This window comes from Ceratotherium simum, chromosome 8, assembly GCF_057802395.1.
Source record: "Ceratotherium simum simum isolate JZ-2026a chromosome 8, ASM5780239v1, whole genome shotgun sequence".
NCBI classification, from domain to species: Eukaryota; Metazoa; Chordata; class Mammalia; order Perissodactyla; family Rhinocerotidae; genus Ceratotherium; species Ceratotherium simum.
The window spans coordinates 37,997,918-38,119,813 of NC_141907.1; the positions used below are offsets into that span (position 1 = coordinate 37,997,918).

General features: G+C 33.9%; 1 protein-coding gene across 1 annotated transcript; it reads right to left on the reverse strand.

Annotated features, from left to right (window-relative positions):
• Window positions 1–48,886: 48,886 nt before the first annotated feature.
• GABRG1 (gamma-aminobutyric acid type A receptor subunit gamma1) lies at window positions 48,887–120,407 on the reverse strand. The gene is made up of 9 exons (XM_004419027.3): window positions 120,212–120,407; window positions 104,473–104,621; window positions 87,684–87,751; window positions 69,073–69,293; window positions 67,955–68,037; window positions 64,531–64,668; window positions 64,249–64,401; window positions 58,981–59,192; window positions 48,887–49,352 (listed from the first exon to the last, which is right to left on the reverse strand). The coding sequence occupies exons 1-9, from the start codon at window positions 120,313–120,315 to the stop codon at window positions 49,083–49,085; spliced, it is 1,398 nt and encodes a 465-aa protein (XP_004419084.1). The 5' UTR covers window positions 120,316–120,407; the 3' UTR covers window positions 48,887–49,082.
• Between the last annotated feature and the right edge of the window lie 1,489 nt (window positions 120,408–121,896).

The following is a 121,896-nucleotide window of genomic DNA, read 5'->3' on the forward strand; positions in this document are numbered from 1 at the left end:
TACCGACTTCAAATCTTGAATATCATATGCATTCCATTCTTAGAAAGAAGAAAAAAATGAAAGAACAAAAGGACACAAGAAAATAAGAAGGAAAGAAGGAAGGAAGGAAGAAAGGAAGGAAGGAAAGAAGGAAGTAAGGAAGGAAAAAGAGGAGAGGGAAAAGAAATACATTTAAAGTTAACAATAGAAAGAAAGATTTTTTATTTTATTTTATTTTTTTTTTACCATGAGTGCATTTATCTCATCATGAACACAAATATAGTATCATGACCAGCAACTAGGCTCTGGAATCATTAAGAACTTGATTTGAATCTTGGCCGTTTATTGTCTATGTGATTTTTAACAAGTTACTTTCCTCTTTATACATCAATTTCTTTACTTATAAAATGAGGATTTTAATTATAGTACCTACCTCATACAGTTGTGAAGAGTAAATAAGGCAATGTGCATAAATTTCTCAATGCGATTCCTGGAATGTAGTAATTGTTCAATAAAAGTTCATTACCATGTGATAGAGGCAGTGCAAGTTCATAATCAGATATGTTATAAACACATATTTTAAAAACACAACAATCTTGGATAAGAATATTTTCGGAGACTATTGTTTAAAGGAGATTTCAAAATGGTGGTTTTAAAAAGACCTAACCATCATTATTTTAACTTATTTTATTATGTACAGTTATAATTCTTATTTTGGAAAATTTCAACATCTAAGAATTTTAATTCAAATTTGGTAAATGGCTCTTGGACCACTGTGGAATTTCCTATATAAGGCCATAAATAGGAACTTAAACAAGTAAGGTGTTTATTTCTCTCTTACCTAATTATCTAAGAGATCCAAAACTGATATAGAAGCTCCACAGTGCTGGAGAGCCAGGTTCCTTCAACTTTGTGTTCTGCCTTTCATAGGGTGTTGCCTCCATCCATTCATTAGTCAGTATATGCTATCTTATATTAACAAATTAACACTTAAGTCCCAGAGGCTTAATATAAGAAAGGTTATTGTCTACTTGCTCTTTAGCATATCATCTGCAAAGGGCTTTGCTCCGCAAAGTCACTCAGGCACATAGGATGACGGGAACTCTACCATCTTATAGCACCATTGAATGGAATATGAAGCTTCCCTAGTTACCGGGGCAGAGGAAGAGAGAGACTGCGGATTGGCCCCTGGGTTTTTCCCTGCCTAAACCGGAGTGAAATAGGTCACTTCCACTCACAGTTTATTGAACACAAGTAGTCATTTGGCCTTGCCTAACTACATGGGCCTGAGATATGTTGGGAATACGTGGAATGTTTGGTGAGCATTTCTATCTCTGTTACAGCCTACATTCTCTAAAATGGCACCACCATATCTTCTTTCAGCCAGAGGAAAGAGATAAAAAGAGAAGTGGAAGGTATTCTCTTTTTCTTTAAGGACGAGATCTAGAAGGTGTGTACATCTATTCACAAGCCAATGGGCTAAACTTAGTGAGGTGGCTATGCCTACCTGCAAGGAAGACTAGGGAATATGATCTTTATCTTGGTAACCAGGTAGCATTCTAAATATTTAAGGGTCCTATTACTTTAAAAAGGAGGAGAGAATGGGTACTGAAATAAGAATTGCAGCCTCACTCGCAAAATTTGTGGACAAAATTATATAATAAGTTCACTTCATTTTTAGGAAATATTTAATTTCTGGATTCTGATATAAATAAAAATTCGAATTCAAAGCAATGTTAGAGCATTTTCGGTGTGTCACCAAAGTAATTATTTTAAAATCAATAGGCAGTCTATAGATCTATTGAAACATCATCTTTCCTCCTACTCACAAAGAATTTCTTCTGAATTACCTAGGCAGTCTGTAGGCTTCTAATGACAAGAAATTTTACAGGACGTCAGTGAACCGAATGGAGAATACAGATTAAAGAAAGAAGAAGCATAGATTTATGGTTCCTGGTTTATCTTTCTTTGCAGTTACACGAGGAAAAACAAGTCATCCATTAACATTGCACAGCAGAGTTTTGATGGCTTCTTTTCTCTCAAGAAAGACTCAATTCTTTGAAAGACATGTTTGACAGTTCCAAGAACTAATGTTCCAGGCCTGTAATTATATCAAAATCAATTGAAGGGAGACAGTTGGTGGTTGTTTTCTTCTTTTGACATTATTTTTTAAAAAGACAAGACAACCATTGCCAGAAGCCCTTGGCCTAGTTGAAATTCATCCTTAGATATTATTTTTAAAAAAATCTTTTATCATTGGCCACCTAAGGATTGCATGAAAGCTGATTGGTGGAAATTACATTATTATGCTGACCCCTACAACCTGAAAGAATACTTCAGGCAGTGAACATTTCCTGTAGTGAATCCACCTGGTTATGAAAGAGAGCTATTTTTTCATGTTTTGGATCAGTTCCTTGCGGACTGATTTGCAATAAACTGGCTTCCTTCAGAATGCCAACTGTCTTTAAATAATGCATAAGTTAGAAATGTGTGCTAGTTAACAAAAAATTTATCATAATTCTAAGGCAAAGTGCAGAAATGGAGGATTAATCCTCCATATTTGGGACCCAGTTTATGTGACTCTCCAGGTTTGCTCAGCAATCACTTTCTGCTCTACACTTGTGATAAACTAATTAAACCTATCATTGTGATAGGTTGAATCTTCTTAGGAGGAAGTCCTTCTGAGCTCTAAGGCCACCTTGTGGTGAAACCCATGTCCTCATGGAAATCTATCTACTTGAGCAGCCAGACCCTCAGGCTGGGTATCCTGGTTCCCCACGCTGTTCACTGACATGAACGGGCAACACTTCACCTCACACCTTTAGCTACACCAGCTGCCTTCCACAATGGGTTCTCCTATCTCCTCTGAGACACAAGGCACCGCTGGACCTTTTAGAGGCAGCCTCTGCTACTTTGAGATTGGCTTCCCCAGAAGACGCTCAGTGAAACGGGATGGCAAAAACTGGAACTCTGAGTGTAAGAAACTCTATAGAGTGAACTTGGTCAAAAACTGGAACTCTGAGTGTAAGAACCTCTATAGAGTGAACTTGGTCAGTGGGAGATAAGAAACAGGAACTTTTTGCAACAGCTGCTCTCTCAGATGTCCCTCACACTGAACAATTGGCTGTGCTTGTTATGTGGCTATAGTCAGCTCAGAAATGCCCCCTCTTGTATGGGGTCTTCCTCCATTCTCAGCTCATTTTCCCTCACTCCTATTTTCCTGAGATTTCACTCACCCATAAAATGTTAGCATTTAAGTTTTCACCTCAGGCTCTTTTTTTTTTTTTTTTAATAATTTTATTTATTTATTTTTTTCCCCCAAAGCCCCAGTAGATAGTTGTATGTCATGGTTGCACATCCTTCTAGTTGCTGTGTGTGGGATGCTGCCTCAGCATGGCCGGAGAGGCGGTGCATCGGTGCACGTCAGGGATCCTAACCAGGGCCGCCAGCAGCGGAGCGCGTGCACTTAACCGCCAAGCCACGGGGCCGGCCCTCAGGCTCTGTTTTTTAGAGAACCTGGACTAAGACATCCATAATTCGAATATTCTTAGTGTCAAGAGCAGTTATATTTCTTTCTTCCATTTTTTTCCTCCATCCCTTCTTCTTTCCTCTTATATCCTTTCTTTTTTCATTCCTATTTTTTTTTCATTTCTTATTTAGATTTTATAACTAATCTTTAGGCTGTTCTGTGGAGCTAGCAAGAGCCAAAACAAGTTTACACGTATTTGGAGGAAATATAAATTATGCTATTTTTCTCTTTAAATGGAGCAAAAGTCTTAAAGGGCCTCCAAATAAATATGTATTATTACTCTCAATAGAGGAAAAGACCTAAAGATCGCTTAGGAGAGTTGCTGTCAAACTGTAGGGTATTGCTCAAAAGAAAACTTTGCTTATGTGGTCTTGGCAATTATGAGAATTTATAATGAATGTAATTAACACATTAATCTGTATTGGGATTTTTTAAATTTGTTTTTGACCATAGGAATTTAGCTGTAAAGGTATAAAATGTAATTTTAGAGACTAAAATGCCCTCAGCACTCACCTAATCCTAACTTTAATTATTGTATAAGGCTATTAAGTCTCAGAAAGTTGAAGTGACTTTTGAAGACCCATAGCTTCCTAAGTTCAGGGACACAACTAAGACCTAGGTCTTCTGAATCGAAGACCAAATATTTTAAGTCACTTTTAGTCAGTTTGCTATATGCCTCAGCTTGAATGTTCTCTCTACCTTGACTTTTTGAAACTAGCACTAGAAGGGGAAAATTAAAAAATAAACAATAAAAAAAAAATCTAAGGAACTGAACGCTAGACTTTGAAAAATCTTAATAAAGTTACAGATTTTATTTGTGTCTTCCTTTAGAGAAGAAGAAACTCTGTTTCTTAACTATGTACTGTAAAAAGAAAGCTGTGGATTCTAAATTCGTTAAGCTCGTATCTTTCCAGAAGGCATGGCTTTAAACTGTGGAGAATGAAGCTATTGGCGATACTTGAGATTTTCTGACCTAGGCGCCTCTGGAATATTTTGGGAAGGCGTTCTTTTTATGGAATATTTTGGGAAAGTATTCTTTTTAACCCATACTTAATGCTCTGAGTGATAGATCTTCAGAAAATCTGCCATATGTAGACAATGAATCACAGCAATTAGAGAAACATAACAAATTTCTGCTTGCTTGTGCATGTTCTCTAGCTGTGATGAACATGTGCAACAATAGCCATATTTTTATTTTACTTTGCTTATTTCTTAAATTTCGGTTTTTTATTTGAAAAGTAAATCATAGTAATGATATGAAAAATAGGCAACATAATTATGTAAAAAGATAGAAATAATACTAGTATCTCACCACCCAGAATAGACCAATATTAAAATTTTGGAGTTTATCTTTACAGATATTTTTCCATTCACATATATTATTCGTTTTTACAAATATCGGAACTTACTAAAAATACAATTTTTACCCTGATTCTTTGCTTCAAAATATATAAGACATGTATCTCAAAGTTTGAATATTCTTATATAAATTCACTCTAAATGTTTCAAAAATACTCCATTATATAGACTACACCAACATAGAAGTAGAAAGAGAAAACAAAATATAAATAATAAAAAGATTATGAACTGAATAGTAGGCTGTGAATATTCTTGTTAAATTGATAGATTTTATTTTCTTTCCATTGTATAGACAGGAAAAAAATGTTTAACTTTTCTTTCTTTTTTGATGTCAGTGAAAAGATGTATACATTTATAAGACTTGTAATATATCAATCTTTTATAAAAATAGTAACGGTCAAAGCAGCTAGTGTTGATTTTATGCTTATTGAGGGCCTGACCCATAACACTCATCAAAGCTAGATATTTTTTTTATCTTCACTTTACAGAAGAAGAGCAGAGATTCTTAAGTTGAAGTAACTTGCTTGTAGTACAAATATTCAGATGATGCTTTTTTTCCTTCCTTAAAAATCTTGTCTAAAGTCAGGTTTAATTATATATACTTGTATATGAAATATATATACCAAAAAATGCATAGTATTTATATATAAATATGTATATGTGTGTGTGTATATGTGTGTATATGTATATATATATATACACCAAAAAAATTCACCCCTGTTAAGTATATAGTTTGAGAAGTTTTTACAAGTCATGTAAACACCACCATATCAATATATAGAGCATTTCCAACACCAAAAAATGTTTCCATGTCCACTTTAAACCAAATCTCAACTTCAGGCAACCACTGATTGGCTGTCTCTATAGTTTTACATTTCCAGAGTGCCATATGAATAGAATTACACAGTGTAGTTTTTATGTGTTTGGATTCTTTACTTAGTATAATGCAATCAATGTTACCCATATTGTCGCACATATCAGTAGTTCACTCCTTTACATTACATAGTATTCCACTGTGTGGAATGCGGAACATCCACTGTTCCACATCCACTGTATGGATGTTCTGCATTTTTACTTATCCACTTAACATTTGATGGAGAGTTTGCTTACAATTTTTGGTGATTATTAATAAAGTTGCTATTTTTTGTACTTAAAAAAAAATTAACTAGGAAAAGAGATATGTTGAAAACTCCAACTAGGGGCCGGCCCCATGGCATAGCAGTTAAGTGTGTGTGCTCCACTCCTAGCAGCCTGGGTTCAGATCCCGGGTGCTCACCCATGCACCATTTGTCAGGCCATGCTGTGGCAGTGTCTCATATAAAGTGGAGGAAGATGGGCACAGATGTTAGCTCAGGGCAAGTCTTCCTCAGCAAAATAAGAGGAGGATTGGCATGGATGTTAGCTCAGGGCTGATTTTCCTCACAAAAAAAAAAAAAAAGGAAACTCCAACTATAGTCACAAAGTTGTTTATTTCTTCTTTCAGCTTTTGCTTTATGTATTTTAAAGCCCTATTATTAGTTGCATTTATGTTAGGGATTATTTTGTCTTCTTGATGAATTGACTCCTTTATCATTGTGTGATATCCCTCTTTATTACTCATAATAGTCCTTGCTCTAAAGCCAATTTTATCTGATAATAATATATCATCTCCAGCTTTCTTTATTTTGAATGATTTATCTTTCCCCATCATTTTGCTTTTAACCCATCTATGTCTTCATATTGTAAGTTAATTTCTTCTAGACAGTAAATACTAGGGTCTTGTTTTTTTTGCCAGTCTGACAATCAATTCCTTTTAATGGAAATATTTAGACCATTTATATTTATTGCAATTTGTTTTTTATTTGTCATATCTTTCTACGCTTTTTCCTCATCTCCTATCTTCTTTTTGATTATCTGAGTAAATTTCTATTTCATTTTATCTCTATTATTCCATATATTTATATATTTTTTACTATTTATATATTTTTTATCATCATAGTGTGGCCTTGTGTCAACAAAATATGTTTAACTTATCATATTCTACCTTAAAAAATATTATACTATTTCCTGTATAGAATAAAAAGCCTACAACAGTATATTTCTCCTTCCTCCCTCCCATTCTTTATGCTATTATTTTTGTACAGTTTATTTGTAAATATACTATAAATCTCACAATACTTTGTTAATATTTTTCTTTAAGTAGTATTTAAAGAGATTGAGAACAGTAAAAATTCTTTATGTTTATACTTATTTTTACCAATTTCAGTGCTCTTCATTTTTTTTGTGTGGATCCAAATTTCCCTCTAGTATCAATTTCTTCTGCCTGAAGTACTATCTTTAACATTTCCTTGAGTGCAGGTACGCTGGCCATAGATTCTCTTAGTATTATTTTGTCTTGATTTTTGAAGTTATTCTCACTGGTTACTAATTTCCATGCTGAGTGCATTTTTTCCCCAATGTTTTAAATGTCTCACCACTATCTTCTTGCCTGAATAGTTTCTGAAGTTTCTTGTAATTTGTTATTTTTTTCTCTCTAAATTCTCTCTCTTTCTTCTGGCTTTATTTAACATTTTCTCTTTATCTTTGGTTTTAAGAACTTTGATTCTGATATAGCTAAATGTCTCTTTCTTTGTATTTCTCCTTCTTGGATTTCTCTGAGGTTTAATGATTGTGGTTTGTTGCTTTCCATTAATTAAAAAAATTGATCATTGTCTTTTCAAGTATTTATTTGGCCTAATTTTCACACTCTTTTTGTTCTCAGACAGCATGTGCCATATGCTAAAACACTTGATGTCCCATATTTCTTGGATGTTCTGTTTGGCTTTTTTCATTCCTTTTTTTTTTTCTCTTTTTCTGTAGGTTTAAAGAATTTTAATTGACCTTTTTTTTCAAGCTGACTTATTTTTCCCCCATGCTGTGTCCAGTCTTCTCATATCCCCATTAACAAATTCTTTATCTTTGATAACAACACACTTAATTGGCTCCATAAAACTCATAGGAAAAGTTTGTTCATTAGACAAAATCAGGCAAATTATTAACACCTATAAACATGAGGAAAAGATAGTTTTCAATGTATTTAAGTTTGTTTCAGTGTTTTTGGTAGATTTGTTTTTATAAGTCAGAAAATTCTCTGTGTAAATTTCTTTTTTAGCCCCTTTAGATGAAGAAGGTACACTGTGTGTTAAGAAAGCAAGTCTTCTAAGTTCTCTTTGTAAAGCATGATCCATTGCTTTAATGATCCATTCTTGATTATAACCAAAAAATTGTATAAATTTTATTTTATTTTTAATAAAGTATTATAAATCTAAAATAATGAGTTGAATGAAATTTAAAAATTCATAAAATTGCTTTAGACAAATATAAAATATTATTGCAAAGCAAAATAACAAACTGTACTGACGTCATGCTATATTTACACACATTCAAAAAAATGTTTGGATTTCAAAATAAATACTTATTGAACAACAATGAAGTTACAGAGATTATAGCAGGTATAACCAAAGATAGCCTACTAAGAACACAGTAGAAGAACAAACTAAAGTCGTCTTTAAATATGTATGTATATTGACCCTAACCTATTACCTGGAAATTCTGGAAAACACAATACACAAGCACATATTCCATTAATATTCAGTGATGATGTTATCATATCACATATTCTCTAGAAAAACTCCACTCATAAGAGGACAAAAATGAGAGTGAAAAAAGTAAATCATGCCATAGTATTACTATAAAAATTTATTTTAACCTCATGGACCCCATGAAACAGTCTTAGTGATCCCTAGGGGTCTATGGACCACACTTTGAAAAACACTGCCTTAGTGTTCCATTTTTGTTTTTTTCACAATTGTATAGTTTTTAAAAACCAATTACTGGTTACTATTATTTATATTAAATTTTATCAGCTGAAATAACCGAGAGTATTCTACCTGATTGACACCAGTCCACTGAGTGCCTTCCTGGAGAGTACTGTGAAGGGAAGGACCCTTTTTATCACACTTCCTCAGAATAAAGGCATTGTCATTGGCTCTAACTTACATGGGCTCTATATCACGTTTGGTTGGATTTAGAGCATGCAGAGATCCCCTGCACATGCTTGTCAAAAGTTTAATTCCCAAATTTTCCTTCACTCAGCTTTTATCATAGACCCCATGAGTGAGTAATTCAAAATGGCGAAATTAGTTCTGAGAAAAATGAGATTTGGAGTCAAGTGGCAGATTCGGTATCTCAACTCCACAACTTCATTTAATTTACTTTATTTCTATAAGTCTCAGTTTGTCAGTTTGTGATTTGAGAATAGTAATACTACCTCTCACCCATAGATAATTTGAGTTAAATGTGCTAATATGTTTGAAACTCATAATTTTCAAAACTTTGCAATGCTACAAGGTTAGTTATGATTTTTGCCCATTTTTGTTATTAATAATTGCACTTATTGATCAATAATGTAAAAGAAATGAAAATATTTATTAAAAATTAATTAAAATTTGTATTCAAATATGCATACAAATAAATCCAACATTTGACTGGTTAAAATTAAATCTTAACACCTTTTTGATATCACATAAGCACAACTTTGCAGCAAAGTGGCATTCATTAACATTCATTAACTCAGTAATATTCCTTACGCATCTTCTAAAAGCTTATTGCACATTTTTCTTAATTTGACCACTGTGCATATGGCATGCAGAATCTCTCCAGAGGTATGAGATGAAGTCAAATATTTTACTTTTAGCTATGTGAGCTTTTTACACACTAAGTTTAATAGATATTTTTTGTGAAAAAAGCGTTTCCTTTAAAAACACTGTATGTAACAAATGTGAATAAATTATTTACCCCTTGGAAACAATGACAATTGCTAATTTTACATTTTTACTATATGGCCAACAATTGTGCTAAGAATTTGAGCATGTGTTATTTCACTTATTCTTCAGACTACTTAATTATATAAGTACCATCATAATTCTCATTTTATAGATAAGGCTATTCAGTCTCAGAAAAGTTATTTTTTTCTAAAAATCAGACAGCTAGATAGCTAGAATCTGTCAGAATTTGCATACAATTCCAAAATGCATGTCACTCCAGAACCCATACTCTTAGTTATACACAGCTTCTAATTAATAATAATAATAGTAGTAATATAATAGCATTAACGCTTTTTGGTGAGGATATACTAACTTTGGAATTATTCATACCACCCTCTTCTCTCAACATTTATAAACAGAAATTGATAATATAATACTTACAGCGTTCTATATAAAGAATATAAAGGCTTGGGCTAATTTAGTGAAAAATTACTGAAATTGTTTTAGTGCACTAACTTTACAATCTAGTTTTACTGGCAAAGATGCAATTTTTATCAGCACAAAAACAATATTTCAGAGAAAGCTTTTTATTTTGCTGGAAAACATTTATACCAATAGCTAAAAAAGGCGGTGACCTGTTCTCTACCTTTAAATACATAGTCCTGGGCCAGGCCGGTGGCATAAGTGGTTAAGTGAGCGCGCTCTGCTGCGGCGGCCCAGGTTTTGCCGGTTCGGATCCCAGGTGCGCGCCAATACACCACTTGGCAAGCCATGCTGTGGCAGCGTCCCATATAAAGTGGAGGAAGATGGGCACGGATGTTAGCCCAGGGCCAGTCTTCCTCGGCAAAAAAAGAGGAGGATTGGCAGATGTTAGCACAGGGCTGATCTTCTCACCAAAAAACAAAAAACAAAAAATTTGTAAATATGTAGTCCTAAAATTTGAGTATACTAATGGTTTCCAGATATTTTTCATTGCTGAGAAAAAGAGAACTCAACACTCCTTACTTTATCTCAATGGAAAAATGTATCTTAGTTTCCTCTATTAATAAGGAGTAGCTCTTTATTCTTCAGAGAATTTGAACCAATCTGGCATAAGCAAAAGGGGAATTTTTTGGCTCATGTAACTAAAGAAGTCCAGAGGCAGGGCTGCTTTCAGGCACAGCTTGATGTACTGGCATAAATGATGCTCTTAGCATCTGTTTTCTCCCCACCACTTGGCTCGACTTGACTCTTCACGCTTTGACTCTGCTCTCCAACAGGCTCAACAAACCTAGCTGTAGGAGGTCAAGACTTTATATTCTCTCATCTTCAATTCCCTTAGGAAGGGGTAATGTTTTTTCCCATAGCATTCCCAAGAAAATCTCATTGTGTCTTGTAGGTTTAAAGTGGATACCAACTCTAAACACAAACTTACAGCGGGAGAATTATGTCACCATTTGGCTTAGGGCCAGGTCACAGAATCCACCTTTGTCTTAGGTGAGGTTCCCCAAAAGCTGACCCTGAGACCATGATCCCTCTGTAGGTTGTTAAGGCAGTATTCCTAGGAGGAACCAAAAAGGAGGAAGGAAACCAAGCAAGAGTGCGATTTCAGGCAGAGTCCAGAAAAAGTGTGCTTCAGGCACTGTCTGGAAAGAGATGTCTTTAACCTTTTCCTGCAGGGAAATCTGGTGTGCAATTTACTCCTACACTTTTCAATTATTGAACATGGATAAACATAAACTCTAGACCATCTGTGTGTTAGGGCAGAGTGGCTCCAGGGTCCCGAGGGCATTCTTCTGAAGAAGAGTCTTAAATGCAGGCCCCTGGAAGCAAATGCACATTGAAGCTGGGCAGGTGCCCACAGAAATGCAAAAGGATTGGAGCAACAGTGTTTGCTACAAACCCTAAGGTCAAGAGATAGCTAGGGATCTCACCCTAATGAAAACCAGGGTGCAACTACCAGAACATAGGTGAAATGAGTGCTGTGTAGCACAAAGCAAGAGTTGTCCACTACATTTTCCAAATTAAATTTGGAATTTATTAAAATACTTTTTAGTAAAGTATTGGCTAATTGATTAATATTAGAAATCTTGGTTTTATATTTTAAATGACAGTATTAGTAAATTAAGCAGCTGTTGTGGAGTGGAATGTGCATAAGATTTAGGAAGAAGTTTTAGTTTCAGCCTCTTATTTAGAGTGTAAATTTGGACAAATTAATTAACCTTCGTGACCCTCAATTCCCTTATCTGCAAAGTGAGAATTAAAATAAGACCTCCATCACTAGTTGAAATGAAGATCAAATGAGATAATGAATGCAAAGAGGTTTTGTAACTGTAACACTGGTTGGACTGTTAATAGATCCACCTTGCCCATTAGTGTGTGAATTTCTGAAGGCCAGGTCTTTATCCTCCTCAACTCTTCTCAGTGTTTAGCCTAATACCTACACTTAATTTATACTCTTTGGAGATTTAATAAGAAAGCATATATTTGGTAGGCAAAATTTTTGCTTTGGTAGCTATATGCTCATACACATGGTTGTTTTATACAAAAAAAAATTGTTTTTATAGAAATATAATAAATTTTCAGGGTTTTTTTTGAGGCCATCCTATATACTTTATAAAGAGAAGAAATAAAGACTATAAGGCAAGTCATTTTTACCTTTTTTTGTCTCATGACTTAAGGCTTTAAAAATTTTTGCTTTATTGAGCAGGAATTAACTAGGTATAAATTCCAAACATTTGAAATAATTAGCAGTTATTTGTTGTCAGAGTAGTCTCGTTCCTTCAGAAAATTAAGCTGGTGTGTGTCCGGAAGGAAACTATTAGTGCTTTTCAGAATTAAAGGTGTCATCAAAGTATTCTTAAGGAGAAGTGAAAGATATTGAGGAGTGGGGAGAGTGACAGAAAATTATAGGTAAAAGAGATTCAAGATATTATAGTGGCTAATTGTCTAGACTTCAGAACCAGGCTACCTTGAGTTATTCAGTTCTCTACCTCAGGTTTCTCATCCATAAGAGGGGATAATATTAGTATCATTTTCATAGGCTGTGGTGAGGACTAATTTTTTTAATACATATAGAATGTTTTATTAAAGCATATGTCTTTTTTTTACCCTAATATGTTTATTGTTAGCCTAAAATTACCTTTGGATAGGGCCAGCCCTGATAGCCTAGTGGTTAAAGTTTGGCATGCTCCACTTCAGTGGCCTGGGTTCGGTTCCCAGGCGCAGAACCACACCACTCATCTCTCAGTGGCCATCCTGTGGCAGCCGCCCACATAAAAAAAAGGGAAGGTTGGCAACAGAAGTTAGCTCAGGGCGAATCCTTCCCAACAAAAATTAAAAAATAAATTACCATTGGACAAAAGACACTCAGGACATTGTAGAGTATCCATGAATATTAACTGCAGAATAGATTAGCACCTGTAAGGGTGAATAAAATTAAAAATAAGAGACTTAATTCTTCCTGTTAAAAATAAAGGAAGAGATTTCCCTCCCTTCCCTTTCCTGAGACTATTTACTTTAGAAAATTTATAATTGTAAGTTCTTTCTCTATCTCTTTGAAATGTATGTAGATCCTTTTAAAATCTAAAGAATAAATTTTAGTTGGCTGTATGAATACCCAGGAAGAGCTTTCTCAAGGACCTGGGAACTATCTGATTGGATTGTAAACATCCAAGGAAAATAGAATCTCTATCTCTCAGTTCTTTGGGAGGATAGGAGCTCAACTTCAGCTAGCTTCAAGTTGCAAAAACTGTCTCCTGTGATAGAAATATGAAAAGTTTATTTTTCCTTTGAATAAAGCCAATTAACTAACACAAATGGTCACCCCAATTATCAAGTGAATCTAGGATGAGCTATGTGTGACCAATGATGGTTTCGAGTCCTTTTACTTGAGAACTAGTTATTGTTTATCTAGAGAACATGTATGCAACGGGTTATATCTTTGAGGCTATATAAAGGGTTGAGATTTCTTTCTGTCTTTGCAACCTCTTAGCAGATTGCCTGGGGTGCATAGCACATTTTGATTTCATGCTCACTCAGTATAAACTGTTTCTTTCTCTACAACATTTATGGAGAAGTTTTCTGGATTGACAGAAGATTTTGTTTGCAATTATATTTTGCCAAAACACCTTTCTCTTTATATGTGGGCCAAGAGATATCATAGAGAGAGGAAGGGTGACAACTGGCAAAGAAGTTCTTGATTTATCCCTTACTCAAGTTTTGATAATTTTTTTCTTCTTGGCACATAGAGCAGTAGCCACAAAATCTGACAAATGTAGGATTTAGATAGATAATCTTTCTTAAAGTGTTGACAAAGAACTAAGTCCATCAGAATCACTTGCTCTGCTGATAAAAATGAAGATTTGGGCCCCCCTGCATCTTACCTTGCCCTAGTACTACTGACCTTCAATTGCCAATCCTATAGATAAGTAACTTAGCTGTTGTAAATTTCAGTTTAATCATCATTTTAATGGAGATAACAATGCCTACTTCACTGTGTTGCTATGCTTCGTATACTTTCTGTTGTAGTATGTTAGTTTGTTTTCACCAAGGTTGTGTTGTGAGTTTGCTGTTGTTGCCATTATTGTTTTTTTTTTTCATGATAATCCATGATCATCAACAAATTTCTTGGTTCCATTAAGGACATCTGCTTGTAATTTGATTGTGATTGTGATTGGACTAGGTAACACCAAAACTACTGATTAAAAAAAAAAGATCAAAAGGAATTTAAAAGTTTTAAAAAGAGATTTCTTTGTTAATATATGTCCAAGAAACCACTTCAAATAAACAAGAAAACACAGTAAAGCCATTAGAAAAATGGACAAAGAATATGAACAATCAATTTACAGGAAATGCAACCCCAATGGCTATAACTACATGACAAGACATTAACTTCTCTAGTCAATAAAAATGGTGGATTAAGTCCACAGTGATTTACGCTCAATCAGATTGACATAGATACTTATTGGGGGTTGAGTATCAGGTGAAAAAATAGTAATTTTCATGAATTCCTTAGAGGAAATGAAAACTGATACAGTTATTTTGGAGAGTACTTTAATAGGACATAGTAAAATTTAAGCATATATAGCATGACCCAGCAAGTTCACTCCATATCCAAACGTATAAACGGGCTCAAAAGAGAATTTGCAGAATGCTTACTGCAGTATTGTTTGTAGAAGCAGAGAGTTGGAAATAACCTAGGTATCTCTAATGAGGAGAACAGTGAAATAAAATGTAGTTAATATATACGTTAAGATAGTATGCAGCAGTAGTGATTTGAAGCAATTAATAACATTTGTACCCTAATGTGGACAGATCTTAAAAATATAGTGTCAAGTGAAAAATTAAGATATGGAAATAGATCTATAGCACAATGCAACATATATAGGGGCAGCATGCATAGAGGCAGGTTAAAATTTCCAGATTCTCAAGCCGCATTACATCTGGGTATGACTTCTTGCTAGCCGTGTAACCTTTGACAAACCATATAACCTCTTTGTGCCTCGGTTTTCTCATCTATAAATGGAGAAAATAATAGTACCTACACCATAACATTGTTATAAGAATTAAATGAGTCAATATGTGAAAAACACTTTGAAGAGTGCCTGACACGTACTGAGCTGAATAATTCTTAGAAATGTTTATTATTTATTTTAAATTGTATTTAAAACACATGCATTCACCCAAAACTACTGCATATTTTTGAAAAGATCTATGTAATTTCATGATGGTATGTGAAAGGGAGAATCTATTTAAGGGCAGAATAGGTATAAAATAAAATAAAATGTAGGAAATAAATAAATATAAAATATAAGAGAGCATTTGTGAAGATTGGTGGTGATAGAGTCCCATGAACGGAAGAGCGTGATAAACTGAACTATCCTCAGCTGAGATCTAAACAAAACTAGTCTATTTAGTTTTTATATGCTATTTTAACTTCAACTGTGTTCAAGCTTTTTCAGGACAACCTGGCACAGTTAGTTGGAATACAATTTTTACACAAATCCTTAGCAGCAAAATTCACATTTGACTATATATAGAGAGAATGATATCTTAAAACTTTATAGGAAATCATATAAAGACACTCCATCAAAATTCATGTTCCTCAATCTCACCACAACAATATATACATATGAAACTTCTGGTTGTAAAATAAATTATTTTCTGGTTTGTAGAAAGGGAAAGGGAAATTGAGTTTGCCCTGCTAGAGTGTGATCATCTACTATTTTTTAATAACTTTAACTCTAGCACCTATAAAGATACCTGACGCTTAGTAGATTCTCAATTATGCTTTGTTGAGTTAATGAACAGATATTATAAGCAGATATATTCACTCCTCCCTCACTGGTGGGTTTTGCTTGCATATTTAAGAGCTTAGTCTCTCCTGGGATCCAATGGTCACTACTTCATGAATAAGAAACGTAATCATAATGCTTGATGCTCTCTGTCTCTCCATGCCTGTGCTGAGTTGCCCAATTAATGCAGCCTGACTGATGCAGATGCAGTTCCTTTCTGTCCCTAGGCCAATGAAAATGACCCTGGTAGCATATTAGAAGCCTTTGGATGTGGCAGAGTCAGCATTTTGTTTTCTGTTTTAAGTGCATTATCTAAAATGGATAAAGTGGGCCCCCAGGCCTGAACTGAGTTGCTCTCCATTCCCTCCTCTCTGCAAAGTGTACAAAGTCAGCAGGATGACGTGTCTACAACAGCATTTCCATTCTGCTCTCATTTCATCCTGAACTTTTTGGGAGCTATTAACAGCTGGTGAAAGCTCCATCAGTCTCTTCTCCATGGTTGAGAAGACCCTACTCACTCCGACCTCAGTGGGACTCAATCTCACCGTCTCCTCATTTATGCTTAGAGACTCCTATGGTGGGGGCAATCTCCTATACCAGAGACCTTAGATATTTTGTGGGTGTGAAGCAGACCAAAGCTTATTTATTCCACATCTGTGGGTGCAGTGTTCTGAGCCCTTGTCCTGCCCGTTCCTCATATCTTGGCCTTGTCAATGCCCAAGCCACTCCCCTCTTCCTGCCTGCCTGATTCCTGTATTGATTTGTGATTGGCTGTCTGCATGCTAATGTGATAAATTGTGTAAATGTGCTTGCTGAAGTTTTCTTTTCAATTATCAAAGATTAGCAACACCAACAGAATTCTGCTTATTAATTAAAACACAACATATGCCAATGAATATGTTTATGTCTTGATTTATAACTATAATAAGCAGCATTTTTTCCCCTAATGATGGTGATCATTGTCCCCGGTATTTGAAGGAGATAAAAAAACTTCAGATATTCTTTCCATTAAAAGTCACTTCAATAATGCATAATAATAAATTGCTGTTTTGTACTGTATATAATGTCAACATTAACAGTCTCTTTATCTCTTCTTACTCTTCTTATGCATTTATTGAAAACTAAAAATATGGTTTTGAAATTTACCGCATAAATCTGACTTAGTAATTACATTTACCACATGTGCCTTCAATATGTATCAGTTACTAATTATGGAATGATAACAATGATTAAAATAAATATAGTAGTAGTGGTAATAGGTTTTCATGTTGAAACGTTGTATCTTAGGATCAACAGATAGTATTAGGGGCATATTTTAATTTCTCTCGCAGTAGGTGGTAGTACCACCTAAAAGTGATGATTGCTGGGAGAATTAAATTTGGCACATATTAAGTGCTCAATACATGTTATATATGGTTATCAACATAATATGGTGCTATAAATATTTAGTACCTCTTTATATCAAAATATGACAGCAAAAGAAGTGTAATGGAATGGTAACTGTATTCATTCAGGAATTACATTATTAATAATAGTAGAGGAGAGTATTTGCAGTTTCCTGTGGGTTTTCCTTGAAGCTAGTCAATCTAAACAGTTCATTCTATCTGTGAAGACACGAATCCGCGTTCTAGAGTTGACACTTCAGAATAAGATCTCCTTCCGACATCTCCTGGGGTGGACATTACCACTGGTCATAAAACACAAAGCCCATCACATCATGCTACAGAGGAAAATAACACGACACTGTTTCCTGAGTTGAATATTTTAACGCAATTTGCCCTTTTATTCAAAACCAAGGTCAGCATTTTCAGATCAGGATGGATTTTGCTTTGGGGAATTTGTTTTGTTTTTTTGCCTTTCAATAGAGAACTGTAAGTAGTATCTTTTATATTGACACTAGTTATACTGCCTTTGTCTCATGTACAAAAATTCAAGCTGGAAAGTTTATTTTATGCACTGGCTTGTTTATTTAACGTACATTGTAAAATTTTCTGCCACCACATTATCTAATAAATCATATTGTTTGATGTTTGCATAGTACTTGCTATCTCAATATTGCAGATAATTTCTCAGGCAACTCACGGGAAGTCAGAGAATCTTTATGAAATAGTACAACCAATATTTAGGAATAACAACATTTCAAAAAAAAAATACATAGTTGATATTTTTGAATTCCATTCTTGAGAGAATGAAAGTCAAATAAGATTTCAACAGGTCATTTTGAACAGATATAGTTTTACTTTTTATAGAAACCAGATCTGTATATCAAGTTGGAATGCATGGTGAATATATAAGAGGTTCCTTTGTTCATATTCCTAATATCTGATGAGAGATTCTTGCTTTCCACAGTCATTTAAATCATTGCAGACATCTGAATCTTAGCAATTGCATATGGCAGCTGGGACTAATAGAGATCAGAATTGGGAATTTAAATATATTTTACTTTATATATTAATGTACAGCAATCTAAATTGGTGATTATATAGTTTACTGCTCAAAAAAAGAGTTAGTTTTATGAATAACATCGAGAATGATAACAAATTGCAAAACAAAGTGTATCTTTTTTCAAATAATCACATTTTATAACTAATTTAGATCTCGAGACAGCATGACATACTGCCAAAGAACATAGGCTCTGATGCCACATCATCTGGGCTAGAATCATAACTTGCCATTGCGAATTATTTAACTTTCCTGTGCATTAGAGTCCCTATATCTCAAGTAAGGATAATAACAGTACCCAGTTGGATGAGCTGTTGTGAGGATTAATTGTGTTAATACAGATAAGCACATGGAAGATTGATAATATGTAACAAGTACTCAAAATAATTCTTAATGTCAAAAGTCAATATGAAGAATAAAGTAGGATAAATATTTGCAATAAATATGACAATAATTGGTTATATTAATTTTTTCCATAAATCTATTGGAAATGCTTAAAATAAACCAATGGAGAAAAGACATAAATAGATAATTCAAAAAGGAGGACATATATTGTTTATGGGAAAAGGTAAACTTCATTGGTAAATAAAGATAGGTATATTGAAAAAAATGAAAAATGATTTTTATCTTTTAAACTAGCATGGATATGGGAAAATATAAGAATATACTGTGCAGGAAAAGGACATTTTTTCATAATGCTAGTGAAAGTCTAATTTTTATAACCATTTTAGAAATTATTTTGGCAAGATTTATTGTAAGAGTTAAAATGTTTGTATTATTTGACCTAAAAATGATATTTTGTAACTTTGTTTTTAGGTTAAAAAAGCTTTAGGAAAAATGATAGTTAGTACAATATAATTTGTAAGGGAAAATTTTTGGAAACATTATAAAAGTACAAAAGTAAGTGTTAAGTATGTTAGTTTAATTTCAATTATCAAAATGTATTTTGCGAAATATAACATGAACTATGCTTATGATGAATTGTTAATTTTAAAAAGAAGGATACAGTGTAGACTATATGATATCATAGTTATGTAAAACAAGAAAATAGAAAGTACACATAGATAAAATACACTAGAGGAAATACACCTAAACATAATCAAAGGATACTTGTAGATAAAGAAATCAAAATGTTTGTATGTTATTTATATCTTTCTAAATTTTTCACATTTTATCTATTGAGCATATATTACTTATAAAATAAGAAAAGCAAACTTTATTTTAGGAAGAAAAGTAATAATTCATAAACATTTAAATTACTTTCAAATTAAATAATAATTCATAAACATTTAAATTCTTAAAAGGGCATTTGAAATAAATTTAAGTCAATGCTACAGGAAAAAATTCAGATCCCATTTTTAATCTGTATGTTTCCAATACTAAAAGATAACATCAGAATATCATGTCACTGATTAAAAAACACTTTGTAATTGTTTTCATAATAGTCACCATGGATTCCATGTAAATATCTTAATTTTGAACTTTATTTATTGAATTCTTTATTTTCAATTCATTTTATTGATCAGGGAGTTGAAGTTCAGAATGGTGAGATGATTTGCCTCAGGTAACTCAGTTCACAAATGATAAAGCTGGAATCCCGGGGTATTCTGACATGAAATGCATGTGTCTTGGTTTATACTACATAGGGTACCTCTCCTCTCTTATTTGCAGAAATTCAAGGGACAAAGAACAAATAAAAATATCATACCAGTTTTGTTACTTAATCAACAAGCATCTATTGAGCACAACTTGCATCAGATTGTGTGATAAATACAGATATTAAAAAGTGAGTGTCATCCCTAAATCCATGAATCTTGAAGCTATTAGGGTGACAAACATACAAACAAATTAGAAAACGTCATGTTGGAAATTTGTGCCAAATATGTGTAAGAAAAGTCATCTTGGACGTGTGTGCCAAGTGCAATGAAAGTGCAGTGGAGACACAAGAACCTGGGGAATCAGGGAAGGCTTTCTAGAGGTGGTGATCTATGAACAGGATTTCCCCAGATTGAAGCGGACACAGAGGAACAAAGTCTTAAATCAGGCAGCACTTCAGAGGAACAGTACATAATCCTAGCAGCTGGAACCACAGTGTGCTGAAGAGGTTATAAATGATGCTGGGCACCTGAATACACTCACACTGTCTGGGTGGAATTATAGGTGATTTAAGTGAGATTAAAATACATGGAGTGGTGGAAAGAGCATTACACTGAAAGTGAGGAAAATTATTTTCCAGTTTTGACTCTGTTTTATAGGCAGGTACTGTGAGTCCTTTATTTGCTGGACACTGTGCTAACTGCAGAGCTTACAGCAATTAGCCAGAACAAATAAAAACCCTGCCCAATGGAGCTCACAGTCTAGTGGGTAGACATACACTTAAAAGCAATTTACAGTAAATATTATAGCACATATATATTGCTAAGAGGTATTTGGTGGGGAGAGGGAGAGAAGGCATGTTCAAGGAACTGAGGCAGGATGCAGGAGGTGTTAGTGACATTGGAGTTCTGACCCGTAGTCTGCAAGAGTCAGATGTAATGGGGAAGGGGAAGTCCATGTAGAGCAAGCGATCAGCACTTAAAAAGCCAGAGGCACGCAAGAACGTGCTGAGGTCAGTACGGCTAGAGGACAAGACTTGAGAAGGAGAGGTCAGTAGAGGTCAAGCTGGAAATCAGAAGCAGCCAGTTCTTGTAATGGACTTGTAACGGGAATTAAGGGGTTATTTTAAGGCAACGGGAAGCCTCAGGGATTTGAACACGTGAAGAGCACATTTTTGAATGAGTGCTCGTTTATCATTGAGAGTGGACTGCAGAAGGCAAATCTAAAGGCAATGATAGCACTTAGGTTGGTGTTACAGTGAACAAGGAAGGAGAGAGTGGCAGCCTCAAGTCTCCAGTGTCAGCAGGAGTAGAGATGTCAATTTCACGTAACCTCTCTGAGCCTCTGGTTCATCTTCTAGCAAATAAAAATGTTGGGCTAGATGGACTCAAGTTAGCTTTCTGATGGAAAAATTCACCCCAGAGTATTTAGCTCATGTACTACCATGAAAGGAGCATCCCATCCCCACCGCGAGTGTTCAGAGAGCAATGCAATAAGGATTTGACTTAAAACATAGCTATGAGGGACTAGGCTGTGTGAGTCTGAAAGAGAAAGATAAAAAGCAGTCACTAGAGAAAAAAAGGAAAGCCAATCAAATGAAATGTCTGCTGGGAGCTGCTTCACACAGGCTCATTTGTGAAGATTCCTAGGGGAAAGGAACAAACTAAAACAGCGTGAAATTTTCATCAGGAAACCCCAAACCACATGAACACTGCCTCCTTCCAGGCTTATGCACAAATTTCATACCAAAAGGGTTTCATTCAGGTTTGCAGAATGTTTTCCCCTTAGACCAGGAACCCTTCATCAAAGCAAAAATAAAGACCTGTTACTCTGCTAGAGAGAGGGCCTTTCTCTGGTTGATTGTTCAGCTCTTCGCTCTGTGTGCTGCAGTGTAACAAGGAGTGGAGATGGAAGTGTAGGTGTTTGGCTTTCCCATGCTACCTCATGGAAAATCAGAGCAAGGATTTTTTAATAATACCTGAAAAAATATCCAGGATCCTGCCATTTCTAGTGGTAAGGGAGAAAGGACTGGATAGGAGTCCTCATCTGGCCTTCTCATTCTTATGCACTACTCTCCCCATTTTACCAGCCTCCCTATCATTTCTGTCCTCTCCCCACAAGGGGCCAGTACACCGCTGTTTCTACCTGGTTGTCAGAATTTCTGCAGCCCAGTGATCTACCGGGGCCTGCCTCCTGTTTGGATGTACCTCTTCCATGTGCTGCACTGTTTGTACTTAACAGAGTTATAATTAGACTTATAAAATCTTAAACCTTAAAGGCCTTTTAAGAATCAATCCAACATCATCTTACTGCTAAAACAATTGAGTCAGAAGTCTATGGCATCCTCTGCCTTCTCAACCCTGTCCTGAACCAGGACTGAATAAATAGGAAAAAGATGCTACATGTCAAGTCTAGCAATATTGAACAAGGCTCCTTCCAGTGCATCGGTCCTTCTGTTACCACGGAGGCAGCATCTCTGCCACCATTGTGAATTTAATGTAAGGAAATACAATGGTATTTCTGTTTGTGAAATTTTTTAATTTGTATATTAATATTTTTCCTGAATTTTAGAATATAATCTGCCCATCTTCACAGAATTTTAACCTGGTGGTTAAGTCGAAATTGTTGATGAAAATTAATTCAGAAAAGCATTAGTTTTTACAAACATTATAGGTAGTATCAATCTCTTCGTTCTCTGTGCCCCATGATGCTTAATTCACCATCTTTTTATGGCTCCTCTAACATTGTCCACTCATGTATCTCATAACACACCTGCTTTCGCTTTATACTATAAGAGTTTTGATGGCAAGGCCCGTGTATACTTCATTTTTGTATTCTAAACCTCTAAAATTGTATCTAACAAATAGAAAGGGCTGAATGAATATTTGCAGAGTGAATAAACTCTTGTTTTTAAACCAAAGAGACAGCGTCACCTATATTAAATAAAGGCATGATAGAAATTAACAAAAAAGTACATATAGCAATGAATTTCTTTCAAGATATCTTAATTTCAGAGCTTTTGTGTTTATTGAGAGCTGAGAGAAATTTGAAAAAATGATTTATGCAACTTTAACATGTTCCCAATTTCTTTATATAAAACCAGAAGAGAAACAAAATAGTAAAAGAAACTAGATCACTTAAATTGTATATTCTCTCATTTATTAAAGGTATTATGCATTTTTAAGAAACATTGGCTTGAACTGGTCCATCATATCTAACAAAAAAAATTGTATGTCTATCTAGGATATGCAAAGAGTTTCTGTGAGTTTTAATTCATATAAGAAAATAGTGAGCACGTTCTTTAGCAATAATGATATCACATATACTAACTTCAATTTCTACATTTCCAACTCTTTTTATTCATCCAAGCCTGAACTAAATTTTTCAGCAGCAGAGGCAGATGTGTAGTGAATGCAGCTCTTAGACGCATAGTAACATTTGTCATATTGTAATTCCAAGTCTTCTTACACTGAAATCATTGCTGTTACATAAGGAAAGACAAATTCTTCAGGACTGAAGAGGTAGTAATTTAATTGTCTCCTGGATTTGGTGTTAAAATGAGGCTTTGTATAAAGGACTATTAAGCCCCTGACTAGCACTGTCTAACACATATTGAACTATCACCTACAAGCTGTAAACTGGAGGCAGTGAAGAGCCCCACCAGCAGACTCTAATAAGCAAACTTCCCTTTGGTTTTTGTCAGAAAAATTTAGCCTTGGATGTCTCCTTTTTCATGGCAGCAAAGAATCCTTGTGTACAGTTTGCACATGTGAAAATAATATGTTCCCTCTAGCTTTGCCCCTTCTGCTTAAGGGCCACACTGACAAACTTGAGAACATATTTCTGTAGAAGTAATCTAGAAGGACATTTCTTAAAACATATTCTGTGTAATACCAGTTTGATTCGATTTCCCTTTTTCAAAAGGGGAAAAGGATTCTGTGATCAAATAGTTTTGGGAAACTGGTTGGACAGGATCCTTTATTGTCTGACTTCTTAGGAGCTTTAAAATGCAATTAAGCATCATCTATTTCCCGAAAGGAGAGAGAGAACACGATATTTTCCAAACTTAATGATTGCAAAATCTGTATTCAACCCTAAAGCATCTTGTGGGAATAGCGTTCTGTTAAATACACTTGCAAAAATCTCATTCATGTCAACAGGAATGGAAGTGAAAAAAACAACATTCTATTAATTGAGAAAACTGAGACGAGTTCAAAGGTGAAAGGTTTCTTTAGAGACAATAGTAAATTAATATGACAAAAATTTATATTTTATACTGATTTATCTAATGCCAACTAAATGCAACCAGATTTTTCCTTTCCGCATTCTGTATTTATTTGTCTTTTCTCCTACAGTAAGAACCCTGGCTCCCAACAATATCACTATGTTTGCTCATTTGCTCTGTCCTACAATACCCATGACATAATTCCTGTTTCCATGCTCTAAAAAGACATAGAAACAGTGGAGCTACAGTCACAGTGTGCACACCTAACAACTGTATCTTATTTTCTAAATACTGTTCCCCATTAAAAGTAAAATAGGAGTACTTTGAGAAATGGCTGATTTCCAGGAAAGTACGAGATGATTCTAGAATATCTCATTGTGCCAGAAAGTATGCAACCACTCAAAAATGAAGGGTCATGTACAAATGACACAAGAACCAGTTTGACAAATTTCCCACTGACTAAACCTGGGAAAGTAAATGTGCAAAATAAATCAGGTTAGTTATGGATTAAAACCCAATGAGTATTTTTAAAAAGATATTACAGGGAGCAGACATGTGCAGCAGGAGAAGATTATCTATCTATTCATCTATCTATCGTCTATCTAGATAGATGTTCTTATACTATCGAGTTAACACAAGGAATATTTTCTTGTTAAATTAAAAATGATTGGGAAGAATTACATTTGTTAAGTTATATACAGTATGCTGACTATTTTAAGAAAGTAAGTGGCGCACTCCATTATAGTTTTCTAAATGATTATTTTGCTACTACCCAAGGATGCTGTGAAAATAAATGAGAAGAGATCTGGTCAATGAAAAAAAAACACAACAAGCATAAAAGAATTCATGAATCACATATCAACACTAAAAACCAAGCAAACAAATAAACTCAGGGAGGTGGAAAGCTCTTCCTTATGGTAGAATGCCAACTAATAATTGTCAAAATGATAGAGTTAGAAAAATCACCATTCTGCAACAAACATAGTAAGAATACATTCAGGAAAGAATAGTCTTCTGTAGAGTGTTTTTTCTACATTACCTGTGGCTTAATTCTTTGTAAGTGAAACTAGAAGCAATAATTGTAATGTGTAGCCCACACAAATATAAAAGAATAAGGTTTAACAGAAAAATTCTATTAAAAGTCTGGGTGCGAAGATGGTTTTATTTTTTTCCCAAAACTATTCTGAATTGAATGGTGTGACAGAATTCTTAGCAACATTTTGACAGATTATCTAAACTGGGTAGCTTATTCTCCACTTCTAGCTCTAATCTTAAGTCATTAACTCTTTTCTTGAATTCTGATGCACCATATGTTCTTTTCCAATTTTCTTTTTTGTATCATTTCAACAAACTGCAGTTAACATCAAAGTATAAAATTGACTATTTTACTTACATACTTTGCGTTTTTTATGTCTCTTCTATAATTGTTTTGTTTAGATGTTTTAATGCTAACCACCTAATGTACAACTTTATATCTACATTAATTTTTTAAAAAGTTAATTTTTGATAAGTTGGTGAAAATTAAGAAAACAATGAGGAAACCTATAAGAAACACTAGTAATCTTATAAGAAAAATTTTTAGCAGCTTTCTGAATTTATCAATTACTTTTCTCAAATTTAACATATTTTTATAATATTGACTAAAAGGATCATACAATTTTCACATTCTAAAGTAATTAATGATATTTTTGCTGACATTGTCATAATAAATAACAAGATCGCAAGTTTCTACAATTAAGGGGCCTTGTTTCATTCTTTTTTGTATCTCTTCTTTCCTTCTTAGTTTCTGGGAAGATATCAGTATGCATTATGAGCCTAGGAAATAATTTTGACTTGAGATTAAAAACTAAAAGTTAGTTATAGAAATAGAAAGTCATTTGGCAATTTTTGGGAGTGGGAGATATATATATATATGTCCATATTGATGTGATTCAAACCTTAGTGTAATCAGGTATCCTGTCATAATGAACATCTGTTTCATCACTGCTTGAAAATCTAATTTGAGATATCTTTCGATGCTGCAGACACAAGCTGACAAGTTAAAACAAAATAAAGTGAACAATTTATTTCAGTATGGATGGTTTATTAATATTGTGAGATCATTCTTTGATTTACCAAATTCCCTTGTCTTCTCTGAAACCAGGCAAAGAGACAGGGAAATCAGACATCAAGGCATTTGAAAATAGGTTCTCTATAACTAGAGAATGTGTTATTAAAAACATCTAATTTACCTAAAGAGACTCCAGGTCTTGTAGATCATAATAACTAATATCATGTTATGTAGATGTTAGCACTTATCACTGATTTAAAGAAATCTTCTATAGAGGGAGAATGGAAAATCTGATTAGTGAAGAAAATGCATACATTTTCCATTAGCCTGTACATATGCAAAGTCAACTGGATAGGAATTTAGTCCTCCTTGAAAAAAATAGTCAAGTTGGTCTGTTCTTCATGATTTAATAATTACAGCAAATATTGTGTAAATCTATGTTCTTGAAATATGAACATATTCATCTTTCAAAACATATAGGTAGAAGAAAATTATGAGAGTTAGCTTGGTAAGATATTGCAAGAACAAATTAGTCTTCCTCTAAATGGCCCCCCATTTGGAAGTTTCTTGCAAGGGAGAAATATAAATGATAATATACAAACTTCACTGATGTGGAATTGGGAAATGCTATTTGAATTGCTGAAAAATCAGAATTATTGGAAAATCATTTAAAGACAATCAGCTTCCACAAAAATATAAAATATGATGTCATTTAAATTGTGCTGCCACATAAGGATAGTTTCTCTGGGCCTGCTCTATTGATTAGATCACAATTATGATTAGATTAGACATATCAAGTTCTGGAGAAGGTAAGGGCAGGGGCTATGCTTTATTTATCTTTGCATATAGGACGGCTAACCTAGAGCCAATATATAAAAGGAACGTAAGGAAAGTTTTCTGTGTATATAAATGGTTGAATGAATGAGAACATTTGAGGAGTTTGTTTCAATTGAACAAAATATCTCACGCTAGTTTTTTCCCCTATAGTAATTCATTTTTACGTAAAGGTAAACTTTAACCCCATATATTGACTTGCTAAGAAAATAAAGGGCTTCATGTTAGTTAAAATGATTATTGGAAGAACAATATTCAAAAGGATTTGTTGAACACTGGTTCTGGTTTTAAACACAATAATTTTATCCGTTAAAAATCCTATACAAAAAATACTTAACTGTAGCAACACTTCAATAAAAATTTAGAAAAACAATCTGGGGTTAATCATTTGATTCATTTAAAGTTGTCACCAAGAACCATGGAGAAAAGTCAAGTAGAGTAAGAGGCTATCAACTGCAGCAGAGAAGCAGAAAAGAGGTTGCGATTTTATGTAGGTTAGGGAAGCTCTCTTTGATAAGGATATTTGAACAGAGACCTAAAGAAAGTGAGGAGACTAATCGGGAAGACATCAGAAGGAGGTCTTTTCGGGCAGAAGAAACAGCAAGCACCAAGTGTGGCCTGGAGTGTGCATGTTGTATTTGAGCAAATTGCAAGGAAACTAGTGCCGCTGAGGTGGGAAGAAGGAGGAAGGAAGGGAAGTAGATAAAGTCTGGAGGGAAGTACCAGGTCAGTTCATGTAACTTTGTAAGTCATTTTAGGGATTTTGAATTTTTACTTGAAAGAGGTGGGAAGCCATTAAAATGTTTCAGGCAGAGGACTGGAATCATCTGATTTACACACATTTCAAGAGGATCACTGACGGTGGTATTAAGAATAGAGGAGGCAAATGAAGAGTCTATTCAATCCAAGCAAGATATGAGGGTGACTTGTTACCATGGAGAGAGCTTTGGAAGTGCTAAGAAGTAGCCAACAACCTGATAAATTTTTAGGAAGGATCAACAAGATTTGTGCTTGAATTAAATGCTTTCTCAGGGACAAATGCAAGATGTTTAGCCTGAGGGACTAACCTGAAGGACGAAGTTATCTTTTATTATGATGGAGAAGACTAAAGGAGGAGCATATTTGAGGAGATTGAAATTAAAGGCTTGGGGCAGGTTTATGATGTCCATTGGAGAACCCAGTAAAGATGTTCAGTTGGCAGCTGGGTGTATTGTTCATGAAGAGAGATGAATTTGGGAGTCACTCGCATTTAGATAGTGTTTACTAGATGAAATCACCTAGGAAGTGAAAACATTAGTAAGGAAAATAATCTAAAGACTAAGATCAAATTCCAAATTTCTATCCTCTAAAAATGTAATACAAGATTTAAGTTCCTTCATCAGACCTTTCAAGTTTCATGCTTGCAATTGTTGAGAATAGAGACGTGTCTTGAAAATAAAGGAACAGTTGGTTGCTTGCATTCATTATGAATTGTCATTGATTTTATTTTTTAGAATTACAAAGAAATGGAACAGGTTTTGTCTCCACAGAAAGAAAGTAATATATATGAGGAGCCTGGCTTCTGTTTGCAAATCTAAGTGTGATTTTTCAGGCCCAACCCCAGGCAATTACAAAGACTTTATCTGACAGGCCTCACCAGGAAAGTTGCCCTCCCCACACCAGACTTGGGGCATAGCCACCGCACTGCAGTCCCTGAGGGGAGTTGCAGTTCAGGGCCCCCTGGCTGGTCACGTTCTTCTCGTATTTGCATTCCTAGCCCTAGCACCTTCTTCCCTAGGTCTTTACTGAGGCCTTGGGCACAGACCTTTTTCAGGTGTCTCTGTCGAGGCCTTCTTATAAAAGAGAGGGGAAGAAAACTTGAAGCCATCTTTACTAAGTCTGACTCAGTCCTTTTCCACTCCTAGCCCTTCCCCTTTGCCGTCCTCCCAACCCCAAGGTCCATAAAACGGCCGGTGCCTTTGTTCAGGGGCTTCTTCAACACTGAGCAGACTCCCATGTCTGTGCTAAGCCACCTGACACCTGACTGTGCACCTTTCTGGCGGGAAAATGGAGCAGGGGGAGTCAGCACTTTTCCCGCTTCAGACTCTTGCTTATATCATAGCATTAAGTAATTAAAGGCTTAAGTCTTTAATTTTTGGTTTATTGCTTTAATTGGCTACTCTGACACCTGATGGCTCAATTCTCTCTCTCAGCTCAGCTAAGCTCCTGACAATGCAAATTACCCTTTTATATATTTTATCAGAACGAATTATATATATGTATATATTTATAATATTTTATATATATAAATTTAAGGTACTTGATGGTAAAAAAATATATATGTGTGTATATATATATATATACACACACCCCAACATCATGTAGCTTAAATTTATATTGAGGTATTAATCCTGCCTTTGACATGTATTATGATTTTCTTCACATTTCTTGATGTCCAGGCAGTTATTCCAAAAATCCTATAAGCACTTTTTTTCTAGACAAATACTGCTCTGGACTTTTGTTAATGCTTTCATGTTCCCACTAACATGGGAAAAAAAAATAAAATAAACAAATGGTATTTTAGTCACTAGGCTCTTTCTCTTGGTAATTCTTCTATCAACATTGTTAAATAATTATAACCCAATTAATTAGTGGTAAGTCACAAACTTAGTGTTGTAACTTCAAATTACTTGAATATAACTATAATTAACCAATTTTCCCGAACTTCTTTTTGCTCCTTTTTCAGTACTAAAATTGATAAAGCTTAATCTAAATTAAAATCTGTCATTATTTAATATATAACATGTTCTAAGCTTTTTTGGAAAGGTAAAATGCTAAAATTCAAAGACAATTCCATTTTGAATCTGGATATATAGAAAAAAGTTACTTATGCATCATCATGAAAAGTGAAATGTATCTATTAAAGAGATTACTTAGCTTTTACCCAGTACCTTAAGAATTTTGATGTTATTCAAATATTATTCTTAATTATATTTTTAATGTTGTCATCAGGAATCAAAGGACTAAAATGTCTTAAACACAACAAGTACAGTTCGCTGAGATTTATCAAGAGGAAATTAAATGGAAACAGGTGTTAAAAGCTGGTTCTGTTTTCAACTCTGGAACTTACTAGCTAACGACTTCTATCAAAGTCACTACACTTCTCTTAATCCCAATTTCTTCATCTGTAAAATTAATTTAGTCAAAACATTGTTACAGGAGTCAAATTAGTTGGTATACTTAAAAAGGACATATATTGTGCTATACTACTCAATCATGTAGTATTTTTATTACAATATTAAATTTGTGAAATTTCTTGGTGAAATGTATTGGATCTTCCATGTAGCGACAGGTAGACCACGTGTAGGGAAGTTTGTAGCCTTCTGTTTCCGCCTCTCAATATCTTCAGCTCTTTGCCTCTTTGCTTCCTTACTGCCCACCAGGCCTAATGAACTCAGGTGTTCATTTATCCAAAGGACATTTATTCTTGTGGGCCCAGTCCCTTCTCTCAGCAAGAACCCTCTCTCCTTCCTCACATCTCGCAGGCCTAGATTATCTGGGCTGGCCAAAGAGAAAGGTCACTAATAAGAAAGGAATGGTGTTGTGACAGGAAGAGATCTGGAATTTGCCCTGAAAGGGTTCAAATCTTTGGCCTTAATTAACTACTGCTCTAACTTTCAGGAAATAACTAGCTCTTGCTTTCTTAACCGAGCAATGGAGCCAGTGATACTCTTTAGCTACCTCTTAATGTTGTGAAGATCAAATGAAATAAGGTCCCCTAAAGTGCCTTGTAAACAGTAAAACATATACAAGCAAGTGGATATTATATTTTGGATAAACTTATCCACGCTAGCTGAAGGAAGGTAGTGAAGACTCCCTGGAAACCTCTCGTGATTATGAAAAGGCGTTTAAATATTTAACAGAGGCCTTCCAGAGACAAGATCTCTCCTCTGTAGCTGAATGGAAAGGAATGGCATTGAAGACAAGCTGAGGAAGTAGATGCATTTAGTTGAGGAGATGCTATAGGTACCATTTATTGAAAAACTGATAATCTAAGTGTAGAAATATACCATTTAACTACATTATCTCCAGTTCTTATTTTTAAAAACTCATGCAAGGTAGAGATGGTAAAGGCAATTCCTCTGGCATTACCCCCAATAAATCTCTTGTACATCTAATCCCCTCTTGGCTTTCTCCTTGGAGAACTCAACTATCCCACCATACATTTACATGTGCTGCCCCCCTCCCCCACCCCCGCCACAGCACATGCACCAAGGCAGGAATTCCTTTAGAGGATAAGCTCTAGTAATTACTTCAAAAACGTTACATTAAAAGAATGGATAAAATATTCCTATAGTTTAGAACCCAGTAATAGAAATGAAAAATATTGACTCTCTGGTGAGACGGAGTCTTCTTGTTACTCTTAATAACATCAACTGTATTTGAAATTGCTTGATGTTTCTTAATTTTGAAAGTGAGTTTTTATGACTCCAATGTGTTTCTACACTAATCCTTAAGACTAATAGATATCGTGCTGTGTCTGGAAGAAGTTCCTGAAACAGAAATGAGTAACAGATGGTTTTTCACTTATTGGAAGGACTCTTGATTCAGATATTCAAGATGAGATTCAAAATACTTGGACTGTATCCAATTGTTCTGGAACTGCTAAATGGAAAACTCTAGTGGTTTATTTAATGTGATTGGATATAGTAGATGGATAGTGGTCTGTTTGACTCTAAAGAACATTTTTTCCTGGTTTCTACGAAAAGACTAGGTGTAATATATGTCAAATGATTACCATTAGTAGAAGTATAGTCAGAGTTTCACAAAACAAACAAACAGAAAACATTTTAAAACTTGAAAGTTGTTAATATACTCTTGGGTAAAAATTTCTATTGAAATTCAGTGTTGAGCATTTAGTGAAGATGTTTTTATATTTAGAAGAATTGAACATTAGAAGTAATCAGTGGAAAAGTTGATGGAGGCAAAAAGAGAAAATCTGCAATCAAGGTTTTTGTTTGTTTATTTTGAGTGGCTAGTGACCACTAAAAGCTGTTGTCAAAGAAATCATATTTAGCTTACAATCAATTTGAATAGGAATTAAAACAATAGCAAGACTCCTCAAGCACTTTGTGATTATCATAAACAGGCTGATTATTTCCATTTTTCACAATTTACTAGAAAATTTTGTTTGTTGTTATTTGTTATTTTTGTGACTTCTAAAAGTCTTACATCATTAATAGCTGCTTTCATTAATCCTTAGGGCAATTTGGCTTCACTTTGTAATTTTGTTAATGTACTTTAGAAATGAAAGTAAGTTTATGTTTGTGGCATTTCAGCAATTTGGAAATAAAATGTTCTGAAACAATATCATTTGGAAAATAATCCATGATGTTTGTAATAATATTTCACATTGAGAGTCATCATTCCTAATGTTTCTGTGATTTGATTGTTAATTTATTTTGCTTTTTATAGAGGTAACCACGTTCCTTTTATCCTTTGCCGTATCAAACTGTGAAAGAAGGAAACACACACACACATACACACATACAAACGCACTGTATTTAGCCAGGCTGATCTAAGTTCAAGTCTTACTCTGACATTTACCAACAACATGACCTTAATAGATAACTCTAGTATCAAACCTTCAGTACCTCATTTTAAAAGTAACTACCTCTTGGGGATACTGCAGGAATTAAATGAAATAATGTATCAAGCATTGCCACTATTTAAGCACATGTTGACAATGAATTTACTTCCCTTACCTTCACCTCCTCTCTAGCCAGGAATTTTTCAAATAGAATTAAAGCATCTATAGAATCATTTAATATGCTTTCCAAGTTGAATGTGAATAAAATGGACTCCATGAAATTTTGTCGTGGCAGAGAAAATTAAAAAGGAAGATTGTATAAATTGAGAATATTTAGCTTGGATTAATGTTTATAAGCTGCAAAAATACTATTTTTGAAAATCCCTTAGTACGTGTTTCTTCATTACCTTACTTGGCTTGAAATTTCTTTAATAGTGGTGAAATTTCCTGAAAGAAATAATTTATAAATCCTCTTTTCTACCTATTATATTCCTTGAAATATTAAAAGTATATTTACTTATAAGCACATTTATTGTTATAAGTTCTTGAGTAACAATATTGTTTTAAATTGTCATATGTATGAGATATCATTCCAAATACTCAGCTTGTGGAAATGGAAATCTAGCTTTAGGAAAACCCGCTGTGAATCTACACCTTTGTGATCTCTGTGAGGTATTGCTGATCACAACCCTATTAGATTATCATTTCAGAAGATCTTGGCAATGTGTAGCCAGTAATTTTCTGTCAGCCATGGAACAATGATTGCTGGATTTTATTTGCTAGAATTTTAGATAAAATGTATTACCTATATATATTAAAATGTGTTACCTATACCTATGCAACAGGTCTATAGTTTTCTTAGTTCTGCTTTTTTTCTTTTTTTTAGATTTTAAAATAAACTTTCTGGAAAAGTCAAAATTAGAAGTTTAAAAAACTTTTTTCTAGTTGATTCCTTGACATGTAAAATAATTCACTGATAAATTTCTCTGGCTCCAGTGCCTTTTCCCCCTGATTCACATTGTTGTTGTTGTAATAGTTAATACTTTCATGGCAATCTTGGATATTGCCCATTGCCTGTTGCCACTGTGTAATTGTACAAAGCATTCTAGATGTCTCAAGTCTTTCTCTATGGGTTGTTTTATGTTTCTTACAGTTCCAACTTTGGTTACATAAGTTGTCTTTTTTATTCTCATTTGTTTTACCAGTGATTTTTCTCTTTTACTTTTTAATTGCTTTCCTGTGTTTATCTATTCAATTTATGTCATGTTTATCAATTTATAATTTTGTCTTTATTATTTTTCTCTTTTCTGAATTTTCTTGCATTTGTTGTGTTGTTTGATTGAATTTTTATGTAATCCATTCTCTTTTCTTCTAGTTGGTAATGATAGCATTAAATACCCTCCATTTGCCTGATTAAATATATGTTACATTGCACTTGTTTTTAAAAGAAATTTTTCGTACGTTCATTGTAATATAATCAGCATATAATTATGACTTTTTTCCCCTTTTGAACCATTATTTCAATGATTCTTTCAAGTAATAGTTATTAATTTCTTCTTATGTAGTAGCTATTTTGGCCTCTGACATTCTGAAGTTTATAAGACAGTCAATTAATCAATCAATCAATATGTGCATATACATTTATATAGGTTACTGCTTATAATAAGTGCTAGAAAGTAAATAAATGGGGCTCAGATCAGTGAGATATAGAGAACAAAGAATAACTGTGGGGGTCCCACATTTATAGAGTAGTCAGAGGATGCCTCCTTTTGATTACAGTTAAGCTTAGATCTAAAATATAAGCAAGGACCAAAAAGCAAATTGTAAGGGAAAGAATAGTCTAAGCAGAAATAATGGATTATGCCAAGGTTCTTAGTTATGAACACCACAGGGTCTTTGAAATGTCACTGGACAAACTTGTAGATGTTGCCAAGGCCAGATATCGCAAGACTTTCTAGGAAATAAGTAACTGAATTAATTTATATTAAAACAAACAAACAAACTTCCACTGCTGTGTGAAGAACAGATTGCAGTGAACAACAGTGGAAGTGGAAAAAACAGAATATTGAGTCACTTTAGGAGTTCAGGAGAAGTAATGAAGATGGTGTTCACTAGCTTAGAGTAGAGCTAGATAGAAATAAATCGTGAAGGTAGAAACAGTAGGTATGTTGTATGTATGTGTTTTCCCAGAGTATTGAAACAAATGTTAATTTAAACGCCTTGCTTGGGATATATACTTTTCAGTTTGCTACCCTAGCTACCAGTCCACCAGTCTTGGGTAGGCTGCTTCAGAAATTGTACGTTTAGAGCTGCCCTGGTGGTCTAGTGGTTAAGATTCGGCATTCTCACCACTGTTGCATTACTGTTCGTTTGTTTCTGGGTTGTGGAACCACACCACCTGTCTGTCAGTTGTCGTACTGTGGTGGCGGTTCACACAGAGAACTAAAAAAACTAACAACTAGGATACACAACCATGTACTGAAGCTTTAAAAACAAAAAGAAACGAAACACAAAAGAAATTGTTTATTTAGATAACACACTCCCTAGAAGACATTTAAATTAAGGGATAAATATATATCCCTGCATTCATGAAGCTCACGTTTATTCAGAATAATTGGAGGGAGGGATACAGTATAAATATATAGGTTAATGCTTTACTATCGTTGAATAATCCTGGGTTTCACAGCTCCTTAACTTCTACAGAAGAAAAGTTGCAGTAGTTAAAGTACCCCAAAACTTACTGCATGAAGCAATCATGTTAATATGCTCAGAGTTTTTGTAGATTAAGAATTCAAACATGGCACAATAGCGATGATTTGCCCTGATTCCACCATGTCTGGGGCCTCAGTAAGGAGATTAGAAGGCTAGAGCTGATTCAGTGCCTGGGGACAGGAATTATCTGGGGTCACCTTCACTCACATGTTGAGTAGTTCGATACCAGTTGTCAGCTGGGACCTTAACTGGCCTTACGGCTAGAACACCTGCATATTATCTCCTCACGTGATTTCTCTGCGCAGGCTATTTTGGGCTTTCTCATAGCATGCTGGCTAGGTTGCAGGACCAAGTGCCCCAAGAGAACCAGAAAAACATTGTGATACTTTTTATGATCTAACATTGGAATGCTCATAAAGTTACTTCCACTAGAGTCACAAGCCTTCCCAGATTATAAAGAAATGAACTAAGTCCTACCTCTAGACTGGAGGAAGGTGAAAATCACATTGTAAAAAAGAACATGAGCATTGGGAAATGTTGCAATCATTTCTGGAAAACACAATCTACCATGCAACTGGTTCGGTAAATAATGGGACTCTGGAAGTACGATTTGCTTCATATACTTTCAAAGTCATATCTTTACTTCATTCAATGTATCATTTAGTTTAAATGTTATTTTAATTTTCATCTTGATAGTTTAAGGAAAGCAAGTCACGGTTGAACACTACACCATTTAAAGACCATTAGGAAACATACATTTTCCAGAATAGTAGCAGAAGTATTTCAACTTATTAGCTTTTCCTATGATGAATCACAAAATGAATCAGCTTTACACTAGGAATTCAGCACGGCTCAATAAACTAATCAATGAACTAAGGCTTGAGCATATGGTATACACACTCTACTCCCCTCAAGATATTTTAAGCTCCTCAAAATAGTCCAAACCAGATGCACATCCAATTTTTTTAATGCAACAGTGAAATTCATATCAGAAATGATTTTTTGCAAATCCTTTGGAAGTTCTTACAATATATTCACAGGCATTCTTGAATATCTGCTTTCCTTTCAACTAATCAATCAGAATATGTTGAACAATAGCTCTGTAAAAAATGAGGAAACCTGTAATACAATTGGTTCTTCATAATTATGTATTTATTGGAAAAGCTTAAGAAAATAATAAAAATATCAAATTATGACTTATATATAGATTGATCCCAATGCATTCTTCTTCTAGCATATGCTCAGCATCATAGAATGAAATAGAAGTGTTATGAGATGCACATTCCACTAGGCATACATGTCTGTCGATAATAATTTGCTGCAGGCAAGTCACTGTGCTAAGTGCTTTCCTCTGTTTGCTTCCTTTAGTGCTTGCAAAAAGCCTGTGCAGTGTCTTAAAGAATGGAGGTTTTTTTCTTTTTTTTTTAATCCATAGGCAAGAAATCCTGGGATAAGCAGTCTAAGGCTTATACGGTAACTCATCGGGGGTGTAATGCTCCCTATTCTTTCTATGCATCCACTTGTGCGCCTCCGTGTCTTGTGTCTGACTTCCGGAGAGGAAGAAGAGGAAGGCCAGAAGCCGGCAGGTCTAAGGATTGAGTGCACACAGTGGCCTGGTATATTTCTTAAGAAGGAAAAGAAAAGCTTGCTGGAAAGAACACCCAGGCACTTGCTAACTTCCAATTAATAAGCATTGGATCACGTGGTCGCCCTTAAATTATAGGAAAGTACGAAAACAAATATTTATTTTCCTTTTTTATGCCTTATAGTAGAGAAAGGCAAGGAGGAAGAAAGGGCTGTGAATATGTTTTTTCAACACTCCCTTCACAGTGCCTGCTGCATATCCGATAGAGTCGGGGCATTTACTGTCACCCGTGTTTTACAGTTGAGATGAGTGTGGTGTAGAGGGGTTAAATAGCTTTCTGGGTGCCATATGGTCAGTAAATAATGGAGCTGGGCTACAAACTGGGCATCTGAATTCGGAGTCACATTTTCAACTGCTATACAATGCTGCTTCCTATTATAGTCCTGGATCAAAAAGTCATTATTTCAAAAAATCTCCCTTTCATAAGCTTTTCTCCTCACATAAACATCAGGAGCAGATATTAACAATTTTGGATCTGGCAAGGTGCCAAATGTTTCCATAAAAGTTATCTTTATTAAACCCTTTAAAGTGTATGTTAGCCAAAATTTTTAGGTTAAAAAGAACCACCAAGGCTTATAAATTTAAGTGACTTGTCCATGGCTACACAAAAATAAGGGAAGGCTAGGATTTGATTCCAATTCTGCATAATTTCAAAGCTGGTTTTTTTTTGCTATGCAGTGAGGCTTATAATTTTCCTAAATATAATGACTATTCCTGATGCTACACATCTATATCCAATCTGCAAAGAAGATTGTTGAAGTAATTTATTTATATATCTTTATATCTGTCATCTATCTATCTATCCATCTATCTATCTACCTACCTACCTACCTACCTACAGACAGATAGATATTTAACTGTGGTTAAAAAAACACATAACATAAAATTTATCATTTTAACTACTTTTAAGTGTACAGCTCAGTTGTGTTAACTATATTTACATTATTGTACAACAGATCTCTAGAACTTTATCATCTTGCAAAATTGAAACTGTATACCCATTGAAGAGCTCGCCATTTCCCCCTTCCCCCAGCTCTTGGCAGCTACCATTCTACTTTCTGTTTCTATGAATTTGACTACTTTAGATACCTCATGTAAGTGAAATCTACAGTATTTATCTTTTTATGACTGGCTTATTTCACATAGCATATTGTCCTCAAGTTTCACCTATGTTGTAGCACGTGACAGAATTTTCTTCTTTGTTAAAGCTGAATAATATTCCATTGTATGGATGTACTACATTTTCTTTTTTTTGATATTATTTTATTGAGGTCACATTGGTTTATAGCATTGTATAAATTTCGGGTGTCAATTGTCTTATTTCAGCTTCTATGTAAACTGCATTGTGTTCACCACCAAAAGTCTAGTTTCCATCCATCACCATATGTATGTGTCCCTTTACCCCTTCACCCTCCCCCCACCCCCTTCCCCTCTGGTAACCAACAATCTGTTCTCCTTATCTATGTGTTTGTCTATCTTTCACATATAAGTGAAATCATACAATATTTGTCTTTCTCTGACTTATTTCACTTAGCATAATACCCTCAAGGTCCATCCATGTTGTCACGAATGGCACTGTTTTGTCTTTTTTATGGCTGAGCGGTATTCCATTGTATATGTGTGTATATATGAAGCACACCATCTTTATCCATTCATCTGTTGATGGCCATTGGGTTGCTTCATCCTTTTGGCTATTGTAAAAGTGCTGCAGTGCACATGAGTGTGCAAATATCCCTTCGAGATCCTGCTCTCAATTCTTTTGGATATATGTAGGATTGTTGACTCTTTGTAGAAGTAATTTTAATTAATAAAAGAATTTAAAACATTAAATCTGTAGATTCCATTTGGAGATTGCCCTTTTTTTTCTTCCCCCTTCATCCCTGCAGTTTTATGCTCAGACAGTTAACCTGTGGTCTTTGACTTTCCAGTTATATAGATTAATATAAATAATTTTGTTTCTCTAATTTGTCAGACCCTTAATGAAATCTTCTGTTTTTAATCCCATTCTGGACATGCATGTTCTGCTGACTCTATTCTTCAATGTCTGTGGCTACAAAAAACACATGATCATAGTAATACTTTAGGGCTTAGGCTGGTATGTGGAGCCTGGACACACAGAGAGGTAGTTTTATAGATTGATGTGGAGAACAGGCTCTCAGGCTGCATACCTGGTTTTAATCCCAGTTGTACCTTTCACTTTCTCTGTGTCCTCGAGCAAGCATCTCAACCACTCTGTGCCTCAGCTTCTATTTCTATAAATTGGGGATAATAATAGCAGCTACTTCTTAGGCATTTGTAAGGATTAGGTAATTAATATGAATAAAGCTCTTAAGACAATGCCAAGTATATATTACATACTGGCTATAATTACTTTTTAATTGTCATATTGTTTTTTATTGCCCACTCATTTTTTATTCTCAGAAGCCATCCCCTCTCACAAATCCTCATAGGAAAATATGGCCCTTTTCCCACTATAGTTAGTTCAATGTGTCACCTGCAATTTCCTGTATTACAGTCATTTGTCAAAGGTGGTTAAATTAGCATTGAACTACGGTGTTCTCATGTTGTATCACAAATGTTCACTTGCCATTCAATGCTATCAATACATTTTGAAGTTTCACCCTCATGCTTGATTGACTTTGTGTAAATAATGCTGGGCACATAGTAAAAGCTCAGTAAGTACTATTTTACTCTAGTTTATAACAATTGTCAAAGTCAGAAACTATGTCATATTCATTGTTGTAATCCTAGCAAGAAAGGAAGACCTAGGAAGATCCAGATCTTGTATTTTTTGGTCCAGCCTCCCTTCCTCCATTCAAACCTTCAAGGAAAAGAAGTGTACAATGGAGAAAAAGAAAAACACCTATATTAACTGGAAGTTTGTCAACAAACGTCAATTAAAAAAAAATCTAGTAAATTAGATCTTGGCTCTTAGAACAAACATACACCTAGAAATGTACTGTACCCTGTGCCAAAAATTTTACCTGCCTGTATCAGAGAAAATGGAGCTGGAGACACAGTTTCTTTGATGGCATAAATCAAGCTTGCCAAGGTGTCCTGGCCCAGCCATGGCTATTGATCCCGCAGTGAGAGACACAGAGTTCAGAGTCACCAGGTAGAGAGAAAGTAAATATGCTACCATAAAGTGCATGAGCTGTGATAATTTCTGAATTTTCCAGTAGTGTCCTCAAGCATTCTTCTGGATATTTTCCATTTTCTACCTCCAAATCTCTCTAGCTTTCTGCCCTCTGCCTGTGTCCCAGAGAACTGATCTATATGGATTAGATGGAAGTCCCCCTTGCCTTCTGGCTTTCAGTTAGGGTTTGCCAATGAGGAGCAGTAGCAGATCAGAGGGAAGAAGAGAAGCGATCTCAACAGGGTGTTTATTCCACAGTTCCCTGCGGCAGGGTTGCCACAAGCTGCTCATGTCCTTCAGCTGAAGGTCACGAAGCCTGTCAAATGCCCTTTTGCCCACAGCTGTTTCTTTTGAGCTTCCTGCAACTACTCTCTCCTCCTTGGTCCTTTAGCACCAGCTCCTCCTTCTGGAATTAGTGTCAGGATTCTGGAAGATGCTTGGGAGTTTTCTTAATTGTTTCCCATTCTTTTGTAAAGTATCATTTTATTAAATGCTCCTCAGATTACACAATTTAAATATCCTATCATTCTTCTTCTGGGACTGTGACTGAAAAACACATCAAAAACACTGAGGCAAGAATATATTTTCTTGCATTCCTAACTCATCCTTGAGGAGACAAAGTCAGAGAAGACGGGCGGGATTAAGCACACAGTACAAACGATTCAAATTCTTGTATCATATGACTTAAAACCCGGAGTTTGCCTTGGCAACACAGAATTTATAAGCAAAAGTCTTGAAGTTGATATGTGTAATATTGTCTGGGTCTCCCCAGCTCTCTGGATCTTTGTTTTCTTGTTTGTCAAATGGAGAACTTACTATTGGTCCCTCATATGCTGTAGGCTTTGCTAATGGTCAGCTGAGATCATTAATATAAAAATGCTTGTATAGCAAAACAATACGCTAATATTAATTATTAATATTAATGCAAAGGGAGATTTCAAAGTTTCAAAATTTTTACTATGAGTAATTTTTTAAAAAGACAAGCCAAATGAAGAAATGAAATTTTAGCCAATAATTTGAAGGTAAGAAGCTAAAAAAAATTAAAAAAAAAATCTGAATCTCAATAAGAATGCAAGAAATTTTTAGTATTGTACTTGAATCAATATTCAGAGATTTGATTTATGGTAAATGTAGAGCATATCATTACTAAAGTTCCCTATTGTATAGTGTTATCTTTTTCTGTTGTTGTTGTTGTGAGGAAGATCAGCCCTGAGCTAATATCCATGCCAATCTTCCTCTTTTTGCTGAGGAAGACTTGCCCTGGGCTAACATGTGTGCCCATCTGCCTCCACTTTATATGGGACGCCACCACAGCATAGCCTGACAAGTGGTGCATCTGTGCGCGCCCGGGATCCGAACCCGGGCTGCCAGCAGCGGAGCGTGCACACTTAACCGCTATGCCACGGGGCCTGCCCCTGTAGAGTATTATCTTAAAGAAGCTTTCGTATTTTATTCAGAGTGTACAATTTTTAACAAACTACTTTTTGTGGCTATTTGAAATGTAAATTTTAATAATTGAAGTGCATGTCCTGAAATGCAGAGGGAAAGCACATGAGCAATGTGCAAGGTGAATTAAATATTTATTCCAATAAAATTATTCAGAAAAGGCTGCTTGGATTATAGTACTGTGAAAAATGTTAAAAGCGAGACTTTACATTGACACAAACAATTTTAATGAGGAAACAGACTTCATGTTGTCTCAAAGGGGGAAATATTAAAATTACTTTAATATTTGCATGTATCACTTTTTTTTTACTTAAAGCATCTTGTGTCAATTTTAGTGGTAGCAGCAATCTTTTCTCTAGATTAATCTACTTTGTCTGCTGCAAATAACATTGAAATAATTATGAAGAAGCGTGTATTTTCATTAATAAAACAGATTTATAATTTTTTCTTACAGATTCTAAGAAAGAGAACATAGCTTTGATTAATGTGTCTGAGAGGAATTGAGACTACGAAGTACAGTGGAGAGCAATCAATTGCATTATTTCACACAAAACTCTTTAACCAAGATCTTTTTCTTTAAAAATTAAAATAAAAAAAAGAATTAAGAAAATGCATTTTTAAAAATGTGGAGCCTTTTCAAATGGCACAGTAAACTTATTCCAAAACAGGAGTTGGCAAACTTTTCCTGTAAAGAGCCAGAGAGTAAATATGTAGGCTTATGGGCCTGGACCACTTGATTTATGTTGCGCCTACTCAACTCTGACTTGATAGTGCAAAAGCAGCCGCAGACAACTCAGATCTGAATGGGGTTGGCTGTGTACCAATAACCACGGCTGTGGCCATCATTGCTATCCCCTTTTCTAAAAAGTCAATAGTCTGCACTATATTTGATTGGATAGCAGGAGTAATTTTTCAAAGACACTTTTAGTACATGTTAAAAATGTGGCAGGTGAAATGAAGTCCACATCAGGAATAACAAGCAAGGAGATAGCAACGATTATGCTCTTACTGAATAGTAGTGTTTCTGTGTTTGAAACAGAATTGAGTAGGTTGTTTTTTATATCTAAACTTCTTTTGTGAAAAAACTTGTTCTAGTGTTGGAATATGAGTAATCACTTTGTCAATGGGTAGCTCCATGTAATTGACACATAAGGGTCTCTGCAGCTAGATGAACCTAAATTTAATTTCAGGTTACAGGTACAGGAGCTGGGAGAATGTATCTAATATACTCAGCCTCAGTTTTCTCACTTGTTAAATAGAGCTCTTTGCTTTGAAGACTAAATCATTAATACACAATGCATTTAAAATTTCAGACGTGTGGCGGGTGCTCAATAAATATTATATTCTCCCCCTTCTTCAGCTTTTTCTGAAAGTTGCCTATCTGATATTTTGATCTTGAAGGAAGAATCACAAACTTTATTTTTAAAATACTGTACTGTAGTGGTAGGGAAGGGAGAACTGGGAGGGTGAGGTAGAAGATACCTTCTTTCCTGATTTTCTGGTTTTTAATTTTCCTTCACTAACTGCCTCCTTGAATGAAATAAGACTTTTTCATACCACAGGGTATTTGGAATGGTTCAGGTATTAATCTTAACTAATATATATTGCTCTCATTGACTCCCTTGGGGAAGAATATCTGGCAGCTCAGATTAGGATGAAATTACAGGTATTAGAATAATCCAGAAATTCATAGTCTTTGCAGTGAAAATCATGCACAAACATTGACTATCTTTACCTAACCTTTTATAGTTCAATTCACTTTCAGAACTCTCTATCAAGAAGAAATTCTTATATTTATTTTCTTAATTGGAAAGTGTGAAATAAAATTGATGAGAAATTAACTTCCATGCTAAAGTGATGGTTACATAGTCTAAAACAACAGAGAGACATATCTGAACGAAAACTATCAAAAAAGACACATTTTAAGAGAATGTAACCCTTTATTTCACAACAAGTAACTGAATTCTTTTTCACTTAGGATCATGCAAGTACAAAATACTTTGGAAAATTGAGATGCCTTTGCCACATGCTCACAAAATCCTCCCCAAAATGACAAGGCAGAAGCAGACAACAGAAGCCATTACAGTCACAAGCCATAAAACTTTATTATACGAAGTGTCGACATATACATAAGGGATGAAAATAACTGTTATCACAGTGACTTATCAAAATCCAAACTATTTCCATTTAGGTCAAATATGTCTTAAAAGTCCATTAATTAGCCCTTTCTGCTTATCTGCATTCCAGTTATCACAGGCTCATCTTTCCTATTCACAGACTCAATGGGCCGAGGTACGTTTCATTGTCCAACCATAACAATTTATTGATTTATTTTCAGAAATTGTTTGAGAATGAGAAGTCAACTTCCTGGGTTTGTCTGGTCCCACAGCAGCCTATTTCTATTCACAGTTCCTCTCTCTGTCCTAATGCTTTACGTTTTTTCTCAGTTAGAAAGAAGAGAAAGCTATTTGAAGAGAATACCCTTTTAATGAGAACAGATTTTTAAAGAAATAATAAGAATCTGGACAGATTTGCCTTATGATTTATACTTCAGGAGATTATTTTTTTTCTTTATCCTGAGTGTGGGAAAAACATAGATCAATAGGAAAAATAAGCATTTGATTAAAATATTCAAGGTAACGGCAAAAAGGTTGTAATACATCCAGAATTTCCCTGTGGTGTTTTGGTGTCTATTTACACACAAACAGGTACTATTCAATACAGAACCCCCTCTCCCCTCACACACCCCATGTCGCTCGGTTAATGTCACTTGTTAATCACAGCTTCACGACTGCCACTTGTTTTTATTATTCAGGGGCTTTCTCTCATCTCCTTTGAACTTCTGTCTTCAGGGAATTAACCTTCATCTTCTCTCACTTCCTGTATTATAGTAGCCTCCTAACTGGCTTTTCTTACTTCAAACACGCACTAAGATGCAATTTCTGCAGTATTAATAATGGCTGTTTTGTGCTCAAGTATCTTTGTGAACTCTTCATGAATTTATCTCCCCCAGCCTCCTGAAGTTCATATTCTTGCCTCTTTACCATAAAGCTTGACTTGTCTTTCTAGCCTCAGCTTTGTCTCTATATGAATCTCAACCTTCAATTAAAATGGAATTCTTTTGTGTGTCTATGCTTCTGTTTCTTTATTCAAGCTGTTTACTCAACTGGAAAGTGTGATCTCTGTTAAACTCACCTATTGATATACTGAATCCTCAAGCTCCCATCTCTAAACACATCTCCCAAGAAAGCTTCCCAGAGTATCCTCCCTCCCTTAAATTGTGTAACTAATCCTCTTGCTCTCTGACTATATTATATGCTTCTTGACAGTTCATCTTTATAGTCGCTATTGTATCCAGAACAGTACATTACACATAGCAAGTGCTACATAAAAATTTGAATTTAGATTACATCGCTTTCAAAATGCAAATACAAAAAAGGCTGAACTGATCTTACACTTACTGGAGGAATGTGGTCAATAGTGTTTGGAAACTCCATTTGGAATGTCTCTGATAGAGACTTGTTAATGGTTTCTGTGACTTTACAGTGGCCTGTTAGGGCTCCCTAGCAGTGAAAAACAAGGATGACCAGCAGAGACATAATACCAAGTATGTCCAGTCTTCATATGGTATGGCATCGAGGGCTTAAATTTGATGATGTAGAGAAAAATAGCTTGATCAGAAATTATTTTCAAAATGTTTATGGTGGGACAAATGCTAAATCATTAAATGTCTACTGAGTCACTTCAACTCCAGTGCTAAGATCAATGAAACAATTGTGAACGTGGTATCTTGCTACGGGAAATTTTGCAAGAGTGAAAATAGGCATGGGTATACAACTTTGATAACTTTATATATGAATTTATTCATTAATTGTTTATTCAATTATTGGTTATTAATTTCAATTTTATTCAAACAAATCATTCCTTTTTAAATCTCCTGATTATATATAATCAAAGTACAAGATGCATTTAGTCACTACATATTGACTTGGAATACAATTTCACATTTTCAATTATGGGCCTCTTGATGTGACAGTACTAGTAATCAGTCTTTTTGTTTGTTTGTTTTTGTGAGGAAGATTAGCCCTGAGCTAACATCTGTTGCCAATCCTCCTCTTTTTGCTGAGGAAGACTGGCCCTGGGCTAACATCTGTGCCCATCTTCCTCTACTTTATATGGGATGCCACCACAGTATGGCTTGACAAGCTGTATGTCAGTGCACGACCGGGATCCGAACCTGCCAACCCGGGGCCACCGCAGCGGAGTGTGTGCACTTAACAGCTACGCCACAGGGCTAGCCCCTAACAATCATCCTTTTTGATGCTGAATCAATGGCAAGAATGCAGCCCTCAACTTTGGCCCTGTTCTTAAGCTAAAATATAGTAAATTTTATGATTATATATTGATGTCACAAGGTGGGAACACACTAAAGGAAAGAAAAAGCCCTGGTGATTGTCTCCATATTTACGAACATTTATTGTGCTTTAATCTAAATTTAATGTTTTAAAAAATCCTTAACGAAATCTGTATCTTTAACTTAAAATGTATGAAATGAACAGTCTAATTCCTACTTACATTTTGTATTTAGTTTATATTTAACTTTATATTTAGTTAGATTTAGTGAAGAATTTTGTCCTTTCTCTACTGAATGCTCAAGTAATTGAAGCTCTTTCTACCTTTTCCAGAAACTACTTGGTATTTTAGAAATTAATTTCAAGCAGCCTAAGTTTATCTATGCAATTCAAGAATAAATGAGATATTATCATGTGACTGTAAATCCAAGAGAATAAAATGGTGCCAGTCACAGTTTCCCTTCTCAGAACTTCTACATCCTGGTCACATAGTTAGAGGATGGGTCTATATGAATTTACAGTTTTCCAAGTAATTCTAAATCCTTCTGCTCCAATTATCCTTCCCATCCTCTATATCCACCTTGTTGGTCTATGTTAGTGTTAAAAATGTTCAAAGCAGCCAGGAAACACGAGTTCCAGTGAATCTAATAAACTAAGACATAACTTATCTAGAAAAATGGATTTTTAAAAAAATTATTCCTTAAGATGGCAAAACTTAATACTTGAAAGAAGAGACGAATAGGAGTTAGACTGCATTCCCTTTGAAAATATGCTTTACTTGATTTCTTGTAAAAAGTCTATTGCATTTTCATCTTTTCATTCTCATTTTTAGAAATAATAAGATTTGTACACCTCTCTTTCTGATCTACATTTTAAATAAAACTGCTCAAAATACCACTGGCTTTGAAAATAAGTGCTTGTTTTGATGGTATATACAATGAATCTATATAGAAAGACAGCTTTCATATTTTTATCAATTCTATTTCCACTTGTAAATATTGCCTACATTTAAATCCAAGTTAATGGAACACCAATGAGAACATCAAAGCTATTTATATCAAGCATTTTTAAGTATTTTAAAATATAGTCATGCTCAGATAGACTTGTAGGATCCCAAAATTAAAATTGCCCCATGATAATGAACAGGCTATAGCTTAAAATATGGAAATAGCCATAATACATTTTAGTGAAGTATTTTATTCTTCATGGGTACTTCATTTTTCATTTGTCCCTAAATAAATGTTCATCTTAGGAATATCCATCAATACTCAATGTTATAAAAATGAACACATGAATAATTTGTAAGTGAATATATACACGGCCAAAGTTTAATTTGGCTCTCCATTCAAAAAAAGCAGTGTCGGTGGATATTTGGGCATTATCGTTCAATTCATGCTTACTTTTTTCAGAGGTTTATAAACAAAGTGAAAAAATTCAGATTTAGCTGGGGAACACACAATGAAATATATTTAGATTAAAAAAAACATATATTTTAAAAACATGAGTATAATCATGCCAGAGCCTCACTCACGTATTTGCTAACGTGAGGGGGAATTATTGCATTAAAAACTCAAGTATCAAATGCACAGGTGACAGCTTCCTCCACACACCATAAGAAAGGCCTGATCATAAAACGCTTCATCCTGATAGTTGCACTCGGCAGTGGAAAGGTTTTTAAATGTTATCTCCAAGATCACTCTGGTGATTTTCCAGAAAATTAGGTGATGGTGAATGAGTATGGCATTCTTATAAACAATTGATGTGCCAAACTAGTTACAGAAATATAATAATTAAAGCCTAAATTCAACTCTCCTTTCAACAAAAGAGACGTTTTGAAAACTGTTAACTGACAGGCTTTAAACTATAGTGAGACTTTCTCTGCTCCTGTCTCTAAGAATTAGGAGAGCTCCTACACTCATGTTCATTAGAGTTGCTCTCTAACAAAACTCCACCTTTAACACAATTTTTGAGCCTGCTCCCATTTTTTGGAAAGAGAATATCATAACAATTTATAACGAAGTTGTAAAACTGACCAGGTCCAAACTTAAGAGCTGGGAAAGGCAATATACAACACAGGCCTAAAACTATGTTTCCAAAATATTTCTGATCTGAAAAATGTTAACAGTACATATTTAAGACCATAGCATCAATATAAACTTCAACTCAATTTGTTGGATGATAATTCTTTAACCACAATGAGTAAATACAAGCACTATTCCTCAATGTTTTTGTTAACTTAGCATACGTAACATTTTTGTAGAGCATCAAGGAAAAATCAGTTCTCTCTGAGTTTAATTTCGGTGTTGGTAGAGCTAAACATTTCAGTGTTAACCTCTTCATTCTTCGTAAATGCTATGAGACAGAGAATAAAATGGTTAAGTGTAACATGCTTCCTTTTTTTTTTCCAGCTTGTATTTAATAGAAATGACTTTTGGTGGTTTCCATCCTAGTTTATAAATGACTAAAAGTAAATGTAACTGGATTCTATTTAATATTGAGTCAGGAAATTAACTGGATTAAAATAGAGGTAAAAATTGGCTTTTTCATAAGGTAAAAATTGGTCTTTTCCTCTTTCATTAATAAAGAATTTAAAAATAATTTCTTCTTGGGAGTAAAACATCTTAGAAATAAATCCAAGGAAATCATGGCTTTATGTTTTCAACTAGCTCTATTCTAAACAAAGCATATAAATAAAAAGCAAAAAAAATCAAATTAACCATACTTTCTAGGCAAAATGTTTCTACATAAATATTAGGCATTAGATTAGGCTCCCATTGAAAATAATGACAGATTATATTTAAATAAAATATGTATTAAAATTATTCCATCTTTTAAATATGAATTACAGAACTTATAAATTCAAAATCTTAATAGGATATAAGTAAAATGAAGAAAATTAAATTAAAAATATATAATACTATTTTATATACTGAAATTTGCAACTAATCTGTTTTACACAAATTTAAGTAAGTTAATCTGAAAGCTGCTACTTTATTTACCTATGAAAGCCTTAAAATAGTTACAATACTATTCACATTTTAAACATTGGTTTCTCTGCGTTTTAAATGTGAACTTCATGTAATTGAAGTCCAGTAGATGATAATTGGATTCTGTCAGACTGCTTATGATTTTTGTCTGGTAAGTAGAATTTATAAGTAAAGATAGCCAACCCAATACACCAGATTGAACAGGGCAAAAGCTGTTGGAAAAAATATTCTAGAATAGGAATCAATTTTGGCAATGCGTATGTGTATCCTTCCTTCCCTCCAGGATCCTGTTCTGCAGTCTTCAAAGCAACAGAAGAAGCTGGCACAATCTTTGCCCTCCAAACACTGATATCCATAATCATCTTCTCCTTGTGGCAGAGAAATGCTATTCATTGGAATCAGAGTGGATCCAGGATGGAGTCCAGTGGACATCTGAGGAAAAGGATAAATGAGTTTTGAGGAAAAGACAAGCATAAAGAAAAATCAATTCGTTCCCTCAAGGCAAACTCTAATAGATTGATATGCAATAAAAATACTCTTATTTTCCAAAAATCAAACAAGTATTCAATCCTAACATGTTTTAAGATCATAATTTATTTTATAACACATAATATTATTTTACATTCCAAAGATTATGCAGAAAAAGAAACACTTTCAAAATGAAATGTATTTTATACCTTTAGAAAGTTGATCTACTAAAACATTGTTAGCCATGAATCCAATTCTAAAATGAGAATAAACTGTATATTTCTATGATATTTACAGTAAAATATTCACAATGCTACAAATATCTGTTTATTTGCTATGGTAATATTATGTACTTTATTTTAGTAATAATGAGAACAAACAGCAAAGATGACATTTTGATAAAGCAGAAAACTTTGAGAAACTGTGAATGAATAAGAAAGATATTGGGTTTGTAGTAGTGGATAAGTGCAAGGCATCATATTTGGGAGAGAGAATGTACAGGAGTTAAAACGTCATGTTTGGGAACAACCGGTGTTCAAAATTCTGCTCATTCTACCAATGTAGCCCTCCTCAGAGCTGGAATTACATTGGCATCTAGTTTTTGTGATGGTTGTGAGGAGTAAATTTCATAACTTATGCGAAATGACCAGTGTCCCAACTTGCCCAGTAATAACAGCTACTATTATTATCAGGATTATTTGGGGCACATATCAAATTAACGTTTTATGATTCTAGGTTCTGAATAATACTTAAATAATAAACAGAATTTTTGAAAACATAAAAAAATCAAGCAAGGTCAGGAGACTATGGACTATTAACACAATCACTTTGGAGTCAGACAGGCTTGGGCTGAAATTCTAGCTCTGCCCGGTAGAGTTGTATAACTTTGAACAGGCAATGTCACTGCTCTTTTGCCTCTGTGTCTTCTGCTGTACAAAAATTACAATAACAACAAGTAGATCTGTTTGACGATTAAATGAGATGATGCACATAGAGCACCAGGTAAAATATTTGAAACATAGCAAGTATTCAGCTGCAAATAGGTAATACTTATTGATGTTATTGTCATTGCTACCATTGATTCTTGAAGAGGATATATCACCATTGGCTATAAAATATGTGCTAAAACGAGCAACAATAACAACAACAACAATCTGGACCTCATCAAAAATGTTACTGGAAAAAAACTCATTAATGGACACAAATAAAATAGCAAGTAAAATATGAATAAAGATGGCAGTTTTAATAACTTCATCCTTCAGAACGTCTGCGTATTTCAGGGGTTATCTTAACATGTGAATCTCACGATTTATTATAATCAGTGGTTTTATTATCTAAACATTAAATACAATGCTGAGATTATAAAAATTGTTTTAACTTGATCTTAAATTCTTTCAAATGAAAACGTTTATCAATTTTTTCATCCTAAATTTCGAAATAAATCTCAATGCCATGCAAACTAAATACTGCATGGAAAAGATTTAAAAAATTAAACATAAAAAGTGAGAATTTCTTAAAATTTGGACCTATATTCAAACCCATTTTATTTCTAAAAGGAAACATAGAATCAAAACCACTAAATATTAAACATTCGGTAGACACAAAAAGAAGAAAATAATCACATTTAGTGATATTTTAAAAAGATAAATGCATCATACAAGTCATAATATCCATATTAGAAACAAAATGTGCAGCCTGAAGATAAGGAGCAATGCCCTAAACACAAATAAATTCATGACTCACTTACCTAGATGTACCGAAAAAAGCAGAGGCAGTGTATTATTAAATGTTAATGACAGATCTTTTGAAGTTGACATTTGAGAATACTTGACTAAACTCCTAAATTTTAGTGGAGCACTAAAATTATGTACAAAAATGAGACAAATTGCTATTCATTTCCTTGTCACTTAATACTTAAATAGCATATGTTCAAATGCTAGTCAGAGAGAAAAGTGATTAAAATACAAGTTTGTTAGTTGGTAATTTCAAGGTTATATGGCATAAAACACATTCCATAGATCACTCAGCACTGCCATGAATGGAAAGATGATGTGTTTGTTGGAGATATCAATTGTGCATGAAAGGGGTGATTAAACATTAAAGTGCACACAAGTGGAGAGAAACTGCAAGTGGTTCATTTACAAAATGGACTAATCTCTGGTGGTCAAAATCATGGAGAGCTTTTTTGCAGTGACACTTTAGACCGACAAATTTCTAGTTTCCTGCTGTCCCCCCACAACACCACAAGTTCATAAACTGAAAGAAACTACAGTTCAATGAATGATGAATGTGAATAGAAATAGACTTTATATGTGCAGAGAAAAATATCCAAGGAGCTGACACAGTGTCAATAAAACAAAATATTTTTGACACACAGGTTTGTGACCTGGAAACCACTGAAAGATTAATTGGAAGAATATACACATTCCAAACCTTATTTATCTGAAGAGCAACTATACTACCCATCTTATAACTTCTCAAGTAAAGATCTACTGCCTCTCAAAGTGCAAGCATTGAAAAAATAAAAATAAATCAGTGTAACTGTGGTAAAAAGAAGCCACATAATTGAATACGATTTTCTTTTACTTCAAATGACATAGCTTTGAGAATACACAATTTTTTGGTTATTTCAAAAGGTCATTAAAAATATAGCTGAACTTAACATTTTTAGAAATTGATCCCATTCTCATTATTAAAGATACATATATGTCTGCTTATACATTAAATAGTATATTACTTGTATATAATAATACAGTTAAATATAAAAAATATATTCTAAGCATCAAGACATATTATTGTCATATAAATATTATTAATTAGTAAATAAAACATTTATGTACAAATTATTTTACATATGTATTTACATAATATTATAATTACTATTTATATCAAATACTAATATCATTAATGGTATTAAATATTATTAATATGAATAGCATACATTATAAGAGCATGTTACTGATATGATGAAATACTATTATTACTATTATTAATTTCCCATTTAAAACATTGCACATGAGAATGCCAACCTAAGCACTGGTTCTCTCCACTCCACTTTCACAAAATCCCATTTAAGTATCAGTCAGGATTTCAAAAATTACAAAATCCACATCAGCGTTAAAAACAGACATGAGGTGGATCTTGGTGACGCTGAGCTGCCAATCAGCATGCCAGAATTTGTACTGAGTTTGTGAAAGACAAAGAACAGATGGAAATAAGCTGACAGGTAAAGTAGACCAAAGGAAGTCACACTTTAGAAGAGGCTCAGGAAATGGGAACATGAGTATGGGAGCCATTCTTCCCATCAAAGCTTCAGAGACAGTCACTCTAAAGTAGGAAGAATGAGAATGATAGGATGGAAAACATGGCATTGGTTAAATGTCTGTCTCCTGAACTAGTCCCTACTGTGCATGCAGAGAAGTAGAGATGCTGACAGGTTGGCATTTGCTCCTGGTTAGAAAGCTATAAGTTCTAAAATAAGTAAATAAATAACCTTACATCTCCCCATGGAGGATTAGGACTGCTTAAGCTGGTATTGGAATGTCCTAGCAATACCCTCCTCATTATTTAGAGTGTATGTGTGTATGTTTGGAAGCAATCGGATGCCATGCTCCCCATACACACACGGATGTGAAATCTGACAGTTGCAAACTCATCATTTATGTGCCAAGTTTGCAGGGCCTGTTGAAGAGAATCGTCAAGGATTTTCAAGGTAAGCCAGAAATATAAAAGAAAAAAATGAAGATGAACAGCCAGAATTACTGATTTTAATATTTCAGGAAACATAAGGGAACATTAAACTTTCCAATTAGTTCATTCAGAAATACTTAAAGAGATAATGTGTCCGTTTAAGGAAAGAACGAGGGAGAACAATTAGAAAATAAGAGCTCTCAGAAATTCAAGAAGTTATCGTAAATTAAAAAAAAAAATCGAAAGCATTGTAAAGTAAAATCTTGAGGAAGTTGCCCACAATGTATAGAAAAAGAATACCTTAATGAAAAACATGATAAAAAGAAAATCTGGAATACATGGATTATTCACCTAGGAGATCTAAATCCATCTAATAATTGTTTTACAGAAGAAAACAGAAATTAATTGAAATAAAGAATTAAGAAAATTCTCAGAAATAAGAGATAGGAATATTAAGTAACAAGGAAATGAATGAGGTCAAAAAACAGAAAGTGTACTGATTCTTAGGAAAAATTTTACAGCATGGTGAAACAGACGATGATGAAAAATTTTAGGTAAGAAAAGAAAAAGGTTTACCGACAAAGAAATAATAATCAGATTGGCATTAGAATTAAACATAATAGTGAATTAAGAAGTAGAGATTTAAGTATATTATTTAATTTTTTAAAAATTAACCAATGCAGTAACTATTAATCATAAGATAAAATATTGAAGAAAAGAACAGGAAGGAGACAATGGGAAAGCTGTATTTTTCTATCATTTATACCAAAGAGTTATAACTACTTTGAAATTTGGTACTCCAAATGTTAGAAATATAATGGAACTAATCATCAGAGGAAAGTAAAAACAGAAATGGTGAAAATGTGATTAATTCTGAGGGTTGGGACCAAGGGTACAGGGCAGAGAATTTTATTCCTCATTTGTACATTTTACATTGTTTGATTTGTTCATGTGTTTCAATCCTGCACATATATTACTATTACAACAATTTTTTTAATGAGATTTTACTCATGATTAATCTGGTCCTTTTCAGCTGCAATAATCTGTGGTTGTTTCAGTAGGAAGAGAAATATGAAGCAGTGTTATTTGGTAAACAAGGTAGAAGGAGAGCTATAGTTGGTGACATCGCTACACCTCCAGAGGAGCATTATATGACCATTGTCGTAACTGATATTAAATGGTTACCCTATCTGTTGAAAACATCCCACATCCACTGACTCTTTACAATCATTTAAGTCACCTTCTTGCTATATTTCACTTTTTGCTGATATCAAATGATCACTCCTGAGAGCTTTGCCTAATACTATTATAGGAAGGTTGGTTTATAATTTGTAAAACTGTGTATTGATATAGCTTACTATTTTAGTACTCTGAAAGTCATATGAATGTTTATTCAAATAGGTATGCAACTGACTGAAAATAAGATCTTTTCTGTGCAGAGAAGGGGTTATGGGGTGGAGATTGTGAGCAAAAACAAAAAACAAAAAAACAAAACCTTCCACACATTATTTCCACTCTAATATGCTGGTTCTGGCTCTCAGTAATATATTACTTCTTGGACTATTGCAATAGTCTCCAAATTCATCTCCCTGCTTCTTTTGCCATTCAAGTGTATACTCTATGCTATTTCTAATTATCTTTCAGAAAACATAGATACAAATATGCCATCTTGCTTAAAAACATACATGGCTGACCAGTGCTGACAGGACAAAATCTAAATTTCTTTCCATGGTACTAAAGACTTTCTACATCTTGGCCATAAATCATTTTTCTACCCTCAACCTGGGTTATTTTCTGTCGTAAGATTCCTATTTTCTAGACCAGCACTGTTCAATAGAACTTTTTGTGATGATAGACATGTTCTATACCTGTACTGTCCAATATGGTAGCCACCAGTCACATGTAGTTATTGAGCACTTGAAATGTGACTAATGGTACTAAGGTACTGATTTTTAAATTTTGGTTAATTTTAATTAATTTAAATCAAGCAACCTAGCCATTTATGGCTAGTGGCTAGTGTATTGGACAACAAGCTTGGGACATATACCAGTCTACTGTTTATTCTCATTTGTAAGCCTCAGATCTGCTCACATGGTTCCCTCTGCCTTAAATGTTCTTCCTAATTTGTTCTCCTGAAAACAGCAACTTATTCTGCAAAGAATTATTTTGATAACGTCACACTTTCTTTGTAATTTTCTCTGTCAAATTCCCTTTAGAAGAATTAGCTTAGATGCTTTTTGAGTGCATTATTTATACTTGACACGAAAGGAGCCATCCCACTCCACTGGGGCCCACATTGACATAGGCTCTTCGCAACACTATGTGCTTGTTAAGTCAATGTTTCACAGACCATACTACGTAGTGTCTCAAGATTTCCTCAGTACAAAGGACAAGCCACATAGGTTGGACTTTGTGGTACCTGTCTCTATTTCAATAAGAATATCTCCTTTAAAAGTATTTTTGATTTATATTCATTATAGAAAATATTCTGCTTCTGAAAAAGTATTTGAAACTAGTCATTTAATTGCTAATTCCCTTATCATGTCTTTGTTTACTTTTGATTTTTATATTAGACTGTTATTTGTATTGGACTTCATTATCTTACATTTACATTTCTAATGTATTTTTCTGCAACTGGATTTAAAGATCCCTAAAAGCAGAGATTACATTTTATCGTTTTTCTCTCCAAAGTGCTTTGTCCATGGTTGGTAAAATAAATTTCCATTATTTTACATTTTAACTAAATTGAGAGATTGCAAACAAGTTCTATCCTTAAGTGGGTATATCAGGCCCCTGATGTAGTATAACATGGTTTTCTGAAATTTGTAACATTCTATGGGGTGAATAGTCAAGTTTCAACATGAACTATTCTTTAGTTGGCTGGTTTACTACAATCGCTTTTCTGTGATCTTTATCTGTTTCGTAAAGTCTTGACTCCATGCTCCAACATAGTTAATTTATTAGATTATCTTGAAAACAGATACTGGAAGAAACACTCCTGAATCTTATTCTTAATAGATAGAAATAAAAACACCATAAACTATATTGGATGGGAATATGGACCAAGTTAAAATTTCATTGACATTCACAATAAAAAATGAAAAAGAAAGAAATAACGAAACGGGAAGAAGGATACAAGGAAGAACAGAAGGAAGAAAGGCAGGGCCAGAGAGGGACAGGGAGACAGAAAGGAAAAAAGGAAGGAGAGAGAGAAAAGGCCCAATATATCAGGTGGAGAGTAAGGTGGAAAGCCTCTCTACTAATTTATGTTTTTCTTAGAGGGTTCATTAAAAATCTATTGTGCTCCAGTACCATCTCTTCCTAAAGAAAATAAATTGGAGTATTCTGGGATTCTCAGTTAAGCTGGGGGTTTTGGTTTTGCTTATTAACAGACATGTTGACCTTTCAGTGACTCTAGACAAGGTCTTTGATTCTAGCCTATTCCCATAAATGATTTAAAGAAGAAAAGGGAAAATGCTGGATTTAAAACTACTCAGAATTTTGAGCCTATAAAAGAAAGTGCAGAGATGGAAGGATGGAGAAAGACGAATAAAGAGAGAGGGAGGAAGATAAACTCACAAACAATTGAAACAGGTGTAAAAGCAAGATGCTGCAAGATTTCTGGGTTTAGGTTGTGCATTTGACTGTCTTGGCTGGAACAGAAGAAAAACGCCGATTCCACAAAGCCCTTCAAACAGGACATTTGAGACAACAGCAAGCAGAGCTGTCTGTTCTTCATAAAAGTGTGTTCTGATTTACCTGATTAGCAAGACCATATGGCTGACCACTAAACCACGTGGGGAGTCAGATTTGATTACTGATCCCAGCATTGTACTCAAAGTTTCATTTAGTATCAAAGAGCTCATAAAGCACATAACTGAACAGAAAGAAAAGGCTATAGAACTTTATATTGGATGGCTCTCAAGTAAACATTTTTCGTACCTAGGTAGTCGATTATATGTCAACGTAACTTTTGATATTTGCAATTTAGTGCTTCAAAGTTCTCATTTAATTTTTATTCCTTAACTTTTCATCTTTAGTATTTTGCTTCTGGAGTGTGATGCTAAATTTTAAATATTCACATATAGATTTTTTTTCTTAAATAGCTATTCTAGAACAGTGCCTAGAACAAGGGTGTTCTTAATAAATATTCGATGAATGAGTGATTAAATAAACATTGCAATTTTAAAGTTTGCATTCCAATGTTTCAGTTTTCTGAGCCAATGCAACACCTGGTAGTTGAGAATGCATGATCTGGAGTCAAACTGATTAGCTGCAGTCCTTGAGTAGCCACTTACTGGTTGAGTGCCCTTAGATAATATAATAATAGTACCTACATTACATATTCTTAGAATGAAATTAGAGAATCCTGGTGAGATTGTACATAGCCTGGATTTTAATGTTAATTATTTTTATTCCAAACATTTTCATTCACAACTTCCAAAAGGAAAATTTTCAAGGCAGTAATTGAACACAGCTATGGATAAGTAAATGATGAAATGGAAAATTCAGAGAAGATGCTTGGCTTTGATCAAAGGATAATAGTAGAAAACCTGTGTTTTTCTTTCCCTAAAAATTTAGCAAATGAATATTAAAGTTGACATCACTGCCTTCTGACTGTTTGTCCATTCAGGGGCTATAATACATCCTATGTTGATAAGCTAAAATAATCTCAAGTTGAGAGAGTCACAAACTAATTGTACAATGTAAGTTCTCAAATGTGTGCTGCCAGCAATGTGCTCTGCTTTCTTGGGATATTGTGGGAATCTGAAAGCAAATACACAAGGGTTTGGTCCTTGGAGTATAACACGGAAAGTAAAATATAATTTAAAAGTATGGCCAAGTTTTACAAAGAAACTAATGAAAAATGGGGGAAGGGAGGAAAAAGAATCCTAAAACTTACAAAGTTAGGAGATAACATGGAAAATTCTATGCCTCATTATATATACACTATGGTAGGCTTACAAGCTTGCCACTCACATGTAGCTATTTTATACAGTTCTCATTTATTTGGGTATTTTGGAACGAACTGTTTTGAAAACATTTACTGAAATCAGCAATAAAGTGCCTTTTTTGTTGATAGTGCAGAAACAGGTATCTACTTTTCTGAGTCTTATGAGAACAGGAAATATAAAGCGTGATCTTTGACACCAAAGAATACCTGGGTTTGGGTCCTGGATCCTTCGCTTCTTAAGGTTGTCCTTGTGAAAATTACTGAATTTGTACTCATATGAGCATAAATTAAATCACACATGTAAAGTACTTAGAGGAGTGCCTGGCATACTTAGTAAGTGTTAGATATTACTTTAAGATTGTTGTAATTGCCATTATAACAAGAAACTCTAGCCAATCATTCAACACTTAAGCATCTTAGAAGCAATAGAAACAATTCTAATACATCAATTTGATGTGATATAAGTTAAGGCAGATATATGATTGGGAAAGGGGAGAAAGAAAGTACGAATATACAGAAATCAAAAGGAATTTTATAGCTATGACTTGCAAACACAGCTCAACACTAACATTAAAGAGGGACCATTATCTCTAAAAAGTATTTTGTGGGCCACCTGTTGTTAGAAGTCCAAATCCTAACACAAAAATAGGATCAAAGAGAGATCTTAAATAATTTTTTTAGGTCCAAAGAATCTACCACTTGGGGAAAATTCACAGCATAAGAAACCACTCTTTACAAGGGAGATCCAAGAGTCTTTCCTAAGGAGAAATATAAATATCCTTTTCTTGGTGGGCAATGTTAGGTACTCCAGATTCATCTTAATTTTATTTATCTTTTGTCAACATAACTCAAGCATCCATGCTAGTTTAAACAAATATAACAAGAGTATTTAAAATAGTATCTCTAAGAGTAAGTTGCTGTTTATAAAAATAGAGATTTTTAACATACCGAGGCCTTATTTTTTAGCTTTCTGTTTCCAGTAGTCTTTCCTTTTTTGTTGCTGGTGAAATAATGCAAGGTGCCATATTCCATCAAAGCTGCAAAAACAAAAATGAAGCAAACAGAAACAAAGAGATCCATCGCAGTCACATAAGAAACCTTAGGTAGGGACTTCCTGGCAATTGTGCTCAGAGTTGTCATAGTCAGAACTGTAGTGATACCTGTGGAGGGAGGGGAAAAAAACAGAAGTTGAAAAATAATTTAACAGACCATTTTTATTCTTCCATCTGATTTGGCAATATTGCGAGAGGAAATTAACAATGGAAACAAAAGGATAGGATTATTCATAATTTACCAAAAAAAAAATACCAGGAACCATAGGTAATTATCTTCAATGTGTTCTTTGTGTTTGTGTGAGTTTTAATTATCTAAGTTCTGTAGTTGACTCCCTGTACCCATCCTTCCTTCCTCCACAGTAATAGATCATCCAATTTTTATCTGGCATGTGGCTGTCTGGAAGAACAACTTTCTTTGGTACCTTCTCTCAGCTATACGTGGCCACGGGCTGAGATCTCGCCAAGGAGAATTAAGTCAAGGACATAAGCAATATCCAAAAGATGGCATTAAAAATAGGGGAAAGGAGTCAGAAGGGACAAACTTCCAGTCATAAAATAAATGTCATGAATGTAATGTACAGCATGGTTATCACAGTTAATAATACTGTATTGCATATTTGAAAGTTGCTGAGAAAGTAGATCTTAAAAGTGCTCATCACACACACAAAAAAATTATAACTATGTGTGGTGATGGATGTTAACTAGATTTATTGTGGTGATCATTCCGCAATATATACAAATATTGAATCATTATGTGGTACACCTGAGACTAATATAAGGTTGTATGTCAATTATACCTCAATTAAAACTAGACATGGCATTAAAGAGACAGGAAATGACCTTATTTCCCTCGTCCTCATGGCTTTCCACTGGAATGCAATGGCCAGAGCACCGGCAGCCACCTTAGAACGTTAGATGACCATGAGAATTAAAATCACCCACAGCATGAGAGCTAGAAGGAACCCGAGTCCCTCATACTGTAGTCACCCTCTGACTACCTACTTCTGGACTTTTAAAATAAAAAACAAATACTTCTCTACCTAATTTAAGCTACAGTGCTTTGAGATTTTCTGCCACACACGGTTAAAATTAACCCAAACTAGTACAGTGTTTTCTTATATGATAACTTGAATCAAACCTATTTTTCAATCTCAAAGTTTAAGTAAGGAATACAGGCAAAGTTATATCAAGAGAATATTTTAAAAGCATAGAGTAAATCTTCATATTTTGAAGAATTCAGCATATAAAAGTAGGATATCCCCCTGGCCCCCAGCCCTGTGCGTGTATCTTTGGGGGTGCCTGTTTCTCTTTACCCACGGCCTTCTTGTGGTTCTTGACATTGCCGATTTTAGGCCCCGTCACTCACAGCTGCACATGCTGTACCTCTTCTTCTCTAAACTGCCGTAATTCTCATTCTTTGTCCTATGAAACATGGCCCTATGAATGGAACTGTTTACTCTCCAAACAGTACTAAATATAATGCCAACTGTCTATTAATTTGGTCAATTATTTGTAGAGTGGCAACATCTGAGATGAAAGTAAAAATAGAAAGGGTCTTTTTGGGATGATGAAGGCAATAGCCACCTCTTTTCCTCACGTCTCCATTGAAACATACCCTAATAATTCCTCTCACATGTTCATCTTTTTATTTTCATCATCGCTTGGGATTGAAAAAAAACTTAAAGATGAAACAGGTATGATCTGTTGGGAGTCATGGAGGCAAATTTAGTTTCAAATTTTGACGTTCCGATCTATTAGCTCTGTGACATTGGGGAAGTATCTTAACTCCTCTGTGTCTCTCATCTAAAAAACTGGCACAGTAATATCTTATTTGGTACTTATAATAAATTTATACAAAAGGTATTTATTTTACTTATTTGTTCTTAAAAGTGGATACTCAGAATACTGATTTTAAGTCTTTCTTCCTTTCCAATACTAACATTTTAAATCTATAACAATTTCCCCTTTATGTAATACTTTAGCTACATCTCACAAATACTTATATTTTAAATTTTTATTAAAATTCAGTTTGAAATATTTTCTAATTTCCATTTTGATTCTTATTTGACCCAAGGGTTACCTAAAAGATCATTTTTTTAATTCACAAGTAAATTATTATCTATATTACTTTTATTAATTTTTTTATACAATTTCTCCATTTTTTTATTTATTTATTTTTTTGTGAGGAAGATCAGCCCTGAGCTAACATCCATGCTAATCCTCCTGTTTTTGCTGAGGAAGACCGGCCCTGAGCTAACATCTGTTGCCAATCCTTCCTCCTTTTTTTTTCCCCCCAAAGCCCCAGTAGATAGTTGTATGTCATAGTTGCACATCCTTCTAGTTGCTGTACGTGGGATGCGGCCTCAGCATGGCTGGAGAAGCAGTATGTTGGTGCACGCCCGGGATCCGAACCCCGGGCTGCCAGTAGCGGAGCGCGTGCACTTAACCGCTAAGCCACGGGGCTGGCCCTATTCATTTTTAATTTACTTCCATTTTGGTTAGAAAATACTCTGCAAAATTTTAGTCTTTTGAATTTTATTGAGATCTTGGTTAATCTTCTGTATGCACTTGAAAATATCGTGTATTCTGTAGTTAGGTGTAGTGTTCTATAAATATCAATCAGGTCAAGTAGCTGATAATTTCATTCAGATTTTCTACATCTTAATTGATTTTTTTATGTATTCATTTTTTCATCAATGACTGAGAAAGAGTATTAAACTGTTCAATGATGATTGCAGATTTGTTTGTTTCTCCCATTATTCTTGACAGTATTTGCTTCACTTATTTTTAAACCAGAACTATATTTAAAAGGCTTTGCATTTATGGTAAGTGCTAAATAATTTCGGTGAACACTAGTCTTTCCTCCTCCTCTCCTTGTACGCTGTTTTTTTGGTAACTTAATAAATCACAACATTCCCATAGACAAAGATAGATTTCCAAAGGTATTCCTGGCTTCCATAATTATGTCCCATCTCAACTAAAAAAAAATCTTAAAGCCAATGTGTGTTTTGATTTCATTATCAATTATTGTATTAAATTTCACTTTACTAAAATGTGATTATAAGAAAATATTTGGGATTTTAAGAGGATTCACTGATATTTCTTCCATGGCTTCCCCTGTTCAAAATCCTGCAATAGTCTCCCATCACATTTGGAATAAAATCCAAAGTCCTTAAAATGACCTACTAAAGCTGACATGATCTAACTACCGGTCATTTCTCCAATCTCATTTTCTACCAGTACTTAGTCAACTCTAGCCACAGTTGTCTTCTTTCTGAATCTCAAGCATGGCATGGCAAGGAAGAATCCTCCTCAGAACCTTGTGGTCCCAGCCTGGACTATCTACCAGATAGCCACCAGACTAGCTCCCACACTTATTAGGTCTCTGCCATCTCCTCAGAGAGATCCAACCTGACTCCACAAGATAATACAGCAAACATCATATCTACCCACATCCCTTGCTATTCTCTAAGCATCTATTTTGCTTTCTCTTCACAGCCTTTATTACTCACTGACATTTTACTATATGCTTTTTAGATTTGTACATTACCTGTATACCCCACTAACATAAATTTTTTATGTTCTAACATGAACATGAGGATTTTATCATTTTTGTCCACTGTTAACACTGCAGAACCTAGAACACTGCCTGTTTCATATAAAGCATTTGATAAATGTTTCTTAAAATGCAATGTTGAATAAAAGAACTCAGGAAATTGTCCTTCAACGATATATGTATGTGTGTATGTACGTATGTATATATGTATATTTTTTTAAAAAAACCCTTGATCCTCCAACTACATAGAACCCATAATTATGAGATATTCTTCAAGTTAGATCTGACTATAGCTTATCATTACAGTTGATATGCTAATATTAAAAAATATTAATTCATGCAAAAACACAGTTCCACAACTGGCTATTCTCTTTGATGACACTATGGCATATGGTTTTTGGCTTCATGCAAACCTAATGGTAGAAATAATCCATTCAAATTCTCTTTGGGAAAAAATATGAGAATGATGTTTAAAAAAATATTTAAGTCATACTCATAGTAGCATACAAAAAAATCTAAAATGATTTATGTACCTTTGAACATAAAATAATTTGAAATAATTGTAGGAAACAAAACTCAGATATGAGTGCATTTTGTCCCCCAGCTATGTCTACATCTCTGTTTAGACTCCCAAGGGAACTATATTTCCAAGTATAGAGCTAGGTGCGTCAGGCTTTATCTTGCTACTTTTACATGATTTGCATTTTACTATATTTATTAAACGGAGTTATTCACCAGCTATCATAGAAACCACATGAAAACCTCTTTACTGTTGAAAATAGATTTTTCCCCAACTTTCTTTATGTTTTTTAAGACACAGTTATCAGTAGTGTGATTCATGTCTTGCTCTGATCTTGGGAATGAATCAATTGATCAATAAGTTATCTTCGTATATCAATACATGGATGTAAGTTATCATTTTCTTTTAAACAAATGTAGAGTAATTAGACACATTTTCTTTTATGATTTTGATTATTGCAATGGATTGCTAAAGAAAGAAAACGAAAGTCTATTTTACCAAGTATGAATTGCAAATTACCCTTTTAATCAGTGTTATTGTATAGGCAACTCTCAAAATATTCACAGACTAACTACACATTTTATAGATTGCAGAAGCCCAGAAGCTTCTTGTTCCTTTCAGCGACCTGCCCTTTAGAACAGTTGACTGTTCATCAGCTCCATTGTAAAAGCAGGGGATTTCAAAGTCTTCTAAACACACACCAGTCAATAAATGCTGGCTATGAGTGATTCAGCTAAAAAATGAAATAAACTCTTGATGAAAAGTAATTGAAAATATTGACAGAATTAAGATTCAGGGACTATGTGTGATTTTCATGTATTAATTCTTGCTGTGTATTTATGCTTCCCTTGACCTCTAGTAGCAGGAGAAGTAAAAAATTTTCTGAAATTTCAAGTTCTTTACAACTCTATTTCCTACTTGTTTTTCATATATTCATTTCAACATCATATTGCACTAAAGTATCTGTCAGTTTTTGCCTGACTGTAGTTAGAGGAATATTTCTACTATATTAAACTATAAACTTTACCATATTAAAATGTTTTTAAAAGCTCTATGATTCTAGAGCATAGTATCACATGTCATACCCAGTGATGTTCTTGCAGGCACTGCATCTTTATTGATCCAAAAAGACACCCAAGAAAGAACGACGGTCAGAATGCATGGAATGTAGGTCTGAATAGTGAAATATCCCATTCGTCTGCTCAGGTCAAAAAAAATTGTCATGATAACATAATCCCCTGGAAGAAAAAAAAAATGTGTTTTGTTTTGGCTCTTAAATAGATAAAAGTATAGATTCCAATCTGTAGGTTTAAATACAAGTGCCATTCGATGCTAGCATTCATCACTGACTTGTGTTTCCTTCTTACCGGAAATTGTGTGAGAGATTTCAGTTGAGTTCCGTAACCCTACAAATGCAAACTGATATAATCTCCAGTATTTGGGATCAGCCACTTCTACAGAAGGCTTTTTCCACTTATACTCAATTTCATTTTTAGGGTATCCATCTAGATAAAAAATTAAAATAAAAAATATATACATTAACAAAATCCAAATCTGTTCCTCTTGCAATACCAACATTATCCAAAGACAAATTTTTGAAACTTACCCTCATTTTTGTATTATAAGATATGTCAAATATGAAAAATACCACATAAAATTTATGTGTATAGTCTGAAGAATAATCATACAATGATCAAATAACAATAATTCACGTAACTCCACTTAAATCAAGAAATAAAAACTTGGTAGCATCCAGAAAAACCCATATGTCCACTCCAATATAATATTTTCCCTCCCAACCAGAGGTAACAACTAACCTGATTTCTGTGGTAATGCTTTCCTTGTTTTTTTGTTATAGATTTTCTGATATGCTTTTCTAAAAAAAATAGCTTAGTGTAGGTTCTTTTTGAAATCTATTTGATTGTTGCTACACTGGATCCATTATTTTATATTTTCTTTTAATATCATATTTATAATAGGCATCCATGCTGTTGTATGTAGCTGTAGTAAATCTGTTCCATTGTAAAGATGTATTAAAATTTATTTATCCATTTTACTATTATAGACACTTGTAATGTTTCCTGCTGGCTATTAATAACACTGCTGCTAGTAACATCATTATTGTAAAAGACATATATGCAAAGGTTTCTCTGGGATATATACCTAAATATGGAATAGCTGGGTCATGGGTTACATATAACTTCCATTTTATGAGGCAGTGCCAATCTTTTTTCCAAAAAGAGTACACCAATCTCATCTCTTACCAGCCAGAGTATGAAAATACATGTGGATCCATATTCTCCTTAGACTTGATGTGGACAATCTTCTTTACTTTTACTGTTCTGTAGAGTGTATTTTATTTCACATTTTCCCAATTATAAATTAAACCTAGCAATTTTTTTATGTTTATTAGATTCTTGGGTTTCTTCTTCAGAAAATTGGTTGTTCAATTGTTATTATTTTATTGGGTTCTCTTTCTTTTTGCCTGAATTCTTTACATATTCTGGATAATAGCCTTTATTGGTTATTTGTATTGAAAATACCCTTGCATTCTCTGTAGCTGTCTAGAGTGGAGATGCATTCTTCCAAAAAGGATATGTTTTTTGTTTCTGCCACTTGACAGGGAAATCCACAAGTGCCCTTCGGACCAATCAAACGAAGGAAATTTGGGCTGCAAATTCATGTAGGGATAGGGTTGTGATTACATCCTCTCAAGGAGTTATTTCACCCTGGTATGCTGATTGCACAGGTAACTTTGCTTTTAGACCTTAACGGCTATGTGTGCATGTGTGTGTGTATGGAGGGCACTTCTTCATGTTACCTTAAGTGTCCAGCCTTTTGTAATCCAGCTGTATGTAGAGATTATGTTCTATTAAATTTCTGATCCACAAGGCTGCTGAATTTAAAGCTGAAATTTACCTTGTTTGGCAAATGTCCTCAGGTCAAATTGATTACAAACCTTCTTATCTTTCTGGCTTCAACTTTTTATGTGGATTTTTGTGGCTGAAAATTCCTTCCTAGTGATCACTTATATGCTTTTGAGAAGACTTTAATAATATTATCAGCCATACAATGAAATAGCTGTCACCTGTTTGAGGATCTGTTTTCTCTTTCCTTTCTCCATCTTCTCTCTTTTGTTCTCTAGAGGTTTAGCCATCTTGTTTTTTCATATTTCCCATCCTTTTTTTTATTGTAATTATAGAGGTAATAGAGTATGGTCATAGCATATAGGAGTATGGGCACAAATAAAAACAGTGAGCTAGTCACTCAACCACTCTAAATCTCATGCTATTGACTTTTAAAATGGGAGCCACAATGAAACCTTCCAAAGATATTCGTTGTGAAATATTAGATATAGAAAGCTTAATTCTCTACTGGACACATATGGAGTGCCTGAAAAAAGTTAGCTATGAATAATATGTTTATTTCAATGACACCCAGTTGTACTTACCAGGATAGATTGTTAATTCCCCATAATGACAAGCAAAGCTAAAGAGATATCACACTAAAAACTTTGGCATGGTATCTAGAGGAGAGTATAATAATTGCTACATCTTCAAATGTTTGCATATCAACTATTTTTTGAGTGTTCCTATGAATCAAGTCTTTGTTGTGATTTGGCTGTTCTATTTATTGAGAAGTTAATGTTAGAAAATCAAAGCAGTGAGATATAAGATTATGAATTAAAAAGGACATTTTAATGAGACAATAATCATTAAGAAAATTCAAGAAAATTGTTAACAAAGAGCAACAAGAGGTATTTGGGCATTTTGTAAGTGAAGAAGCAGGATAATACTTATAATCTACTGTGAATAGATTTTAAAATGTGATAAAGACTTGTGTTCAAGACTTAGAATGTGATAAAGACATGTTTTCAAGACTTGTGCAATGATATGTTCTCTAGAAAAATATATATTTCTTTTTGCTGTGGAAGATTAGCCCTGGGTTAACGTCCATGCCCATCTTCCTCTACTTTATATGTGAGATGCCTGACACAGCATGGCTTGATAAGAGGTGCCTAGGTCCACGCCAGGGATCTGAACCTGTGAACGCCGGGCCGCCGAAGCGGAGTGCAGAAACTTAACCACTATGCCACTGGCCTGGACCCTAGAAAAATATTTTTGTAAAAGTATATGTGATGATAAATATGTTAGCAAACATAAAATAAAATTGATATTGATATAGAAAGATTATAACTATTTCCTCTGAACAAAATTCTAGGTTTTTGTATCTAACTTATTTAGCTCTAATAATATCTCTGTGTTTCATTTATTCTTTTGAATAAAATAAACTTATTTCTACCTTGCCTTTTCCAACTTATTAAAGTCTTCTCCAATATTTGCTATTCATGTTGTACATACTCTCTACCAAACCAATCTATGAAATATATTTTAAAATCCAATGTAATAAAGTTAAGTCTTGCCTCGAGGAAGATGAATAAAATTTGAGTAAACTCATTATTCATGGCAGTATAAAAACACTTGAACATAAACCTATTTTCAGTAGTACTTTATTTAATCAAAATAGGAAAAGGGCACTTGAATAAAGCTAAGATTGGTGATGAATGATATAACAAAATATATACATCCACTATGTATTTATTGTTAATTATTAATTTAAAAGCAAAAAACAAATATGTCATTTGTAATTATTTTATCTAAGAGAATTGAACATAACCTACACTTCTGAAAATTGTATAAATTATCCTTTATCTCATTTCATGTTGTATTTTAAAATAAACAGGGTCAGAGACTAAAATTCTATGAAATTATCAAGTATTTTATCACTTACAGCTTGAAAATTCCAGTGGACAGGAGTGTTCATCCATAGGAAAGTTATGAAGCTGAAGGTAACATTCTGCATTAATTGTCAATCTATTTAGATGGAAAAATAAATATTAAATAATGAGAAATAATTTCAAGCATTGAAAATCTTTTGTCTAACTTTTGTTGGTGAGGAAGATTGGCCCTGAGCTAACATCTGTTGCCAATCTCCCTCCACTTTATATGTGGGCTGCAGCCACAGCGTGGCTTGACGTGTGGTGTGTAGGTCCGCACCCAGGATCCAAACCCGCAAACCTTGGACTGCCGAAGTAGAGCGCACAAACATAATCACTTCACCACTGGGCTGGTCCCTCTTCTGTCTAATTTTTAAACATGACTTTGGCCTACAATAATGGACTGTGATGTACTAGAAAATAATAATTCTAAAGTCTCATAGTCTTAAGTGGTAATATTATAACGTCCATAAATATGAAAATTTTAACATTTTTCTCTCCAGCCAACGAAGGTGCCTCTGTACACATTTCAGTATGATCTCCGTGTTTACAGTTAAAAATTCATACTTCAATCTCAACAAACACACACATGTGCACACACACAGATTAACAGTGTACATGATTAAGTATGGTGACTTCTTTCTCTTTATCATAAATGTCTTTCCATTAAGGGTGAGTATTAATAAGCAGATATGTTCAAGACAATGAATGAAATAAACTTGAATCTTATACATCAAGCTTCACTTAATCCTTTCTTAGGAATATTTTACTACATCATTGAAAATCAGAGTGTTTTAAAATGTTATGGCAGGATGAGCTCATAGAGAAAATTTCAGTCAATTATTTGCATTATAGGTTAAAAAAAAAACATAACATTCATTCCACAACCTCTTCTCCTTCAAAAGGAGGAAATCAAGGGATTTTCCTCTTTGCTTTTAGTCCTTTTCACATACTGGTAATTTTGAGCTTAAAGAAATATTTTCAAAATATTCCAGCATTTTAGATTTTAGTGTAAGAAAGGAGCTCTGTATTTCTTACTTTCCAACTTTCAAAAAGGGAAATTTATGAGTAGAACAAATATTAGTATGGAAAATAAATTAGAGCAACTACATTTTTTAAAAAACAGTATTACCTTAGAGTATATAGAACTCGTCCATCATTCCAAATTCGAAGCAGACGATTAGGAGTTGTTATCCAATGAGCATCAGATTTTCTCGAGTTTCTGAAGAAAGTGTCAGGAATCCAAATTTTTCCAACCATATTGCTGTTAAGCATAAGCACTTTCATGGTACTATTGAATTTTAAACGACTATCAAACCAGGTTTGGGCAAAAATTATATCTATTGTGTATTCCTAAAAGATAAAAAGAAAAGCAATGACTTATAGTTGCCACTATAAAGCCACTAGTGACTTATAAAGCCACTATTTTAGATGTTTTCTTCAGACATTTGAATTTTTATATTATAGAGTTTCTGCAAGTAAATAGCTCTTAAACTCAGTCTTTTTGGAGAAAAAAATGTATGCCATTATCTTAATTTTTCTTTTTAATTGTTTACATGAGTCAATGTAAAATAAAATCCAAGATTTCTAGTAATTACTGATGCCCAGTGTGCCTTCATATTTTTTTGTAAATTTTATTCAAGATTTTATAATATGTAGAGTACAGTCATTAAAAGCAAATTGTCTTAATGTTAACAATTATATTAACTTTTGTGATATTTACATGGTGCTTAAGTCACAAAAAGAAATCACAAATAAGTACAAAATCAAGATGCAATTATTCACCAAGTTATCTAAAAGCCCTTACATTGTCCTCTGTCCAAAAAATAAATTATTTAAGTTATTTAGATTCAAATGTTTTAAAGCAATCACACATGCAAGAAACCCTATTGAGCACTTAAAACATGCCAAGTACTATGTTGAGTTTTGTGTATATCTTCATTAAATCCTTACTACAACCCTGTGAAATGGATGCTACTATAATCTTCATTTTTTTTTATTTTTTTATTTTTTTGAGGAAGATCAGCCCTGACCTAACATCCATGCTAATCCTCCTCTTTTTGCTGAGGAAGACCGGCTCTGAGCTAACATCTATTGCCAATCCTCCTCCTTTTTTTTTTTTCCCCAAAGCACCAGTAGATAGTCATATGTCATAGTTGCTGTATGTGGGACGCGGCCCCAGCATGGCCAGAGAAGTGGTGTGTCGGTGCGCGCCTGGGATCTGAACCCGGACGGCCAGTAGCGGAGCGCGCGCACTTAACCGCTAAGCCACGGGGCCGGCCCTATAATCTTTATTTTTAAGTAACATTTATTGTGTAATAGAGAAGTAAAATAATTCTCCCCACATCACAAAGCTAATAAGAAGATGAAACAGCCACTGCAGGCTGAATCCCAAATCCACATCCATAACAACCACATATAATGGTGGTCATAAAGGGGCCTGATGGGTGCCAGATTAGAGCAAAGGCTCTCCCCACAATCGGCAAGTGACTGTAAATAGGAAATTACATGGTTATGAGAGAACTCCCAGGAGTAGGTGATTAGGTATTACCTACCTTTGTATCCTCACAAAATCCCTGCCATATTATAAGCATTAACATTTAGTTAATAAAAGTAATGAATAAGAATGCAGTAATCATCAGTGCTATTAAGTGAAGTGATTATATGTGTATGTGTGTATAACTTGGATATTAAAAGACTAAATTGAAAACTATGAGGTATTATCTGAGTTATTTGTGGCGGGAGAGACTAGTTGCTTACTCTTGATGTAATCCCAGCAATGGGCCAATTTACCTGGGGGTAAATATTTAATATAAGAAATGGAAGTGTAATTGGGAGTTTGACTAATGAAGGAAGATTTGAAAAGAAAAATGGTAGGGAGAATAATAAGTAAACAGATTGGAGTCAACATGTTAATAGAGAAAGTGGATCAAATCCTAGCTTCCAGACAGAATATGTATAATTATAATTTACTTGACTAGGATATAGAGAGTAAATTGAGAGGGAAACCTCATTTTATCTATTTTGGTGGGTTTTTTTTTAACTGAATGAATTTGACATGTAACATTGGGCAAGTTTAAGGTGTACTGTGTGTTACTTTAATATATTTATATATTGTAATATAATTGCTGTTGCAGTGATATTTATCACATTACCTAATAAGCACAATATTATTGTCTATGTTCATTATACTGTGCATTAGATCTCTATTGCTTATTTACTACTAGTTATAAGTTTGTATCCTTAAACACCATCATTTTATATATTTTGGATGAACAATGTTGCAATTTGGGAAAGGCACATACATACTAATAATTATTTAAAATCCAACAAGGGTCTAAACATTATGTAATTGAGTATGAGATGTATGCTTTATAAAGGGAGTAAGATATATAGATAAATTATTATGGATAATTTGTCCATATAATGATGTCATATGTGATCATTCAATAATCTATCCACATATTTAGCATATACTGTGTGTCAGTCATTGTTTCACATAGATGTGAAGACATGAAGTCCTTGTGCACAAAACCACTTGCATCATGACCCCCTCTTCACATAGTCTTGTTTGCCATGGGTTGCCAGAGTAATTTAGAGAGGGAGACAATTAAAATTTAGTTTTTTCCAACTTAGTATACAATGGCACAGAATCAAATTGTACTGTGGAATATATGCTGAAAGTACTTTTGCAACCATGTAAGATTTATACCTTCTGTAGCCACAACCTTGCTGATGTACTTAGTGTTTGTAACTCAAGCTGACTCATAATGCAAAAGATATCTCATAATATGTAAAAATGAAGCATATTGATTCTGTAGATGCTTAACCATCTTATTAGGTAATATTAATGGAGTGGTACAAAAATGGGCGTGCATGTTAGGCAGGCCAATGGGCCCTGTCAATATCACTGGTGTACCTCCTCCCTGAACCTTGTGGAAATTCTTGGACAGCTTCACAACAGTTATCTTTAATTCCTATTCTGACCTTCTGCTTCTCAGGCCAGACGTTTTTTCTTTGGAATGAACTATGATTTATCCAGGCAGCCTCTTCAACTGACACAAATGATTAACCATTCAAAGTTTAACAGTGTAACCTGTGTTAATAACATGGCTTCTGGTCGTAATAGTAAATGTAAATAGAAAGAAGGCTCACATTCATTCTGTGGAAGATCCCAGAAAGAGTATTTAATCAACATTATGTGCCAGAATTATGTTGCACTTTTATATGGAATCAAACTGGTTAAGATCAAGGAAGAGGCTTACGTACCTGCCAGGATTATGGCTTGGCAAAGATCCAACACTGGTCGGTAGAGGGAACATCATGCTACCTGGTAGGTATACTTGGCTGCAGTATTCCTAACAAACAGGGCATTAAAGGTGGCACCTGAGAACTCATTGTTTAGGGGTGGGATTTAGGAAACAGTTGTGAATCCTGCTGAGCAGCTGACAGGATCTTCTTAAGAAAACCTGTTTATAAAAGTGCTAATCACTGTTGAAAGTGTTACGACTTCCAAAGGGTCAAACTCTCCCAAGCAGAGACTCTGGGGGAAATGTGAAAATTTTTCTACTCACGATTATTCCCTCAATCTAGGATCAAGAAGAAAAAGATATAGAGTTTATGTCTTAATTATCCATCCTTCCCAAACTCTTTGCAGAGGCTAATACTTTCAAGCTCTTTTAAATTGCTAATCCTTAATAAGTGCCTCACTCAGATAAGAAGGTCATTAAAGTTTGTGCCATTTTATATATAATTGAAAAATCCAATTTCATTTGTGCTAGCGTAATTTCCAGAAAATGATCAAACTGTGTTCTGGTACTTCATGTTCCTCTTTAGAGGTTATAATTATCTGCATAATAAATAAGCAAAAGAAACATGAAAAGGCACTTTCATTTACTCAGAACAAGTATAGTACCTTCTAGGATAAACACGTTGAGATAAGGAACAGTGCATTTAACATTTGAGGTCCAATGTACATTATGGGAGTTAGCTTGTCTCCTTGCAAGTTAGCTGAGAAAACAGCATTAAGTGAACAAAGGTGAAGAAGTGAGCCATCTTGATTTAGAACTCAATCAAATCAATCCATAATTGATGAAAGTGTGTGCAGTGTAGTCTTCATACTACACTGTCTGCTTTGCAATTATGCACTGTCTCACACTTTAAAGTACTAGTTAATTCAATATTATTGTCATTCTAGTAATGGAAGAAACTTCACACAAAATGCAGACATGCCTAAGTGATTAACATAAGTGCATAATTTCATCATGAAGTTTGGTTGATTCTGACGAGGTCTTTCCACCTTGACATTAATCTCTCCCTAAACTATCTATTCACATAGCCAAAACAGTATGATGGGAAAAATAATGGTTAGCAGTAAATCAGATACTAAGGCTATAGCCATTTAGACTATCTACATGTCTAAAAACATGTAGAGAAAAGGTACAAATGTAGCTAGTCCACAGCACAAATAGCTTTAGTGGAAAAAGTTCATAGGTATCAGTTCAATTATTGTAAAAGTACCAACTTCTTGATATTATCAAGATAAGGTGAGTAAAAAACATGATGTTATTCTAGGTTTCAAATGGAAAAAGAAATAAGGAACAAAGAGGTTATGTCAGCTACTTAAATCATTGAAGTCATCCAGAAATATATTGAGAGATATTTAAAAAGTAGTCTATGTGAATCCTGGATTCGGTAACCAACCCTGTGGGCTCTATTTTTATGTCCCTAAATGTAGATTGCCAAAGGCAGATAACACCATGTGCATTCATCAATTAACTTTTTAACAAATATTTTTCAGCATTTGAGTTACTTCTATATTGTTCTGGGTTTACAAAGTTGAAAATGGAGACTTCTTGTTATGAATACATACATAATAAAAATTGGAAATCAATAAAACTTAGGAGAGGTAAAGGGAAAAATGGAAACAGTAGAGATAGTTTTCAGCTAGAGGAAATTAAGAAAGATTTCACGACAGAAGTTGTATTTAAACTGAATCTTGAAGGGTTTGTGAACATTTAGATACATACTGGTGTCAATAAATGTGTGGGGAGGAAGCAAAGAGGTAGTAAAATGTAGGGCATAATGGGGAAAAAAAAAGAAGGCAAGATATATATAATTAAAAACGAAGTGCGGGGCCTGCCCGGTGGCGCAAGCGGTTAAGTGCGCGCGCTCCGCTGCGGCGGCCCGGGGATCGCTGGTTCGGATCCCGGGCGCGCACCGACGCACGGCTTGGCAACCCATGCTGTGGCGGCGTCCCATATAAAGTGGAGGAAGATGGGCACAGATGTTAGCCCAGGGCCGTCTTCCTCAGCAAAAAAAAGAGGAGGATTGGCGGATGTTAGCACAGGGCTGATCTCCTCACAAAAAAAAAACAAAAAAAAAAACGAAGTGCATTTTTTTATACATCAGGGTATGTGCATTCCTCAAATATGTAGGATATTCTACATCTGGAAGAGTTTTTGACAACTATTATCTAAGCTTACTAATTTCCAATAATTGACTCTGGAACCTAGGCACAGCTCTGTCCCCATGTACTGCTGAACTGAGCATTGTGAACTGAAAGTCCTAATATTTCATGTGTTAATTTTAGTTTTCATGCTTAATCATACATTCCCTACTAGATATATATTCTATAATATTCTGTATATATTTTCAAAGAGTAAAATATTAAACTTTATATAATCTCAGGCAGCTAAACACTACAAAGAATACAAAGAAATTTTTAAAAATGAACTCCCAGTCCTTAAAAAGCTTATAATAGAGAAGATGGGGTTAGCTTCCAGGTATATATAATGAGTACCCTAAGATCTGGGGTGGGAGCAACCCTTATGAGCCTGTATTAGCCAGCATTCTCCAGAGAAACAGAACCAATAAGATGTAAGTATGTATGTATGCATGGATGGATGGGTAGGTAGGTAGGTAAGTAGGTAGATAGATAAATATAGGATAGATAGATTTATTTTAAGGTATTGACTCATACAATTGTTGGGACTAGCAAGTCAAAAATTTGCAAGGCAGGCTGGCAGGCTGAAGAACCAGGGAAGAGTTGATGTTTCAGTCTTGAGTCAAAGGCAGTCTGGAGGCAGAATCCCTTCTTTCTTGAGGGACCTCAGTCTTTTCTCTTAAAGCTTTCATCTGATTGAATGAGGCCCACCCACATTATAAAGGATAATCTGATTTACCCAAAGTCTACTGACTTAAACGTTAATCACATCTAAAAAACGCCTTTACAGCAACATCTAGACTTGTGTTTGACAAATATCTGGGTACCATAGCCTAGCAAGTTGACACATAAAATAAACGATGACAGAGCTTATAACAGTAGGAATGGACATTCACGGATTCAGAAAGCCTCAACAAAAATTATACTTGTGTTTCTTTGCTAGACAAGTTAAAATGAATAATTATTGGGATAGGAAGCGACGTATTCCCCCAGTCCACGTTTCCTATGTAAATATACACTTTTCATTTTGTCCCATCTCTTACTCATTCTACCTCTCAGTGAAGTTTGTTCCATATTTCTCAAGTGAGTGAATGTAATATATTAAAAATTGTTTTTCAGTAAGTTTGTGTCTCATTTTCATTCTCTGAACTCTGAACTTGATCTGAATGAACTCGCTCAAAGTCCAAACTGAGAGTTGGAGTCAGGTAGGTGCACAAGAGCTCTGGCAAAGCCATTTGGTTCTCACACCCTAGCCTTATTCTACAGCCCCACTTTAATTACTGGTAAGGAAGGTTTATTTTTTTGTTTGTTTATTTTACCTCCCTTTGCTTACCTTCTCGGCATATTTGTCAATAGATTCAGAAACCCGGGAAGGATACAAAAATGGAGGAAATATTTTTTGATCCTGTTAAACATCAAATATACTCCAGAAAATATAGATGACCATTTTTTCCACGCAGATATCCCCTTGTGAAGTTCTTTGATTCAGTTTTGATATTGCATCAAGGTAATGAAATCTGGAATTCTATTTTTCAGCTCTAGTACCCCTAAAATAAGCCATATGATTATTTGCAAAGTAATTCCAAAATGTTACCTACATTAAGATTACTGCATGAGATCAAACATACAATATTGCCTATTCCCTGTGCCATTCATGGGAGAATAAGAGATGTGGACTGTCCTCCTCCAGGGTATCAATTGCCAGGATGGGAAAGGTCCTGGACACATCAACATCTCTTTCTATCAGTCTACCACGAGAATTCCCTTACTTCAGATCCTGAAATTTTAAACAATAAGGTCCCACAGTTATGTATGTCTTGAAAAGTTTTATCAAAATCATGTCCAACTGATACCATATCTCACATGGCAGGATAATTCCTTGAACAAACTCTAGGAACTTCCCCAATGCACAGACATCAAAATGATTTTCACCGTCACCCTGTTGTTCTGAAATGGTTGTGAAAGAGGAACAGATGTGCACATGGAGTGCTCGGCATCTGCCACATGGGGAGATGAAGTGAAACAAAGACAATCCAGAAGGCAGATAAAAGGCTTTCCAGAATCACTACAGCACTGCATCAAGCACAAAGACAGAAACATAAATGGCTGCAGAAAAAGCAGCCAGCTGAGGAATCTGGCATACAGTCAAGAGAAATCTCAATTCTTTTCAGTGTGGACAATTGGACTATTCTGAGTCCTGGAAGTCAGATGGCCCTTTAAAGGGGGCAGTTTAGTGCAGTGATTGGGTAAAGCTACTTTGGGGCAGACTTCTGGGGTTTGAATTCTGAATATAAAAATTTTTATCTGATCTTGAGCAAATTTCGTAGCTCTTTATGACTCAATTTTCTCATCTTGAATCTGGGAGTGATACAGTATCTAGTGCATAAAGTTCTTGTTAACATTTAATGTAAATTATTTAAAACAATGATTGACACACAGTAAGTATCCCATAACATTATGATCATAATAATGAAAGAAAGCCTACATATTGTTTTAAAATGGGGCAACAGAGCCTTTGCAAATATTCCATTTCACAAAGATTGTAGGCCATGGCCGAGCAATGCCTGCTCTGGAAGAGATAAACATTTTATAGATACACTTTTATTTTTGAAGCAATTTCTTCATATATGGGGACAGACAGTTCCAATACCAAGATTCTAAGTAAAACAAATTCTCTAGCTTCTGGAAAGCTAGTCTTACCTAAATATTCATATTATTAGCCCATTAGCAGAATTTGAATCAGTTAATTAGTTTCTGTTTTATGAAACATTTGGTCTACTCAGATCTTGGGATACCAGTGAGTCTTGTTTTTCTCCTACCTCAATGGCTACTCCTTCTCAGTCTCCTTTGCAAGTTCTTCTGTATCTTTCGTATATGTAAGCAATGAAGTGCCTCAGAGTTTAATAACACCCAGTCCCCTTCTCTTCAATCTCAAAATAATCTCATCTAGTCTCATGACTTTAAGTATCACCTGAAGATCATCTACTTTAAGTAGCCAGAAGAATCCAAAATCAATATCTCAACTGCAAACCTCTCCCCTGAAATCCCAACATACATGTCTAATTGCCTCCGTAATGTCTTCAGAAGGACAGCTAATAGATACTTTAACCTTAAATTTCCAAAATGGAACTCTTGATCTTCATCATCCCCCCCAAAAAAAAAAAAAAAAAAAAAATCTCTAACTCTCTTCTCCATCTCATTAAATGACAACTCCATCCTTCGAAGTTTTCAAGTCAAAAAATCTTGGAGTCATTCTTGATTCCTCTTTTTCTCTAATACTCCACATCCGGTCTTTCAGAATATCTTGGCATCATCATTTTTAAATTATTCCAGAATCTTATACCTTCTCACCAGTTTCACCATCAGCAACTTTTTCTTTGATTATTGCAGTATACTCATAACTAGTCTTCCTGCTTCCACAATTGGCCTCCTATGGTTTGTTCTTCATTCAAAAAGATAGTAGTCTCATTGAAAACATAAGTCACATCATTCCTCTCCTCTGCTCAACATTTTTCTATCGCATTCCAATATTCACTCAGACAAAAAAAAATCAATATCGTCTCAACGTCTTTAAGACACCAGATGATCTGAATCCTAATTACACCAACTTCTCCTATCTCTTTTAACCCTTGTTAATTCTACTACAAGCCCTACTTGTCTCCTTGCTGTTCCATGCACATTTTTATCTCAGATCCTTTGCTCCTCCTATTCCCTCTAGCTAGCATTCTTCTCCAGATGTCTGCATGACTTGCTCCTTCACCCCCATTAGATTTCTGTTTAAATCTCACCTAAGAAGTGCTACTTCTCTTGACTACTATATACAATAAAACCCCACCACCATCCTGAGCCTTCCTATCCAGTACTCTGCTTCACTTCTCTCTATTGAATTTTCACTACTTGATATGTTATATATTTATGTATTTTACAGCGCCTCCCAACTAAAATGTAAGCTCCATGAAGGCATAGGGTATTTGATTATTCAATACTGTAACCTCAGCTCTTAAAAACAGTGTCTGGCCTATAAAAGACACCCAATAAATAGTTGTTTATGGAATAAATTGGCAAGCTATTATCAATAAATTTTAATCCCTGGTGTCCATACTGAATTTGAATTAATCTGTAAGAATTAAGCCAAAATATCATAAATTTATGGCTAAGTTCATAGCTATAGGTCTGTGACCTAAACTGAAGAGTTGTACAAACATAGGCCAAACACTGTTACCTCTGCAAGATGTGAGAGAGAGTAACCTTCTAAATGGGGAGCCTGTAAATACACAGCATGACATTTGGAAAGAAGTTATCTGCATGGTTACTATTGAAAGCATGGTAAATTCTCTGCGATGGATGTTTGATATTCAGGTGAGGGCTCTTCTTCCTAGAGAAGCCCCATCACCAATAAGTCATTGTGTTTCTCATCCACATGTGCAACATTTGCCATAGATTGGTTCAGTGCTAGATAGCTAGATTATTTGCTCAATGATCTAAGTAAGTGTGACAAATATTTCTGCATCTGTAATTACACTGTTTTAAAATATATTCCTTAATATTGTATACTTGAAATTTGCTAAAAGGATAGATCTCAAATGCTTTCACCAAAAAAAAAAAAAAAGAAAGGAAAGAAAAGGTAACTATGTGAGGTGATGGATGTTAATTAGCTTGATTATGGTGACCATTACACAAGGTGTACTTATATCAAAACACCAACACCTTAATTATATACAATTTTTATTTTTAATTATATGTCAATAAAGCTGGAAAAATATTTCTTGCTGTCTGAATTAGGCTTCCTATCTGAGCAAGACAGAACACTATATTTGGAAATGACATATTTAGAAAGAGTCTGCATGCTTTGTGTTTTAAAATGTTTATATTACTACCACTTTATAGATTCTTGCCATGGTCCATATTCTTAATGGAGAAAACAAAGAATTTTCTGACGTTGTCAGCGTGCTGCTAGGATGACATTGTTTGTACTGCTGTTGGAAGCACTGGCTTCCAGTGTTTACCTTAGCAGTTTGGATCCAATTGTGCATATCACAGAGCTGAGTAGTCTTACCAGAAAATCCAAGGCTTATCACACAATACGCACAGTTTTCATTATAGAAATTTGTCATAATTTTCATTATAGCAAAATGTCAAAAGTCAAGATATTTAAACAAGTTTTCTCTCTTTCACATTTTAATTAAAGCTGCTGAGCAACTGATGTTAGTTCAAATCCATTGCCAATTTCAGATCAAAAACTTTAGTACATTATTTAAAGCCTTTGCACTAAAAAAATATCAAAATAACTCATTGAATAAGAGATTGAGTATTGCCTTTTAATTGTATACATAATTTTAAATACTTTTCAGATAATCAACAAAATGAATACTGATACATCGAAAGTGTGTGTTGTAGTGAGAAGTTACAATGTAGTGTAAAGAACACTGGTCGGATGGAGCCAGAAAATCATGCCGTAGTTTCAATTTGTGACTCACTAGAATATAATGCTGACCAAGTCACTTACTCTCACTGGAAAAATGGGAGCCCTAGGCAGGATCATCATTCTGATTTTTCCCAGCTCTAAGGTTCAGTGATCATGAGAACATTATCAACCACGAGAATGTTATAAAATGTTAGCAATTAACTTTTTAAAAAATGTTCTAAACATAAACAAGGATAAAGCCTAAGATGGACAGGGTATCTTCCAATGACCCTTCCTCATAAAAATACTCCTGATCTGTAGGTTTCTTTGTTACTTTCATTTAATCCCACCTAATTTCTGCCAAATTGATAGTTGAAAATGGCTTAGGCTAGTGGCTGCCAAGCCTGGTTGACTAGAAGTCCCTGAACAGCATTTTCAAAATTCTGATTCCAGGTCTCCATCTTATTACTGAATCAGAATGTCCTGGAGCAATGCAGAATTTTAGGGCATTTAAACAAGTTCTGGAGTTAATATCTACAGATGGGAAGATTTATCCAATATTCCTCAAACTGAACAACGTAAGGTGCTCTCTCTCTAAATACAAGCTCTATGCATTAAACACTGTATCAGAATGTGTGTGTCTATGTGCGTGTGTATATTTAAGGAAGTTTGGTTTTTAACATTCAGCTAATATATGTACCTCTGCACAATTTTACAACGTAATCTTCTAAAATGTTGAAATATTAACCCTCTGAAGTTATGTTAGGCTATGTTAAAGTACCACCATATGTGCTAAATTGCTTTTTCTTAGATATTTATTGTTTTTCTGTGTTTCTATATTACCAACAAAGCATTAACACTGGTCACTTTCCTCCTATAAATAAACTTTATATTAAGAAATAAAACAATCAAAGTGGTTGCTTAATAACTTTGAGTTCAGCATTAGAAGCCCTTGGTAAGTACTACATAATCCAAATAATTCAATTTTAAACAAAGAAGTAGAAAATGAGGAATTATGAGGTATGTTTGAATCAACTACAACATTTGACAAATGAAGCTGTGACTTGGAGCATCTAGGCAGAAGCAAGGCCAAAACCAGCTTTAATCACGTGTATGAAAGTTATGAGGTGAAAAAACCTAGGCCCTCATTTTGCCAGAACTTTCCCCCTCTAGCCTAGCCTGAGGCCAGAACTACCAAGCAATAAAGGCCCATTCTACAACATTCTATATCTACTAATCCATAAAGGACTCAAAACTGTAACTAACCCGAGACTCTGTATTGAGGCTTATCATTAGAAAAGGATTCAAAATAGACACCTCCAACATCTGACCAAGAGGTCTCAGAGGAATTTGTACCCATATCCTAAGGGAATAATTATGGGTGGCAAAAAGGATTTTGATAATATTACTCTTAATCACCACAAATTGGAAACTGTTAAAATAATGGATTATTAAATACATGTGGTACAAATACATTGCCTAATATTATGCAACATTTAACGATATTTTTCAAAAAGTAATTAAGTGGAATAATAGTCACGATATAATAAGCGGAAAGACACAATTTTGTAAAACAATATGTGTAATATTTCAGCATTTGGTAAAACTATATGCATAAAGTTATTAAAATAGTAGTAACAACTGTGACCTTTGGATAATGATAATCTAGAATATTTAAATTTTCTTTCTTTTACCTAAATTAAATTTTGAATTTTTCCATATTGGACATGTATCTCTTTCACAATAAGGAGAAAAACTATTTTTATGAAATATTAAAAAAAATAGCATAGGGTCACCATTTGTAACTTTAAATGTGTATGGGTTTACGTACAGCATTTTTCCTGGCCCTTTCCCATCTGTATTTATCTAATTTGCATTTTTTAGCTGTACTACCCACTGGGTTTTATACCTTTCTGAAGGAAAGAGGTCATATCTTTTCTAATGTAGTAGACAATGCACCAACCGTCACAATATAGGTAGTAAATACATATAAGACAAACAAAACAATGAAATAAAATTAAACTGTATTTGTGTACATCAAGAAATAAGAAATTATTTTGATAATTTTTGGAGATTCAGAGGTTAATTTAATTTCTTAATTCTAAGAGCTTTAACATACTATTTATGGGGCAAATGAGCATACTGGATCAAAGAATAATAGAGAAGAAAATAACATTCATTTATAATTTTTTATTTTCTCTCACTTAGTGTTGAATCAAAACATACCTAAATTTTATATTGTTTTAAAATAAAGCCTGTGAAAAGAAATAGATTTTAGAGTATCTAATGCCAAAAAAAATGTTAACATAATACGCAAAAGTAACAAAACTAAAACTATAGTAACAAGCTTTAAAATATTGTACAAACCAAATACACAAACTTAAAATTGTTAAACGTAAATGCATTTCTTCATCCAGGAAGACTAAAACACTCTCTCTTCCCCTCCATTAGCATATGCAGGTCAATTATGCAGACAGGAAAAAAAAATATCTTGTGCCCATGCTTTTGCTGTTTCATAATTCCTCAATGCAACGTACCTGGTAAGGAGTGAATGTTTCCTGCTAATAGACTAAAAGGATAGAGATGGGTTTATTTGATATGTAGAAGCTATGCTTAAGGCTTTATTTCCTTAAATCTAGAAGCAGCAGGAAACAAAAAGAGAGGAAAGGAAGGAGAGAGAAAAAGAGAGTGACAGTGACAGGGAGAAAGGCAGAGAAAAAGAGAAAGAGAGAGAGAAACCTATGAATATTAGCACCAGTTGCATGAACCACGCTAAAGAAATGTGCTCCTTGCAACTGAAGAAATTCATAGAAGAAAACTCTATAAGCACCAGCCTTTTCAATATATTTAGAATGTTTAAACACAAGTTATATGTCTGGGAAGTTTATTATCAAAAATGAGCCTGATAAAACAAGATGAAGCAAAAAAGACTTAAAAGTCAGTTCTCACCATTTTCAAACTTAAATATTACCCTCACACGTTTAACACCTGGCCATTCCTCCTAAATGAGTGGAACAAAATGTGATTACTGAGAAAATCTCTTATTTATTTAAGAATAAATAACCTTTATGACTTTTGTAGTTCTACCTATACTTTTGTTTAAGATGTTTCTTTTTTTTTTTTTTTTCTTTTATAGGAACTGTTGGATTTTCCTTTTCTGGTAAAAGTAGCCTGAAAAGGGGCATAATCGTTAAATATTTTTATACTGGCCAGAAAGAAAGCATTCTGTCTTTTGCTAAGGTTACTTGATCCTGTTTGTGTACTGCTCACCCCTTGTAGTCATCTCCAGTAGGTGGTTACTTGGGAGTAGAGCCCAGCTGGTGTCCCGGCTCCTGTCTAGGTTTTCCTCCTCCTAACTGGTGCCCTTGTTCCTCAGTCCTGTCTCCATTACCAAGACCAAACACAATTTCACCAATCGCAAGAAGAGTCCATCCAGCGTCGGCGCCATATTCTAGGGCAGTCTGACATACCACTCTGGCAGTTAGAATGATGTAAAGACCTGAACTGAGATCTCATTCCTGACTGGTTTTCATTAGTTGTTTTTCTCTCTGGTCCTTCACTTTCAAAATGCCTGTATTGGACTATATAAGGGTGTACCAGTCCCTATAAGTAAACCCATGTCCAAATTTTACCTGGAATTTTAAGTTATAACTGTTTTTGCACTCAATACCTTGTGCTTTAGCTCCTGTTAGATACCCATAATAGCATCTTGGATTCCCTGGGGCTCTCATTGATCTCGATTTGATTCAAAGAATTGCTATAACTCTTGAATGTTGTACTTGTTAGTCAGATGGTAAACTGCTATTGTTTTATTATAGTGAGACATTACTCAAAAGAGTAAAAATAGATAATCCCCCCCAAAATTCAAAAAATTATGGGTTAAAAACTACTTTAATTCTAGCCTGATAACGTCTATTAACATTTTGCTGCATTCAGGTCTCATTGTATATTTTTTGTTCTGTTTACATTTAGATAGTTTTAGTTAGAGCATACATAACTAGCTGAACAGCCTCTCTCCAAGTTACTATATATTTTTTTTCAGTCTTCATTAGTGTGTCATTTTGAATTTAAATTCTCAAAATGGAAACTATTTATCGACTAATTTATTTATTCATTCAACGTGCAATTATTGAATATCCTATTTTTTGATAGTGACACAAGATTAAAGCCATTAATCTAACACTGAAAAAAAAAGAAGAAAGAAAAACATATCCTATTGTAGAATAATATTGTTTTAGGTTTTATCAGTTATCTATAGAGACACTATGTTATGTAGCCAAGCTTAAAAACAAACAACCATTTTGCACCAAACCAAATTTTGGCTAATTAAAAAAAAAAAATTGTTAAACCAACACATTAATTTTGTTCCTTACTAGTAACTTAAATTCCATGAGTAGTTAAGAGGGAAAAAAACCTACCCTCTTGCTTGCTTAATTGCATTCAAGTCTGCTTGCTTGATTACACTCAAACTCAAGGCAATTTTGTTCACTATATGAAAACTGAATTCTAATTTTCCTGCATTGTTTAGTTAAAACTGTCTTCTATGTAAACTGCTCCTTATTAATCCCTAGTATGACAATGCTTCTCTTTTAATAACACTATCAAGTATTTTATAGTTTTTTTTTCTTGTATGTGCTTTAGTATCACCAGTTTAATAGCAATTGCATTTAATTAGCTTTTTAAAAACTATCACTGTCTAAGGTTACAAGTGTGTAGCTTGTCCCACGGGGAAAACTAAATCTTTAATACCATGAAACTTTTATACAGGAAGATCATCACAGAAGCCTCTTGGTGGTTATTCTTGTCAAAGCATTTCTGGAATACTAATTCAGCTTTGAGTCCTACTTGTCTTTATTTTAATGATCACATATTTTTCTTTCATGAATTCATTCAAATTGAAAACAAAAGCCCCAAACAAAAAATATACAGTTCAGGAAAATGTAGACTTCCATATGCTCAAACAGGCTTATCTTCTCTAAACATTGGTTAATTAGAGTGAACACTGCAAGATTCTCCTAAAGAGAAAATTAACATTTTAGTAATGCATTACTTTATGAACTCCCATATTTGCATAATTTTAAATTAAATACAAACAGGTTTATAGAATATTTTATCTTTAAAAAAAATCGAAATGTTGTATAGGAATTCATTTGAGGTAGAAGTAGTAGCAAAAAATTCTTTGAAACTCTCTTTCCTTGGCTTCTTTTCCATTGCTTTATCTTCACTTTCTTGCCAACCTTGCTGTTGCACTTACTACCTGAGCTTCATCGTTCAGTTCCTTAAATGTATGTGTTCCCTAAGGTTGATATTCGTTCCTTTTTCCCTCTCTCTATACTTTAAGACTGTTTTTCCCATTTCTCAGAGGTCTAGCTAATTCCTGACAAGTATTTGCTCCAGTCCTAACTTTCTCCTTAGAGTTAACTCCTAATTTCAGGCTGTCAGATTCAACTTATCCACAGTCAGTTCATAGTCCCTTGCATTAAGGTGACAAAGATGTCCCTTATAGTGTGGCCAAAATGCTGTCAGTACAGTAGTCAGTGTGGGCCGTTGTGAAAGCTAATGACAATCACGTGAACATCATATTGAGTAAGAGAAAAACTGAGCGTGACTGTGATACTATAGGAATAAGCAGACCCAGGCAATTGTTAGGCATATAATAATGGTTATTCAGATATTCAGGTCAGTTAAGACTTCTAATAAAGAGACAATTTGACGGTCGTGATAATGAATAAATGAAGTGAGGGAAAAATCATCACAGGGTTAGAAAATTATCTTTGGGTGGTGTTATGGGCTGAATTGTGTCTCCTCAAAATTCATATATTGAAACCCTAACTCCCCAGTACCTCAGAAGGGGACTGTATTTGGAGATAGGGCCTTTAAAGAGGTGATTAAGTTAAAGTGAGGCCATTTGGGTGGGCCCTAGTCCAATCTTACTGGTGTCCTTATAAGAAGAGAAAATTTCAATACACAAAGAGCACCAGGGGTGCATGTGCACAGAGGGAAGACCATGTGGGGACACAGCGAGAAAGCAGCCACCTGCAAGCCAAGGAGAGAGGCCTAAAAAGAAACCAAACTTGCCAACATCTTGATTTGGACTTCTAGCCTTCAGAGACGTAAATTTCTGTTGTTTGAGTTACCAAATCTCTGGTACTTTGTTATGGTAGCCTGAGAAACTAATACAGATGACAAAATCAAAGGAGATAGAAATAATACATTATTGAGCCCATTGAATGGGACCTAGTAGTTTGACTCACAGAAATGGGATTCTTAAGGTTTGGAAGAGAACATTTTTAATAATATCAATTGGTTACATTGGAGGTGTTAATTATGTCCTTCAAATAGTAGTAAAACATTATTTATTCTATGTATAAAAGATAAAGCCTAGATACCACACTTTATCGTTTCTCATATTCTCTCTCCTTCCCATATTTCTCTTATACTCTCTCTCTCTCCCCCTCTCTATCACCATACTCTTATCTCATTGTTTTCTAAGATAAGTTCCTCAAAATAGTAGTTCATAACATTAACTGCATTCCCACTTACTCCCTAACACCTTGAAATCAACACATGATTGCATGTCTTTCCATGCGGAACTCATATATGTCTTCAGGGCTCTGTGACAAGAAGATGGATATGAGACCAATTTTGAGGATGGAGGAGGGACATACAATTCAGCTGTTATTCCATTCCTACCTTCACCATTCCGTTGAATTTCATACTATCAAGATAACCAGTACCACCCAGACTAATGCAACAACCTCATAACTGGTCTCTCTAATCCCGGACTTTGATCCCTCTATCCATCTTCTATGCTATTATAAGAGTGATCTATACCAAGCCAGACCTGATGGCCTAGTGGTTAAAGTTAGGTGTGCTCCACTTTGGTGGCCTGGGTTCAGTTCCTGGGTGCAGAACCACACCACTCGTCTGTCAGTAGCCATGCTGTGGTGGCAGCTCACATGGAGGAATCAGAAGGACTTACAACTAGAATATATAGCTATGTACTGGGGCTTTGGGGAGAAAAAAGAGGAAGATTGGCAACTGACATTATCTCAGACCGAATCCTCCCCAGCAAAAAAAAAAAAAAAAAGAGTGAATCTATTAAAAATATAAATCTGCCTATGACGCTCTCCTGATGAAAAGCATCCAGGCATTTCTCTATCCAAAGGGATACAATTCATACATAAGTTTCCCATTATGGCTCATAAGACCAGTTTTTTTGCTGAGGAAGATTCACCCTGAGCTAACATCCATGCCAATCTTCCTCTATTATGTATGTGGGTGCCACCACAGGATGGCCGCCAACAAGTGGTATAGGTCCACACCCAAGAACTGAACCCACCCTCAAAGTGGAGTGCATGGAACTTAACCACTAGGCCATGGGGCCAGCCCCTCACAAGACCATTCTTAATAAGGCCCTTAAATATCTTTTCAGCCTTAATTCCTTACTTTGTACTTCATGTTCCAGTGTCGTCAGATTACTAGAAGTTCTCCTGATCTTATCAAGACGTTTCATTCCTCTATGACTCTTGCATGCTCCTTCCTCTGCCAGTTAAGTCTCTTTCCTTCTCTGATTGACTGCTTTTTCCTCAGGCCTTCTGGTTATCTCCTACTAGATTTCTTCAGGATCCGCTCTTGATGGATCACGTGATAATTTTTTATGCTCCAGCATAGTTCCTAGCAAACATGGTGCATTGGAGTAACAGGTTACACATTCTTAGATATGGGGATATTTTAGCTCCAATCCTAATACCTGGAGCATAGTAAATGCACATGTTGCCCTAAACTCATTCAGAATTAGCTATCAGAAATTACTCAGGAATTCATTTGTATTACTGAGGTGTATACTCTAGAACTCTATGCAAGATAACTATTTTTAATATTTACTACTCACCATATTTATAGGATCAACTGGTCCAATGCTGTTTACATAAACATCAGTTTCAATCACTGTGGGCCTCACTGCAAAATACCAACACATAAAATGGTCAAAGATATGATCAGAGGTTGTGTTAAACAAATCTTAGTTTTAAACAAATATTTATAACTGATAATATTTTACTATTTCAATCATAAATCATTCCTCATTATAAAATGAAGAAGCATGGCCCATTATAAAAACACAAAAACTTTTTCAGTTTACAAATCAATACATTTTTGACTAAAATCATTCCAGTATATAACCTAAAAATGTTAAAACTATCTAAATCATCCATTAAAATTAAGAAAACTAATTCAATAAAAAATTACTGGATAATTTGCTCAACAATAGTCATAGAATTTTAGGACTGGATAGATTTCACAGTCTAAATATTACACAGTCCTACTTAATGCATATCAGTGGTGTGCTGATAAATGTTTAACAACCTTGTTCTCAGACAGGGAGGGGAAAAAGCCCTGATTTGTAGCTTTTGTTGATTTCCATGTTGTAAATATTCCCACAATGGCTGATTTAAAGATACCAATATAAAGTCACTGAATACAGAGTTGGGACAAGATATAATAAGGGGTTATTGTGAGCCAGTATAAACCAGTTCCAGCACACACTAGAACTTGAAAGATAGTTATGATGATTAAAGAAGACAATGTATATAGAGTATCTACCTCCAGGTCTGATTTTTACAAGGAGCTTCACAAATATTCGTTCACACCTCCTTCCTCCCTCATTAACAATATTCCTTTTGGTTGTTTATACTTGGCTCCATTGTAAGGTACATTTTTATCTAATTCTCAGAGTATATTGTATAGACGTCACTATGGATTACATCTATTATGTTTTGTACATAATCATTTGTGTTTTCCCAGTTACTCTTTAAATGGTATATACCGTATTTTTATATTTTATCAAAATGTGTAGCACAGGTCCAACTTTTTAAATGTTTATCAAATGATGTGTTTAATGAATGTCCACAATAGAGCCGTATTTGATTGTAATTTAGGCTTTCAACCTTTGTCATGTATTTTTGGCTTCCTATAATGAGATTTACCATAATAATGATAATTTATACACATAAGTTTTTTTGTTTGCCATAAAAAACATTTTCATGAAATTTCTTTTATTCCCCCTTGCTCACCAAAGAGGATATAAAGGGTTTATTTATTTATTTATTTGTGAGGAAGATTGGCCCTGAGCTGACATCCATGCCAATCTTCCTCTATTTTGTACATGGGACACCACCACAACATGGCTTGATGAGCAGTGTGTAGGTCCACGCCCAAGATCTGAACCCACCAACTCCAGGCCGCCGAAGTAGAGTGCGTGAACTTAACCACTATGTCACTGGGCTGGCCCCAAAGGGTTCATTTATTGATTCAGCAAATACCTGTCGAGGAATGTGTATAAAGGGTTACAAAGTAGAGGTGAAAGAAGGTGAAAAACATTCCAAGAAGAAAATCTGTCATATATCTCACAGAGATTTATATAGAAATAACGCAAATGAGATAAAGCAGAAAAACTACCTTCTAGATTAAAAGTTTCTCTACTAAAGTAGAATGTTTTTTAGTAATGTTTACTCAGTTCTCCTTTTTAAATTTCCCTATGTGGCCTAGTATTTATCACTCTTACAATTCAGATGCTATGCTCAACCTGGTAGGATGCATCTCCTTCCGGAATACATAGCCCAGTCTGCCTGTCTGAGTCTCTATGTGGCCCCAAATCTCCCTGCCTTAGTACCTTCTAGTCTGGCAGAGCCCCCAGTCTAGTAAGTTTCAATGGAAAACTTGAACCATTTTGAAAAACAGTGCCTATATAATTTTAAAACAATATTTATATTTACTCTTTGCAATAAAAAAAAAAACTACACTTAGGAAAACATTAATAACATTTACACAGTTTGTTTTTCCTCAAGTAAAGGTTTTATTACATGGTATACATGTTTTCTTAGCTAGTAAAATAAACAAGATTTGTTAGAAATAGTTTTAGTATGCAAAACTATAGGTTTCTAGACTTACACAATACAAGAAAATGTAATTCAATCTGATAGCCAACAATTAGGTTTCTTAAATAAAAGTAAATCATATGGTTTATAGAAGGTTTTGTAATTTAACTTAGGCTGATGCCTTCTAAGATGAGTGGCTTTAGCCCTTTGCCATTTATTTTTGACTAGCTATAAATTGTAACCAATAAATATCACATACTTAAGCTAATTTAGGTTACAGAACGGTTTTTATAAAAGCCAATTAATAGCAAGGCAACAGGTTTATTAGTCCCTTTGTAAGTATATTTATTGCCAGTTATAAGCAATCAATTGCAACATACCAGTCTTATTTAACTAGATTCTTTTCAGTTCATCTGATAAATCAACAAACACTGAGCATAGGCTCTTTATTGCACGATACTAAGGGCTGAATACTGTCTACTCCAAGAAGTAAATAATTTCTGAGGATATTTTTATATACAAGACATACTTTTCACATTTGCAGTGTAGAACGTTCTAGATATGAGTGATCTATCCTGGTTTCCGGGTATCAACATTTCCTTAGCCAATTATAAGACAGATATATGTATGTTAGAAAAATATTAACTCTGGCATTAGGACATGAGCCACACTTAGGTATTTCATGACCAACATAAATCAAATTCACCTGGAATGGGACAAAAGAAGAATCATATCAATGAGCCCAATGTAGAATGTTGCTATTGATAAAGAAGATATTCGATAAATAATGTGATAAATATATATTTGCAAACTCTGAATATTTTTTGAGTTATTTTGTACCCCATTTTATAACTTTGGGTTGTTAATATTTCATCAAATTCTTTAAACTTCAGCCCCAAAACACAAGGAATAATAAATCTGAAAGTGAACTAAAATATTTTAGATTAGTTTTGAAACTACAGTTAGTGATTATATGCTTCTAAAGGTGTAGTAAAGAGGAAAACAACAGAAATTTGTAATTGTTCCTTAATAACGACTCATTACCACTTTTATTGATTCATACTATGAACAATACTTGTGGGTGAAATCACTTAAAATATAGGCTTCTTGGTAATTGAGTATGTACTCTTTCTTAGAACTATGATTTTCTCATTCCAAAGTTTGTTCAATGGCAGGATTTAAGAGATATTTAAAAAGGAAAACATTGTATTTCAATGCAAAAATAGAAAAATGAAACTAAAGGGAATTGTCCTTCCAGGCTTGTTAAATCATTTTTATAAAGTGGGCACAGACTGTATTTAACTTGTCAACACACACGGAGATCAAAGATCTCTTTTTTGTGTGATAGTATAACAATTACTGAGAAAACCATGAACTACTACAGCAAATTAAATTTCTGATAGATGGAAGGCAGGTAAAAACAACACTGGATTATTTTTGCAAGGCCTTTTTCTGTGCCGTGATTCTAAGTACTTTGCTTTAAGTATCTCACCAGAATATAAGTAGATGAACTCCCAATGGGAGTGAGTATATAGAAAAATCAGATATTCTGGGTAACTTAAAGAAAAGGCAGAGAATAGAAAGAGGACGAAAATAAAATTTAGAAAGAAGAAAGCAGTAAGATCAATGACATTTCCACATTCAGTTTCCAGATAGTTAAAGCCAAACTGAAGAGTGCCAATCCTAGAGAAGGGTAATCAGTTATTCACCTAAAGATATAATCTAAAAAATATTTAAAAAAAATTTTTTTAATTTATTTTAAAAATATTTAAATTTAAAAAAATATTTTCTCCATAATTGTTTCTAATCATTCTTTCTTGGAAGTCTATTCCAATCACTCTAAGACATCTTTAGCAGATTATGTAGCTTTTTGGTCACTTTTCGATATTAAAATTAATTCAACTCCATTAAAAACTCTAATCCTGGGGCCAGTCCCATGGCTTGGCAGTTAAGTGCGCGCGCTCCGCTGCTGGCGGCCCAGGTTCAGATCCCGGGCGCGCACCGATGCACCGCTTCTCCGGCTATGCTGAGGCCGCGTCCCACACACAGCAACTAGAAGGATGTGCAGCTATGACATACAACTATCTACTGGGGCTTTGGGGGAAAAAAATAAATAAAATTAAAAAAAAAAAGAAACAACAGGCAAAAGAAGTGTGGGGAAAAAAAAAAAACTCTAATCCTGGAGAATAAGTTTAACAGTCTTTTCTTGTTGCCCCAGAACAGGCATAAAAAAAGAAATAGCCCCACTAATCCTGATATTAAAGTGATAATATACAGATTTTGAAAGAGCTATGACTAATATGTTCTTATTGTCCTAGAACAGACAGCAGTGGTTCTCAACCCAAAGATGTCATATTTGGGTCCAGATACTTCTTCCCAGGCCTTACTAACAAGGAAATGTCAACTAACACTCACCATCTCCCTCCCTGGGACAAATAGATACTTTGATACATATGGATAAAAAGGTACATAAGCATAAATATGTACTTAAGACTGTGCTATCTAATACTTTAGCTGGTAGATACCAACACAGAAAGACAGAAAATATACTAACACAAATTTTGAATAGAAAAGAATGCCTACAAAGGTCACTTCAACAATTAAGTCATTTATTATGTACACTCTGAGATGAACAGATAAAATGCTACCGTGCATGGTACATATGACTACTTAAGCTTAAATAAAAATTAATTAAATTAAAATAAAATAAAAAAATTTTTCTTAGCCATACTAACCACATTTCAAATACTCAATAGCCAATAAACAATTTCAAGTATTCAATACTCATACAGATATATGACTCTAATTAATACATAACATATATTATATTCTAAGTGTATATAATATATATTAAATATATATATTTAAATATTGAGAAGGTCTTCTTAGGAGAATAGAAGACTGGTCTCTCATTCTATAGTTAAACAACTCTTTAGGCAGCAGACTTAGCAAGCTGCTCCTGCTCCTCTACCTGATCAAGGGAAAAGAAAGTTAAAAGGGGTGGTGGGATTTAAAGAAACAAAAGCAGCGGAGTATCTGGACACTTATTCTTTGGCACATCTAAGATATTTTATTTTCTTGTGGGTATAATTCATATCAAAAGAAAATAACTAGGCTAGAGGTATTTCACCAGTTTTTTGACCCAAGAGAGTTGTGCACCAGCATCACATATCTCTGGACTAGATTGTTGATGAAAGGAGCCAAGGTAGATAGAAGATATAGGGAACTATTCAGATTTCCCATATCAAGGATGTAAGCAGTATAAAATGCCTGTGAACAAAACAACAAAAACCGTTTCTACCGAGCTACCCATAAAAGAGTCATTATTTATATGTCTGCCTCTCGAAGTACACCAACTAACAAAATAGAAACTCACAAGACAAAGGTTTCAGCTGCACCCAGTTAAATGACTACATAGACCATTCCTTCTCATATCTCCTGCTTGTTTCCATCACTAGGAACCTAGAAGAGTTAAACAAATGGAATAAAAAAGCAGATTACATCTCCTCCTCTCCTCACCCTAACAAGTCTATCTCTAGTAGCACTGGTTTACCTACCCCGGGAGAGGGATAACTTTAATTCTGTTTGGATATTAAATGTTTTGATTAGATTGAACTATTTAAATCACTGAAACAGCTTGGAAAGCCATAGATTCTACTGAGAAGATGTTAAGAAAAAGAAAAAGAAGATTCAACATAGAGTAGTTGAGGATTTACTAGAATTACAAAACCTTTTAATGTTAATTCCTCATTAAGTTTAGAATTCCTCAATAAGTTGAATATATAAGTTTTCATAGAATCAATGGAGAGAAAAAATACGAAAACAAATTTTGCACAGAAGGGAATGCCTACAAAGACCACCTCAACAATTAAGTCATTTATTATGTATACTCTGGGATTCAACATGAAATGCTACTATGCATGGAACAATTTAGGACATGTTTAATCTAATCTAATAAACCAAGTTGTAATGTCACAATGTATAAGGATTTGAAAGTTCGTAACTTGATCTGAAATAATGTATTGAATATATTAAATTCATGAAGTAGAGTAACTGTCAAAATACCTACATATGGAATTAAAAAGATCAGATACACTGGGTTCTATGCAGCAAATATTCATTTAGCAAATATTAAGTGAATGTAGCTTATGTTTCAGGATTGTTTTAGCAGCTAGGAATATGGTGATTTTTACTTTCAGGGAATTTACATTATAGAAAGAAAATAGAGTGTCAAACAATAATAGTGAAGTATGATGAGTAAAATAGAAGTAAGATTTCTGCTTCTTCTTGTGATAAGTAATTGGTATCAAATTAGGCATCTCAATGAACACAACTATAAAATTGATTTAAAATTTAAAAAAATGGTCGAAAGGATCACACAGCAACTAAGACAGTCAGGATTTGGTGCAACAACTTCCTGGAAAGGATGGAAATGCAGTGATGTGAGCTCCCCATTATTCTTTGTCCACTTTTTCCCCTTGGTGCATTTGTTCTTTCACCGCACAGAAATAGTGACCAAAAAAAACACGGAGGTTTAGAACTTGCAATTTTCTCATTGGGCTGGAGAGATAAAAACTGGAGTTAAGGGCTGTCAAGACAGCTAGGACTTCCTTGGAATAAAGGAAACCACTGAGAGTTTAATCAGACATTCTACATGCAACTTCCTCTCAAGGCCTTTACTAATTCCTAAATTGTGCATATGGACAGTGTGATGCTGAGAAACCAAATATAAATCGGTTGCTAAGCATCAATGAAAGGATGTAGAGATTTCAGTTATTTCAGAAATGTCTAGGGCCACCAAGGAGAGGGGTTCCTATCAGGCTATCAGTTGAGACACTTCAAATGGCCATGCCCTAAGACAAAGGAAAGTTTTATAAAAGGAAATACACTGGTTTTGGCCAAATGAAGGTGAGTTTACTTACTGAACCTGACTACCAAAACAAAATTAAATCCACTCTGTAGGGAAAAAACATCATCTAGAATCTCCATTATTTTTAATATACTCTACTGGCATTCAATAAAAAAATCAACACAATTAAATGAAACAGAGGGAAATCACCTTAAACCAAGAGAAAAAATGAAGAAGAAAATTTTGTAAAAAGTCACACGACTAATCAAGATATTGTGGTTGTTATACACAGACTTTAAAATAACTATCATTACCGTGTCTAAGTAAATAGATGAAAAGGTGGCAAATTTGATAAAACATTTGAAATAAATTTAAAAATCAGGTGCAAACACTATAAGTGAGAATTATTAAACTGGAAAGAAGGTCAATAATAAAGAACAGATTGAAACACAAAGAGAGAAATACTGAAAGTTATAGAACAGTCTATGAGATTTAATGGCCATGGTGAAAACGTCAAACATATCTGCAACTAGAGTCACAGACAAATTGAGATAGAAAAAATGTTTAAAGAAATATTGGCCAAGAATTTTCCAAAGCAATTAAAGATTCCAATACATAGATTCAAGAAGCTCTGTGAACTCCCCCAAATGCATAGCAAAAATGAAAAAAAGTCTAGGGTTGGTATATAAAACTGCAGAAAACCAAAGACAAAGAAAATCTAAAAACAGTAAGAGATAAAAGATATTTTACCTTTAACATATCAACATTAATGTTGAAAAGTGACTTTTCAACAGAAGTAATAGAAGTTGGAAGAAAATAGAGTGATGTTTATAAAGTTTGGAAAGGAAATAGCCATCCTGGGTTTTGTTATCCATTGAAAATACCATTCAAAAATGAAGACAAGGCAAAAATATTTTCATGTTAAAACTTAAATAATTTATTGCCATGAAACTTGCCCCAAAAGAAATGTGTTTCTAAATGGAAATATAGTATTGAAGAAAGGAAAGAATACCAGATGGGGTAATTTTTGGTATAAGTTAATTGTTTTTAAACACTTTGAAACAATAGTAATGGTGTCTTTTGGTATTTCAAAATATAGAATGAAAATGCATGGATATCGTAGCAAAAAAAGGTCTAGGGTTTATGCAGTAAATGGCTTGTAACATCCTTGAACTGTGATAAAGTTACTGGTTTATGAACAAAGCTAATAAAGTAAGAATGCATAATTAAATCACTAAAAATGATAAATAATTGTGTATTTAATAATATAAATATAAAATAAAACTATAACGATGAATCCAAGAGAAAAAAGAATAGAGGAAAAATAAAATCTATATAGAACAGATTAAACAGATTAGAAAAACAAAACAAATATAAAAGCAGTAGATTTAAAGCAATATATACAATAATTACCTTAAGTAATTATTTAAAAAATAAAACCACTCCATTTAAAAGAAAAAGATTGTCAGACTTAATAATAAGAGAAATCCAAGTATTAACTACTATTAAAGAGAAAGTTATAATGATCCTAAATATGTATGTACCTAAAACAGTTTCAATATGTATAAAGCAAAAACCGACAGGAATTAAAAAAATAAATAAGTAAATAAATAAATGGTTGCAGTTACATATTTTTTAACACACCTCTTTCAGTATATATATAGATTATTTGAGCAACAAGAATAATAAAGTTAACTTGAGTATATTCTCTGAGCAAAATAGAATTAAGCTAGGTATCAATAACAAAAATATATCTAGAACAAGCCTAATTTTTTAAATTAAGCATTATTCATTTAATTAATCCATGTGTCCAAGAAGTAATTACAATGGAATAAATTGTATAAGGCAAAAGCAATGCTTAGAGGAAACTTATATACATTTCCTATGTCCTCATCTCCCAATACTTTCTCTAAAAAGTATAGAACAATGAAAAGGAAAAAATAGAAGCTCACAAAAACTATGCCCTCAGCACAGCTTGAAGACAGAGAATGCTCAAATTTCAAAGCGACTGTTAAAGAAAAACAAACAGCAAAAACCACCAAATCCTAGCTAGAAATCTCTCAAGCTCTTTCTCATCTCAGTTCTAATGCAAGACTTTGTGGTGAGCAAAGCAGACTAAGATAAACTGTGGGAAGAGAGAAGGGAGTAAGTTATCTAATGTAGATCTAAAAGGACAACTAGAGAGAATGGGTGTACCATAAACTTGAAAATATTTTAAAATGTGTCCTAGAACAAGAACAAGAACTAACAGGAAAGGGAGTTACAGGTATATGTGATGTGAAAGAGTAATCTTCAAAGTAATTAGTTTTGGAGCAGAGAAAAATGTCAAAAAGGAAAAGAGAAGAGAACTTTGGAAATTGGGTGGCAAAGGGAAGAAGAAGCAAGGGGAGAAATTTCATGCTTCTGCAAGAAAAGAGAACCAATAAATTGAAAATCATACAATCCCTCCCCCAGCACAAAACAAATATATACCACTCGCAACAATAAATCCATCAAAGTAGCTGGGCTTTGCTACAATGACATAAGAGAACATCAATGAACTAAGAATCTTGAAAAACTCCCACAAACCACAAAAGAAATAGGAAAGAAGGAAAGAAGAGATTCATACAAAGCTGTTGCAGAAATAAGAAATCAAGATCCAACACAAATCAACTGTGGAAAATCCCCTCAAAAAAATTGTAAGACAATACTCCAAATAGTTAAATGTATTCAAAAAACCATTTGGGGATAAGAAAAATCCCCTTGAATCAGAAATTCAGAAACTAAGAAATGCCCTCCCCCCAATACACATATGAAAAAAACAAAAAGGAAGACATGACTAGAAAATTGATTGATCTTAGGAAAGAAATGGAAGAAAAACAAAACTACAAGAGGACCAAGAATAAATAAACTAAAAAAAATGGATAATAGGGAAAATAAATCAAGAGAATATAAATGAGGTAAAGAGAGAATTCAGAGAGAAAGTTCCACAAATAGAAGGCAGGCAAAATATGATGAGCATACCTGGTAATTGCAACCCATGAAAAAGAAAACCAAAACAATGGAAGAGAACCAATATTCAACACTATAATGCAATTTTCAGAGATGAAAGAAAACCTGAAATTGCTTCTAAAAAGACATATCAGTTACCTGGAAAAAAGGTTACCCAAAATGAACAACTCTAAGACATAACATAGTAAAAGTGTTCAAGTAAAAGATAAAGAGAAATCCAAAAGGCCTCCAGGAAAAAAAGATGAAATAAATTACAAGAGCAAAAGAACTGGACTGGCATCAGATTTCTAAAAAATGATACACAAAGCAAGTCAACTTTGAAATAGCCTAACAAAAAAGAAAACTCAGTGAAAGAAAGCCCGAACCAAGGGTTTTATATCCAGCCAATCTGTCCTTTGAGCATCAAGTCAATGGAAAAAAAGTTTTCAACATATAAAAACCTCTTAAAAAACCTACTAGTATAGGAGATGACTGGGAAAACTTCAGCAAAAAAGACTTATGGTGAGCATTTTAAATATATTGATGCAGATGAAATAATAAAGCAAAGACTGAGACAAGGGAGTGAAACTAATTTACAACTGTTACATGTTCTTGCAAAACAAAACATTGCTAACTGAAAATAACAGAGCAAAGGAGAGGGACAATAGGTAGGAGCTAAGTGATACCGATAACAACTGATAATCAAAAGAGCAAAAGCTTAAAAAAAAGGGACTAAGGCCATTAAGCAAGTTAAAAATGTAAAAGTAAACTAGAACAAAAACAAAAAACTTCCAAAATACTAAAAGTATTACAGTTAAAGTACAACAAATCCATATCTCTTATAGAAACACAGCAAAGATAACTAAAATATTATGACAGAGTTGAGAACAAAGCTATCAGTCATATCCATAAATATAAGGGAATTAACTTATGTATTAAAAGAAAAAAATATTTTCATTTTGGCTTGCAAAGCAAGATCTAATGATATGCTGCATACAGGAAACAGTTAAAGTGATTCAGAGAGGCAAAAATTAATGGGAAGGACAAAAAATACCAGGCAAATGGAAACAATAAGAAAACAGAGGTGGCAATCCTGATATCAGATGAAGTATGACATAAGTAAAAAAGCTTTAAATTGACAAATAAGTTCTCTGTTTTAATGCTTAAAGCCATAAGTCATTACGAAGATATAACACAAAACAGTTACACACCAAATAACAACGCTGCTACCTTTATAATGCAAAATCTACAGGAGAAGAAAGAAAACAGATAGTAAGACACTAAAAATTAAAAAGTGAAAAGAAATAATTAAATTCCCAGTTCAAAAACTACAAAAAGAATAAAAAAGTAAAACAAAATGAAATACAATAAAAGTTATAATAAAGACAAAGTGGAAAGTATGAGGTAGTTAATAAAAAAAGAGTAGGACATTAACAAATGTAAATCCTAGGTTTTGGGGAGGGATTAACAAAATATAAAAACAACTATCCGTAATTTTCTTGATCAAAAAAAGGAAGTAGTAATACAATATATAAAATAGGAAATAAAGAGGAAGTAAACATTGAAACAGAAGAAATTTTCTAAAATCCTAAGAGGCTACTTTGAAGACTTTTTTGCAAAGACTCTGAAAAGTAGATAAAATGGGTATTTTTCCTGGGCAAATACAGATTACCAAAATTCACCCTGTTAGAGTAGAAAGCACAAACAGATCAATTTCCATAAGAAAACAAAGTGATTAACTATTCTCCAAAAGCATAAGACCTGGATAGTTTTACAATGGAATTCCACCAAATCTCCCCGAGCCAGATGATGCTAATGCTCAATGAATTTCTAGAACTTTGAGAATGAAGAAAAACTCTCTTTCATGAAACAAATATAAAAAGGATATTTAAAAAAGGTGAAGACAGTACTCAAAAATAAAATGGAAGATGAATATCACTCATGAATACCAATGCAAAATACTAAATAATATATTAGCAAACAAAATCCAACACCTCATTAAGTATATAGTATATCATGACCAAGAGGGCTTTATTCCAGGTCCAAATTGTTTCAATTAATATTACATACCATATTAATAGATCTAAGGAGGAAAAAACTCATAATTATTTCCAAAAAGGCTAAAAAAGCCTTTGACAAATTTCAACACCAATTCTTGACTTAAAAACAAAATCAAGAAAATTGAGGGCTAATTTCTTAACTTGAACATACATATGAAGAATCACTAGAGTCATTTTCACTAAGATTTAGAATAAGGCAAAGTTACCCACTATCTCCACTATTATTCAATTATACTAGACATTTAGTGAATGCTATTAGATAAGAAACATCAATTAGCTACATATGAATTGGTAAAAAAATAAAATAAAATCATTTCTTTGTATATGATATGATAGCATATTTTGAAAATTCAGATAATCAATGCTTAAACTAACAATAAAAAATCAGGAAGGTAGTAGGATACAAAATGAGCAATCATAAATCAATAACATTGATATATAAAACCAATAATCAGAAGACATTATGGTTGAGAAAATACCATTTACAGTAGAAAAAAATAAATACTTAAGATTTAAGAAATATGAAAAATCTATATGAGTAAATCTTTAAATTATTCCCAAAAGATACAAAATAAACATGAAGAATGGGAAAGACAGCCAACATTCCCACAATAGATGACTCAATATTATAAAGATGTTAGTTCTCCCAAAGTTATATTACAAATTTAACACAATCTCAATAAAAATATCAACAAGTCTTTTTTTTTGGAGCTAAACTTGTTGATAATAAAGCTCATGTATATTTTTTAAAAACATGCAAGAATAGTCAGCAAAACTGAAAAGAAAAAACAAAAGAAAATGAAAATGTAAGGTGGAACTAGCCTTACAAGATATTAATACTAAATGTTTTAGTCTTAATATAGTGTGGAATCTCTACTACCAATATATTGTGGTGGTAAATAAATAGAAAAACAGACGAGAGAATGGAACAGAATGGTCAGAAATAACCAAAATATATAAGAAAATGTAATAAATTATAAAGTTGACATCTCAAAGAACAGAGGCAAAAATTGACTTTTTAATAAATGATGCTGAGTCAACAGAAAAGCCATTCAGAAAAGATAAAAATTAGATTCATACTTCACACCATACACAGGAATGAACTCCAAATGGATGAGGGAATTAAATATAAAAAATAAAACCATACAAATTACTAGAAGTAAACTCAAAGTGGAATACAACCAGTAACACTTGAACAAAACTGAATTAAAAGTGAATATATAACCACACTGACAGGAATAGAGAAGGAAATAACTAATCTAAGTAACTTTGGGCAACAGTATTTTGATGATATATTATAAAGCTCAAGACAAAAATAAATATACATAAATATTTTATTCTAGTTAATTTGTTTTCATAGATGTGTTAAAATTCTACAACTACTTTATGTATTTACTGCAATTGAACAAATAAGAAAATACATTATGGATAAATGAGAGCCAGGCGTCTTACTGTTGGAAAAAGTAGCTACAAATTAGAAAAAGGGGAAAGTCTAGAATGAACCCCATGGTGTTTGGATTGGAATCAGAGCTATCAGTATGAACACCCGGTTTATAATACATGTACAAAGGGATAGATATAGAAATGCAGATGCCTGGAATATGTGTGTAGAACATATATTTCTACCATTATCCACTGAAAGAGTCAAGTAGTAATGACACTCACTATTAATGAATACACCCAGTGCCCAGATCTTAGTTTCTAAATACCACTCTACAAAAAGAGGAACCAGGGCTCCTCGGAGAAATGGTGAATTCCATTGCTGGATTAAGATGAGCCTGGAATATTTTATGTGCTTAAAAGTAAGGATGTGGTCAGAAAATAATGAGGATGTGAAAAAACACAGAAGCCAAATTATAGGAGTTTCCAGTGGCCAGATTTCTATTTTACGCAACAAAATAAATAATTACAGTAATGAGTTATAAACTATAAAATAAAACGTATCTTTAAGTCTACACTGAGTAAATAAGTAAATGAATACATAATAAATGGAGGAGAAGTCACAGATCTTCCTTATGGTAGAAGTACAATTAATACATGTAGAAGAAATGATGATACTATTGAGTCAACATTTGGCAAACAGCACAGTAATACTGTTGCTGGTAAGGATTATTGATGCAGACTTGATTATGGACAAATGTATGCTGAGAAACATTTGCATAGTTTCTCCCCAGGACAGTAAGTCCTCACAATGTATTTATTAATCAAAAAGGGAAAAATAATAACTTTACAATGGAGAAGCCTGGAAGAAACCACACCTAACCAAGTGATCAAAGTTAACATCATCAGTAATAAGATATATTAACATCACATACCTCCTGATAGAATACACTGACAGGGCAAAATATCACTTCTGTGGTATTCTTGGCAAAAATGCATAAACTCAGCCTAACAATGAAAATATCAGACAAATTGAGGGGTATTCTACTAGCCAGGACTCTTTGAAATTATCAAGTTCATGAAACAAACAGAAAAACTGAGAAATTATACCAGATTGGAGGAGAATAAGGAGACATGAGAACAAAATGCAATGTATGACCTTCGTTGGGTTATGAACCAGAAAAAAAGGACACTAATGAGGCACCTGCCATAATCTGAATAAAGTTCACAGATTAGTTAATAGCATTGTATCAATATTAATGTCTTGATTGAGATAAGTGTTCTATGGTTATGTGAAATGTTAACATTAAGCTTAAAGGGTCTATGGGAATTCCACATATGGATACTATTTTATTAAGTCTAAGTTTTATTTTGAAATTAAACAATTAAAACAATCTAGGAAAACAGCAAATTTAATGCAAGGAAAATAGATTAACATAACAAACCAAGATTGTAAAACAATGAAATTTAAGATAATTTTTCGATGGAGAAAATTGACAAAGCCAAAATTTGATTTTGTGACAATATTAATAAAATTGAAAAAGTCTTTTGAGATTGATTCATAAATGAAAGAACAGATTACTAATATCAGGAATGGCAAAGGGGAAGAAACCCTCAGATCCTAAAATCATTAAAAATATCACAAAAGATACTGTGCAACAATTTAACACTAGTAAATTTGAAAATTTAAATTTCTTAAAAAGTTCAACTTATAGAAACTGAATATTAAAGTAATTAAACTGTTGAAATTCTTCTCAAAAAGCAAACTCTAGGCCAACATCACTTTAGCAAATAATTCTTCCAAATATTTAAGGAAGAAATAGCATCCATTTTAGATAAACTCTTCCAGAGATGAAAAGAGATGGAAAGCATAATTCATTTGTCAATGCTAGCATGATCTTGATTCCAAAACTGAAAAAGACATTACAGAAAGTAAAATAACTGGCTAATGTCCTTCATGAACATAGATGTAAAATTTCAAAACAAAATATTATCAAATTGAGTCGAGTGGTATTTTTTAAAGGTTACCATATCACAACCAAGTGGCATTTATTACAGAAATGCAAATTTGGTTTAAGTTTATAAAATCAGTCAAAATTACTAATAGAACAAATGGTAAGTAGAATAAAGGGTAAAATACGATCAATATGGTTGTTTCAATAGATGCACAGAAATTATTTGAAACACTGGGGAGGAAAAAGGAACCCTAGCAAAATAAGAAGAGAAAGGAAATAAAGAGTGTCTTAAAAAAAGAAGCCTACGGCAAATATCATAACTAATAGCGAAATATGGATTGCTGTATCTGATGTCAGGAACAAGCCAAGACTATTGAAGCTTGTACTCTAGTCCTAGCCAGCGCAACATGGCATAAAAAAGTATATAATTTTGGAAATGAAGTACAATATTCATTATTTGCAAAATATGCTATTTGAAAGTAGTCATTATTTGTAATAGTCATTACTCTCTATCTTTGTAGAAAATCTAGAAGAATATAACAATAAATAATTGAAATTGGTAAACAAATTTAGCAAAGCTCCCGAGGACAGAGTAAATATGCAAAATATTTGTTTTATGTCTATATACTGCTAATACAAAATTAGAAAATAAATTTTTAAAAAATCTATTTATACTTGAATCAAAAACTCCAGATACATAGAATTAAATCTAGTAAAATATACACAACACTTCTTCACAGGAAACATTAATTAAAAAATAAATATACAGAGCCAGCCCTGATGGCCTAGTGGTTAAAGTTCAGCGTACTCTGCTTAGGCAGCCTGGGTTGAGTTCCGGTCACGGAACCACACCACTCGTCTGTCAGTAGCCATGCTGTGGCGGTGGCCCACGTAGAGCTAGAAAGACTTATAACTAGAATATACAATTATATACTGGGGCTTTGGGGAGATAAATAAATAAATAGAGGATTATACCTTGCTCATGAATTTGGTGTTATAAAAATTCAGTATCACAAAAGTTTCAGTTTCCCTATATTGACCATAGATTTAATGCAATTACAATAAAAATCTTTGCTGATTTATATTCTTTCGTTTTAAAAGAGTCATGGGCGGGACTCAGAATTTAAATTGCTATAAAATTTATACGTAAATACAAAGGACTGAGAATAACAGTCTCGACAAAGAAGAACAAGTAGGATTACCACCACTAAACATACTATCAATACTTATAATTGTACATTAACTAAAATAGTGTGGCATTGGCACAAAATTAGAACTCCTACTTATCTTTCAAATATTTTCTTTTATAAAATATCTCTCAGCTTTTCAGGCAGTTTTATCAAAACTTTGCTGTTGTATCCTTCGTTGTAGAAATTGTAAAATAATTACATCAAAAATGTTTATATGTCTTTCTTTGCACATCAGACTGTGACTTTCTCAAAGACAGCGCCATTCCAAGCAATAATTGTCAAACCCAGGAGTTTCTGACATACATCAGACACTCAAGGAACATGAGATATATGATTAAAATAACATCAGTAGACATGGTTTTCATAGTCACCAAAATCTCAGAATGATAATTCAAACTTACCTCCTATATCTGGGCGAAGTTTATTGTCATAGCCTCGAAGCAATGAGTTGAGAATTTGTGTTATATCTCCTTCATGAATCTTTGGTGCCAAGACCCAAGTTTTGTTCACTGTTAAATCCTCATCATCTTCATCATCTGCTTTATCAATGCTAAATAATTAAAAAAAAAAGTGGATGATAGAAAGTTCAACCAAATTTTGTATTTAAAAAAATAGTTTAAGATTATTATAATTAGTATAATATTTTTAGGGAGTAGTAGGAGTGAAAATAAAAACCATTAGAAACATCTTACATTAAGACTAATGCCTTCATATTAACTGTCCTTATATAATAATACTCAAAAATTAAGAATTCAGTATAAGAAATATAACACAATATTAAAATAATAAAATAAATCTTGGCTACTCCCACAAGTGTCATTAAAGGCCCTAGAGATTACACACTGAAAATGTGTATGGTGCCCTAGATTTGTGCAGTACACAATCTGCACAAAGATGAGTGAAGAAAGGTTTGACGAAAAAGGAAAAATTATTGAACACATCTATGCTTCTTCCTTTTAGGTCAGAAGAACCTATTCATCTTATTCCAAGAACTTTGTCAAAGATTGTCTTACCGTCAAAGCATGAATGAGTGACTCACTCTCCACATACACTTTTTTTGGAGGGGTGAATGACTATCAGATTTCAGGACTAGAAGTGAGTCTTTAGAGATCAAATAACCTACTGCTTTTACTTTGTAAATGAGAAAACTAAAGACAGTAGAGAACCAACCAAAGCACAAACTTTTTTATTAGCAAAACTGAGAATCAAATCCTGACTCCCCAGGTAATGCTCCTTGCTACACCTGTGTCTTTAACAGGCATAAAGATTTAACTTACTTCTGAATTGTGGTAAAAAATGCAGTAATATAGACATTCATCTACAATTCATCAACAGTAACAAATTACTCTTCCTTCATTACCCATAAGTAACTCCATCTTCATTTGAGTAAGGTCATCCTAGACTTAACACACCCTACTTTAGTAATCTTAGTCTTCCAGTGAAAAAGGTTCAAAAGACCCTTTTTTACCACTTACATTGGTAAAATCAGGTGAATCTATAATATATTAGTTATTTACACATATTTCAGAGACAGGCTTCCCTCCAGCAGTAAATATGCAAGTTTATATCTTTAGTAGATCTTTCTTCACTATCCATGCAGATCTCTTTTGCTTTGGACCTAAACAGTTTAGCTAACGCAGCTCCCATCCTCTTTATCTTTCTTTAAAAATTTTTATTCCAGTTTTCTTGAGGTGTAATTGACATAGAACATTGTATAAATTTAAGATGTACAACATAATTTGATATATGTATATATAGTGAAATAATTACCAATGTTTAGTTAACATCTACCCTCTTTATCAGTAATGAGTATAAATTAACATTGCAAATTAAAACTTAACCTTTAAAGTATTCATTACCTCATTTCATCTTCATAATAATTCTATTGATAGTTGTTATCAACAGATAATGGGATGCATTATTATTCTTAATATTTCTCCTTTCCTTTCTGTTAAGAGAATTGTACTTTTCACTCTACTGACTTCTAATTTGGTCACGTGACCTGAAATGCTCTTTCCTGTAAAAGGATTATAAATCCTTGTCCTATTGAATTCAAGTGTGGTCCTGTGATTTGCTCTTGCTAATGGAATATATGTGACATGTGTCACTACTGAGCAGAAGATTTAATGTCAGTGCACACAGTTCACCATCTCTCTCTTGTCCTTCTGCCAGAACCAGCCATACTCAGACAGAGACTACTCAATGACTTCACTCTCAAAGTGAAGGCAGCGTGGACAGAGCACAGTTGACCTACAATGTACATGTAGCCTGAGCGAGAAATAAACATTTAGTGTTGAAAGTCACTGAGATTTTGGGGGTAGTTTATTACCATAGTACACACCTTTTATCCCTATGAGAACTACTGGGGTATATTTAGTTAGATTTTTAATGAAGTGCTTATTTATATTAACTGTTTTGCTGTATTTAACTTCAAAAAGTATATACCACTGGTATAGCCATATGACTTCCTTTAAATAATTTCCTATTATTTTCTCTCAATAAAATATATGCATATATAACATTCACTCAGAAACTAAAACATTGAAAATATTGAAGTATTAAGAATCTCTGCTGATGTGTTCTCCAGGAAAGTTTTCTTATGTAATTAGAACAGCCTAGATATGTCAACAACCCAAATTTTAGGGCATCCATTTAGCTTTAAATCCCAGTTTTATAGAATGAAACATCTAGTGGATAGAGGCAGGCCATTGCACATATAAGCAGTTTATCTTTCTTTAAAATGTGACTAGTCAAATGGAAGTTCCCAGAAAAAATAAAAGTTTTTTTTCTAATTTTTGCTGTAGCAACATCCTGGTAATCCAAGAAACACGCTCATAGTGATTTATAGTCCCCTTTTCCCAGCTAGCTCAGAGGTAATATGAAAATCGGCCTCAATGATATTACAAAGCTATCTTTCCTCATTTTTGGCAATAACAGAAAGGAAACTTCATTATAGTTAATTTCTCTACATCTTCCTTCCAAGCTGTCTAAATTACTTTCAGAATATTCATTAATTACAGTGAATATCATATTGGTATTATTTGGGTGATTAAAAGTAATTGTCATCATTTTAAAAATAGGTCATATAACATAACTGATGTTTCAATATCTTTTGTAGGCTGGGAAGTTTTTGTAACATTTATATATGTTGAGTGACTATTCATTTGGGGAAAACAAGTATGATTTTTTTACATAATACTCTGAGAATTTCTAGACTCATGCTCAAGTACTTTTTTTAAATAATTTGAATAAGCATGAATTTATCATTAGTGGAAATATATTTAGATTCCTGAATATATAATTTTACTAATTGTTTACTTTAACAATTGATGTTTTTATTGTTATTATCAGCCAGTGAGCACCTAAAATGCACCATCAAGTGCCTACCATGTTGCAGGAACTGTGTGCTAGGTTCCTTCCACATATTATGTCATTTAATTCAGAATAACCCCATGAAATTAATATTAATATTCTTATTTTATAGGTGAAAAAATTGGTTCATAGAATTTCCAGGACACACAATATTAAATAATAGAGCCAGGATTTAAAATAGATCAATTTAGTTTGAAGACTCATTTTCTCTCAAAGGATCCTTTGAAGTTTCCTTTATCTTTATTAAACAACTCAGGGTGGATTCTGAGTTTTCTAATTCATAAGAACACAGTGACACTTACGGTAAGTAATTTGAAGTGCATTTGGATTGTGCATGGGTAGGATGCTTAGTCTCTGCCTTTAGGTCTGAGAAGTTAGAATAATAATCTCAAGGAATCACACACACTCTCACTGATGAAAAAGACTTTCTAACGTGTGTTCAATCTCCAATCCAATGCTTTAATTCATTTCTAGAGGCAATATCATGTACTATAAATGTGCTAAGTGCTGAAAATATAAAGACAAATAAAATTATATTCCTGATCTAGATGATCTTATTTTCTAATAAAGGAGGAAACTAATCAAGCAAATGATACAGAAAACCATCATATACAAAGATACTTATCACAGTATTACCCATGGTAGTCAAGTTTTAAACAAGAGTATGTTTAAGTAAATTATGATATATCCATATGATGTAATGGATGCATCCATTCAAATGATGGTTGTGAAGTTTGTAAATATATGAAATTATTTTCTTAATTTAATGTTATATAAAAAATAATATATAACAATTTGCTTTTATCAAAACTGATGTATAAAATGGCTTCAGATTTAACAGGAAAGCAGTATAATGAATACACTAAGCATGGTGAGTGGAGCTACAGAAATTTAACTTTTTCTGTATATTAATAGTATACTACAATATTTCTGTATAATTTTGTAATACAAATACATCAAAAGGAGTTAATTTGATATTAATGCCTACCTAAAAATGAACTGCATTTTCCTATACACGAGACATACTCTGAAATAAATTTCTAATCATAAAAAATAAATAATTAAATAGAGCCCTTTATAGAGAGCAGCAGAGCTTTATATTCTGCCAAGAAAACGACAGTGGCCGCCCTGAAAATTTGCCACTCAGTTCTCCTGCTGTAGGAACATAGTTGAGTGACAGTTCAGCTGCCAGCCCTCCAGACCAGCACTGCATCTGCGCTAGACCCATAGCAAGTCAATCAATTAAATATAAACTATTTTTCATACATAGGGCAAACACTCATTGAAGTTTGCTCAGGATGGCCTGGTTTACACCTGTATTCCTGGAATAATTATTAACAGCACCCTCTTTCACTTGCAAGATGACCTAATTTGAATGATAAATTATATAGTCATCCTTTATATAGTTCATATAAAGGTGACTGCAAATATCCTGATTCTGACACCTGGTGAAAACTCTTTCATTAATCTGTTAAGAAAGAGCAGATAGAACTCCAAAGCCAGGTCTCATCTGTGATCTATTGCTCATGACAAATTAAATAATGTTTATTTATAAACATTAGATATGTTTCTATAAACATTGTAGTCAAGTGACAAGTTTCAGGAAAGAAACATATTTGTTCTAATGTTTTTGAGTAGAAGATATCACAATGTCAAAGCCTACAAGAGCTAGCTTTTAAAAATTAGGTATAAGCACTGATTTTAGATCTGGAAGTTGAAGGAAATAAAAGTAAATAAGAAATGTAAACAAAAACAAATTTTTTTACTTTCTTTTTGCCTTTATGTTCGAGCTGCTAAATTCTTTTGTACAAAAATTCCTTTCTAGGGCTGTAGTTCTGAAACATTTTTATTGCTCATAAAAGTTGGTAGGGAAGCAACATAAGTAAAAGAGTGAAAGATATTTTTTGAGAAATCTCCATACTGTTTTCCACAGTAGCTGCACCAGTTTGCATTTCCACCAGCAGTGTATGACGGTTGCCTTTTCTCCACATCCTCTCCAACATTTATTATTTTTGTCTTGGTAATTATAGCCATTCTGACAGGTGTGAGGTGATATTTCATTGTTGTTTTGATTTGCATTTCCCTAATAATTAGTGATGTTGAACATCTTTTCATGTGCCTATTTGTATCTGCATATCTTCTTTGGAAAGATGTCTGTTCATATCTTCTACCCGTTTTTTGTTTGGGTTTTTTGTTGTTGTTGATGAGCTGTATGGGTTATTTATATATTTTCAAAATTAACCCCTTATTGGATATAAGAAGATGTGGTATATATATATACAATGGAACACTGCTCAGCCATAAAAAAGTCAAAATCATCCCATTTGCAGCAACATGGATGGACCTTGAGGGCATTATGTTAAGTGAAATAAGCCAGACAGAAAGACAAACTCTGCATGCAAAACATTTTCACTTGTATGTGGAAGATAAACAAACACATGGATAAAAGAACAGATTAGTGGTTACCAGAGGGGAAGAGGGTTAGGGAGGTGGGTGAAAGGGGTAAAGGGGCACATATGTATGGTGACAGATAAAAATTAGACTATTAGTGGTAAGCATGATGCAGCCTACACAGAAACTGATAAATAATAATGTACACCTAAAATTACACGCTGTTATAAACCATTATGACCTCAATAAAATAATTTTTTAAAAAAAGAGTGACAGATAGAGTTACAGATTTGCACTTTCAGAGTTTTAGACAGGTGAAATGATAGTCCGCTCAATTCTGTGATTATTTCATTAGCACAAAGGAATAGGGGACCCATCACTTAACACACATAGAGAGGAATGCTTTGGAAATATGAGGAGGGAGAGGGGAGTCAAGCCTAGAATATTAAGGAGGTGTGCTCCAATATGTGTTTCCAAACTCTTCAGTCCTTAACTCTACCAGGAAGTTGATCTCATTGCATCTTAATTAACTACTTATTTATTTATGACCCTCTCTAAGCTCCCTGATTCAAAATGATGTCCAATACCTGACAAATAGTAGGCGTCCAATAAAAAAAATATTCACTGAATAAATGAATAAATGGAAAGAATATTAGAGCTCATCTTGCTGTTTGCAGGTAAAATTATAGTGAATCAAGAAGGTAAACAACTAAAAACTATTACTATTGGCCTTAAGAGAATTAATTATTGTAGCTAACCTAATACAAAATTAATTTTAAAAACACAGTACCTTTCTGAATTTATTAATCCATCATAAACAAAAACAGAAAAAAAATTGATTTCTTTCACAATGACAACATAACCTATAAAATGATTGAGACACAACATATAAAATGATTGAGAGGAAATATAACAGGGAAGGTATAAGCCTTATGTAAAGAAGTTTAAAAATGAAGAATACAAGGACAGAAAAAAATAAAGGCAAAGTAAATATTTTGGCTATTAAACAATATTGTTAATATGTCATTCTCAAATTAGTTTATAAATTTAATACAATTTTAATTAGAATTCCATAGTTCATACGTAATAGGTTAAAATCATTATAGTTAAGTAGAAGAATCAATATGAGAGTTTACAAGACATAATTGAAAAAAAGTATTGTTAGATGAAATTTGCCCTGCCAGAATAAAAAGAAAACAAAATAAAGTTACTGTAATCAAAAGCATATTGTAGTAGTACATTAAGAAATCAGCGAGAACAAAATCAAGCAAATTCAGATCCCAAGTGAGTATAAATTTAGTGTGTGATAAAAGTGACTAGCTAGTTCAGAAGTGAAAGGATGAATTCAGTAAATTGTATCGAAATGCTTATTGAGCCATTCAGAAGAAAATAACTTGGATTCCTACTTACACAATAAATTGCAGGTATATTCAAGATCAAAATATAATAAAGTATAAAACTATTAAAAAAGACATTGCAAATTTTTTTGACCTTTGGGGTAAGGACACCTTTCTAGGCAACATGTAACCAAACCAGGAAAGAAAAAAATTGACAAAAAATGTAGATAAATGAAAAATAACTTATGAATGACGTTAAGACACTTTAGAGACAAAGAATAGACTGAGACAAAGATATTTACAACATAACTTATACACAAGTATTCAGAGGGGGAAAAAAGGCCAATAAATACATAAAATTATGCTAACATTTACTGGTAGCAAGGGAAAATGGGTTTAAAATGTTACAAATTTTAGCCATCACATTGGCAAAATATCAGAAGATTCGTTACATCCAGTACTGGTGATAACATGGATAAATGGCATTTTTATAAGCACTAATAGAAAACTAAATTGCTTTATGGTAAGTAGCTTGGCATATTGATAAAATATTGAAATAAAGGCATGTACATATGTATTTATGTACACAAAGACAATGTGTGATAAACAAAAGCAAAGAGAATCTATTATGAAATAATTTAATAAATTATGATTCTTCTATAATATAGAATACCACATCATCATTGAAAAGGAGATTAAGTATACTAATCAAGAAAGATATCTCTAATATTAGTTATGTGATAAAAACAAGTATTAGATTTCATTTGTATAAAAAAATTATACAAACAAATGTGTATACACATACCTGTCTAAACTTAGGGAAAAATCTGGAAGTATAGGCTCCAAATTGTTAAGTAATTTTGAGGAGTGGAATGGAATAAGTGACCTTATTATTTACATTACAAGATCAAAAACATTATGGCATTAGGGAAAACAATATTGTTTTTTTCCATATATTTCAACAATAACAGCAATATATATACAGCTTCGCCCCCATCCGAAAGTTAAGCCTTCCCATGAAACCTTTCTTAAGCCGAAATGGCATAAAGTGAAGAAGCAATTATCATTAATTTATATGGGAAAAATATTTGAGCCTTGCCAGACCCAAAAAATAACCTACCAAATCATACCAAATAACACAACAAACTCTTATTTCATTCACCATGATAGAGACTTGAAACTACATCCAGTTTTACACTAAGCGTAACACCCTTACGAGTTTTCTTAGGCTTTTCTTATACCTTAGGACACATCTTGCTAATGGATGCACAAAATAAATCGAGATAAAGCACAGATGCTCACAGACGCAGTTCAAAGCTACAGTGGCTTGATGCAGAGATACTGGTGTAGTTCCAGGGGAAGAAGCTTGGCGGCGCAACCCTTGCTGCTCCGGTGGGAGCCGCTTTATAAAGCTTGCTGCAAAAGAAGCTCTGAATGCTAATTTTGCTTTTCGTGTCTTATCGCAAAAGTGAAAATCGTCTTCACATTTCTTCGTGAGCGGAAACAGGTACTAATGTAGGTCTTTCGTAAAAGCAAAGTGGCATAAAGCAAACTTTCAGATAGCGGGGGAAACTTGTATATAACTTGGAAATTATTAATATATACATATATTACTTGGAAATTAATTATTTTCTTAAGGAAACAAAGAAAAATAATGTCTGAACTATTTGTGGTGAAAAACTTAAAATTTATAACATTTTATGTCCAACAATAGAACAGAAATTGGATTATATATAATGATTCTACAATTTGAGATGTAGAATATTGATCTAGGAGAAACAAATAAAATGTGACATCTTCCTCCATTGTGAATTTTATGTAGTTTCCTTGGTAAGGTAGAATATATAGAACCCTTCAAATTACATTCAAGTTAGGAAATAAATGGCAATAAACTTAACTTTTGCCACAGAGTGCTTCATTGTTAGTTTCAAAAAGAGGTCTGCAAAATTCTAAATCTATTAGAACATAGTTTGATCTGGTTAGATTAGATATAAGAATGTGCAATTCTATTAGTTAATGAGAAAAGGGACAGATTAATATCCGAATAGATTTATAAAAGATCAATTAGCATAGCAGCATATTTTTAGAAAGAGAATAAAAACAGAAAATTTTAAAATAAAATTTAGTGATTGATCCTTAATATAACAACAAAAATTACTAATAAAACAATGTATTTTGTCAATTTTTGGAGTTTTGTTTTTGTTTTCTTTATTTGCTTGGCCGTCTTTATTTCTTTGTTTGGCTGTCCAACTCTGCTCTTGAAAACAGTTTAGAAAATTAGGAATCATGAGTCCAATAAATAATCTTCAGGGGGATGATGAATATCCAGAGATTATAAATGATCTTTTGGGACCATTTCCATGGGAGTATTTTCTGGAGGAAGGTAAAGAAATTTTCATTACAGTCTATAAAAAAATGAGTACTGGGTTGAAAGTATATTAAAATGAACACCAAATTCTCCATTGTTACAATTTACATCCATCGAGGTTGACAGAACATAAATTAGAGTTAGAGACAATGCAACTCTTCATGACATTCACATTTTGTAAGTCTTTGATGCTCTTCTGCATCAGATAAATTCTACAAGGCTGCTAAAAATTTTGCAAAGTGGAGACGTACTATTGAGGCTTATTAGATTACAAAGCATATTAAAAGATCTTAAAATTAAGTGGAAGAAAGAAATGGGAATTAGTTTCTCTGAATGCAGAAAAATATACTTTTTTTTTCCTAAGTCTTGGGATGGTAAAATGAGAGATAAAATATTTTCATTGACATAACGATCCTCTTAGACCATTCACATCAATAGGGAGAGAATACAAATGAAAAAAAACAGAAACAAGAAGACACTCTTTCTAGTCAATTCCAGTTATGACAATTTGAAGGTTTTTCAAAAAGAATTGTTACTAAGGAAATGGCAGAAACACATACACACTCTTAAGCCACCTGCACAGAGTAACAAATTAGTTTGTAGAACACAGATGTCTGAGTTACATTTAAATTTAACCCAGCCAATATAGCTACTTTGTGCTAGTCAATATAGCTATTTTGTGGAAAAGGTAATCCTTGCTCTACTCTACTGCATGTGTTGGAAAATTATTCTGATAATTATATTCATCTAGGATGACTGAGAGGTGAATGACATCCCTGTATTTAAGCAATTCACAAATTGTACAACCATAAGTGATGGACCTAGAAATCTACCCAAAGATTAACTTGGCCAGAATCCTTGATTCTAGCAGCCTTAAAGCTATCTGGAGAAACAAATCACTCTCTGATCACACCAATATTAAAATATTTATATTAAACCCATTATATTGTAATCATAGACTTGCTGATCTTCCCATCCAGCTACAGGTTGGGAAGCAGTGTCCACGTTAACTTTACTTCTATATCCCTACTGCTTAGCACCGTCTCTGCTACTGCGTTACTCAATATATTTGTTACTTAATACATTTGCCTAAAAATAAGGAGAAACGTTAAATCTCCAAATACATTCTATCTGGGAGGAAAAGATTCCTAAAGTTCAGAAGTTCACCATTCAACTTCATTCTATAGCCTTTCATAGGATGTTGCTATTTTAATGCCACATGTCAGATGACTAGAGTAAAGGGTCTTCTAGAAGACAAATATCATTTTCAAAAGGCCTACCAAATTTGGGGACCATACCTTTGACCACAGAATAGTAATGCTGTTTCTCTCTCTCTTCTTCACTAACATTGACCTGAACTTGTGCCCAGGACAGCTGGGATTATTTAATCTTTTCCCAGAGTTGCAATTGATGTCACCCTCCTTAGTGTCCCCAGCATAGCTCATCTAGAATTCTGAGTAGCAATTATAGCATTTATTGTTTTTACTTGTTTATATTAATAAACCATCTCACCATAAATTTCTAGACTTTAAGTTCACTGGGAGCAGAGCCCCTGCCTTCTTTGTCTTGTGCATTTAACACATATACTGTCATATCCTATATACATTACACCAACACCATTAAGGCAAGGATTATGTCTTGCTTACCACTATATTTCCAGTTCCCAGAACTCTGATTAACACCTAGTAGGCACTGAATATATACTTGTTGAATGAATGCTGATGCTCAATAAATGTTTACTGAATGAATTAATAGCCAAGACTATTTCCTGAAACATGGAGCTTCAGTTAGTTAAACTATGTTAGTATTGATAGAATCGGATTCTGACATATTTAAAAATAGAAAAAATATATAAGTTTCATCTGCTTCCCGCAGAGTACAAGAACTCTAACAAGTTTCTGCTTGAAAAAGTCTAGCGGTAAGCATCCATTTTGTTAGAGGGCTTTTGTATTGAAAGAAAATCTGCCTTCATGCAGCTTTCGCCACTAGGTTATGGTTTGTCTGTTACACTAAACCTAATAAATTCAAACACTATTTTATATACCATACTTAATAGCCATCTGATTCCTCAACAAAACTTACCTAAATTCCAAATTCTTGCTTTTAACTCTTTATCCTATGGTGTTTTTTTCTAGATCAAGTACTCCAGTTACAGTTTTCTCTAAAATAATTAATCTAGCACTGCACATAATATTCCAGATTATGGGGTAGGTACACGGTAGATTTTTATACTTACTGTGCTTCTATCAATTGCACTCTCTCTCCTCTCCTTTCCCTCCCTCCTTCCTTCCCTCCCTCCTTTTGTATTTTTCCCTTCATCCACAGTCATGTTAATTACTTTCATCTATATTGCATTTGTAATCTGAGAGGTGTGGTCATTAAAAATGCAAGCTCTGGGCATAGAACACATGGATTTGAGTCTTAGATTCAGCATTTATCAGCAAGATGATCTTCAGTGAGTTCCTAAAAATCACTGTGTCCCAGTTTTCTCATCTGTAAAATGGGGAGAATAACAGTTTCTAGGCTTTATTCTCCCTTTATGCTTGATTGGTCATTTGGCTAAGTATAACCTTCTAGGCTGAACATTTGTTTTTAGAATTTTGGAGACATTTCTCCCATAATCTTCTGGTATTGTTGATGAGAAATCTCATGGATCTCTAATTCTCTTTCCTTGATTGAGACCTCAGGGTGCTGAGTTCCATCAGCACCCTCTATCCTTAAAAGTTTAGACACCTCTGTTTATCTTTGGAGTTCTGAAGGCATATTGCCTTATTTTGACTACAAGATGTTTTCCTTTGATGATTGCCATAAATCTAGATCTCAGCAGTGAGTACAAGCTCCATATGGGTAATACTCATGCCTAGCTTGTTGCACTGTGTATAGCAGATAGCAGGCATTCAATAAATATTTGTTGAATAAAAGAATGAATGACCTATCCCAAATCCAAAAGATATTTAATAATGCCCAATAATTCAAGGACTTTACTGAACTTAAAACAACTTTAACCATGATAAATAATACTAGAATCACTGTGATTCCAAGAATATCTGTTATTATGTCTTTTCAGTTAAAATTTTAAGTACTACATAGTTTACACAAATTTTCTCTCTTGGTCTTGAAACAAGCTGGAAAGGTCGATGTCATTTCCACTTTTCACAAATGAGGACTTTCTGTCTCAAAGATTTGCCTGAAATCATTCTAGTGGGAAATGGTGGAGCTGAAACTAGAATTTACATCTAATGATCAAGTCCAGGATTCTCAATTGGTACCATGGGTATGTGCGAATTATTCTCCTGAGGCCTGTACATTCAATTCATGCCCACTCTTCCCCCTTCCCCCATGGCAGTCATTTATCATATTTTGATAATATCTCAAGAGACTTTTTTTTTTCAGTTTTCCACGCTGCTGGTCTCTTCTCTTTGGGACTCCACCTTCATTTTTATTTCCATAGACAAATTTTAATCACCTTTATATAAATATAAAATATTACATGGCTATTTAATGTGTGAATGAAAAGTCAAATATTTCCTTTTGTTGCTTAGCCAAAAGTATGTCTCACAGTATATAATGGAATAAAGTGGAAGGAGAGTATACCTGAAAGACCTATACACAGGAGATTTACCAACTATAGCATTTGCATCTTAGCTTCAAAATAATTTTGTCTCTCAGTCCTTCTTTGAATGTTTAATTATCTTGGACCATCATTACTCACTTATTTTGTCCTCAAGTTCGCATCAGTATTTTATTAGAAAATTAAACCAAAAATCTAAATGCCTAAAGAAAAATAATTCTTCCACTACCACTTCCACAAAATATATTACTGAAATTCTTTGAAAATAATATATTTTATAAAGCAAGTCTAATTGAATATTTTCATCTGGGCAACTGAATGCTAAATTGTATAATTATTGATTCATGAAATTGTTTCAAAAAATAAAAACAAGTTGTTTCACTTGAGCTTTCTCAAAATGTAACTTCTTAATCAAAGCTTATTGTAAATTATTTTTTATAACAGCTAAAATCTCAAAGCACGTTTTCAATTCTTTTTAAAAACCTAAATATAATTAGATTTTTCTACATTACAAATAAGTCAAATCAAGCTTAAGAGATTTTAACCAACTTGTCAAGATGCCATAGAGCCTCACGGAGAATGAAACACAGGAACCAAGACTATAGCTTTTAGTTACTACAATAGGATAGGTTTTCATAGTTCAGCAATATAAAAATCAACATAGTGTCTCTCTGTTATGCTCTTGATGGAAAATAATGAGGAAATAAGCTTTTGTCTCTGATTAGATATAAGAAAAAATGCTTCCAATTTGCTAAATCCCAAAATAGATGACTTTGAAGATTTATTTTTGAAACCAGTGTAAAACATCAAAATTCTTACAAACAGAACTACTGTGGTTAGTTTTGAAAGGTCCCTCAAAAGAAGAAAAAGGAGAGAAGAAATTATGAATGTAAATGCTTTATGCATGTTGGCCTAAATTATCTCCAACTAAATATTAAAAGGAGGAAAAGTTCACCACAACTGTAGCTACTTTAAAAACTGAAGACAAAAACTCTCATAAATGAGGCCTGAAGAGCTACTTATAACAGCAACATGTAGCTTTTTAAATATTTGATTATTCAGTAGCCAGAATAATCCAGATTATCTATAGTACTATGATAAAATGAATTATTTATCTATTTTAACTGCATAGCACCTCTCTCTCAGTCACTCATACATATGGTAAAAAAAGTTCATGGTACTCCCAATTAGAATTTCCCTCTTGAAAACTACTAAGAAAAGCCATTAAAGCAATCATTATTTAGTGTTTCATTTCAAATCTTAGACATATTGAATATGAAAACTTGAAAAAGTCACAAATGATCTGCTACTACCCTTCATTTCCTAGATGAAGAAACTGTGTTCAGAGAGGTTAAGGACTCTTGACACATAAAATCATGTCTCCAGACTGCCAGAGCCCACCTCTGTCCACCCTACCACACAAGTCTTTAATTCTGAGCAGCCTCAAGAGAGTTCTGGAGCCAATTACGATGATCATAATGTAAACGTCCTTATAAACAAAGGATGTTATTTAAAACAAAACATGTCTTTACAGAGTCAGTATGCCCCTTAGCAAGCAGCTTGCCTATTAGGTTGCAAGGGAAACTTGCACTTATAATGATAAAGGAGCATACAGGTTGTCATTTCAGAAAACCACTGGGTAAATCTGTTTTTACTTATGAGAACACAGATTCATTTGTAATATTATGAAGATGTATAAGAGGACTGGTATGTGTTCTACCAAAATATCTTCTATAAAATTTTATAATATATTTTAAAGAAATAAGACATTATGACACAACTTACATATAAGAAATAATTAATCAAGTAGTATATTTGAGCCCATGCAGAACATTTAGGTTTCTAAGGGAAAAGGGTAAATAAACTAAAACTGTAATACTTAAAAAAGCATTGAGCGTCAAATATTTTCTGGCAAATCTAATATGACTTAGCATACTTTAATCAAATCTCTATTTGCAGAGAGAGAATATAGTTTCCTATCTGCTGGTAATGGCAAAAATACTCACTCTAGCTAATACTAAAATTAATCATCATAATAATTCATTTTAGCAATGATGCAAGTACTCACAAAGGCATGTTTCCATCTGCATAGTGATTATATTTTACTCAAGTTCTAAGCAGCATCACATAATACAATAATACAATTTTAAATGTACACTTATATAAAACACAGTTACATGATATGAGTAGTATGTCAAGACCTTTACAGTGTCTATGTCTTAATAAATATTTTAACTCCATTCATCCACTATTTCTAAATCCAGGTACGATACCTGAGCATTTTATTTTTCTACTAGAATGATTTCAAAGTTTTATTGAAAAGTATTACAGCCCAAGCAGCTCAAGTCTTGTTTCTGTTAAATTGGAGGGTTGGGGCTGGTAATGTCTCTGTCTCTCTCTCTCTGTCTCTTGTCTCTCTCTCTCTGTCACACACACACACACACACACACAACCAGGATATTCATATCATCATACAATTTTTATTTACTTCTAAACAGCCAATGAAAATAAAAATCACTCAAAGCTGGCTCAATAAAATATACATGGTTATTTCTAACAAATATAACACATTTTCAACCCTGATAGATTTTTTAGCCATATTTGTAATCTTTCTTGATGTAAAACTTTGGTGTTTTCCAGAATAGCAAGGAAAAAAAAAAAAAAAGGATAAAGGAAAAGGCAATATTCGTATACAGAAAAGCATCCTACATACCATGGCATGCTGTGTAACAAGTTTCTAAAATAACTTTGTCTCTAAAATGCAGAATCATCTGGAAAGTTCATTAATAGCATTCATTCACTAAATTTGTAGCAAAATTATTTCTACTCCCCTTCCCCACTCCCGGTAACTGAACCTTCACTAGTTTGGACTTTGCTTCAAGTCAAAAACAACTGAACTAACCTTTATGCTTCGCACATAGGCTAATTTCATTCTATCTGAACATGAGTAGATCTAATCAGAAAATAAAATGATGGTAAAATACCGTCCAGGTGCCCAGGAAAACGCAAATTACTTAACTTAGAATGATTTTTAAAAGAATGAGAAAAGAAGGAAGGAGGTAGATACGAAAGAATAGTTTTAAGTCCTTGAATTTACTCACCAGTTTCCCAAATGCAGGGTCAGTAACAAGAACATCAGCCTCACCCCTCTACTTTGACTCCACAGAAGAAAAGGGGAGAAGAGAAAAGCTTTCCAAGAACCCATTGGGATCGCTTTTTCCGCTCAATTCTCCAAACCAGGACTTTTTCTCCCACCTCAGCTGCAGCCCGGTGAGTACGAGAAGGGAGAGTGTGGGAAGGCAGTACACCTCCCCACCAGGTAGGATGCGACTCCCAGCGGAATTGAGCAGGGGAGCCAATCAGACAGAGAGGGTGTTGGCATAAATTATCTGGAAAAGAGTTGGGCCAATCAACGGCCCAGAGAGGCGGGGCTTCCCCTACTAGAAATCGTGCCCAGTAGGGAAAAGGGCTCCGTCTTTCTACAAGAAAAACAAACCTCTTCTCCCTCGCAGCCACGGAGAAACGTTTGAGTGGCCTTGACAGATTCCTTTTCTAGGGAAAGGCGGCCTCCCTCTTTCCCCGGGCCTTCCTTCCTGCCTATGTTTGGGAGGCCACTGCCTCTTTCCTCTCCCGCGTTTAGAATCTGAATCTGTCTTCCAAGAGAGACCCCCGGGAAGCTTGCAGTGCCCAGTTAGTTTTCCCTAGGCTTGCGAAGGTTCTGCTAATTTTTGTTAATTATCACTAATTTTGAGTGTGGGGCGGTGTCTCATTTCTCTTTGCAGACCCAGCACCTGGCACAATGCCCGACACAAATGAGCTCTCAGGAGACGTTGAATGTATAACTGAATGAATGAATGAATGAGCGGGCTCGGTGCATTCCTGGTAATGTTTCCTCCCTTTCTGCTGTCTCTATGAGTGAGAGGATTTGTAGTCTCCTTTCTCCGGGCACCAGAAGATGATGCTGATGAATAATGTCAGGCAAGAACTATCTCATTTTACAAAAACATAAACAAAAATTCGATTTTAAAAAGGTCCTCTTGAGTTGTAAACCTATTACATGGGTAATCCTTGTTCTCTGCTCCTTTCCCAGTTGCCTTTGCGTTTGTTGAGCTCCAGTGTTTGGTACCTAACTTCAGAGGCTCTGCTTTGAGTTTGCAGCAGAGCCTAACAGTTGCCATGGCAACCAGAAAGCCTCTGGCAGCTTGAACAACTGTACAAGCGAAGACAGTGGTGGTAGTGGAAGCAGGCTCGCTCTGCCCAGCCATCATCCGCCTTCATGCCTTCCTATTGAAATCGCCGCTTCCCATCAAAGCTGCCTGGGCTTGGAGTCTTTGGCTGTCTCATTAATCACCTCACAACCACCTGGAATTGGCCAGATTCAGGGATGAACTGCAATTTACCACCTAGTTACTTGAGAGTATTTGTCTCCCAGCAAACAGTTCAAGGCAGAAGTAACAGTGTTTGTGCAAGACTGTAAGGTAACTGTTGCTACCCTACCTTCTGTAATCACTTACAGGAATTGGATGGGGGTAACAAGGTTACACGTATTTTCTTGCCCAGAATAACAGATGGTGCAGTGCTGGGCTTTTCTCCCCTCTCTGTGATTGATTCTCCAGCTTTTTAGTCTCTGAAAAAATGTATTGACCTCCTTGCTTTCCTTCTCCTACTACACATTAATTAGGCACCATTATTCTCTTCCACAAAGCATGTTAGTTAAGGTAGCTCATATCAAATAATTTATATAACAATAAAATTTCATTAGAATAGATTTTGAGGCGAATAAATT

Excerpts from the sequence above, each read along its gene's own strand:
- GABRG1 (XM_004419027.3), bottom strand. The coding sequence starts at position 120,315 with ATGGGTTCTTGGAAAGCTTTTCTCTTCTCCCCTTTTCTTCTGTGGAGT. Across the intron at positions 104,622-120,211 it reads ACCCTGCATTTGGGAAACTG|CATTGATAAAGCAGATGATG; the intron begins GTGAGTAAATTC and ends TTAATTATTTAG. Across the intron at positions 87,752-104,472 it reads ACTTCGCCCAGATATAGGAG|TGAGGCCCACAGTGATTGAA; the intron begins GTAAGTTTGAAT and ends GGTATTTTGCAG.